The 123,523-nt window shown below is 43.8% G+C and overlaps 2 protein-coding genes across 6 annotated transcripts; one reads left to right on the top strand and one right to left on the bottom strand.

Moving 5' to 3' along the window:
• Positions 1–2,612: 2,612 nt before the first annotated feature.
• Positions 2,613–93,484, bottom strand: HSD17B2 (hydroxysteroid 17-beta dehydrogenase 2). Of its 2 annotated transcripts, XM_049622465.1 has the most exons (5): positions 93,006–93,484; positions 44,477–44,689; positions 38,068–38,253; positions 15,288–15,425; positions 2,613–3,055 (listed from the first exon to the last, which is right to left on the bottom strand). In XM_049622465.1, the coding sequence occupies exons 1-5, from the start codon at positions 93,268–93,270 to the stop codon at positions 2,712–2,714; spliced, it is 1,146 nt and encodes a 381-aa protein (XP_049478422.1). In that variant the 5' UTR covers positions 93,271–93,484; the 3' UTR covers positions 2,613–2,711. The 2 variants fall into 2 exon arrangements, with proteins under 2 accessions (XP_049478422.1, XP_049478423.1); XM_049622466.1 differs by lacking the exon at positions 38,068–38,253 and having other exon boundaries at positions 93,006–93,481.
• Positions 93,080–118,191, top strand: SDR42E1 (short chain dehydrogenase/reductase family 42E, member 1). Of its 4 annotated transcripts, XM_049622462.1 has the most exons (4): positions 111,266–111,340; positions 113,435–113,597; positions 116,065–116,158; positions 116,990–118,191. In XM_049622462.1, exons 3-4 carry the CDS (start codon positions 116,091–116,093, stop codon positions 118,101–118,103), a joined length of 1,182 nt encoding a protein of 393 aa, XP_049478419.1. In that variant the 5' UTR covers positions 111,266–111,340; positions 113,435–113,597; positions 116,065–116,090; the 3' UTR covers positions 118,104–118,191. The 4 variants fall into 4 exon arrangements, with proteins under 4 accessions (XP_049478421.1, XP_049478418.1, XP_049478419.1 ...); XM_049622464.1 differs by lacking the exons at positions 111,266–111,340; positions 113,435–113,597 and adding an exon at positions 93,080–93,126; XM_049622461.1 differs by lacking the exon at positions 113,435–113,597 and having other exon boundaries at positions 111,252–111,340.
• The last annotated feature ends 5,332 nt before the right edge of the window (positions 118,192–123,523 follow it).

Raw genomic sequence — 123,523 nt, 5'->3', positions numbered from 1 at the left:
GTGCAGGTAGGGGATTGAGCTCGAGCTAGCTCGAATAAAGGCTCTTTACTTTTGCATCGGACTCGGCTCCCTGGTGGTCTTTGGGGATCACGAATTCTGGGCATAATAGCCCTTCACTGGCCCCATGGGCATCCTGATGCTCATTCTTAGCTCTTTTCCCTACTGTCTCCAGGAGCCTCAGTGACTTTTCCAGACCTCCACATTGTCACCCAGGCCGAAGATTGGAATAGTGGGAAGCAGCTGTCAGTCTCTCTGTAGCTAAATACTTGTACTGTACTTCCCTCCCAGGTGATCCCAAGGTCCTCCTGGGGGAAACCAGTTAGGAACTTCTCCAATCTGGGATTCTCAGACTCTCTCAGTCTCTATCCAGCACCTTCTCCCCATGCCTCATGGAATTCTCATCAGAACAGAAAGTAGGCCCCACACTCAGGTCTTAACCTGGTATCTCCGGCTCTCCCCCACTGTCTTCAAAGAGCTTTCCCCCTCTTTCTGTGGCCTGACCACATATCCCCCAGCCTGCTTACTCTGTGGCCGAGGGCAGTGGTTCTCAAACATGGGTGTGCACCACCTGGAAGGCTCAGTACAAGTTGCTGGGCCCACCCCCAGAATTTCAGATTCAGTAGGTATGGTTGGTAGAATAATTGCCTCTAGTAATGATAATGGCACACAATTCCCCAGAACCATATGTGACCTCATGTGGCAAAAGAGATTTTGCAGATGTGATTAAGTTAAAGATCTTGAGATGAGGAGATCATTCTGGATGACGTGTGAGCCCAGTGCCATCACAAGCGTCCTAATAATAGGAAGGCAGAGGCAGAGGAGACTAGACCATGGAAGCAGAGGTTGGAACGATGCAAAGGAATATGGGAGGTCTTTGGAAGCTGGAAGAAACAACAAATGAATTCTCTCCTAGAGCGTTCAGAAGGAACACAGGTTTGCCGACAACTTGATTTTAGCCCTGGAAGAACCATTTCAGAATTCTGACCTCCAGAACTGTAAAACAGTAAAAGCACAGTAAAACCTTGGTTTGTGAGCATGATTGGTTCCGGAAACATGCTTGTAATCCAAAGCACTTGTATATCAAAGCAAATTTCAAGAAATACTGGCTCAGTTGTGATCGTGTGACATTTGGCATCACTTAGTACTCATATTGCAAGACATGGCTCATTTATCAAGTTAAAATTTATTAGAAATGTTTGCTTATCTTGTGGAACACTCACAGAACAAGTTGCTGACAATCCAAGGTTTTACTGTATTTTGTTTCAAATTGCTGAGTTTTCCATAATTTGTTACAGGAGCCATAGGAACCTAAGATATGATTGGGTTGGCTTCTGAGAATCTGCATTTCTAATAGGTTCCCAGGTGATGCTGATGCTGAGGTTCAGGGATCACTTTGAACAAAACACTGACTTTTAGTGAAACACACAATCCTAGGTCCCCTCCAAACTCTGGTTATACAAACCCTCTGCTCCCTCCACATCCAAATCAAGCCAATGGAAGCTTTGGCCTTGACGACTCTCATCTCCAAAAAGTGCCTATTTTGGACATCATCAGTTAAACTTTGATTTTTATTTTTTCCTTTCTTTCTGCTCTGCTGTAAAGCAATGATTACCAGGCATGAATAGCCATTAAAAATTTATCAGATTAATAATTTCATAACTGTTTATCTCACTATCTTGTTATTTATTATTTTATTTTGGGGGAAAATTGCAGAGCATTGTGAGTTTATCCTCCTAAAATCTCCAGGAGGTTGGAAAATAGAGAAAGAAACTTCACATTCTAGACAGAAAACGGGACAAAGAGAGGTTTGCAATGAATAATGTCTGGACTTCTGCTTCCCTCATGTCAAGCTGCTATTTTTTCTAGTTCCTTTTATGTCCCTTCTGTTCACCAGCTCCTCCCCTTTTGCCACCTGCAGGTGAACTTGACCCCCACCTCTCTTAGTATCTGAGCTTGCTCCCTTTGGCTGATTTCTCTAGGTAATGATGCTCGCTTTTCCAGCCTGGGATGCTCAGAGGAAGGTAAAGTGATAGTTACTATGGACACTAAATCAGCCATTCACATGCCCTGGGTCTGCCAAAAGGCCACTGGGGCCTGCTTGAGATGGGAAACCTCATCCTATTTTCTCCAGGGCTCCAGACAGAGGAAGGGAGAGGAGGTGCACAGAGCACTGATTACACACTTGAACCAGTACCTTGAATACAGTAGTTACGGCAGGCTGTCTATTCACAGCGAGAAAAACTCCATTTGACTATGACCCTTGCCAGTTCTTCCTCTTTTTCCCTTCTCTATCTCATTTTTCCTGTCATCTCTTTGTCTTCCTCTTCTGGCAGGCAGTGGGATCCAGCCTGGATTTCAATTTGAACTGCCTTTTGCTAGCTGTGTGACAATGAATGGGCAACTTAACTTCTCTGATCCTTCATTCCCTTACCTGTTAAGTAGGGGTGAAGATACCTACCATGGTTCTCTAATGAGAACTAGATGAGAGAATATCTGAAATGTATGTGTGCAGAGCAGGCTGACACTCAATTCACATTCGTCATGGGGGTCATTTCTAGCCACCAGCCTTCTCAGCATTAATTCCTATTCAACCAACAGACTTCACAGGAAATACAAGGTAGGAAACCACAACTTTAATGGGAAGTTCAGGTTTCCCTTTCATTCCAAGACTAACACTCCTCACATATTTGCCTACATGCCTTGTTCTTCAGTTAGGCCTGCTTAGTTAGCGCCTTGGGCATGCCACCTCTAAAGTGAGGCAACTTTTTGCTAAAATAATCAAATACGCCAGTAGGACTAAATGAAACAAAGCAGAGCATTGGATAAGCCATTGGCCCTGGAGAGTAAAAGGCAAAGGGGCTCTTAGCAGACACGGCATGGTGGATGTCCAGGAGCACAGGGGACATATCAGTGTTGGTACTCCCGCTGATGAACTTGAGATAATCCCGTTGCTCAAGGATATAGTCCTGCCCATAGTCCTCTAGCACTTCGGGGGTAAGGTTGTCCAGGATGTCCTGCTCCAGCTTGTTCCACATTTCACTCGTGCCCGCGATACCTGTGATGCAAGAAGAAGGGAGGCTCAGATTCTGGGGAGGCCAGACCAGACGTGTCCGACCCTACCAGGGAAGCAGGCCCTTGTGAACTGGCTTCCGTTGGGAAGGACAGGCATTCCCAAATGGCTTTTTTAAAAATGAGCTTTATAATGGTATGTAATACACTTTTCAGCATTCATATGGAAAAGTACACACATGTCTAGGTTTCCACAAGCTGAATAGCCTGTGTAACCAGCAGAAAGAGAAAACAAGCCAGCCTCGGAGACTCCACTCCCAACCCCCTTCCCAGGATCCTCTGTCCCAATGACCAGGATGGAGCAGTTTTGCTTGGTATTGGACATTATGTAAATGGAATCACACTACGTTCTGAGATTCATCCATGTATTGTGTGGTCATTCTCATTGTTGTGGTTTTCCATTGTGTAAATATGCCACAAATTATCCATTATACTGTGATGGGCGTTTGGGTTGTTTCCAATTTGGGGGTCTTACAAATAGTGCTAACACAAACATTCTATTACATCTGTTTTCATGATTATTATATACAATATAAAATATAATGTATACAATATATATAATATGTATGAACATGTGTATATACATTTATGTATAATTTTTTAATATAGAAGCAATACCAACTTCTATGTATAAAATTAAATACACAATGTTAACTATCATCCTATCTATTTAATAAATATAATTTTAAACAATATATAACTTATGCATTTAAATTTTAGCATATAAATTATATGTAATTAAATATATAAACATATTTGATATAGAAACAATGGGTGCTTATTATATACAATTTAATTATATATACATTTACTTTAATATTATAGCAATGCCTGTTCATTATGTAAAATAAAGTAAATAATGAGATGTATATGTTTTTAAAATTAATCTCTTCTAAGGTAACTTAGAGTTTTGTGTGTCTTTCTACGTTCCTTCCTTGTTTATACAAACATGTACATACATAGGGCCGCTTGGGGGACTCAGTGAGTTGAATGTCCAACTCTTGATTTCAGATCAGGTAATGATCTCACGGTCTGAGTTTGAGCCCTGTGTTTGGCTCTGAGCTGACAATGCAGAGCCTACTTGGGATTCTCTCTCCCACTCTCTCTCTGTCCCTCCCCTACTCCCTTGCACTCTCAATCAATCAATCAATCAATCTCTCTCTCTCTTTCTCTCTGTGTCAGAAATAAATAAACTTTTAAAAAAGGCTTTGGGGGTGCTTGGGTGACTCAGTCAGTTAAGAGTCTGACTTCAGCTCAGGTCAGGATCTCACAGTTCATGAGTACGAGCCCCCCACGGGTCTGTGTGCTGACAGCTTGGAGCCTGGAGGCTGCTTCAGATTCTGTGTCTTCCTCTCTCTCTGCCCTTCCCCTGCTCACATTCTCTCTCTCTCTCTCTCTCTCTCACTCTCTCTCTCTCTCTCTCTTAAAAATAAATACACATTTTTTTTAATTTAAAAAAAAAGGCTTTGGTTTAATCTTATTTTACCAGGAACAAAATGCCCAAAGGATCATACTATACAGGTTTTCCAAAGATTTGCTTGTTTGTTTGCTGAATAATAAATCACAGACCTGCCTCCAAAAGTCAATGGCTATAGATTTAAACCAGAGCAGCAGAAATTTCCCATTGAACAGCTTTTAGGCAACCACTTCTCTGTCAAAGGACTTTCCAGTCATTCCTACATTTCACCATTTCAGTGACGCTGCCATAAACAGTCTTGCATAACACATCCTTTTGTATTTTAGCGTTTTACGTCTGCAGGCAGCCTCCACAGTGTGGCTGCGTGGTCAAAAGGCACATGCATTCTGAATTTTAATACCTACTGCCAGATTACTTTCCACAAAGGATGCAGCACCTCACATTCCCTCCTGCAAAGTGTGGGATTGCTCTGGGATTGCTATGGGGATGAGCCTTAGTTTACCAGCTTTAGCGACTCCTGGATATCGGATATTGGGTCTGTGGGGGAGCCTGACTGTGAAATGTAAGCCAGTGAAATCCAATTATACCCACCAAAATGCAAAAGGATTTCAATTGCTCATTACTTTTCATGAAAGCACAATACCACACTTAAAGAAATGATTACACTGACAATTACTCCCAAGGCTTCTGGGTCTTGAAAAACATGTTTGTGTGAACTATTGTTCCTCCAGCTACCTCTCCCCGTCTCGGCTTTCTCCAAGGTGAGGGATTCCTTTTCCTCTCCTCTTCCTCTCTAAACACCTCATGGACTTTCTAACCATTCTTGTGAGTACCCTGTGCAGAGTCCTCAAGGCTCTCTTTACTGGCGACAAAGCCACCAGAAGTTTGTCAACTTTCATCTGCCACTATTGACACCCACTAGCTGCCACTTTGGGGCTATACACAATGAAATTGTTGAGGTCACTTGGATCCAAATCCCATCTCTGACTCATACCACCTCTGTGACTTGGGAAATTTCCCAACTTCTCCGAGGCTCAGCTTTCTCCCTACAAGATGGGAATATTACTGATGTGCGGGACAAAGGCAAAAGAAACGTACATAAAATTGAATTTCCTTATAACCTGCAGCCCATTGACAAATATGTCAGGCAGGCAAAATATACTATTCCTCCAGAAACTCCCAATGTTGATGTTAATGCTTTGCCAGAGGCAAAAACAACCTTGGCTTGCCAAATCCAGGCCTCCAGGATCCCGTAAGTCTTCTTTAACACATGAAAATCCTTTTGGAAACTTCCTTTGTCTTTACTTCCCCCAACTTCCAAGTGTATAATCAGTCTCCCCTCACAACCTCAGTGCAGCTCTTTTTGCCCACGGGTCCTGTCCCGTGCTTTAATAAAACCACCTTTTTTGCACCAAACATGTCTCAAGAATTCTTTCTTGACCTTCAGCTCTGAGCCTCAACAATTTTCCACATCATTTTGGGGCCCTGACGAGGGGCTTTGAGTCTTTTCACCTGGACTCTGAGCCTTGGGGCAAACTTGGCGAGTCCTTCCTCTCTCCTCCCTTTGCTCTCCTATCGGGCTTTTCAAGGAGTATGGTCTTATTGGAACATTTTCATGTCGATTGCTCAGGCTGCAATCCTCTAGCCCAAGGCTACCCTACCAGGAGGAGAAAGCCTACCTTTGGGCTGGAAGTTAGTACCCAGGCAGGAACGGTAATAAGACTCAGAAACTTGAGGCCTTTTCTTTATTCCTGTCCTTATACAAAGTTGTCTGTCTGTCTTGGGCACAGGACAGCCACCTAATGACTAGCACAGCTGCTGATCTTAAGACTCCTGTGTGAAGCTTCCTCTCATTGGTCTAAAGTGATCGCCTGGTCTAGCCTCTTCTGGATGCGAGAACTCCACTCAGAGCCAGCTGAAACCAGTACCCAATTCAATGAAAGCCCAACTAGGACCATTTCCTAGAGAAGTTGGCTATAAAGATTACTTGTGTTGGTATGTCGCTTAGACCATGATGGATTTCTATCTCTACTGTTTTCCATCAGTGTCCTATACTAACTACTTAAACTACAGAATTGGGTAATTTCCCCTTGTCAAAACCTTTCTAATGTTTTCCATGGGTTAAAAACGGTGGGTTCTTCAAGGCCTTCACAGCAAGGTAGGGTATTTTAGTCCATTCACTGGCACCTGTTTGTAGTGTAGGATTTGATGAGGAAGCAGAGGGATGCTAGCATCCTTCCTATGGGGACTTTACAGCAGGGTGGTGATCATAGCAGTTTTGTTCAAGGGACACCTTGGGTCGCTTTGACAACAGGGACCTATGACATTTACTGTGTGGGACGCCACCTGGGAATCAGAGGGGATTTTTTGATAATGGATCTTCTCTCTTCAGTTCCCAAGGACTCTCCTTTGGAATGCCTATTAACCCCCTGGAAACAATTCAGATTGCAAAACTTAAGAAAGGACTGATCTGTAACACTGCATGGCCTTCGTGTGACCTCTAAGTTAGATCTCTCCTGTGGGAAACCGGGGAAATGGATAGAAGTACCCCTAGGTCCAGACCCACACCGCCCTAAATGAGGACCCTGCCTAAGAGCCTCTTGCAGAATGTGTTTGGCCAGTAAACCCCCTCCTGATACACTGGATGATAATTGTCTAATAAGCCTCCTCCGAATAAACCCAGGTTGCTGGAGGAAACACAGCCCATCCCTGACAAAAGAAACACTGACTCTCTCTCTGTTCCTCCTCCTAATAGATGTGGGGGCTTCTCCCTCCTTCATTCCCCAGGTTAATGGCTATAATTGGAACCAACTGTCTCTGGTAAGTCTATTTTGGGCTGGGGACTTTAAGGAGTATTCCCAAACAACTGCCAAAATGCCTTTAATTTCAAGGAAGTTCCCTGTCTTCTCTGGCCTGACGTGGACTGCCGACCTCCACTTTAGTGGAAGGCTCTTCTGCCTTCCCCTCCCCCTCCTCCTGTTTCTGCACCACCTCCATGCACAGCCTTCACGACTGGCTCCAGTAGCATCCCGGGCGCCTCCAGCGCCATTGGTTCCTCCTCCTCCCCTCGCTGTCAAGGAGGGCAGAGACCCCCATTGGACTTACACTGCCCACTTCAGATTTCTCCACCTGTGTCCCAGGTAAAGATTAACAATGGGGAACAAATTGATTGACTTTTAAGTGGACTCAGGGGGAACATAATTCAGTATTGAAACTAATTGAAACTTTTAATGCTACCTAGGTTTACTGAAGGTCAAATAAGCTCGTGTTATCTCTGTTGCCATTTGTCAGCAAAAAGATGACTTAAAATGATGGTTAATTTTGTCTGTCTCCAAGTTTTCTGGGGTAATTGTTAAGATAGCTTTCAAAGTCATTAGTAACCTGAAACTTTATAAAGTTTTGCTGGGATGATAAAATGGGATGGAATTCATTGGACATCTAAGCTTTTCCAAATAGGATGGAGTGCTGAAGAACTGATTACTAAAAATAGGTTTGTGCTTTTGGCTTCCTATTGCAGAGAAACTAAGAATATTTGGGTCTGTCGGAAAACATGTCTTGTGCTTAATAGATTCATAAATTTGCCATCTGAAGAATTCTGGTGTAACAGTTCACAATTGGTTACTACTTAGTTTTTGCTGGAGACTTGGGCTTCTAAGAGTTAAAATTCTTCTGCTAAATGTCTTTGAGACTGATGGAAATAAGGGAAGCAACTATGAATTTTAAAAGTTACTGTATGGGGCGCCTGGGTGGCGCAGTCGGTTGAGCGTCCGACTTCAGCCAGGTTACGATCTCGCGGTCCGTGAGTTCGAGCCCCGCGTCAGGCTCTGGGCTGATGGCTCGGAGCCTGGAGACTGTTTCCGATTCTGTGTCTCCCTCTCTCTCTGCCCCTCCCCCGTTCATGCTCTGTCTCTCTCTGTCCCAAAAATAAATAAAAAACGTTGAAAAAAAATTAAAAAAAAAAAGTTACTGTAGAAGGTTTATGGAGGGAAATCTTTGCAAAGGAATTTTATATGTGGTCAGGACTCAGGTTGAAATTAATGGATTTTAAAAGTATATAGGTATAAGATTGAAATTCTTTTCTCTTTGTTCAAAAGACAAAGTTTTCTTGGATTGTTGATCTGCTCTTGATAAGAAAATGTAAACAACATGTTTTTATTTTTTTCTCTTCTGTCTGTCCAGAAAATCAAAACTTTTATGTTTTGTCTTTATCAGGTCTTTGATTACACAGTTAAAACTTCTCAATACTATAGGAGCTGAGTTTTGCTAACAACTGTATAACCAGACACTTTTGCCTTTGGAATCTCATATTGCCACCTTGGTTAAATAAATAATTAAGTTTTGGGGTGCTTGGGTGGCTCAGTCGGTTAAGTGTCCAACTTCGGCTCAGGTAATGATCTCACTGTCTGTGAGTTTGGGCCCCACATCAAGCTCCGTGCTGACAGCTCAGAGCCTGGAGCCTACTTCGGATTCTATGTCTCCTTCACTCTCTTCCTCTCCCACATTTGCACTCTGTCTCTCTCTCAAAAGTAAATAAACATTAAAAAAGTTTTTTTAATAATTAAGTGTTAAATTTTGTAATGACCTGTGGTCTTATTTAGGCATGTGCTTTATAACTTTCTGAGGTTTTTTAACACACTTCCCAGTATTTAAACTGTCAATGAAATCTTTTTGACTAATTAGGCCTTTTTATTTGGTATGTTAAGTGACTCTGGAAGCATTGTTAAACAAATAATAAGCCTTAGGTATTGTTTGGGTAAATGCTATAACTATTCCAGAGATGAAATTCCTAAAGTTTTAACATGTTTTAATATGTTCTGGTATAAGACTATTACTTAATATTCTAATTATTGAAGAGTTCTGTGTCACAGAAATAACTGGATTTCCTTGCCAGCTGTAATGAACTCTAATCAAATCTTTAACCATGGCGATTGTTGAGTCTTTTGTCATTTATAGTTCTTGTTCTTAATCTCTTGCAAAACATGTTTCATCTTCAAGGAGACTCATAGAAAGGGCTTTTGACAAATACAGGTTTTTGATATCTTTAAAATCATCAAACTAAAATTGGTAAGAATTTCGAGAACTAACTAAAAAGTTGCATTCAAACTGAACAAGAATTAGTAACTTTAAGTAAATTAAGGAAGATGATGATAGTTGTTAGTTTTTGTGACTCTCGTTTGAAACATTGCCGGCTCTCTAATGTTTGCTCTCCCAGATTAAGGAAGTTTTCTCTTAAGATATCTATGACTTTCAGAAGTGTGATAAAGTATTCATTGGTGAACAAATTAAAGCATTTAACTTTTCTCCCTACCTGTACCCTCTGAAATTCGAAAACTCTCAGTGAGGGTTCTTTCCTTCATGGCAACTACAGTTATTTGCAGAAGTTCAATAAGACTATGTTCTCCTTGTAACAGGACACCATTAGAAATATTGGTTATTTTCCCAAGGCTTTGGCTGGAATGTCCTATTTAAGAGACATGCATAGACAGATATGACCCGACAGCTTTAAGGAACTAGGGTTGACTTTATGAAACGTGGCGAAATAAAGCCCCTTGGAAATGTTGGCCTGATGCCTTGCTTACAGAGTTCCCAGCAGCCTTACCACGTGAGGAAAGAATGTCACTTCCCCTGGCATGGGGACCTCATGAAGAGGAATTCACCCAAATCTACAGGTATTGCAGGCATGTCTGATGGCAAGTACTTGGCTTGGCTTCTGGCCTAGAGAGGTTACAAAAGTTCAAATCTAGAGATTCCTTATAAAATGTTCCAACAAAGCAGATTTTAAAAGATCCATAGGATCAATCACTATCCTTGCTGAGCTTGTGTAAGTAATTAGGCCGAGTTTGTTAAAATTGGATTTGTTTTTACAAATGAATTAGTAGTTATTTGGCTATCTCTGGAAATGAGGGCAATTACAGAGAAAAATTAGGTTTCAATAACACATCTTCGTAGATATTAAATTTTAATACTACTTATTATAAACTAGACTAGATGCTGAATTCTTCTGGTTTCCTCAAATATTTGGCTAAGACTCTCCCTGAGTTAGGTTTCCAATCTTCTTCCATTCTCTTGATTTAAAGTCATTAAAAACTAAAACTGCCTTTTCCCTAAAAGCCCTAAAAACTGCTGCTGGACAACTGGAGGTAAACTTCAGAGAAATAGCCCATGTATAGGACCATCTTGCTTGTTATTCTGTGGGGATAATAACAAGACCCACGGGCATACAATTATTTGAACAACTGGAAAATGGGATGGATTTCCCCAACCATTGTATATGAAAAGCCTTTTCTCACTATAGGTACTTACCAGTAGGTAAAGACTATAGTGTTTTATTAAATTATTCACTTTTCGTGGGTTCAAGCCCCTTGTCAGGCTCTGTGCTGACAGCTCAGAGCCTAGAGCCTGCTTTGGATTCTGTGTTTCCCTCTCTCTACCCCTCTCCCACTTGTGCTCTGTCTCTATGTCTCTCAAAAATAAATAAATGTTAAAAAAAATTGAAATTATTTACTTGAGGCCAGGTTTTAATTCATAAATCTCTTTAAATGAATATGCAAACTATATCCTCCCTAAACCTGATCCGACAGTTACTAGCAACCCACATATAAACCCAGGAGACAAGGTTTATTTAAAGAATTGAAAGTCTAATACAGCAGGAGATTTAATTCTGAAATGAAAAGGCCCCTACTGTGTCATACTCCCACAGCCATAAAATTAGAAGGACATTCCTCGTGGACTCAAAAATTAAATCTGTATCTGCCTGGGGCATTTGGGTGGCTCAGCCAGTTGGTTGAACATCCAACTCTTGATTTCGGTTCATATCATGATTCCAGGGTCAAGGGATCATGTCCCACATCAGGCTCTAAGTTGAGCATGAAGCCTGCTCAAGACTCCATCTTTCTCCCTCTGCCTCTCTCCCCAATTTGTGCTCTCTCTCTCTAAAATAAAATAAACAACAACAACAACAACAACCCTCTACATTCCTCATAGGAATCCAGTGTGCCAGCTAAGGGTGCCTTCTTATTCTTGTGAACCTGTGGAAGACTTCAGACTTCTCTTTAAATGAAAATGATGGTTGTACATTTCTTTCTCATTTTCCTTGCCCCCATTTATATGGGCCATTCAAAAGGATCAGCAGAGACATTTGAATTACAAACCAGAAAAACCCATACTATTCAGCCACCTGTTTCCACTCTATCTGAGGATGTTTAGAGCTTGACATCTAAAAATCTTCTCCCTGGCAGCACTCAGGACTCGTACACTGGGTTTATAATTTGCTCTACCCATTAACTTATATTTTTCTTTTGTTTCCATAAAGGTGCCTCTTATTAATTACCTGACTGCTTGCTAAACAAAACAGCAGGTGATGGCTAATGCCACTTGCTACACAATTAAGGCCGTAAATGACTCTCAAAATGGCATTAGATATTTTAACTACTGCACAGGCTGGAACATGTGCTATCATAAAAACAGAATGTTGTACATATATTCCAGATATCACAAGCATGTAGCAGGATTGCTAAAAGCTATAAATACTCAAATTAGCACATTAAACTATCGGTCTCTTTCCTTTAGTGATTGGTTAAACTCCTGGACTAGAGGAACATTTTGGGCAACTATCAAAAGCCTTTTATTCAGGCTTCCCTTTCTCCAAATAATATTAACCTTATTTTCTTGTCTTCTCTGATGTCTCCCTGCCTGGTGCCAAGACTCCTTCACGGACGTAACTTCCAGCTGATAAATGATCCTTTCTACTCAAGGAGGTTTATATATGTTGTCTACCTTGGATTGGCTACCTTGGCCTTTGGTAACTCCTATATAGAAATTCTCCACCTGACCAATGTTGACCCATAGGAAGGGACATCTCTATGCCCCTACTCAGCAGGAAGAAGTTACGGAAGGTAAGACCTTCCACCCTCAACAACCTTAAAGATTTAAGGGTCAAAATTGTTCAGGGGGGAATGATGTGGAAAACAAGGCAAAAGAAATGTACATAAAATTAAGTTGCCTTCTAACCTGCAGCCCATTGACAAATAAAATACTTTAGGCAGGCAGAGTATCCCATTCCTCCTGGAAGTCTCCATCTTAATGTTAATACTTGGCTAGAAGCCAAAAGCAACCTTAGCTTGACGATAGTCAGATCTCCAGGATCCTATAAGTCTTTAACAAATGAAAATCCTTTTGGATACTTCCTTTGTCCTTACCTCCCTAACTTCGAAGTATATAATCAGTCATTCCTCACAACCCGAGTACAGCTCTTTCTGCCCACAGGTCCAGTGCTTTAATAAGACCACCTTTTTGCACTGAAAACTTTCTTTTTCAGAATTCTTTCATGACCTTTGGTTCTGAACCCCAACACTTCAAACCACATCATTACAATGCCTACCTCCTAGGTGAGGATTAAGTGAAATTGTGTATGTAAAGTGCTTAAAACCTGCTAGTCATGGAATCTTAGCTATTTCTATTGCAGGAACTAAAAAATATGGTATGTCTCCTTGAATGTCTTCAGAAGCTCTTTTTCTCTCTGAAGATTCCTCTTCTTGTGCCCCCCACCCTCCACCCCACCCCAGCTTTGAGCATCCTTCTCCAAACTTGAGTCCTCAGCCTTCCACTGTCTGGCCTCTTGCCTTGAGAGAGCCCATCAGGATCACCTTTAGACTGAGGGCAGCCTCATAGAAAGAGAGGACTGAGCACTGCACCTAGAGATCTGCTTTCAGATTGCCAATCACCAAAGTGTGTCGCATACCCACATGGATGTATCACCCACCCCACACACCTGCCAAATGATGTCAATTAAGCATACCGCTCAGGGCTGTCATACAGATTAGGACCTATATGGGAAGGACAGGAGTATAAATTGGAACAATATTTTTTAAAAAATTTTTAAAGTTTTGTTTATTTAAGTAATCTCTACACCCAACATGGGACTCAAACTCAAGACCCCAAGATCAAAAGTCACATACTCTTCTGAATGAGCTAGTCAGGTGCCTCTAGAACAATATTTTTTTAATATTTATTTTTTTTATTACTATTATTGTTGTTGTTTGTTGTTTGGTTTGTTTGTTTTAGAGAGCATGAGCAGGGGAGAGAGGCAGAGAGAGAGAGAGAGAGAGCAAGAGAGAGAGAAAGAGACAAAGAGAGAATCTTAAGCAGGCTCCGTGCTCAGTGCAGAGCCCAACATAGGGCTTGATCTCATGACCCTGAGATCATGAACCTGAGCTGAAAACAAGAGTTGGATCCTCAACCAACTGAGCCAGGCACCCCTGGAATAATATTTTTAAAAATGGTTTTGTATTATCCACGAAAGCTGAAGACGATTAAACCCCATGAACTAGTCATTCCACTCCTGGGAACGTGACACTGGAAAAATCACATACATGTACAGCACCGAAAGTGTCACGTGCCAAAGGGTTCATAGCTGAATTGTTCATAATTGTCCCAAGGTGACCCAAATATCCCATCAGTGATAGAAAAATCGTGGCATGTTCACAGAGTACTGAAAATGAGTGAGCTGCAGGTACAAACCACACAGATGAACCGTGAAAGCAATGTTGAGTGAGAAAAGCAGACACGAGAATACATACATGCTGATTCCATTCAAAGTTCCATAACCAGTAAAGCCAAATCCTATTGTTTGTGATGCATGCATGTATGTAACACTGCAAAGAAAAGCAAATGAACAATTGCTACAAAAAATAAGAAAGTGATTATATGTTGAGGATGGGGAAGACTAGGACTGGACGGAGATCATATGGGCACTTCTGGGCGCTGGCAATGCTTTATTTTTTGATCTGGCTGTTAAGTGCATGAGTTTTTAAAGTAATTTGTTAAACTCTGTGTGTATATATTTCTCAATTAAAAAAAATGAGTGTGGGGTGGGGTGTGTGGTTGGCTCAGTCAGTGGAGCATGCGACTCTTGGGCTCAGGGTTGTGAGTTTGAGCCCCACATTGGGTGTCGAGATTACTTAAAAAAATTTTTTTAAATCTTAAAAAAATGAATTAATTTTTAAAATAAAAATAAGGAGCACCGGGCTGGCTCAGTCTGTACAGCATGTAACTCTTGGTCTCAGAGGTTGAAAGTTTGAGCCCCGCATTGGGTGTAGAGATCATTTAGAAATAAAATCTTTAAAGGGGCTCCTGGGGGGCTCAGTCAATTAAGCACCTGATGTCAGCTCAGATCATGTTCTTGTGGTCCATGAGTTCAAGCCCCGCGTCGGGGACTGTGCTGATGGCTCAGAGCCTGGAGTCTGCTTCCGATTCTGTTCTCCCTCTCTCTCTGCCCCTCCCCCACTCATGCTCTGTCTCTCTCTCTCTCTCTCAAAAATGAATAAAAACATTTAAAAAATTAAAAAAAAGAAAACTATATGACATCAAAACTAAATTCCTTTGTGGAACTGATGCAGGGGAACAACTGTACGCTGAAGAACCTGGCACTTGCCCTTTTATTATTTTTTTTAATGTTTATTTTTATTTTTGAGACAGAGAGTGACAGAGTGTGAATGGGGGAGAAAGACACAGACTCTGAAGCAGGCCCCAGGCTCTGAGCTGTCAGCACAGAGCCCAATGCAGGGGCTTGAACTCACGAATTATGAGACCATGACCTGAGCCAAAGTCAGAAACCCAACCGACTGAGCCCCCCTCCCCTCCCCCCGGGCACCCTGCCCTTTTATTATTAAAAGAGGCCCATCTATCCCAACTCCTCTTTGGCCAACCACTGAGGAGTTTGGTTTGAGCTCTGTCAGAACAAAGGACCCTCAGAATCCCGTCCAGGATGAACGCTGAGGGGCCCCTGAACTGAGACACTTACTTGTTTTGAAGCCTCCAGGCTGGATGACAGAGACTTTAACTCCCCATTTGGAAAGCTCTTGTCTCATGACTGCTGAAAACATGGTCAGAGCTGCCTTGGATGAGCTATAGGCTGCCAGCTTCTCTATTGGGACCCCTCCTGCAGGAGTAATGAGAAAGAAAAAAAATTAGGTCTGAGGTTCTTATCTGTTCATCCACTAAGTATTTAAACAGGACCTACTGCATGCCAGGAACCTGTATGTGTGGTGGCCACAGCAGACAAGGGCCCTCTGTACCCAGATGAGTGCATATTCTTGGTCACAACTGCCCTCTGGCTTCCTTTGCTTCTGCTTCCCTGGCTGCTTCATCACAGTCCAATGACAAGCCATATAAAGTGTAGTCTGTCCCAACGTCTAAGCTAAATGTGATTCAGGTGGGTTAAAGAGGATCTGTCCCAGCCTCTGACCTTCCAGGTTGGCCAACCTCCATTCTGAGGTTCCAGGTGGACATACCTGGGGAAGGGGCACTGGTCAGCCCATTCCAGCACCTGTAGTTGAACAAAGTGGGTCTAATACTTGTCACAACAAAGGGTAATGCACACCATGGGGAACAATGGGACATTTCTGTATGAGGGAGTGAGAAAGGGCTTACTCTAGGGCTGGGTAGATGCTCTTCATGGCACCTGATCCCACTTAGCTCAGAAGCTGGGGAAAACAGCCTGAAACTGGGTCTATCATCGGACCCGATGTTCAGGAGGAGCTATGGAAAGCAGAAGGAAAGGAAGCCAGAGAAGTGGAGTGACCCTAATTGGAATAAAGGTCTCTGCAGGTGTAATTAAAGTGCAGATCTCAAAACGAGACCATCCTGGATCAGGATAGGCCCTAAATTCAAGAATAGCTTTTCTTGTAAGAGACAGAAAAGGAGGAGACACAGGAAAACAGGGGAGCAGACCATGTGGAGATGGAGGCGGAGATTGAAGTGATACGGCCACAAGCCAAGGAATGCCTGGAGCCCCCACAAGCTAGGAGAGTCACAAAGGCATCCTCCCCTAGAGCCTTCAGAGGGAGGAGGCCCCGCCAACACCTTCCTTTCAGACTTCTGGGCTCCAGAACGTGGCAGAGCAAGTTCCTTTGGTTGTAAGCCACCTGCAATTGTTACAGCAGCCTTGGAAAAGGAATGCAGATGTGTTCCTGGCATTCGTTACCTGGAGAACGCTGAGAGTGGGAAGGGGTGAAGACGGTGAGGGAGCATAGCACTGAGGGGACCTCATGGGGAACCCAGGGTGGCTGGACATTAGGGCTCTCAGCTTTGGCAAAGGTTTCCCTGGTCAATAAAGCAAGCCCTGGACAAATGGCTAAGCAAGCTCGGATGTAGCCACACAGTGGAATACCACTCAGCCATTACAGGGTTCATTGCGAGGGGGGCGCCTGGGTGGCCCAGTCAGTTAAGCATCTGACTCTTGATTTCGACTCAGGTCATGATCTCACAGTTCATGGGTGTGGAGCATGCTTGGGATTCTCTCTCTCTCCCTCTCTCTCCCCCACCCCCTTCCCCACTCTCTCTCAAAAATAAATTAACATTTAAACAATTTTTTTTAAGTGCCTTAAAAGGAATGAACTTGAGAGGTGCTTGGCTGGCTCAGTCAGTGGAGAATGGGGCTATTGATCTCAGGGTTGTGAGTTTGAGCCCCGTGTTGGGTGTAGAGATTACTTAAAAGTACTGTTTTTCAAATAGAGAGAGTGGGGAGGGGCAGAGGGAGAGAGAGAGACAGAGAGAAAGAGAGGGAGAGAATATTAAGCAGGTTCCACATTGAGCGTGGGTCTCAATTACACAACGCTGAGATGATGACCTGATCCGAAATCGAGAGTTGGACGTTTAACCACATGAGTCACCCAAGCACCCCAAAAATAAAGTCTTAAAAAAATGGAATGTTGATAGACACAACAGCATGGTTGAGTCTCAAAATAATTATGGTGAATGAAAGAGCCAGACAAAAACCAGTGCGTGCTGTATGATTCATATATTTAAAATTCTAGAAAATGCAAACCAATCTATAGCGATACAGATAGATCAGTGGTTACCTGCAGCAGGTGGGGGAAGGATTAGAAAGGGGGACATGGGGGGCGCCTGGGTGGCGCAGTCGGTTAAGCGTCCGACTTCAGCCAGGTCACGATCTCGTGGTCCGTGAGTTCGAGCCCCGCATCAGGCTCTGGGCTGATGGCTCTGGGCTGATGGCTCGGAGCCTGGAGCCTGTTTCCGATTCTTTGTCTCCCTCTCTCTCTGCCCCTCCCCTGTTCATGCTCTGTCTCTCTCTGTCCCAAAAATAAATAAAAAACGTTGAAAAAAAAAATTTAAAAAAAAAAAAAAAAAGGGGGACATGGAAACTTTCGGGGATGAAGGACATGTTTACCATCTTGATTGTGGTGATGGTTTCCTGGGTGCATACATATGTCTAAATTTATCAAATTATGTACTTTAAATATGAACGGTTTGTTGTATGTCAATTATATCTCAATTTTTTAAGGGTAGGGAAGGGAAAGAGGGAGGGAGGGAAGGAGAAAGGAAGGAAGGAAGGAAGGAAGGAAGGAAGGAAGGAAGAAGGAAGGAAGGAAGGAAGAAGGAAGGAAGGAAGGAAGGAAGGGAGGGAGGAAAGAAGGAAGCAAGGGATGGAGGAGGAAGGAAGGAAGGAAGGAAGAAGGAAGGAAGGAAGGAAGGGAGGAAGGGAGGAAGGGAGGAAGGGAGGAAGGGAGGAAAGAAGGAAGGAAGGAAAGAAGGAAAGAAGGAAGGAATGGAGGGAGGAGGAAAACACCACCACCTGGCTTCCAGAGACCATAGACATGTCAGCAAATGTCAAAGATGACTTCATGGGTATTTTTCTCTGCCTAAATCCCCCAGGACACTTGCACAACTATCTATGGATGGGTGGAGGACCTCCATCGTTTCCTGCTCTTACCTTTCCAGGCATCCCTGTCCTACCAGCTTTCCCAGCCTTTGGTGATTTCTCACCAAACCAAACATGGGTCCAGTTTTCCACATGTGCTTGTCTTTGTTCTTCTGACTTCAGAACTTTGCAAATGATTCCTCTTCCCTGCCAAAGTCTCTTATTCCTCTGGTCAGGCCTGTTCCATCCATGGGAGAATATCTTCCTAGCCCTGAGTCCTCTTGGCCTGATTCCTACCTCTATCCAAAAGTTAAAGTTTTCAGTGTATCAGAGACCACAAAATATGGCTCATGCTCACATCTAACATTTATTGAAGATCATTTATTAGGAGATACTTAAGTCATCACCTTATGATATGTAGCAGGTAGAACAAACTGTTGTCTGATAGGTTTTCAGCTACCTCTTCCCAGACCACTATAAAACACTGAGCTCATTTCTGCCCACAGGGAAAACATGACTGCGATGACCGTGATCTGGTCTGTTAAAGAGCAATCTCAGTAGAGACATTGGCCATTTCTAGTCATTTAATGAAACCATGCCTTGAATTTGATTGTCTACCCATGATGTGAAAGTCATACAATGCAATTAAAAGGAAAATGAGGGGTGCCTGGGTGGCTCCGTCGGTTAAGCATCCAACTTCAGCTCAGGTCATGATCTTGCAGTTCATGGGTTCGAGTCCTGTGTTGGTGTTTGTACTGACAGCTTGGAGCCCGCTTCAGATTCTGTGTCTCCCTCTGTCTCTGCCTCTCCCCCAATCACGTTCTGTCTGTCTGTCTCTCTCTCACTTTCAACAATAAATTTAAAAACACATTTTAAAAAAAGGAAAATGAGATGATAAAATGTATGGAAATGAATACATATAAGTACAGATATAATTGGGCAAATCTGCATAAAACTGGTAAGTTATCATTATCAGTATACTACTTATAATGTTGTACTATAGTTACGAAAAATTTAACCATATATACCCAGGTCAAAGGTACATAAGATCTCTCTCTATTCCTTCTTAAAACTTTGGCTAAATCTATGATAATCTCCATAAAAATTTCAATTAAAAAAGAGCACAGCATCTGCACCCCTGTGTTTATTGTAGCATTATTTACAATGCCCAAGACATGGAAACAATCTAGGTGTCCATTGAAGGATGAATGGATAAAGAAAACGTAGTACATATGTGCAATAGAATATTATTCAACCATTAAAAAGGAAGGAAATCCTGCCATTTGCAACAACATGGATAGACCTTGAGGATCTTGAGGGCTTTGAGGGCATTATGCTAAGTGAAATAAATCAGAAAGAAAAAAGAGATAGTATGTAATCTCCCTTTTAGGTAGAATCTACAAAAACCAGACTCATAGATATAGGGAACAGGTTGGTGGTTACCAGAGGTGGAGGGTGGGGGTGAAATGGGTGAAGGCAGTCAAAATGTACAAACTTCTAGTTACAACATAAATAAGTTCCAGGGATGTAATGTACAGCATAGTGACAGCAGTTAATGATAGTGTATTGTATATTTGAAAATTTGCTAAGAGAGTAAATCTTGAAAGTTCTTATCACAAGAAAAAAAATGGTATCTCTGTGAGGTGATGGATGGTAACTAACCTTTTGTGGTAATCATTTTGCAATATATACATGTATCAGATCAGGATATTGTGCACCTTAAACTAGTACAATGTTATATGTCAATTATATCTCAAAAAAACTGGGAAGTGGGGAGATGGGGAGAGCATAGGCATTGAGGTAGAGATACCTAGAATAGTTCATGCCAATTATCGTCCTTACATGATTATTAAAGCTTTGGTCTGGATCACATAATTCCCTTTTGGGAAATACTCATCCTTACCTCCCTGCTTTTGTAGGAAGGCTATCGATCAATGGTTTTGTCCTTCTTATTGAAAGGGGCAGACTGGGCAGTCCCAATACCCCATTCCCTGGACTTGGAGATTGGGTTGGGGCTGAGCATGTGACCTCAGTTGAGCCAGAGTCCTGATGTAGATGGCAGAAGGGAGATGGCCTTATTGTTTATTCCTGGCTATGTAAGTATGCAATGGTAGAAAACTTGAACCCCCAGGCCACTTTTGCTACCACATCAGAGAAGGTAAGCAAAGGAAACCAGAGCAAGAAGGGGGGGAGCAGGAGTTGGAAGTGGGGGTGTTGAGGGAAATAGGGAGTGGAGATGGGGGAGGGTTAGGATGATCCCATCTTAGAACTTAGTTCTATCTAGTCAGTTGGTAAACTAATAAATTCTTTTTCCCTCTTCTGTTTTAGCTACTGTGAAGTTCATCCCTGTCACTTATCCTGGGCAGCTGTATGGCTCAGTTGGTTAAGCATCTGACTCTTGATTTCCATTCAGGTCACAGTCTCACAGTTGTGAGATCGAGGCCCAAGTCGGACTGAGCATGAAGCCTGTTTGGAATTCTTTCTCTCTCTCTCCTCCTTTCTCTCTCTCTGCTTCTCCCCCACTCATACTCTCTCTCTCTCTCTGTCTCTCAAAATATAGTAAATGAACATTAAAAACAAATAAATAGGGGCACCTGAGTGGCTCAATTGGTTAAGCTTCCGACTTCGGGCAGGTCATGATCTCATGGTCTGTGGATTTGAGCCCCGCGTCGGGGCCTGTGCTGACAACTCAGAGCCTGGAGCCTGCTTCGTATTCTGTGTCTCCACCCCCCCTTTGGCCCTCCCCTGCTTATGCTCAGTCTCTCTCTGTCTCTCAAAAATAAATAAATTTTAAAGAAAAATTGAAAGAAAGAAAGAAAGAAAGAAAGAAAGAAAGAAAGAAAGAAAGAAAGAAAAAGAAAAAGAAAAAAAGAAAGAAAGAAAGAATCCTAAGGCTTAAGTGATGAAATTTCGATCCAGCATCTGGCATCAAACATTAAACTTAGGTTCCTGTCTTGCTTCAGATAACCGGCTGATGCTTTTTAAAAGTGATTTCTAGTTTCACAAAATTTTAAGAATTCCAGATCCAACGTTTCCATTTACTGGCGAGAAAGGCCAGTTAAAGCAACTTGTTCTAGTTTGCAACCCAGTTTGCAGGGCTAGACCATCCTCACTTCTCCACAATTTTATAGATGAGGGGAGCTTGGCCGGCTTCGAGGCCAGTTAGCAGAGGGGAGCGGTGAAGAGCTGATCTTTGAGCCAACACTGCCTAGGTTCAAATCCCAGCTCTGTCATTGATTAGTAAAATCTATTAAAATTAGGTACATAAAATTTTATGTTTATTTACCTCTTTTTTTTTTAATTTTAAAGTTTATTTATTTATTTTGAGAGATACAGAAACAGCTTGACTACAGGAGGGGCAGAGAGAGAGGGAGAGAGAGAATCCCAAGCATGGTCCATACTGTCTGCACAGAATTCGATGCAGGGCTCAAGCTTACTAAACTGCAAGATGATGACCTGAGCAGAAACTGAAAGTTCGACCCAACTGAACCACGCAAGCACCCTTTATGTTTATGTACCTCTGTCTTTTAATCTGTAAATTAATAATAATGATAGTATATGTATCATAGAGCTGTTGTGAAGGTTGACTATATCAATATATTAGAATAGTGCCGGGCACAAAGTGAGCTCCATACAAGAGTGCTACTCAAGGTTTTCACAATTATCTCAACAGCCCAAAAGGCTCCATTTGTTTGGTGTTTCACAGATTAGTAAGTGCACCTGTTTCAGGATCTCCCACAGTACTTGTGATGTGGTTTTGGAGTGCTGGTGGGGGTCCTGAGCAGAAGGCCAAGAAAGAATTCTTGAGATGTCTTTGGTGCAAAAAGGTGATTTTATTAAAGCATGGAGACAGGAGCTATGGGCAGGCAGAAAGAGCTACACTGGGGTTGTGAAGAGTGACTGATTATATACTATGGAGCTGGGCAGGGGGGCATAAAGGAAAAGGGAGGTTTCCAAAAGGAATTTCATATGATAAAGAGGACTCTTAAGATACTGGAGGCCTTGCGAATTGTAGAGCTAAAGTTATTTTTCCCCTAGTAAGGCATTAACATTAAGACAGTTGGGAGTTTCTTGGAGGAATGTTTTACTCTGCCTATCTAGAATATTTGTCAGTGGGCTCCAGGTTGTAAGGAAATTTAATTTTACCTACATTTTCTTCTTTACTCCCCACGCCAGTGGAGGGGAGGGTGATGTTAGGGCTCCAGGAAATTGACTCTATAGATTTCTAGAGATTGCCTTTTTTTCTTGTAACTCATTAAGACAGTTGCAAAGCAGTGAAGACTCTTGTCTTGCAAGACTGTGATCTCTATCATTTAACCGCTTGTTTTTCCCTGTCCTTTGCTCTTGGGCAGCCAGGAATGCCTGAGGAATGTCACTCAGATCCCTCCTGGTGGGGGGGAGGGTCGCTTGTGGGGTGTTAGCTTGTGCTTTGCTATCAGATTGCCTCTGGCTCCTTCATCACTTGTTTAGTGGGTTCCTAGGACCCACCCTAGACTTGCTTGCTAACCAGACTGGCAGGCTCCGTCAGGAGGGCATGAGACTCTTGAGTTCGAGCCCCACATTGGGCATGGAGCCTACTTAAAAATAAATAAATAAATAAATAAATAAATAAATAAATAAATAAATAAAAAACCAATCCAAGTGATTATTTTTTTTCGACTACTAAACCTTGAACTGTTACATTAGGGTCTTGGTCACATATTTCTGAATAGGTGCGATCATAGAGATGCACTGTGTAACGGACAGCATGACAGGTGGTAAGAATTCGTCACATCCCCTGTTATCAACCTAAACAGAAAACACACTTGGACCAAAGAGTTAAGACACATTGTGTTTTGTATGGTGTTGCACTCTGTGAAATTGACATTGTTAGACCATTTCTGACCTACCAAATGGCAGTCCTGGAAGGCTCAACTCATAGATGCAACCCTGCTGTTAATGTTTCAAATCAGTACCTGAGATTCCTGGGGGCATCAGATGAAGTAAGTGGAGATGTGCAAAGCTTGCTGTGCAAGAGCCACACAGGGTCTCCCTTCCTGGCCTTATGCACCCCTTCATTGCCTGCCCAGTTAGATTTTTGTAATTTGTTTCATGTTTGTTTATTTTTTAGAGAGGCACACAGAGTACGAGTGGGGAAGGGACAGAGAGAGAGAAAGAGAGAGGGAGACACAGAATCCAAAGCAGGTTCCAGGCTCCGAGCTGTCAGCACAGAGCCCAATGTGGGGTTCAAACTCACGAACCTCAAGACAGTGACCTGAGCCTAAGTTGGACGCTTAACTGACTGAGCCACCCAGGCACCCGTTGCCCAGTTAGATTCTTAATTTCTGGTTTTCTCTCCTCAGGTGAAAATCCTATTGCCAGAAGGCAGCAAGGCAAGAGGTTGCCACGAACTTGGTAAGTTTATTTCCATTTCTACAGAGGAAACTTGACTTCCAAAGTAGAGGGCTTATCCACCGGGGTACGGGGTACGGGGTACGGCAGAGCTGGTAAGGGATGTGCAACCCTGGGTGTATATGTGGGCTACAGCCTTAATGACCATGCAGAGAACTGATGTAATTCCAAGGAGCTACGTCTTGGAAATTCACATACTCATCCACCAGCTGACATTAAATGAAACCAGAGAGACGAATATACACTTTGTGTTCGTTTTTAAATTTTGTTTTTTTAATTCCATAACTCAGTAGGCATAGTAGAATCACCTTGGGAACATTAAAACATAATAAAACAAAAAGGAATGCCCAGGCTGTACTCTAGAGCAATGAAATACAAACATTCTGGCTGTGGGATCTGAACATCCATCAGTATTTAAATAAAACACTGCAGGTGATTTTAGTGTGAGGACAGTGCTCTGAGTCAGTGGTTCTCAGACTTTGGGGAGCATCAGAATCACCTCGGGAGCTAATGAAGCACCCTGAGGTCAAGGTCCATCAAGGAGGAAAAAGCCTAAGCTTTTGTGGTGTTCCCCTATTACGCAGGTGAATCTGATTTACTTCCACGACCCCAAGTTTTGAGCACCTCTGTCTCTTGCAGCTAATTGTTTTAGAACAGTTTTCATACTTGGTAGCCAGTTAGAATTGCCTGGGAAGCTTTAAAAAAAAATCTATTCCTGTCCCCACTCCCATGTGATTTAATTGGTTTGTGGTTCACAGGCTCTGGAATGTTTTAAAGCTCCCCCAGGTGATTCTAATATGCAGACAGGGTTGTTAAACACTTCTAAAGAACATCTCTGAAAATTTTCCATGTCCTCTGGACATGTAAATGCTAATAACAGCTTGCAATCTGGGGGGAAAAAACACCCTATGATTTCTGTTTTGGCTATAGAAGGCTCACATATGATCTCAGAAGATGGATAAGGACCTGGCAGTGTTTATCCCTGATCTATATCTCACAGATGTCAGAGGGGTGGGATATATTGTGTTTCGGAACTGAAATTAAAGAAATTTTGTAATGCTATGCTGGATGAAGGCAGTTTTTGTGAGCTGTATAAACCTCGGTCAAAATATATTCCTTTCAAGTTACGTTGAGTGAAAGCCAGTCTCAAAAGTTCGCATATTGAATGGTTTCATTTATGTAATATTCTTGAAATAAAGTGATAGAGATGGAGGAGAGCAGATTCATGGTTGTCAGGGTTGGGAATGGGAGTGAGAGAGTGGATGTGGCCATAGAGGGTTATCTTGGGAGATCCTATGGTGATGGAACAGTTCTGTATCTTGATTGCGTTAGGAGTTACAGGAAGCTATATATGTGATACATCTGCACAGACCTATGAGCACACACATAAACGAATGCAGATATAACTGGTGAAATCTCAGTAATTCTGTGCATCGTAGTAATGTCCATTACATGGCTTCGATATTTTTTAAATTTTTTTTAATGTTTGTTCATTTTTGAAAGAGAGAGAGAGCACAAACAGGGGTGGGGCGGAGAGAGAAGGGGACACAGAATCCGAAGCAGACTCCAGGCTCTGAGCTGTCAGCACAGAGCCTGACGTGGGGCCCAAACTCACGAACCACGAGATCATGACCTGAGCCGAAGTCGGACCTGCAACCGACTGAGCCACCCAGGTGCCCCACATGGCTTTGATATTTTACTATTGCTATGCAAGATGTTATTAGGGAGGTAAACAGGACTTGTTTGTACACTTCCTTGCAACTTTCTGTGAATCTATAATCCTTTCCAAGTGAAAGTTACAAAATACAAACTCCCTTTAAGACATGCTTAACAAGGGAGCCTTACTTACCTCCCAAGTAGGTCTTTGGCTGTACAAAGGCCCATAAAGTCTTCTAAAGTTTTGTAACTGAAACTAAAAATTTAAGTTTTTTGAAGTTTGGCATCGGAGGCCAAGAAAATAAGGCCTAGCCTATGTGAAATCTTAAAAAAATGAGAAAAGCCTCCTGAACAAGCTAGAGCTTTGGAAACATCTGCCAAGGTTGCAACCAAATTTAAAGTGACAATATACCTCTTTCCCACCCCATCCCACACATAACCCCCCTCACAGATGTGGGTAATGTGAAAGTAAAACTTTGCCCTCAGTGCAGCACTTGCTTAGGACACATTAACGTTGAATGTTAGGTTTCCCCACAACAGATTCTAAGTAGCCAATTCTAATAAATGATTCAGTACCTGGGGTGACTTAATACCCGGTCAACAACGGGACTTACTTTAACCAACCACATACAGACCTATGGACTCCTTCCCCCTTCCTAACTGCAAAATTTCTATCCTTAGTGTAGCCACCGTGACTCTAGCATCCCATCCCCCTCCAGAAGATTCCATGTTCCTCTACCCAGTTTGTCTCAGGGAAATATTCAATGACTTTGTTACCTGACAGGTGAATAAACTCAGCATTCATACTGTTGATACTGTTGGTCATGGACTAAAACCAAGGGAGACTCCAAATTACAATTTTAGAGTCTACAGAATTCTAGAGACCTTCTCTCTCTCCCAAGTGTCCTCAGAGAGGGACCCTTCCTGCCTCTCTTGGTGTGGCATACACAATAAGTTCGTAACATTTCCTGAGGTTCTACCAGCCAAATGGCCTCGATGTCCTCTGAGGTCACACAGGACCTCAAAAACTCTTCAGTGCCCCTGGATCAACACAGGGAGATCCTCTCTTTTCTACCAAACACTAGCATATAGTGGGTACGTAGGAATTATGGGAGACAAAGGGTTTTACAAGTGACAGCAGCAGGCAGAAGTATCGCAACCTTTCAGCCTGAGGCTGTATAGGAAGGAAGTCATATTGTGATTTATAATAAGAGATGTATATGGTCTTTGACCCATTTCTAGCACACAGCTCCTAAAATGCTTGGAATTTCCTAAGTGATGACAGCAGCAAAAGTGTCTTGTTATGTTAATGAGGTGACAGGAGCTTGCCTAAAGGTGGGGACTGGTTGCTGAAGGAACCAACAGCTCCATTAGAGGGGCAGAACCTTCCCTCCTTTCCCAATCCCCCAGCTACCGGGCTAGGGGCTGGAGACTGATGGCCAGAAAACTTAATTAATTGTGCCTAGGTAATGAAGCCTCCATAAACACCCAAAAGGAGGTTTGGAAAGCTTCCAGGTGGTGAACACATAACACACAGATTCAGAGAGCATGGAGGCTCCCTGGCCTTTTCCTATGCTGTGTCCTATGTATCTCTTCATCTAACTGGTGATGCATAGCCTTTAATGTTCTGTGTAATAAACTGGTAATCTAGTAAGTAAGCAGGTTTCCTGGGTTCTGTGAGCAGCCCTAGCAAATTAATTGAACCCAAGGAGAAGGTCGTTGGAACCTCTCTTCTACAGCTGGCGGGTCCAGAGGCACAGGTGACAATCTGGCATCTGAAGTGGGGGTGGGGGTGGGGGATAGTCTTACAGGACTGAGCCCTTAACCTTTGGGATCTCATGTTCTTTCCAGGTAGATATTGTCAGAATTAAGTTGAATTATAGGACAATCCACAGTAGAACTGGGTATAGGATGACACTCCTTTATTTATTTATTTATTTATTTATTTATTTATTTATTTTTAACGTTTATTTATTTTTGAGACAGAGCATGAACGGGGGAGGGTCAGAGAGAGAGAGGGAGACACAGAATCTGAAACAGGCTCCAGGCCCCGAGCTATCAGCACAGAGCCCGACGCGGGGCTTGAACTCACGAACCGCGAGATCATGACCTGAGCCAAAGTCGGACGCTTAACCGACTGAGCCACCCAGGCGCCCCGAGGATGACACTCCTTTATACGGCGTCAAAAAGAAAAACCATAGGCCCCAAATGAAGTCGCTTATGCTAGGCCACATCACCAACAGGAGGCTTAATACCTAAAACAACTGTAGTTTCAACTTCCTCCAGACATGTAGTCTTACCTGGGTCAGTCGAGGGTTTTCTCATCAGCACCAGTGAGGTAATCTGTCACATACCCTCCCCACCACCCCCAAAGGAAGATGAAGTCATGATAAGACCCTCTAACCCCTTAGGGAAAGTGAATTTACCAGAGGCAATCCTTTCTTTTCTTTTGCTAATAATCTCCATATCCCACCCTCCTTCCTATAAAAACCTTCCGTTTTATGCAACTCCTCAGAGCTCCCCTTTACATGATAGATAGGGTTCCCCCTAATTCATGAATCAGTTAATAGAGCTACTTAGGCCTTTGAAATTCGCTTTGTTGAATTTTTGTTCTTTGTTAAAGAACAGGGTTCTGGGGTCCCATGCTGACACAAACTATCTCATTCTCTAATACCTTCCTAAAACAGAACTCACTTGACCTTTTCTCAGGAGAATGTAATGAGGACTCCCAGCCAGGGTCTCCCTCCTCCAAGGTGATCTGGAGTCAACTCAGGCAACAAACTCCATTCCTTTATTGAGTTCTTTCAAGCTGGAAACACAGACCAGGCACATGGTCCCAGGGGAGGCAGGTTTGCTAATCTCCTTGAGGCCTGGTTAGCAGAAATTTGACACTAATAGTATCTGGTGGCTCCCTTGTAATCTGACAGTCTCCGGGGATGTGACAAACTATTTGAGTATCAAAGTCTGGGACGTTGTCACTCCAAGTGTGGTTGGGAACCAACCGCCGCTGAGAATCTTTAGAAGGACAAATCCTCAGATCCCACTCGAGCTAGGGCTATTGAATCAGAAATCTTGGGGGTGGGCACAGAATTTTCTTCCTTATTGTGGTAAAATACATACAACCTAAAATTCACCATTTAGCCGTTTTAAGGTATACAATTCAGTGGCATTTAGTACATTCACAATATCATGTAAGCATCACTGCTGTCTAGCTCCATACCATTTGCATCACACCCAAAGCAAGCCCCCTCCATCCCTTAAGTTGTCCCCTCTCATTCCCTTTCCTCCTCCCCCCCCCCCCCCCCGGCCCCAATGCTAATATGCTTTCCATCTTTCTGGATTTGCCTCTTCGGAGCATTTCAGATAAATAGGATCATCCAATACATGGCCTTTTGTGTCTGGCTTCTGTCCCCATAATCTTTTCAAGGTTCATCCATTCTGTACCATGTATCAGTTCTTCATTAATTTTTATGTATTAATAATATTCCAGTGTATGGATAGATGACATTTTGCTTATCATTTCAACAACATTTGGGTTGTTTCCACCTCTCCCAATATGAATAATGAATGCTACGAACATCCGTGTACAAGTTTTTGTTTGAACACCTGTTTCCTGTTCTCTTTAGTATATACGTAGGACTGGAGTTGCTGACTCATATGTAATTCTATGTGAAACTTGTTAAGGAACCACCAAATGTTTTCCACAGAGGCCGGGCCATTTTACATTCCCGTCAGCAACTCATGAGGGTTCCGGTGTCGGCACCTCCTTGTCATCAAGTGTTGGTTCTGGGTTTTTATTTTGTTTTGTTTTTTATAGCCATCATAGTGGGCATGAAATGCCGTCTCACTATAGTTTTGATTTCCTGCCGTTGTTTTGAAGTAGCCTTCCTGGTGATTCTAATGCATGTGAAATTTGAAAAAGTTGTCCAGGGACCAGGAGCTTCCACTCAGGAACTAGTTTCTGAAATGCAGGCTCTTAGACCAGTTAGGGTCACTCAGTCAAATTCTGCATTTTTTAAAAGTTTATTCATTTATTATTTTGAGAGATAGAGAGCACGTGCACACACTTGGGCACAAATGGGGGAAGGGGAGAGAAAAGGTCCCAAGCAGGCTCTGCACTGTCAGCATGAAGCCTGATGCGGAGCTTGAACTCACAAACCTTGAGATGACCTGAACTGAAGTCAGAGTATTAACCCACTGAGCCACCCAGGTGCCCCAAATTCTGCATTTTAATAAGATCTCCAGGTAATCAAGACACACACACACTGGTGTCTGGGAAGTGTTGGTGAAGGAAACATCCCTAAATTGCTGACATTTCCTGGTCATCATTTAAATCTTCTCGAGTCAGGGCCTGTGTTTTTAATGCCCCATTTGTCTAATATATTCTTGTTGGACAGTCTGGAAAAGTCAGAGGAACGTAGACCTTGGAGTCAAAGAAGCAAACCCAGTTTTCAACCCTGACTCCAACACTCACCAGCTGGTTGATCCAGGCTAGTGTACTTGATCTAGAAAAGGAATTAATATCTGCACCCGGCACACTTTAGAATTAAGATTTTAGGCATGTGTAAGCATCTAATACAACTCAGCACAGAGAAGGTCACTGAGTCTGGTTCTACCTCCTCCCCTTGCCCAACATTAACCCTGGTTATTTTGTGAGAGTTTTAGGGAAGCAGATCTCAGCTGTGACCTCCTCTCACATCACTGAGCAGCTGTTTCCTTAAGGCAGGCACCTGGCAAGAAGTTCAGGCTTGATCCCATAGTCAACTTTGCTGGACTAAGTATGACCTTGCTCGAGGCTGGAACTCTGCAGGACACCTATAATTTATCGACTTGTAAGAACCTCTTGGGTCACTTACTTTGATGAAAAGTAATTTTAATGCATTTTAAATAGCTCAATGGGGTGGGCAACTATTACTTTCTCTCAGTAGAGAGGTCCTGCTTTTACTAGTGTGCTTTCTATGCACCTGTAGCTGGGCTAAGCACTCAGAACGCACAAATGCATTGAAATCTACAGCCAAGACCAGAGGTTCTCTACTGGGGGCAATTTTGCACACGTGTGCACTCGCGCACACATGTACACATGCTCCCCTCCTGCCCTCCCCCCGCCCCATGTGGCAACATCTGAAGAGTTGTCATCACCGGAGGTGGGTGCTGCTTGCATCTACTGGGTCGAGAACACAGACGCTGCTAAATATCCCGCAGGACATCAGACAGTCCTACACAGAAAGAATTCGCCTCCCCTCAAATACCAATAATACTGAGGCTGAGATATGTTGCCCCAGACTCAGGCATCACACAAGAAACATGCTGCATCACTCTGTTGTGGACCGATGATAAAATCGACTCAGACTCGTAGAAAAGTGGGGTGACCAGTCTGCAATTACCCAGCAAGTAAATAGAAGAGCAGGATGCAAACCACAACTGGCTGAACATCCCTGGGGTCGGAGTTGTTGTATAAGGTTTGTTTTCAACCGTTCTTCTTCAAGCATAGCCTGCAACTGTTTACTCTGCAATTTAAGGGCAAAACTGGCCAGAAAAGGCTCTCAGAACTCTCAAACAAAGATTTTTCAACTGCCCTTTGTACAATCAATCAGAGCTGCCTCCCAGTTCCTCTAATACTTGGTTAAATATTTATCCAACTGCCTTGCAGGGATTAAAGAGCTATTCTGTTTCTGTGAGAGGGATGATAAACACGATTACAGGGTTAGGTTTCTCCTAGAGCAGGTGTGGTCGGATGTGGAAGTAATGACCTGTGGGGGTGATGTGTCCCTGGGGGCCAGTGTGTGACAGGCAGCGGGCCGGATGGAAGGTAACTCAGTGTCACAGTCAGGGGTGGCGATGCCAGTGGCTGTCAGGATAAAAAGCCCTTTACAGGCACAACCACGGCCAGCCTCAGAGAGGCCCCTCAAGTCTGCCACCTGTCCGGTGCGAGGCTGCTGCTTAAGCGCGTGTCCCTGCATATCGCCTTAGCAGGGCCCTCAGAAGAAGTGGTTATTCTTATCCCCAAAGTCCCATGAGGAAGCTGCAGCCCAGAGGTTCAGGACTTTGTTCTGGGTCACTAAGTTGTCGGTGGTAAAGACAGTTTCCAAACCTGGGTAGTTTGTCTCCATTCTAGGAGGCTGGCTTCCTCTTCCTTTTGAAACCTGATTCTATCTGCAGAGCTATGTGGTATCTCTTGCACCCCTTCTGTTTCTTGTTCTTTCTTTGGGGATGGGAGATGAGGGAGAGGAGGGTGTATTCACCACGTGGTGGACTCTTCCCCGATCTCCTGGAAAAGATGTTAAAGAAGCTGTGTTTCCTCCCTACCCCAGTCCTATAACTTCCCATCCATAGGAGTGGATTTAGATGTAGAATGGGGCACCTGAGTGGCTCCAGTCAGTTAAGCATCTGACTCTCGGTTTTGGCTCAGGTCATGATCTCATGGTTCGTGGGTTTGAGCCCCGCATCAGGCTCTGTGCTGACAGTATGGAACCTGCTTGGGATTCCGTCTCCCTGTCTCTCTGCCCCTCTCCCTCTCTGCCCTCCCCCACTCACACTCTTGTTCTCTCTCTCTCAAAATAAATAAATAAACACTAGATGTAGGTTATGTTGACCTTATTCCCACCTGGGAACGGGGGTAAGGTTGGTGTGAGCATATAGTAGTGGGGTTAACAGGAAGAGGAAAATGGTGGAGGTGATAGCTTTGGGACAAGCTCTTGAGGTTCTTGGCCTTGTGGTTGGCATGGTGGTAACACATGAGAACCAGCTGAATCACCAGGGGAGGCTGTGGCTTGGTGAATCAATGTGGAGCCAAAGTTCAAATTCCAGTTCTAACTGGAAGGCCAGTCACATAACTCTTCTGAACCTCAGTTTTCACAACTCCAAAATGGGGATACTAATACTTGGCAGAGTTCTTGGGATCATAGATCTGATAGTACCCAACAAATGCTTGAAGTATAATGAATGCTTCATAAGAGCTGTTGATATTTATTCGCCATCTACTCTATGCCAGGCACTGTTCTGAGTACTTTAACATTAGTTCTAAAGGTACTTAACGGTCATAACTATCCTGTGAGGTAGGTTCAATTATTATCCTCATTAACACCACTTTAGAAGATTAAAAAAAAAATCAAAAGTGCAGAGAGTTTAACCGACTTACCCAAGGTCGTGGAAAGTGATAGAGCTAACTCTCACACAGAGTTTTCTTTTTTTTTTTTTAATTTTTTTTTAACGTTTATTTATTTTTGAGACAGAGAGAGACAGAGCATGAATGGGGGAGGGTCAGAGAGAGGGAGACACAGAATCCGAAACAGGCTCCAGGCTCTGAGCTGTCAGCACAGAGCCCGACGCGGGGCTTCAACTCACGGACCGCGAGATCATGACCTGAGCCGAAGTCGGCCGCCCAACCGACTGAGCCACCCAGGTGCCCCTCACACAGAGTTTTCAGTGTGCACACAAACACTTGAAGGTTCAATGCAATGTTACGCACTATAGCAAAAAGTGGGAACAACCCAATGTCCATCAACTCATAAATGGATAAACAAAATATGGTCTACCCATACAGTGGGAAATTACTCAGCTTTAGAAAGGAATGGAGTTCAGGGGCAACCTGTGCCTGGCTGGCTTGGTTAGAGGAGCATGAGATTCTTCATCTCTGGGTTGTGACTTAGAGCCCCACCTTGAGTATAGACATTACTTAAAAATAAAATCTAAATAAATAGATAAATAAATAGGAATGGAGTTCTGATGCATGCTACAACATGGATGAACCTTAAAACTATGAGGAAAGAGAGAGCAGGGGAGCTCCGGCCTGCTGAAATTCTTTGGAAGGAGAACAGAGCATTTATAAGTGTTTCCGTTAAAATGAGTCTTGTTGTATAGGGTATAGTCCTTTCTTCCATCTTTGCACAAAATCTTTAATGAAATCTGTTCTGAAGATCTGAGCCAATCTGAAGTTGGCTTTGCTTTGGGGGGAATGCAATAAAATGCTGTGTCAACTCAACATGGTATGAAGGATGAGGAGTGAAAGCTGTCCACAGGGCCCTGGGTTGCAGAAGGGTGGAAGGAACGGGTATTCAGGTTCAGAGAAAAGTAAAATGTTTGGAATAGGAAATTAGGTACATGTGCTAAGTTGTTAATCAGAAATAATTAAAGTTTGACATATAGAAAGAGCCAAACTGGGATTGTAAAACGTGCACTTATCACTGCGGCGAGAATTGGTGCCTTGTTGCTTAAACTGAATGAAATGTTGACAGTTCTTCAGGAGTTTCTACCCCAATACTGGAATTGAACATATTGGCCAAATAAAGTGGAAATTAAACAAACAAACAAACGAAAAAGAATTAATGCCTTGCTAGGAAGGATGTCTGTCTGGGAGTTAAAACTAATGAGAGATATCCTCCAGGAGTGCTTGGGAGGCCTGGGGCAGAGTGAGCCTTGAAATGGAAAGCCTATGTTGGGTATTAGAAAGAAGGTCAGGGGCGCCTGGGTGGCTCAGTCGGTTAAGCAGCCGACTTTGGCTCAGGTCATGATCTCGCGGTCTGTGAGTTCGAGCCCTGCGTCGGGCTCTGTGCTGACAGCTCAGAGCCTGGAGCTTGTTTCATATTCTGTGTCTCCCTCTCTCTGACCCTCCCCCGTTCATGCTCTGTCTCTCTCTGTCTCAAAAATAAATAAACGTTGGGGCGCCTGGGTGGCGCAGTCGGTTAAGCGTCCGACTTCAGCCAGGTCACGATCTCGCGGTCTGTGAGTTCGAGCCCTGCGTCAGGCTCTGGGCTGATGGCTCGGAGCCTGGAGCCTGTTTCCGATTCTGTGTCTCCCTCTCTCTCTGCCCCTCCCCCGTTCATGCTCTGTCTCTCTCTGTCCCAAAAATAAATTAAAAACGTTGAAAAAATAAATAAATAAATAAATAAATAAATAAACGTTAAAAAAAATTAAAAAAAAAAAAAAAAGAAAGAAGGTCAGCCCTACAGTCTCCCCCTTCACCACCACCACAGCCCCCTCTCCCCGGCTAGGGTGGGAAAGGCAGTGGAGAAGTGTCAATGGACCTCCATCCATCTTTGAAGAGACTGGATGGGCCCAGAGGTATTTCACCTGATATCAACCCAGGTATACTTTCCTACTGCTTCTAACGGCAAATTCCCGCAAACCTAGTGGCTTAAACAATAAAAATGTATTAGCTTACAGTTTCGAAAGTCAGAGGTTTCACTGGGCTAAAATGAAGGTGTCAACAAGTCTGTGTTCCTCTGGAATCTCCAAGGGAGAATCATCAGTTCCTCTGACTTTTGCCACTTCTAGAAGCCTCCTGCATTCCTTGGCCTCTGGTCCCTTCCTCCACCTCTGACTGTGACTCTCCTGCTTCCCCCTTATAAGGACCCTTGTGTCTGAACCATCTAGATAATGCAGGATAATCTTGGCATTTCTAGCTCTTTTACTCAATCATAGCTGCAAGGGCGCCTTTGCCAGGTAAAGTCACATATTCCAGGTTCCAGGAATTAGGATGTGCATGCATTTGAGGAACGATTATTCTTCTTTTCTCTTAATATTTGTTTATTTTTTAGAGAGAGAGAGAGAGACAGAGTGCAAGCAGGGGAGGGGCGAGAGAGAGAGGGAGACACAGAATCCCAAGCAGGCTCCAGACTCTGAGCTGTCAGCACAGAAATCGACGTGGGCTTGAAGCCACGAACCGCGAGATCATGACCTGAGCCAAAGTTGGATGCTTACCCAACTGATCCACCTACGCACCAAACTAGTTACCTACTCATACCAGCCTGAGACACTTTATTTGGGGTTATTTGCTATGCTGCACTGGATTACTGGAACAGAGTTATCAATTCCAGCCCAGCCCTTCCTGGCTGATGTAAACTTCCATGATAAATTTACCCAGTGAAATTCTTGTCATGCAGAAGGTGGCACGGATACCAGGCTCATGACAACCTGATGGGCCAGGGCTACAGTGAGCTCCTTTGGAGAACATTCATTAGTGACTGATTCCCTATCTCTCTCTCTCTCCATGACTCCTACTTCAAAATGAGAAAAAGACCAGGAAGGAATTCCTAGATAAGCACGTTTTCCAAAATTGCTTTTATATTAACTTTGCCAAGAGACGCATCAAATTGACATCACATTGGATGCTAATTTCAATGGATTGGTTGGTTACATATTGTGTTTTATACTTGCTTTGACTCTCCTGATCCTGTCTTACATTCTAGCTCCTTACCCCCCTGCTCAAAATATTTTCCATTGTTTTGTAAAACTCTTGTCAGCCAAATGCAAGGGATTTCCTTATTTCGTTTTCTGCTGCATTTCTCTGCTCTTCCTCACTGGAGGAAACTACAAGCATCATTTAAGAGTTTTGCTCCTATCTTTTTACAAACACATGCCCTATGAGGTACATATGCTTACCATCTGTTTTGATTTCTTGCCACTGCCTTAACAACTTTATAAAATACCTTAGGTGTCTTCCGTGTCCTACAGATGAACTTCATTCTAGAGTTTCTTTGGGACATAAGGATTTAAAGCTGAATGTGATGAAGTAAGACTCCATACATCTTGGTGACTGATTGGATGGGAGAAAGGAGGGAAAGGCAAAGGAAGAAACAAATAAAAGAAAGCTCAGGGACATCTGGGTAGGCCCGTCGGTTAAGCATCTGACTCTTGATTTTGGCTCTGGGCATAATCTCATGGTTTGTGAGTTCAAGCCCTACACCAGGCTCTGTACTAACAGTGCAGGGCCTGCTTGAAATTCTCTCTCTGCCCCTCTCCTGCTCTCTCTCTCTCTCTCTCTCAAAATAAATAAATAAACTTTAAAAAAAAAAAAAAAGAAAAGAAATCTCAAAGCTCTGAAATTTTAAAGACCAGGAGAAAAACCAAAAGAAGGGCAGAAAACTTTGAATTGCCGATGACAACTTTGGTTTCAGATGTGTTGACTTGGCGATGATGGTAAGATGACAGAATGGAAATAGTAAGGCTAGATGTAAAGAATTTGCACATCCACCGTAAGAATAAGAGTGAAGGTATTGTGATTTATTTTTTTTAACACTCAAGTGTCCCTCCAATGGAAACAGAAGAGAGTACGAAGCCTTGGTTTAGAAAAAGCATTAGAAGCCAAGTTGAAGATGCAGGAACAGGCATGTTCTGTATTGTAAACTCTTCATTCCCTCATTCATCCATCCATTTTTCATTCATTCTCACACTTGGATTTCTTCATTTATTAGTTGAGATCCTACATGCCAGACCCTGTGCCCATAGCAGGTAGTGTGCCTATTAGTGATAACTAAAGTACAGTCTTAATGAATGAGCTGCTCAAAGTTGAAGGCAAAGAGAGAAAAGAGCAAAGTTTGTCAGTGTGCCAAGAAGCAGGCAATGATCAGTTATTTCAGTAAATATTTGTTTAATGAGTGAGGCAAGGAGTGTGTGGGAATTTTTCAGAGGTACCAGGCTGTGCCAGGGAGCTGAAAAAGGTGAGGTTTCCACAGAGGTAAAAATTTTGAAGGCTAAGTTCAGAAGAAAGATAAGGCTGAAATGTTGCAAATGTGTTTTCCCAGGATTTGTTCACTTAGCAAGGTAGCAAGAAATTGGAACTATTTCAGGATTCTCATACAAGTTAAAATATAATACTCATTTCTGTTAACCACCTTAGCCTTTCTTTCCCCATTCTCTTTCTCCTCCCTCTCTCCTTCTTGTTGTTCCTCCCTTCTTTGCTTCCTTTCTCCTCAGGCCAATCACCAACTTAGTAACCCACATTCACGTAGTTAAGTTCAAGGAAGTTGCTGAGTTAAAGGTAGGAAGGAAATATGATGAACAGTGATCATTGCCTAGTCTATACAAAGAACCTCACCCCAAAAACCAAATAAATGAAATAAAATAACTAGTGAATCCTTCATTTAAAAAAAATAATCTTGTTTGGAACCAACTGATCAAACAGTGAAGAGTAGTGGTGTTCCTCTATTTGAAGGCAGGATCCTAAAATCCAAGCCCCCACCCCCTTGGCTTCCCTTTCACTCGTGCAGTGGCCCGAAAGACAACCCCATGGACGTTCCCAAAGCCAAGTCAGGATCTAAGGAACCCCAGTTTGAAAATGCCTGTTCTAGGCGCCTGGGTGGCTCAGTTGGTTTAGTGTTGAGCTCTTGATCTCAGCTCCGGTCTCAGTCTCAGGGTCATGAGTTCAGCCCCTGTGTTGGGCTCTGAGCTGAGTGTGGAGCCTACTTTAAAAAAAAAAAAAGGGGGGGGGGAGAAAGAAAGAGAAAGAAAGAAAGAAAGAAAGAAAGAGGAAGAAGGAAAGAAGAGAAGGAAAGGAAAGGAAAGAAAATGCCTGTCCTAGAAGAAAGGATGTGATATCACATACATGGGCTTGTTTATGAAAGGGAGTTTGTTAAACCCTGGACTCAAGTTGTTGACTATCTGTTCTTTGAAATGGAAAAAAAGTGAGTCATCAAATGTCACACCCTGGCCCAACTGCCTTGAGATTGCAAAATATTGGGAAGGATCTTATGGAAAACACCATTGGGCAGCCAACAGAGATGTGGAGCTCCATCAGTGCCAACAGTGGGGACGTTCGCCTACTCATCTTACAAATGTGCCCAGTTCAAAACAGATTACGAGGAACTGTATGCGGGATTTCCTGTCCAAATCTAGGAAGCTTATGTGTTATGAAGATATGTAAAACCTAAATCCCCAGTAATGAGTAGATGACGTAAGAGGTAAGCGTTTGTACATGAAAGGATTTGAAAGGGAAGGTTTTATTGTATTAAGATGAATGGTAAACATACAATTTGACTAATCTCGACCCAGCCCTGCAGAAGCCTGTCCTGCTTTCTTCTTTGGTCCACAAAGAATGCAACAAGCCACATCTTGCACAACAGGCACCGTATAACCTTGTGGGGAAAGGCCAACTCACCTGCCATGCTGCTGATGTTCACCAGCCTCCCCTTGGATTTCCTAAGAAGAGGCAAAAATGCCTTTGTGACCTCCACGGCCCCAAAGAAGTTCACGGCCATGCATTGTTTGTAGTTAGTCATGGGAATGAGCTCCCCATCCGCTGGTAAGCCAATGATCCCAGCATTGTTGACGACAGCCCACAGTCCTGAGGACAGAAAGGAATGAGTTTGATGTCTCATGATGCTGGAGAGCAGGAGGATTTTTAACACTTAAAGCTCCAGAGTCTAAAAGTCCCCTTTCAGGTTTGGGATCCAGGCAGATCACTCAAACTCAGACCTCAGTCTCCTCGAATACCTAAAACCACCTCCTTTGGGGTGGGGGCAGGGGGGTTGTGTAGTGAGTAGATTTGAAATATTAAGCAATGTATTTTTGGAGGTATTTCCTTCTCCTTCTAACACTTTCCTACATCCAAGCAGCTAGATATTTGCTGTATCCGCAGAGGGAAGCAGCAGCAAGGGGGATAGTAATAAGGGCCTACCTCATGTTTCTCCCTCAAAGTAGTGGTAGAGACAGTAGAACATCCTTAGGACCATGCGGGATGATATAGAAGCCTGTCTTCCCTTTTCCCTAAACTAGAAGAGATCCCCTAATCCAGGGAAATGAGACAGCTAGAGAAGTGTCAAGAGCTAAGAAGATGGCAGAATCTCTGAGCCCTAGTCCCTTCCCCACCCAGCCTAATCCTATTGATTGCATCAGAATCACCCAGAGGGCTTGTACAAACAGACCGCTGGGCCCACCTCCAGGGAATCCCATTTGGGGGTGTCTGGGATGGAGCTTGAGAATCTACATTTCTAACGACCTCCCAGGTGGTGCTGATGCAGGTCCGGACCACACTTGGAGAAGCCCTGTTCCCAAGTGGTGGTTTGCAACCTTGACTGCACATTAGGATCACCTGGGGGTGGGGGGAGCACTTTTTAAAACCCCAGTGTCCAGCCACATCCCAGCCAATTACATCAGAAATTCTGGGATAGGGAAGAGAAGGGGCCCTGACACTGATAGTTTCAAAAATTCCCCTGGGGATTCCAATGTACAAGCAAGCTTGGGAACCACTGCCCTAAATGGTGGGAAAGAGGTAATCCAAAAAGTCCAAATGTCTTTTAGGAGGTGGGCTCTATAGCAGAAGTGAGTGACCTGGTTCCTCTTTACCTGGGAGAAACAGAGATGACAGAACCTGGGGTATGTTTATTCTCTGAGTTCCCTGAGGCCCAGCCTGGTTTACAACAGTGGCTCTCAAGATGTGGTCCAGCACAAATGGGAACTTGTTAGAAATGCAGATTCTGGAACCCCACTTCAGCCCTGCTAGATCAGAAGCTAGCAAGCAGAAGTTGTTGTTGAAGCTCAGCTTCTGGTGACAGACCATACCGTCCAAGTGATCTCAAGTGTGAGAACCTGTGTTACGGAGAGAAGTCGAAGGAGCCTCAGAGACACAAATGGCAGGAAGTCCAGCCCTAATGGTGCCTTTTGGATGGCATCAAGAGGTAAGTGGCAGCCAACCTGTGCAAGGACTGGAAAGATTGTCGGACGCCTCAGCAGGGGTCAGTGTGAAGCATTGACAATCAAAGAAGAAATGTCTCCTCCCCAGGAATTTAGAAGCTACCCTGGGGAAATGAGGTGAAGTTCCAATTGAAATGGTTTTTGCCACATGGCAGAGAGATGGCTCAAATACAGAGTTGAGTCGCAGAAAATAATGCTACATTTCTCACACACCTGAGCTGGGGGTCTGATATTTATACACAGTCGTGATTGGGAGCCCTAATTGAGATGATGCCTGACGTAGTAAGAGCTCAACAGCTATTATGAGGATGGTGATGGTGGAGGGGACGCCTCTGCTGAATTCATTCAGCCTGATGTACACCTTGGACAGGCAACATGCAGCAGCTTGAGAAGGCACTAGAATTGGGGTCGCCAAACTTTTTCTAAAAAAGGCCAGATAGTGAACAGTTCTGTGTGAGCACTACTGTTTCAGCTATGCTATAGGGTAAGAGCAGACGCAGACTTCATCTGTAAATGAATGGGAGCAGGGCCACCCTAAAGCTGCATTTATGGACATTGACATTTGAATTCCATATCATTTTCATTTGTCAAAATAATCTTCTTCTGATTTTTTCAACCATTTAAAACTATAAAAACCTTCCTTAGCTCAGAGGCTGTACAAAAACAGGTGGCAGATCTATATAATGTTCTTTAAATGACAAAGTTAGAGAACAGATTTGTGATCGCCAGGAGTGACAGATGAGAATATGGCTCTAAAAACGTGGCATGAGAGAGCCTGGCGGTGATGGAATAGTTCTGTGTTTTGATTGTGATGCTCTTGTACAAAGCTACACATGCATGTGCGCGCGTGCACACACACATGCTTATATGTATAGCTGGTGAAATATAAGCTCTGTGGCTTACACCAATGCCAATTTCCTGGTTTTGATATTGTACTGTAGTTATGTAAGATGTTAACACTGGGAGAGGCTTGGCAAAACACACACAGGCTCTGCCTGACATTTATTTGCAACTTCCTATGAATCTACAATTTTTTCAAAATAAAATATAAAACAAAACAGAACAGGGCCATAGTTTGCCAACTCCTGCCATAGAATTTTAAGATGGCTGATAAGCCCACTATACCTATGGGTCGTATTAACTTTAAAATAAGTAATATTTACTTATATAATAATGTGCTGTGTAGGAACACAGCACAGTGACAGCTCTCTTACAGGAGCTGACATTTTCTCGTTTGTCTACAGGTCCCAGAGGGTTCTTCAGGAAACCTCCTTCTTGGTGATTTTAAATTCTGTGTTTCACTGCTTCACTTCCTCTTTGAGTCGAGAGGCTGAGGTTGAGAGAGACCTCAAGGAAAGCGGACAGAAGGCATATTGATAATTCTGCCTCAGAAGAGGGTGGCTCTCCAGAATTCTGGCCACAAAATAGCATGGACTCGCTCATTGGGAAGTGTGTTCCCCCACACCCCTTCAAGCATCCCTGGATGCTGGTGTAGTATTTCCATATCTATAGCCCATTGCTTTATCCTTCAGTATGGTTAATACTGCCCCTCTGGGCCTCACTAGAGGGGTCTGTATCGAATATCTTATTGAATAAGACACCATGAAGTCCCTTTCTTAAGAGGGACAAGCTCAAATCTCTGAGACCACAAAAGAGCAGGCCAGGAAGACTACTTTTCTAGAAAACGACCACACATTGCTAAACTTGCTGAAAATTAATCCCTAATAACAAAAAGTCTATTTTTCTTTCCTCCTCTCACTTCTTAGATGTTTGCTGAATATTTATTATATGCCAGGGACTGTGCTTAGTGTTGAATGAATGGAAAACAGGAGCCCGTACTGAATGCCTTCCTCATGTCAGGGACTCTTCTAAGTGCTTCCTATATAACTACATCTTCAACAGCCAAATGAAGCAGATAATATTACTCTTTTTATGCTGAAAATGTCAGCAGTAAAGAGGATATAAGCTGCAAGTGCTTGAGGCCTCCACGCAAAGCCCCAACGTGAAGCCAACCAGGGAGAGAGCAGGGTAAGAAACAGAGACTGAGCCCTGATGACATTGTTTAAGGATCCAACACGCCTGAAGCTAACCTGTCATTTCAATTACGCACATACATTCCTTTATACGTTAGCAATTTCAACCTGGGTTTGTGCCACTGGCGTCTGAACGAATCCTCCTGGGAACATGGTTGTGATTCTCAAGGAACCTGGTGGTGAGGAGCAGGAGATGGACAGATATTTATAATCAGTAATGCAGGTGTATGCAAGGTATAACAAGTGAGCGTCCAGAAGAGAGAGTGAATGGTGTCCCTTGGATCAACAGGAAGATCATGCGCGAGATGTTATGTTTGAGCCAGGCCTCCTGTGGGAGTAGAGTCTGCAGTTGGACAAATCAAGAGTCTTAGAAAAAGGGAGTAGAGGCAAGAGGGAAATTTTTGGTAAGAGGAAGCTGCATGTACAAAGATATGGCACATTTCACATATTCTACTCTGGAAACTGATCAGAATTTACCGAGTGGGCCAATAGGTATTGCAGATTAAGGGTTTGTCAGCGGCCATTATCCTGAGAGCTTTCAAATTCTTGTGAAGGGGTTTAGATTGTATTTGGTGGCAGATAGAGACCCACTGAACCATTCAGTGAGACTGAGCAAGACACCTCCCACAGGCCTGGCTCATGGGAGGGACCCAAGACACGGAGGTCCTGTATGTCCAAGGGTCTATAAGAGATGGGTGGCGTTATAAGGTGCACATTGTAAAGATCACTGCCCGTTTGGAAAGTAATGGGGAGGGAGCCCCATCGCAAGGAAGATCGCGGGGGCCCAGGTGGAAGGTGAAGCCTTGCTAAGCCTCACCGCCTGGAGATGAGAGAATAGGGCTCGGGTGAGGAAGATCTAGGAGGTAGAAATGAAGGACTAGGGACAAATAGGATTTAGGGACTGAGGGTTATCTGCAGGTCTAAGTGACCCCCAGGCTGCTGTCTTGGATGACTGACTTCATGCCAGTGCCAACTTCTGAGCTGTGGAATGAAGGAGGGTAAGCGCATTTGCAGACAGGCAGCAGGGGAAAAGATAATGAGGTCAGGTTTTAGCAAAGGGAGGCGGGATGTCAGGCAGACAGTTTTATATACATATAGGTCGAGATGTTGAGAAGGGGGCTAGACTGGTAATACACTTGGAAGTGACTGGCATACATCTCAGTGTTTCTCAGCTCTGGCAGAACCTTAGTATCACCTAGGGAGCTTTCAAATATACGGAGGCCTGGGACCCCCGAGTGGGATCTTCTTTGCCGCTGACATTCGTAGCAACAGGCTAGCAACAGTAGCAGCCCCCTTATTGAAGGACAGCTGAATCCTTGCCTGTAGACACCGATCTGATTGGTTAGGGGAAGGGTTCCCAGGCTGGGTGGGCATCATGGGTGTACCACCTGCGCAGTCACACAGGGCCCTGTGCTTCTGATCTTCCTGCTTGTTTCAATTCTCTGCTAGCATCATCTTAAAGTCTTCATCATTTTTGAAACAAGGGGCCTTACATCATTTTAATTTTGCCCTGGGGCCTCCAACTTATGTAGGCCATCCTGGGCCCAAGCATGGGTATTTTCGAACACTCGCCAGGTGATTGTAATATGCAGCTGAGTAGCACAGGGACAGAACAGCTTAGCCCAGGAAACATGGAATGGGAAGTTTGTGGATGGAGCCTGCAGAAACATTCACATTCTATGGGGGGATGGAAGAAGGGGTTCAGGCAGGAGAAGCAAAAAAAAAAAACAACAACAACAACAAAAAAAAATCAGAGAACTAGGGAAGCAATAGGAAAGCTGGAGACCTCAAAGCCAAGACAAGGGAGGGTGGTCAGCACATTTATAACACTGCAGCTCTATGTTAACTAACTTGGATTTAAATTAAATAAATAAATAAAAATAAGTACAGCTTTGTGGTTTTGGTAGGACTATATTTCACTTTAACCATTGAAAATTTAGCCTCTAAATTGAGTTGAGCTGTAAGTATAAAATACACACCAGATTTCAAAGATTTAGTTAAAAAAATGTGAAATACTTCACTAATAACCTTTGTATTGATTACATATTGAAATATTAATGTTGTAGATATACTGGGTTAAGTAAAAGGGATTATTAAAATTAAAAAAAAAACAAAGGTGGGGGGGGTTGCCTGGGTGGCTCAGTCAGTTAAGTTTCTGACTCTTGGTTTCAGCCCAGTTCATGATCTCGTGGTTCATGGGTTGGAGCCCTGCGTGTGGCTCTATGCTGACAGTGCAGAGCCTGCTTGGAATTCTCTCTCTCCCTCTCTCTCTGCCCATCCCCTGCTCACACGCTTGTTCTCTTTGTCTCTCAAAAATAAAGATTAAAAATTTTTTAATTAAAAAATAAAATAGTGCAGAGAGATAAACAGCTAGGTGTTCAGGATGACACTTATTAGCTCAGCCAGACCATTAAGCCAACACAGGATTGAAGGTGAACAAGTTAAAAACAGGACAGCAGGGTTCCAAAGAGCTCGGCCATGAAGGAAGGGGAAGAAAAAGGGCTGTGACTAAAGGAAGACAGTAATTGTTACTTTTTTTTTTTTTTTAAGTCTAACACATGTTAATATTGGTGGGAGGAAAGCAACGGGAAGCGTGGGCATGAGGGTAAGTAATGGGAGGGTGACCAAGCAGATGTTGGGCAAATGGGTTAAAGAATTCAAGTTCTGTGAGGATGGACTGCTGACCCATTCGTACCATCTTTGTGTCTGCGAGAGGCTGTGGCATGTGACAGGTGCTCACACCCTCAGATGTGGTCAGCAGCCAGAACGGACTAGAGGGCAGTGGTAATTCGAGGCTGGAACCAGAGTGGGTCACTTGCTAGGAGGGGTGGGTCGCAGTACCTCTGTTCTGCACCTTTTCCACCACTTTGCTGTGGGCGTCTTTTATCTGCTGCGGGTTGGTGATGTCCATCTGGAGCACAGAGACGCGCTTGGAGCAGGTTCTTCGCAGTTCCTCTGCTCCTGGTCCCTTTTCATTCAGAACTCCGACAAATACCGTGAAGCCAAGCTCATCCAAATATTTGGACAGGGCATGGCCAAATCCAGAATCACCACCTGCAAGGGATGAAGGCAAGACAAAGTGGGCTCAGACTCAGGTGGCAGGAGAAGTCACTTAATGAGGAAAACATTCCATGCTAGGTATGATTGTCCACGTTTTCTGGAGACGGTGGCACTTGAGGAAGTTTCTTTATCTGCTAAGTGGAAAAATGCACAGACAAGCCAAAACAGATGCATTTCTCTGTATAAAAAGAAGAAAGTTAGGTAAAATTTGGAGTGGGGGCTTAAGTGAAAGGGGAATTTCTGATGGAGGGATGGTCCAGGAGTGGCTGGTGGCCACATAACTTAGGAGGGAAAATAAAGACACATCATGGAAATTTTTCTATTAATCTCTGCTGCGTCATATTTGATGTAGCTTCCATCACCCCATAAAATCTTCAGTGAATCATTCATTACAAACTAATACCTTAGGGTTGGTTTTGGGTTTTAGAGACATAACAAAATGTCAGATCCTGCATCCCTGTGGACAGAAGTCAGTAACAAGAAGCCTCTCAGTCCCTTCTAGGTTATGAAAGATGATGGCTCATAGCCACCTGCACTGCTCATCTCCTCAGAACTTTTTCCCCCATGATGGCCTTCTCCCAAGTTGTTGAATAGACATCAACCCTAGAAAGATAGTTGCAACAGAAACCAGATAGAAGGCCCTAAGTGCATCACTTTGTGGAAATAAATGGGTGACAAATAATATGTAAAATACCCCTCATATTTTGAGGTGGGAGTTTACCCAAACCAGTCTGCAGGATATTATGGACCCTTGAAAAATGGTTTTATGCCCACAAGTGTTAGATATCTGAAGGTCTGAATGAAGGCAACATGCACATAAAATCACCTGTTGAGCCACAGCAGAATAAATACCCAACAGTCAATATGCCTCCAAAACTCTAAAGGTGAGACATAGTCTTCACACTGGCTGGGTCAGGTGATCTTTCCTGTAAACCTTGAGGGATCCCTCTTATCAGCAGTCAGGGGCTATAGTCAGACATCTACCTAAGAACTGGAAAATATGAGAAATCAGAGAGCACGCTGACAGTTAACTCAAGGATCAATGTGTCAGTGATCGGAAAAGACATCTTACTTCCAAGCTAACAAAACCTTCCTGGAATCTGAACAGAAGTGTCACTGTCCCTAAGAAGAGGATGATCACCATTAGATGGTGAAAGGACAAACTCAACACCAAAAAAAAAAAAAAAAAAAAAAAAAAAAAAAAAAAAAAAAAAAAAAAATCAAACAATCTAATTCAAAAATGGGCTGAGGCACTGAATAGACATTTTCCCAAAGAAGACATACAAATGGCATACACATACACATACACATGAGAAGATGTTCAGTATCACTAAGTGCCAGGGAAATGCAAGTCAAAACCACCATGAGATATCCTCTCACACCAGTTAAAATGGCTACAATCAAAATGACAAGAAATAACAAGTGTTGGCGAGGATGTAGAGAAGAAGGAACACTTGGGAACTGTTGTCATGAACGCAAATTGGTGCAGCCACTGTGGAAAACAGTATGGAGGTTACTCAAAACATTGAAAATAGAAATACCATATGATGCAGTAATTCCACTATTGGGTATTTACCCAAAGAAAACAAAAACACTACTTTGTAAGGATACATGGATCCTTATTTTTACTGCAGCATTGTTTATAACAGCCAAGAAATGGAAGCTACTTAAGTGTCCATCAATAGATTAATGGATAAGGAAAACGTGTTTTATACACACACACACACACACACACACACACACACACACGAATATTATACAGTCCTAAAAAAAGAATGAAATCCTGCCATTTGAGACAACATGGATGGACCTAGAAGGTATGACGCCCAGTGAAATCAGTCACACTAAGAAAGACAAATACCATGTAATTTCACTCCTAAGTGAGACCTAAAAAACCAAACAAATGAATAAACAAACAAAAGGCAGAATCAGACCTATAAATACAGAGAACAAACTGATGGTTGTCAGAGAGGCGGGGGGTGGTGGGTTGGACAAAATGGGTGAATGTAGCGTTTTACTTAACAAAACATCTTGGAGTGCTGCCTGGGTGGCTCAGTCGGTTGAGCGTCCAACTTCGACTCAGGTCACGATCTCACGGTTTGTGGGTTTGAGCCCCATGTCGGGCTCTGTGCTGACAGCTCAGAGCCTGGAGCCTGCTTCGGATTCTGTCTTCCTCTCTCTGCCCCTCCCCCGTTAGCGCTCTGTATCTCTCTGTCTCTCAAAAATAAATAAAAACATTTTTTTTTTATTTATTTTTGGGACAGAGAGAGACAGAGCATGAACGGGGGAGGGGCAGAGAGAGAGGGAGACACAGAATCGGAAACAGGCTCCAGGCTCCGAGCCATCAGCCCAGAGCCCGACACGGGGCACGAACTCACGGACCGCGAGATCGTGACCTGGCTGAAGTCGGACGCTTAACCGACTGCGCCACCCAGGCGCCCCAATAAAAACATTTTTAAAAAGTATCTTGGAGGAATATCCATGTCAGTTGATATAGTTCTTTTAAAATTGATATACCATCTTTTAAAATTGCTGTGTCATATTCCATCATAAGCACTAAAAGTTATATAATCATTTTCCTATTCATGGACATTTAGGTTAATTCCTTCTTTTGCTCTCATGCACAGTGCTGGAAAGAACATCACTTATGTGTCTCTGAATGTATGTATTTGTTTTCTAGGACAGACACTGAGACTTTCTGGGTCAAAGATAGACACGTTTAAAATGGTCATAGATTTTAGTCCTTCACATTTATCAGCAAGGCATGTGAATGCCTGTTTTCTGTCCTTTTGTCTTATTTATTTATTTGTTTCTTTGTTTATTTATTTATTGCTTGAGTATGGCTCACACAATGTGACATTAGTCTCCGAAGTGCAAATTAGCGATCTGACAAGTTTACACATTATATTGTGTTCAGCACAAGTGTAGCTACTATCTGTCCCCATACATCACTCTTACAATGACTATATTCCCCATGCTGTCCCTTTCATCCCTGTGACTTATTTATTCGTTGCATAACTGGAAGCCTGTATCTCTCACTGCTCTTCCCCCATTTTGCCCGGCCCCTAGCCCCCTCCCCCTAGCAACCGCTACTTTGTTCTCTATTTATGGATCTGTTTCTGATTTTTTTTTATTTGTTTTATATTAGATTCCACATACAAGTAAAATCATACGGTATTTGTCTTCCTGACTTATTTCACTTAGGATAATACCTGTAGGTCCATCCATGTTGTTGCAAATGGCAAGGTCTCATTCTTTTTTATGGCTGAATAATATTCTGTGTGTGTGTGTGTGTGTGTGTGTGTGTGTGCGCGCACATGTGCACCACATCTTCTTTATCCATTCTTCTATTTTTTAAAATATTTTTAATGTCTTTATTTTTGAGACAGAGAGACAAAGCACAAGTGGAGGAGGGGAAAGAGAGTGAGAGACACAGAATCTGAAGCAGGCTCCAGGCTCTGAGCTCTCAGCACAGAGCATGATGCGGGGCTCGAACTCACAAGCAGTGAGATCATGACCTGAGCCAAAGTCGGATGCTTAACCGACTGAACCACCCGGGCACCCCTCTCCTTTCATCTGTCAGTGGACACTTGGGTTGCTTCCATGTATCGACTACTATAAATAATGCTGATTGCATTTAACTTTTGCTTCTTGTATGTCCATGTGCATCTATGCTCAGGAGACAGGCCTCGTGTCTCATTACACACGTGATGGTGACGTGTAAGCGTCACCATCAGGGCCCCCAGAGGAAGAGACAGTAACAATGGAGGCAGAAGCATCTGAGCCAGGTGACAGATGTCCATCTTGGTGTAAATCAGCACATTAGAATTATGGCTCTTCAACATGTAATAATATATGTGTGTACCAGTTTTGTGAGCCCAGTGAATGTGGCTTTGCCCTGCAGCTGGACAAATTCAACTTCTCAGTCAGCTATGCTGGAACAAGCTCCTGGACAGTGCCAAGTGCCACAGATAGGTGCCAAGCACGCAAATCCCTACACCACCCCGGAAACCCCAGATGTCACTGGTGACCAGTACTGTCTTGCAAAATTATTCTCCGAATGTCAACAGGTGAGATTACCTTTCCCATTCTACACATGGGAAAACTGAAAAGGAGAGGGGCCAGCATTACAGAGATAATAGGGATAGACTTAGGCTCTCTGCCAGGGCCTAAATCCAAGCCCATGCCTCTTCGTTATCCTGGACCAGCCACCTTCTCCTTTATCTGTTTAAGAAGAGAGGGGAAGTGTGGGGAAGCCAAGTCCAGAATGGTCCTCATGTAGTCCAGCAAGGAAGGGTATGATCAACCTGCAAGTAACTAACTTAGAACCCGATTGGCACGAAGAATGGGTCTGGAGCTGGGTTACACCTGCTCTGGCGGGCAAGGCCATGTGTCCACGGAGGGCCCCTCCCATTTGTGATACACCAAACCCTGTGCTTCTGCCTCATGGTCGACGCAGCTGGGCATATTGAGGCCATGAATTTTCAAGCTTCCAATTCTCCTGACAGGTTTCTGTCATATTAGGATGTCAGCATGTTCCTTCCCTGCACAGAAAGAATCGTTCTGCAGTGCAGAGATGAAGGCCGCGGCCCCGGGTTCCATGCAGCAAAGAAACACCCAGCCAGGGCATGTGCAGAGGAGGGTGAGAAAGGTTGTCCACCCAAAAGTCTACCAACAGACGGATACAAACACAACATGGTGTATCCATCCAATGAAATATGATTCAGCCATAGAAGGAAATAAAGTTCTGTTACACACTACAGCAATGGTGAATCTTGAAAACTTTATGCTAAGTGAGAGAAGAAGGAGATGTGTTGATCCTGACTACATGTTCTCTGAGTAGAGAACAATCTGGAAGATATTTTTGAAAGTAGCGTCTTTTTAAAAAAATTTAATTTATTAAGTAATCTTCATGCCCAATGTGGAGCTTGAACTCACGACCCTGAGATCAAGAGTCACATGCTCTACAGATGGATGGAGCCAGCCACGCACCCCCTGAAGGTCGTAACTTTGACAAGCTTTGTGAATCCAGGATCTAACTCTCTAGAAAGTTCCTAGGAAGAGCCTGGCATGTGGAAGATACAGGCAAACTTCAGAGATTTTGCGGATTCAGTTCTAGACTGCCACAATAAAGCGAGTCAAATGAATGTTTTGGTTTCCCAGCATATATAAAAGTTATGTTTACACTATACTGTAGCCTATTAAATGTACAATAACATTAGGCCTAAAAAACAATGTACATACCTTAATTAAAAAATACTTTATTGCTGGGGCACCTGGGTCGCTCAGTCAGTTAAGTGTCGACTCTTGATTTCGGCTCACGTCATGATCTCATAGTTCGTGAGTGATTCAAACCCCGCATCGGGCTCTGAGCTGATAGTGTGGAGCCTGCCTGGAATTCTCTCTCTCCCGCTCTCTCTGTCACTCCCCTGGTCGCTCTCTCTCTCTCGTTCTCCGTCTCAAAATTAAATAAATAAATGTTAAAAATAATATATTTAAAAAATACTTTATTGCTAAAAAATGCTAACCATCATCTGGGCTTTTTGCTGGTGGAGGGTCTTGCCTGGATGCTGACGGCTGCTCACCAAGTGGAGTGGTGGTTGCTGAAGGTTGGGGTGGCTGTGGCAGTTTCTTAAGACAACGGTAAAGCTTGCCACATCGATTGACTCTTCCTTTAGAGAGTGATTTCTCTGTTTCATCTGATGTTGTGTGGTAGCATTTTACCCACAGGAGATCTTTTTTCAAAATTGGAGTTAATTCTTCTCAAATCCTGCTGCTGCTTTGACAACTCAGTTTATCTGCTAAATCCTCTCTTGTCATTTCAGTCATCTTCACCAGGAGTGGAAACCACTTTCACAAAGACCACTACTTTCTTTGGTCATCCATAAGATGCAACTTCTCATGCATTAAAAGTTTTATCATGAGAAGGCAGCAATTCAGTCCCACCTTCAGGCTCCACTTTTTTTTTTAATGTTTATTTATTTTTGAGAGAAAGGGAAAGCACAAGCCAGGGAGGGGCAGAGAGAGGGGGAGACAGAGGATCCAAAGTGGGCTATGCACTGACAGCAGTGAGTCTGATGACAGCAGTGGGGCTCGAACTCACAAACGGCAAGATCATGACCTGAGCCAAAGCTAGACGCTCAACCGATTGAGCCATCCAGATGTCCCAGGCTCCACTGTTAATTCTGGTTCTCCTGCTATTTCCACTACATCTGTGGTGACTTCCTCCACTCGAGTCTGGACAGCCTCAAAGTCATCCATCCATAAGGGTTGGAATCAACTTCTTCCAGACTCTTGTTAATGCTGATATTTTCACCTCTACCCATGAATCACAAATGTTCTTAACAGCATTCAGAATGGTGAATCCTTTCCAGAAGGTTTCCAATTGACTTTGCCCAGATGCATCGGAGGAATCACTTTTTATGGCATCTCTAGCCTTACAAAATGTATTTCTTAAATAATAAGACTTGAAATTCAAAATTACTTCTCTATCCACAGGATGCAGAATGGATGTTACGTTAGCAGGCATGAAGACAACATTAATCTCATTGTACCACCCCCATCAGCACCCTTGGGTGACTAGATGCATTGTCAGTGAGCACTAATATTTTGAAAGAATTTTTTTTTCCCCCTGAGCAGTGAGTCTCAATACTGGGCTTAAAATATTAGGTAAACAGATGTGCTGTCGGCCAGGCTTTGTTGTTCCATTCATAGAGCACAAGTAGAGCAGATTTAGCATAATTCTTAAGGGCTCAAGCCTTTTCAGAATGGTGAGTGAGCACTGGCTTCAATTCAAAGTCACCAGCTACATTAGCCCCTACGAAGAGAATCACCCTCTTCTTTGAACCTCTGAAGCCAGGCGTTGATTTCTCTTCTCTAGCTTTGAACGTCTTGTTGTTGAGTGAAAATCTATTGGTCGGTGTAGCCATTTTCACTATGTCTAAATACTTTGCTGCAGCTTCTGCAACAGCGCCTGCTGCTTCACCTTGGACTTTGAGGTTAGGACGACAGCCTCTTTCCTTTGCGCCTCACAAACCAATATCTGCCAGTTTCAAGCTTTTCTTCAGCTTCTTCGCCTCTCAGCCTCCATGGAACTGGAGAGAGTTAGCACTTTGCTCTGGATTAGGCTTTGGCTTAAGAGAATGTTTGCTCTTCTATCCAGACCACTGAAACCTTCTCCACATCAGCAGTAAGGCCTCTCGCTTTCTTCGCATTTGCGTGTCTGCTGGAGGAGCCCTTTTGATCTCCTTCGGGAACTTTCCCTTTGCACTCACAGCTTGGCTAAATGATGCAAGAGGCTTGGCTCCGGCTTATCGCCGCTTTCGACATGCCCTACTCCCTGAGCGTAATCACTTTTGGCTTTTGACTTAAAGTGAGAGACAAGGGACTCTTCCTGTCACTTGCACCCTTAGAGGCCAGCGTAGGGTTCCTAACTGGCCTAATTTCAATACTGCTGAGTCTCAGGGAACAGGGAGGCCCGAGGGCAGGGGGAGACGAGGGAAGGGCTGATTAAGTTTGCTATCTTCTATGGGCACGCTTCGTGGCGCCCCAAAACAATGACAATAGTAACGTCACAGATCACTGATCACAGGTCACCATCACAAATATAATAGTAAAGAAAAAGTTCGGAATACTGTGAGAATTACCAGAATGTGTCACACAGACATGAAGTGAGCAGATGCTGTTGGAAAAATGGTGTCCATAGACTTGCTTAACACAGGGTTGCCACAAACCTTCAGTCTGTAAAAATCGCATTGTCTGCGAAGCACAACAAAGCCAAGTGAGGTAAAAGGAGGTGTGTCTGTGCTGGAGGCAAATGGAGTGATGGCGTGTTGAACTTTCCCAGGCCCTGTGATTCTGGAAAACAGCAAACAGAATCGCCCCCTCTCTTTGTTTCTCAGGAGACACCTTAGTGCAAAGAAGTCACCTGCCCCCTGTGACCTGGGTAACACTCATGGATGCTCCCCTGGCTTACCTGTGACAGGGCCAGACCCAGGCCCTCCATTGCTCCATAAATAATTAGCTGAATGGCCTGTCACCAGCGAATCATTGGAAAAAAGTGCTTGTTAACCAACATTTGGTGCAGATTCTCTTCTTTCCCTGGGCCCTGGCCCACCCCCAGCCTAAGCCAGTAGACAGCCACTCCTGAGAATAGGCTGGTCTCAGGGGAAAACCTTCTCTCATCTGTCTGGTCACAGCCTGCCTGTCCATGCAATGCCCCTCGCCTGGAGCCATCTGCACATGTTTACTGCCCCTTCTAAAAGCAACATTCTGTTTTTGGTCCAACCCTTGAGATACTTGCAGACCTATGGTCAGAGTATTCCCCATACGACGCCAGTCCTATCCCCCTGCAATAACCCTTTCAAATAAAACCTCTCCTTACTAAATCAGGATTTGTTTTTATTTGACGGTGAATTAACAAAGCCAAAGTTCATAGAAGGCCATCTGCTTATCCTTATCTGTAAGAAGGCACAGCACAGAGGCCTGGGTGTGAGCCTTGGTCCCACCATCCCTACCTATGCAACCCTGGTCAAGTTATTTAACTTCCCTGTGTCTCCGTTTCCTCATCTGTAAAGTGGACTTACTAATGATACCTAAACCAGTTAATCTTTGTGATGTGTTTAGCAGTGCCTGTTCCCAGTAATAATTATATAGATTTAAAAAAAAATAAAACTGTTATCCTTCCTGATTTTCAGGCCTTTGCATGCACAAATTGGTAGACGAAGAATTTGTGTCTGGTGAGGACCAACTCAACATCTCAGTTAAGATGCATGCTGCCTGAATCTGCGTCTTCCACACATGAGTTTTGGAGAATGTTCTGTGTAGTTGTGTGGACCCTCTATTTCTTCATCTGGGAAGTGGGGTTATGACAGTACCTCCCTCCTAAGCTGATGTTGGGAGGTAACACACAGTAGATGTTTTACACAAGACCCCACATGTTGTAAGCAGCTCTTATCAGTATCGTGGCTCTAACCAGGACATCGTTTGTGATTTACAGTGTTAAAGATCAGGCTCTGCTAGCCCTGAGCCTATGCAAGTGTCAGCGCACCTTGGGAAAGAAAGCCGCGCCCCGTTGAGAATCCTTGTGTACTCTGGAAACCCCAAAACAAGGCTGGGGCCTTGGGGAAAAGGCAAGTGTCTCATAAGGGCTCTCTAATGGTAATCTCTGAAAATAACCACACCCTGCATGGATTGCGTGTTCACCAAGTTCCTGCCAGCCTCTCACATACTAACTCATTACATGTTCCCAACCACTCTGAAAGGTAAGTCATTTTACTACCATCAGTTACAGAGGAGGAAACTGAGACACAAAAAGAGTTAAATCGTTCAGCTGGGACATGGCAGGGTTAGGTTGGAACCCAAGCAGGGTCCAGGATCTAAACAGCTGGGATATAAAATATTCAATTCTTTGGGGTACCTGGCTGACTCAGTTGGCAGAGCGCATGACTTTTGATCTCAGGGTCATGAGTTCGATCCCCACGTCAGGTGTAGAGATTACTTAAAATAAATAAATAAAATATTTAAAAATATTCCATTCTTTTAGCACATAGGATTTAGCACAAAGAAGATGGTCAGTAAAAAGCATGTGTTGAACAAATGGGCATTTAAGAAGGCATTGGAATGTGAATGCTTTCAGAACAGAGAATCCTGTCACTCAAGTTGATAGTACCTGACTCAAAGTAAGTACTCAACAAAACATTTGTTGAGTTGGACATCCATCCCTGGTAGAGGGTGGATAACATGCTGGAGTTCGGTTTAAGCTATGCCCTTTGAGATCATTCTATCTCTAATAGCCTAGAAATATATCAACTTGGAGCAAGTAATGAGCATTGAAACGAAATCTGTACAAGATAGGAGTGAGTTTGAAATACGGATTCATTCTAAAAATATTAATAAAGTCTCCCTTTATGTGCAAAATGGAAACAGTATGAATCCCTTTAATTCAAAAGAGTTAACAATTGTGTAGTCTCAAAGCTGGTGGGCTCATGGGAACTAGATTTATCCCATTGCTACTCGAGAGTGCTGGATTAGCTGGTGAACAGAAACAGTCCAACGTTTGTTCAAATCTTAAATTAGGTAAGTTGTGAAGTTCAGAAGTTCTTTAGGACCATGTCCCTTGAATGTAACACACCACCCTGTAAAGGTGAGACTGCATGTGCTCTTGGATACAAGCTGGTCCCTTGGAAGCGACATTCAAGTCTTTTTTTTTTTCCTTTAATTCTTTTAATGTCCGTTTAGTTTTGAGGGAGAGAACACGAGCTGGGGAGGGGCACAGAGAGAGAGAGACAGAGGGAGAGAGAGGGAGACACAGAATCCGAAGCAGGCTCCAGGCTCCGAGCTGTCAGCACAGAGTCTGATGCGGGGCTCAAACCCACGGACCGTGAGATCATGACCTGAGCCGAGGTCGGACGCTTAACTGACTGTGCCACGCAGGTGCCCCCCCTTGGAAGCTACATTCAGAAAGAGGGACGAAGAGGGAAGAATGTGTAAGCCTGTAAATTTCTAGTCATTATCCAAACATCCTACAAGTAATGAAACTTTAAGATCAACAACGGGGGGGCGCCTGGGTGGCTCAGTCGGTTAGGCGTCTGACCTCGGCTCAGGTCATGATCTCACGGTTGGTGAGTTCGAGCCCCACATCGGGCTCTGTGCTGACAGCTCGGAACCTGGAGCCTGCTTCGGATTCTGTGTCTCCTTTCATCTCTGCCTCTCCCCAACTTGTGCTCTGTCTCTCTCTGTCTCTCAAAAATAAATAAATGTAAAAAAAAAATTTTTTAAATCAACAATGGGGAAGTAAAAGAAGAAATCCCTATTTATCTTACCAATGTAGCACAACTTTTATAGGCTTCATGTTTTTTCTTCTAGACTTCTTTCTGCACATTGTTCTTTAACAATTCCAGTTATAGCACACATATAATTTGACAACTAATTTTTCAATTAATATTAGGTAAACCATTTTTATACATTTCTACGTTGTCTTCAAAACCACAAACCATTATTTTTCATAATGAGATGAAATTCTCCCTATTAAAATGCAACAGAGAGGGATGCCTGGGTAGCTGAGTCAGTTAAGCTTCTGACTCTTGGTTTCGGCTTAGGTCATGATTTCCTGGTTCGTGGGTTCAAACCCTTCATCAGGCTCTGTGCTGGCAGTGTGGAGCCTGCTTGGAATTCTCTCTCTCCCTCTCTCTCTATCCCTGCCCCTCCCCCACTTGTGCTGTCCCTGTCTCTCTCAAAATAAATAAACTTTAAAAACCAAAAATAGGGATGCCTGGGTGGCTCAGTCAGTTAAGCATCCAACTTCTGCTCAGATCATGATCTCACATTTCATGAGTTCGAGCTCTGCATTGGGCTCTGTGCTGACAGCTCAGAGCCTGGAGCCTGCTTCGGATTCTGTGACGTCCTCTCTCTCTGCCCCTCCCCTGCTCGTACTCTGTCTGTCTGTCTCTCTGTCTCAAAAAACAATAAAAAAATTTTTAATAAAAAAAATAATTAATTAATTAATTAATTAATTTAACAAATGCAGCATGGAGAAATGGTCTGAGCCTGGATTCTGGAGCTAGGAGACTTGAGTTCAAATCCTGGCTCTGCCACTTACCAAAGTCATTCATGTGACTTTGGCCCATCAACCCCTCTGTGCCTCAGTTTCCTCATCTGTAATGTAGGGCGATACTAGCACCTGCTTCCTAGGGTTGTTAGAAGGATTAAAATGGTTTGATTAATTAAAGTAATTGGCACAAGGCCTGGCACATGGCATTTACTATTCAGGTGTTTGTTAAGTAAATGGCAGCTGTGTTCTTCAACCCTGCTACTACTTTCATTGGCTGCTTCTAGTTCCTGGAACCAAAAGAATTGTCAGTTCAGTTCTTATCTTGGGTCATCGGCTCTACTTTCTGCCAGGGTCCCATCTCTCCCACACCCTGTCCCTAAGGCCCCTCCAAGTCCTCCCGTTGCCAGTGATCTCTTGGACCAACAGCAGCCACAAGCAGGGCTTCTTAGGGGTATAGGCATCTTCGGAGGTATTGAGGGCTTTTCTCACAGTGGATTTCACTTCTAACAGTGGCACGCACAAACACAAACTGAAGATCTGCTATGTATCAATAAGAGCATGGTCTGATAGGTGTTTTGCTTGCACAGGGTGTTTTGTAGAAATCTAAACTAACACCTAGAATCAGGGGAGTTCACCTGAGAATCCAGGTCAATGGTTTCTCTTGGTTAACCGGGAGATAAGCCAACTGCAGGCCTGCATTCCAACAAGGAACCCCTGACTTGAAACTGAGGGTCCCTATGCTCCCTGCCATGGGTCACACTCTCAGAGCAGGGCTCCATGGTGGGCATGTGCCACTTCCAGAATTCCTTTTTATTTATTTATTCATTCATTCATTTACTTACTTATTTACTTATTTATTTTAAATAAAATTTATCGTCAAATTGGCTAACATACAACACCCAGTGCTCATCCCAACAAGTGCCCTCCTCTATGCACTCCCGGCATTCCTAATGATACCTGCCCCACTCCTGTAGCCTTGTGAGCCTCCAAGACCCCTGATGTACTTTGTCCCACTTACAAAAGTCATCTGGGCCCAGAGATGCTTATCTTGAAACCTGTGCAAAACCGAGGAGGAAATGACTGTCTCCTCCCTTGCTTAAGACTGAAGCAATCCATCAGATTGCCACCGTCGTGTTGTCACTGCCTGTTCCCTATAAAATATATTAGGGTTGATAAAATGGTAGATAAACAAAATAAAACTCTAGTGCACTTAAGGCTTCCCTGAGGGTCATTTAAGGCTCAGCTCTTAACCCAGGAAGAGCAAATACTTGCCACTGCACCACCAACACCACCTCCTTTGCCAGTGGTATTCTCAAGGTAGTAACTGTTGGGTGGTGTGGCCCCGGGAAAAGTCCATTCTGTAATGGAAATAAATGCATTTCTTTCCCTGAAATAGAATCTTTATGAATAATTATGCCATGCTATTGTCATCTTTTTTTTTAAGTTTATTTATTTATTTTGAGAGAGACAGAGACGGGGAACAGAGACCGCATGAGCAGGGGAGGGGCAGAGAGAGAGGGAGAATCCCAAGCAGGCTCTGCTCCACCAGCGCAGAGTCCGACGTGGAGCTCGAACTCACAAAACTTTGAGATCTTGACCTGTGCCAAAATCAAGAGTCAGATGCTCAACTGACTGAGCCACCCAAGCGCCCCTGCTATTCCTCTCTTAAGATGGCCAACTGAGATGCCAAAACATTCAATACTTGTTCAAGGCCACACATCTGGGATATGCTAGAGTTGTCTTTTGAACCCAGATTTGCTCTTTCTAAGGCACGTTCTTTTCCTTCTATGAGTCGTTGTCTCTTTGAGCACCTTGGGCAGAAGATGGGCAGGGAGGATGCACAAAGTGGGGACACCAATGAGAGCTGTCTGCCAGAGAAGGGTCTCCATCACTGGTGCCACCTCTCTTCCCAGAGGATGGATTCCTATCATCCGTGCAACAGCACCAACTGCTCATCCAGAAGGGGAAATGCAACAATTTGTTCTCAAGTGGTGCATGAGGGAACAGCTCCTAGACTGGCTGCAAAATAAGCAAAAGTGACTCTGCTGGGCTTGGGCAAGGGCTAGACTCCCAGACTACAGTCCAGTCCTGATGTCTCTCCTGAACTTCCCCTGTGGCCACCCCAAATTCATCACCTATGGCTTCACCTTCTAGAATTCCTTATTCTCCTAAATGACATCACTCTCCTTCCAGTTACACAAGACCAGTGCCTTCTCCTGATCCTCACCTCCATTCAGTCCCCTTGCCTTCCATCCTAAGATTTTGATAGTCATCTCCATATCTCCTTTTCTGCACCTCATGATGAAAAAATCCAGGTAAACCCAGGTCAGCCTGCCATCAGATGGCCACCAAGGTTGGGGTGCAGTAGGAAATGGCATCATAATTGTCCAAAATTTTATATTACATCTATTCAGGTTATTCTGGTTAAGAAACAATGGACATGAGTCTCAGTACTGACATCCCTGAAACCCATGCTGATGGGGAAGATGTGTGGTCAGCTGAAATGATCAGAATTTCAGAAATCCTTGGCCAAGCCCAGACACCATTAGAAAGACTCCTCTTTGAGTCTTGGGTACTCTGGCTGAGTACTCAGATTAGGGCGGGGGAAACTCCCTGTTGACAGTACTAGGGGACTCAGCCAAGACTTCCCAGCCCCATTTCCTCTAAGGGTGTCTTTGCAGAGATTTGGAGAGTGCTTTTTGGGTTTTTTTCTCTAATCCACTAAATGCCCACCTTCTCATAAAGAAAGAAAATGGGGAGAGATGAGCCAACAGTTGGTGTCCATGACCATAAAAAGAGGTAGGGCGCTGGCTTTACCTAAATGCCACTTTTCGGACGTGTCTTCCTATCTCCACATTCATTCATTTGTGCAGGCATCATCCATCTAGGAATCCCTGGGATAAGTCCTAGAAACACCACCATCAAAGAGAGACCTCTCCCCACCTTCATGGTGCATACTGCCTTAATCCTGAGTCCCACTGAAATCCCTGGGACACTTTAAAAAAATCAGTGCCCAGGCCACATGCCCAGACAGTCTTAATTTAGTTGGCCTGAGATGGGACTAAATGCTGGCAACAGTTTCTAAAGCTCTCCAGGTGATTCCCATTTGCAGTCACGGTTGAGAAACACTGATCTAAGGCGGGGATCTCAACCAGGGTGACTTTGCTCCCCTGGATATTGGGTAATATGCGAAGGTTTTTTTTTTTTTTTTTTTTTTTTTTTGGTCACAACTCTGATGATCCAATGGGTAGATGTGGGGATGTTACTTGACATCCTGTAGCCCACAGGGCAAACCCCACCACGAAGAGTTATCTGGCTCCAAATAGCAGTAGTGTTAAGGTTGAGAAACTCTAGCTAGGAGGAAGACAGACATTAGGTAAATTATTACAATACAGAGTGGTGAATGTTATAAATAGAAAGCTCTGGGAACTATAGGCCATAGGTAATATTTATAGGGAACCCCAAATCCCTTGTTTAGTAAATATTCCATCGGAGAAGAATACTGGCAGGAGAGAGAAAGAACTAGGTCCCCTCCATCAGGCCGGGAATCTGGTGCTATCTAGTCCACGATTCTACCTCCTGTGCCCGAAACAGTGCTTGGCATGTTGTAGTTGCTCTGTAAATATTTGCCTAATGACAAAACGCCCACTGATTACGTGGAAGCATCAGGCACCGTCACCTTTCTCTTCGCCCCACTCTGTACTGGTTTCCTGGACTCGCTGCTCCTCCACTCCAGCCTGCCAGCCCCTGCCAGCCCCTGCCCTGCCGTATGTCTGCACCTCAGAGCCCAGTTCTGTCCCTGAGCCTACCCTTCCTCTGCCTCCAGCCTTAGACATTTCCACTGACCACAAGCTAACATTCAGGTTCTTCAGTTCAGCAGCAAAGGCTGTACCATCTGATTCCAATCTACATTTCCAAGTTTATCTCCCCCTCTCCCTCTGCTTGCATCCTGAATGCCACACGGAACCATACCTAGAACATCCTTGGTGTCTCCTCACCCACATCTTTGATTACATCGGACATTCTGCCTGGAATGCTTATGCATGTCCCTTTCGCCATTCCTTGCCATTTGAATTTTTAAAAAACTATTCTGTACAAGAAAACCTTGTATGATGGACTATGTACCCATCTTCCATCCACAAAAATTATCAATATTCTGTTTTATTTATTTCCTCCCCCAATAGTTTTCCCCTTTTCTCTGCATTTTTTAAAAAAAAATTATTTATTTATTTAAGTAATCTCTCCACCCAACATGGAGCTCGAACTTACGACCTTGAGATCAAGAGTCACACGCTTTTCTGACTGAGCTAGCCAGGCACCCCTTTTTCTCCTACATTTTAAAGCAAATCCCACCCTTAATATCATGTTATCCATAAACCTATAATTATGTCAGTATACACCACCAAAAGGCAAGGATATATTTTCAAATATAACTATATGGTCTTTGTAAGCTTGCAAAAAGTAACAATTCCTTTTTTATGTTTATTTATTTTTGAGAGAGAGAGAGACACAGATGGAGCTTGAGTGGGGGAGGGGCAAAGAGCGAGACACGGAATCCAAAGCAGGGTCAGTCTCTGAACCCACAAACTGTGAGATCATAACCTGAGCCAAAGTGAGTAGCTTAACCAGCTGAGCCACCCCGGTGCCCCAACAATTCTTGTTCACTGTCATCTAATACCTAGGATGTACTCCTGTTTCCCCGTTCATTTCCAAAATGTCTTTTTACAGTCGGTTTGACTCAAGGCGCAAACAAATTCCACTCATCACATTTGGTCTTCATGTCTCTGAAGTGTCATCTCCTCTACAGGATTCTATTCCCTTTTTCATCCCATTTATTTGTTGAGGAAACCGTGGCATTTATCCTAAATAATTATTATTTATTATTTATTATTATTATTATTTATTCTAAATAATACCCCACATTCTAAGTTTGGCAAACTGCTTCCTTATTCTGTTCTTTAATTTGCTCCTCTGTCTTCTGTATTTCTGGTAAAGTTAGATCTAGAGGCTTAAGTTGATTTAGGTTCACTTTTCTCCCCCCAAGACTGCCTCGTAGGCGGTGCTGGATGCCTCCTGTTGTACCACCAACAAGGGCAAGCATGAGTCATGTTGCACTTTTAATGATGGTGATCGATCAGCAAATTCAGGTGCTGGCAACCCAACCATATAATTCAAGGTTCCCCGTCAACCTTTCACATGAGGCTTAGCCTACATTAATGATCATTGCCTCCTTCACTATTTCATTCAAGATAACACACACACGCATACACACACGTACAAACACACACAAAACGATTCTTCTACTTCTGTCACTTCTTAACTAAAGTTAATAAAGTCGTTTATTAACTAAAATTGTGAAGACTGACAACATTTTTAAACTGTATTCCTTAGCCTTACCATAATTATTATTGTAATTTATGATTATTTTGAACTGCCATATGTATATCAAGAATAAAGCAAATAAGGGGCACCTGGCTGGCTCAGTGGGTGGAGCATGCAACTCTTGATCCGGGGTCCTGAGTTCGAGTCCCATGTTGGGAACAGAGATAACAAATAAATAAGCTTTAAAAAAGAAAAGAATAAAGCAAATGAAGTATTATGTTAATGTCATTAGGAACCAAGATTTTCAGCATCGAAGTAATTCAGTAAAATCCCTGGCATCTTAAATTTGGATTAAAAGCATCAATACCCTTTCCAAACATCACATTTTCTTCAGTTCTGTCCTCTCAAAAGGCTTAGAAGCAATGACATTCCTCAACATTCATATTTTGAAACCCTAATCCCAACGTGATGGAATTAGGAGCTGGGGCCTTCGAGAGGTGATTAGCTCATGAGGTTGGAACCTCTTGCATGGGATTAGTGCTCTTAGAAGCTAGTCTGTAGACTGTAGAGCTAGTCTGCTCACTTTCTTGCAGGGGACGATACAAGGAGAATCAGCAGCCAGCGACCTGGAAAAGGATTCTCCCCGGAACCTGACTACGTGGGAGCCAGAACTGTGAGAAATGCATTTCTCTTGTTTTTTAAATTTTTGTTTTAATGTTTACTTATTTATTTATTTATTTATTTATTTATTTGAGAGAGAGACAGACCGACAAAGCACAAGCCAGGGAAGGGGCAGAGAGAGAGGGAGACACAGAATCCAAAGCAGGCTCCAGGCTCTGAGCTGTCTCAGCACAGAGCCCGACACGGGGCTTGAACCCGTGAACTGTGAGATCACGACCCGAACCGAAGTCAGACGCTCAACTGACTGAGCCAGCCAGGCGCCCCGCATTTCTCTTGTTTATTAGCTGTCCAGTTTATGGTGCCTTTTTAGAGCAGCCTGAGCTAAGACACCTTTGAAGCTGTCGATGGTTTAACAATCAGCGCCCCAGATTTCTGAGTATTCAACAATCGTCTCTCTAAAGCCGGTAGAAGTGGACCCCAGCACACCGCTGGAAACATGAAGCAGCTGAGGGAACCTGCAGTTCGTTTTCAGGAACTTAGAAAAGATGTACCTCAGGGAAGAAAAAGAATATTAGCTTGGCGCCTGATGGCTCATATCTGAGGTATCCACACAACATTTTTGCCTACCTCAGGACCTTCACACATGTAATACTTCCTCATCTTTTTTGTTTTGTTTTTGCCTTGTTGGGTCCTTCTCATCCTCCCAGCCTTAGCTGAAATATCACCACCTCAGAGAGACCTTCCTGACTCTTGTGTTTAAAGTAGACGTCCCCTCGCTCTTCTGGTGGATGTTCCTATGGTGTGCCACCCAGATTCCCTTCAGGAAAAACTTGCCCCAGAAACAGAGTTTTGTTGGCAGACATCATTCAGAAGTCAGCTTCTCGAGGGGTGCTTGGGTGGCTCAGTCGGTTGAGTGTCCGTTGAGTGTCTGACTTTGGTTCAGCTCATGATCTCACAGTTTGTGAGTTCAAGCCCTGTGTCGGGCTCTGGGCTGACACCCTGGAGCCTGGAGCCTGCTTCAGATTCTGTGTCTCCCTCTCTCTCTGCCTCTCCCCTGCTCATGCTCTGTCTCTGTCTCTCTCTCTGTCTCTCTCTCTCAAAAATAAATAAACATTTAAAAAAGAAGAAGAAGTCAACTCGTCCAGCAATTGTCTCAGCTACAGAGAGCCACCCTCCCCAGTGTGGCCCCCATTCAACAATTGATCCATGCAAAAGCACAAACACAGGTCTGGTCATTACAGCCCAACCTGGGAGAAATATGAAGGGTCCTTTCAGTGCTAGAGCTCCCCAAGGGGCTGAGAACCTTGCTTCCTTCTCTCCTCCCTGGAGGTGCACATTCTAGGATGCTCCTTAAGAAACGCCTCGCGTGCTCACCTCTGCCTCAGAGTCTGCTTCCCAGGGGAGCCAACCCACACCATTCTGCCATCCCAAATCTCACACCATATTATTCTTTTTCTCAGCCTTTTGGTCATTTTCTTCAATTCGAACATTATCATATTTGTTGATTGAATTGCTTTTTTAAAAATTCCCTTAGTAGAATATGAAGTGACGATTTATGCACGGCAACTCTTCTCATATTCATATGCTAGCACCATGTATGACCTGCAATAGGTAGTCAATGATTTAAAAAAAAAAAAAATTCTCCAAGGGGCGCCTGGGTGGCTCAGTCAGTTGAGCATCCAACTCTTGCTTTTGGCTCAGGTAATGATCTCACAGTTTCTGGGTTCAAGTCCCACATCGGGCCCCACGCTGGCAGTGTGGAGCCTGCTTGTGATTCTCTCTCTCCTTCTCTCTCTGCCTCTCTCTCAAAATAAGCTTAAAAAAAAAAACTTTAAAAAAATCTCCCAGGGGTGCCTGGATGGCTTAGTCAGGTGAGCATCCAACTCTTGATTTTGGCTCATGTCATGATCCAAGGGTCGTGGGATTGAGCCCCATGTAGAGCACCATAGTGAGCAAGAGCCTGCTTAAGATTCTCTCTCTCTCTCTCTCTCTCTCTCTGCCCCTCTCCCTTGCTTGTGCTCTCTCTCTGTTCCTAAAAAAATAATAATAAATAAAATAAAAATAAATTCTCTAAGTATAGCCAATGATGCACTGATGGGCCACAAACAGATCCCTCCTCCTCCCCCACCAAATTCAGATCCTTTTTTAATGACCATTTTCATCCATTCATTTTTTTTTCACATGCACTAACTTATTAGAGGCTTCTCAAATTTTATATTCACATATGAAGTCAGAGTATACAAATGGCTCTTAACCCAGCATTCTGTCAAGATCTGGTTGCCATAAATATCTGTTTTGCCCCTAGGGCATATAGGAAACAAAAAGTTGGTGCATAAATGGGTGTGGTAGGCAGGCCCTAAGGAATTTTGCCTGTCCAAGGGAACTAGGTCCCAAAGGTTCGAGAGCCTTGTATTTATATGTTATCTTATTTCATGCCTAAGATCTCAAGATTAAAGTCAGTCTTTTTAAAAAAATAATTTAAATTTTCTAGAACAGTTAGATTTGTAGAAAAATAAGGAAGACTGTATAGAATTCCCACATACCCTGCATACAGTTTCCCCGCATCATTAACATCTGTGACATTTTCTATAATTAATGAACCGATATGGATACATTACAATTCACTAAATTCCATATTTATTCAAATTTCCTTAACTTTTTACTTAATGTCCTTCTTCTGTTCCCATCCAGAACACCACATTACATTTAGTGGTCCTGTCTCCTTAGGTTTCTCTTGGCCGTGGCAGTTTCTCAGCCTTTTTTTGTCTTTGGTATCTTTGATGGTTTTAAAGAGTACTGGTCAGGTGTGTTGTAGGATACCCACTTCCTGGAATTTGTCTGTTGTTTTTCTCACGATTAGCCTAGGATTATGGGTTTGGGGAAGGAGATCACAGAGATAAAGTGCCTTTCATCACATCATATGAAGAGTACACTATCAGCAGGACTTGTGACTGTTGATGTTATCCTTGGTGACCTGAGCGAAGCAATGTTCTCAGGTTTCTTCACTGTAAAGTTACTCTCTTTTCCCTTTCTGTACTGTGCCATCGGGAAGGAAGTCTGTGCATAGCTCACGCTTAAGGAGTAAGCAGCTATCTTCCCTTCTTTTAGAATGAAGTATCTATGTAAATTACTTGGAATTTTTCTGCATGGGAGATTTGTCTTTTCTCCCTCATTTATTGATTTATTTGATCATTTATTTATATCATTATGGGCTCATGGATATTCATTTTATACCTTGGGTTATAATCCAATACCATTTTATTGCTCACATTATTTCAACTTTGGCCATTTGGAGTTCTTTCAGTTGGCTTCTGTAAAAGTATATCTTTTTATTCATATTTTATTTTTTATTGTTTTTAAATGTTTATTTTTGAGACAGAGCAAGTGGGGAAGGGGCAGAGAGAGAGGGATACAGAGAATCTGAAGCAGGCTCTACAAGGTTAGCACAGAACCTGATGTGGGGCTCGAATCCACAAATCATGAGATCATGACCTGAGCTGAAATCAAGGGTTGGAAGCTTCACCGACTGAGGCACTCAGGCACCCCTCTTCTTATGCCTGTTTTCAAGATGAGGAAACCAATCTTCAAAGAATATAAAGTTTCCACCATCATTCAACTAACAAGAGCAGAGATGCAGTTAGAATCATAAGATTCTACAGCACACACTTGTTTTTGTTTTGGTTTTCCTCTTCATCATGTTTCATCTGAATATGGTCAATCTTTATAAATCAATAACTAGTGTATGTTTCACCTGATGGAGTTATTTAAGGCAATAACTGTTTTGAGACTATCCATCTTCTATGTACATTATAGAGGAAATTTCTTAGGTATTTTTTTTTTTTTACTTTTATGTGTACACTTTGATGAATTTTCACAGAGTGAATCCATTCATGCAGTTAGCACCCAGATCAGGAAACAGAACATTACCAGCTCACCAAAACCCTCCCTGTGTCCACTTCCAGTCATCTCCACCCCAAAGGTTGCCACTATTCTGATGTCTAACAGCATAGATCAGTTGTGCCTGATTTTTACCTTAAATAAAGGGAATCATACATTCATCTTTTTTGAGGCTGGATTCTTTTGCTCATTCTCCTGTTTTCATGTGGTTTTGCTAGTGGAATTTTTTTGTTAAAGGTTCCATCTCTATATTTCACAAGGAAGGTTACAAGCAAAGTTACACTTGTAAAAACATGTTAAGCAACTACATAAAAAACACCCCACGCTACCACATAAAAAGTAAATTTACTTAAGAGTAACATAACACAAAGAAAGGAAAACTACCTAGAGACATAGCTAAATTGCCCCATTATCTTGAGGTGGCTTTGTTCCTCCTCCCTGTCATTATCTATAGTTTCATCTTCAAAGTGCTGCCTTAATAATGTCTCTCTGGGTCTCTTTCACAGGGAAGGTGTTTCTTGACTGACAGGATGACACTCTTGCCAACATAGAGCCCAAATCTCATCTGGCAGCTCCTAACACATAATGATACAAGACACTACCTGCGAAATTTGTCTAAAATACCGTGCAGAAATCCAAGAGAGCCCTGATTTACACTTCTCTGATTTCTGTTTCTTTTTTGTTTTAATGTTTATTTTTAAGAACAAGAGCGAGAGAGAGAGAGCGTGCCCACACAAGTTGGGGAGGGACGGAGAAAGATGGAGACACAGAATCCAAAGCAGGCTCCAGGCTCTGAGCTGTTGGCACAGAGCCCAACGCAGGGCTTAAACTCCTGAACCGAGAGATCATGACCTGAGTGGAAGTCAGACACTTAACTGACTGAGCCACCGGGGCTCCCCTCTTTTCTGTTTCAGTAACAATCAGTGCCTTTGACGTAGTTTCTTCCAACAGGGATGGCAGACCCTTGATGCCTCTGCTGCCACATCCTTCCAATACCACCACAGACATTGTTAAATCAAAGCACTGTCACCCTCAGAACCTACTCACCCAACATTCCTAACCAAGCAAAGATGGCACAGGGGAGAAAACCTATGTGCCACCTCTGTCCACACACAAAACATCATGTTAATTTCTAGTTGGATCTCATTGAATTGTTTTCCACTTGGACTCAGGCTTCTAATCTCCACTCCATCCTCACCACATTGTTCTCTTACTCATGAAACTACTCTGGCTCCTACTTGTCTGATAGGTGATGGATCATGTATGCAGCCTGGATTTCAACAATAATTGAATTTGTTCACACCCAAACAAGCCCAACTTTCAGACCTACTTTTATTCCAATTGGGCTGGTTTCTTCATCATCTCAGCTATGTCCTGCTTTTTCTATCCTGTGCGTTCTTTCCTAGCCTTCTAAGAGTCATACATTCATGCATTAATTCATTCCTTCAGCATATATTCATTAAGTGCCTGCTATGTGCTACACACTCTTTTAGATCACGGGAGTACAGCAGTACCTAAAACCATCCAAGTCCCTATCCTGTGGAACTTACATTGCAGAGGAAGATGGGGCATATTCAGTAAACAAGCAAATGCATATGGTGTCAAGTGGTGATGGATGTTATGAAGCAGAATAGTGACCGGGGAGGAAAATGCCATATTCTTTATGGAAGTCAGGCAAAGCTACACTGAGCAGGGAGCAGTTGAACGGATATTCCAGGGAAGGGTGCACCAGGCGGAGGAAAGAGCAGAGACAAAGGCTCTCAGACAGGGACAGAGTGTTGGGGGAGGAACAAGGAAGCCATTTTGGCCAGAGAAGGGTAAGTAAAAAGAGAATAGTGGGAAGTAAATCAGAGCAGTAGTTCAAGCTAGCTGTAAGCTCAGGGCTATCAAATGGGGTGATTTTGTCCCCAGGGGACATCGAATGATATCTGGAGACATTTTTGGTTGTCACAATTGGGTGGTTGCTACCGGCATCCAGTGCATAGAGTCTAAGGATGCTGCTTAACAGCCTACAACACATAGGACAGCCACAAAAAAAGAAGCATCCAGCCCCATTGTCAACAGATCCAAGGTACTGCAAATCATGGTGAAGACAGTGGTTTTTATTCTAAGTGTGATGAGATGTCATTAGAACATTTGAACAAAAAAAAAAAAATTTGAACAAAGAAATGATTTCAACTAACTTACATTGTAAAAGGATCACTTTAGATACTGTAGCAAATCACACCGCAAATAATAAGAGTAGTATAAAAGGCTACTCTTTATTGAGCACTTGTATTTGGGATGCTGTGCTAACCACCTAATCTAAGACATCGTGGTATTTTTCTTCATTGTTCCTACCATTGCCTGACATTGTCTTACGTGTTGGCCCATTAATTTCTAGATATTTGTTTCCCCCAATAGAATGCAAACTTGGTGAGGGCAAGAACTTTGCTCTGTGATCTGTTTAACCTCCAGCACCTAGGACAGTGCCTGACATACACTGGACACTCTACCTGCTGAGTGAATAAATGACTTCTAGGGTCAATTTGTTTATCCCTATTTCACCGATAAGAGAACTGAGCTTTAGCATTTATTGCCTAAACCACAGCTATGAGATAATCTGCATCTTATGGCTATCCTGCCATAAGATTGGGTGGCTTAAACAACAGAAATGCATTCTCCCACAGTTCTTGAAGCCAGAAATTAGAGACCAGCGTGCCAGCTTGGAAACATTCTGGTAAGAGCTATCTTGCTGGCCTCACAACATCCTTGTATGGCAGAGAGATGGAGAGAGAGAGAGAGAGAGAGAACCCTCTGGTATTTCTTCTAATAAGGATATTGATCCTATCATCAAGGCCTTGCCTTTATGATCTCATCTAAACCTAATTACCTCCCAAAGGCCCCACCTCCAAATACCACCTCATTGGGGGTTAGGGCTTCAACATATGAATTTGGGGGGGGAATCACAATTCAGTCTATAGCATCATCCTCAAAAATTTGCAGTCTAGTGTGGGATACAGACAGTAGTATGTGCATGATGTAAAAAAGAAAATCATGAATTGTGGTAAATGGTACTAAAGGAACTATGCAAAGGGAAACAAGTGTCATGATGAATAATCAAGGTGGCAGGGAAGAGGCGGATTGTGGAAGACTTCCATAAGGAAGCAACATACAAACAAATCATCAAAAATTTAGTACAGTGAAAAATACCCCATTATGAACTTGTATACTGATTATGTGTTGAAATATAATATTTTGGATAGATTGTGTTATATAAAATATACAATTGAAAGTAATTTTACCTTTTTTACTTTTTAAAATGTGACTACTAGAAAATTTTAAATAACTTCTGTGGCTTGGGGCACCTGGGTGGCTCAGTCGGTTGAGCGTCCGACTTCAGCTCAGGTCATGATCTCATAGCTTGTGAGTTCGAGAGCCTGGAGACTGCTTCTGATTCTGTGTTTCCCCCTCTCTCTGCCCTTCCCCCACTCATGCTCTGTCTCTCTCTGTCTCAGAAATAAACATAAAAAAAGTTAAAAAAAATAACTCCTGTGGCTTGCATTATGGTCCTATTGGACAGCACTGCCATATAGTATTCCCTCCCCACTAAAGACACCAGTGTGGAAGGAAAAAAGAAAGATTTCCCCAAAGAGGCAATGTAGACTGGGAATGGGGAACAGTATATCAGGGGAGGTTGAAAGTCAGATTGGCCGAATTACTGACATTTTAAGAATAGGGTAATCTGCTAATGGTTATAGGTTTCTTTTGGGGGTGATGAAAATTTGGAATTAGATACTGTTGATGGTTGCATTACCTTATGAATACACTAAAAACTACTGGATTGTACATTTTAAAGGGTGAATTTCATGGTATGTGAATTACAGCTCAATAAAATTAAGATACAGGAAAGAATAGGGCAGTGTAATACCTACAGAATCTGATGTAACAGAAGACCCTTGAATTTTCTGGAAAGCTTACTACTTTCAGCTGACCTGTACGTAGTGTGTGTGTGTATGTGTGTGTGTGTGTGTGTGTAGAGTAAGTAGGGAAAAAGGGCTCTTACATGTACATGTTTTGGCTGAAAGTAGGGAAGGAACCAGAAATCACCTTTACTAAAAATCAGTCAGAAATGACTTGAAGGAAAATGAGCTTGGGAATTTGCAAACATGTTGTGAGGGCACCAATGAGCCTCTCATAGCATGTGTGATAGGGACTCAAGCAGATGATATTTGGAGACTAATGGGACAAAGTGACTTGCAATGATACCTGAGTCACTTTGGGTATTAGGAACAGCTGTTTAAATCAAAATGCAAACTTCTATCTATAGTTATGTGTTCTAGGTTAGAACCTCCCTTGTGTACTCTGCCCATTAAGCACTCTCCATATCTATTTTTTTTAATGTTTATTTATTTTTGAGACAGAGAGAGACACAGCATGAGCAGGGAAGGGGCAGAGAGAGAGGGAGACACAGAATGTGAAGCAGGCTCCAGGCTCTGAGCTGTCAGCACAGAGCCCGATGCGGGGCTCGAACTCACGAACTGCGAGATCATGACCTGAGCCGAAGTCGGACGCTTAACCGGCTGAGCCACCCAGGCGCCCCTAGCACTCTCCATATCTAGCAGCAACCTGAGGTGAAGCTTCCTCTCCAGGGGCAACAACACACATGGGAGAGAATTCTCTACACACAGTCTCAGAGTTGATTTAGAACATCTTCAGAAGCCAGCCCCAACCAAAGTGCCTCACTTACTAATTCACTCAGTTTCTCTCTATCCTGCATTTGGCTTGGTACTAGGGATGGAATGGTGACCAACATGGACCCAGTCCCTGCCTTCAAGGAGCTTACGTCTAGTGGGGAGCTCAGAGTTCATGGCTGGCAATGCAGAATTTCCCAATCCTGGTAAACTTCTTATTGGTTATGCTGGTAATTGTCTTACTTGGCAGTCTCTGTCATTGTTTTCTTTAACTCAGGAGAATGAAAAATGGTAATGATTTCAGTGACCTCTTAACTCCTCTGTCAATGCCACACAAGGGGTGTATTCATCTCAGCCGGGGGAATGTGTGCCTTTTCCAAATTGCCCCTGCTGTTAATACTTTTTGGTTTGGCTTCTTTTCCCTACAGTCCAGGTACACTAACTCCCTGATCTGCATGGAGCTTTATGAACTCCTTCCATTGACTTCTGTACCTCTGCTGTTAGGAAAACAAGTTCTTAGAAAGAACCTTTAATTAAAGAGTTATGACAATGCAGCACTAAAGGAACTGTTCCTGCTAAAGGAACACTGAGAACCAGAAGTCATGACCAAGACCTGTCATTTAGTAAAGTATCTTTAATGAGGAAGGTGCAGTAGAATGAACATTCTTAGAAATGTAGTAGACATCTGCTCTTTTTCCTGGTGCGTCAGTCAGTCTTGCAATCACCCTAGAGCCAAGAAATGGCAAATTGGGTGATTGCAAGAATATTCAGTAAAGGGTGTGGGAAAGGTTAGAGTACACCTGGGCACATAAAAAGTTAGGATATCCTTTCCTAGGCCTAAAGGAACAAGGGGGGGATTACTGGAAGGGGAGTTACTGGCATCTAAAAAAGGTAAACAGTGACCTTCAGGCAAGGGAGTTGGGCAGCCCAACAGTGACTCTGCAGGGAGGTGCCAGAGGGAGTAATCTGAGTTCACACTTCTCCCTTCCTACAGCCTCTTTCCCATGCTCTCCATTAGCTGGAGTCATCCTCCAGGATTGAGAGCTGAGAGCAGAAGATGAATGGGGAATGGAGGGTGCGGTATGGATTGACCCACAACCAGCACAACTCCCTTTCCATCATCTCTTCTTCTGGAAATGCAACCCTGCTTTGGTTTGGGAGATGTTATAAGTTAATTGTGTTCCCCCCACAAAAGATATGTTGAAGTCGTATTCTCCACTGCCTCAAAATGTGACCTTATTTGAGCATGGGGTAGTTACAGATGGAATTTGCTAAGATGAGGTCATAGTGAAGTCAGGTGAACCCTTAATTCAATATGACTGGTGTTCTTATAAGAAGAGGGAAATCTGGATGTAGACCTGAAGGGAAGGTGGCCATAGGAAGACGGAAGCAGAGATTGGGGTGATGTTAACACAAGCCAGAAATCACTGGGGGCCACTAGAAACTGGTGGAAGAGACAAGGAAGTATCCTCTTCTAGAGGCTTCAGATAGAAAGAAGCCCTGCTGACACCTTGATTTTGGACTTCTGGCTTCAGAACTATAAAACAATTAAACCCACTGTTCTTTGCTTGTGCTCCTTTGTTACAGCAGCCCTAGGACATTGTAGAGGATACTACCCCTTCTCTACCACATATGGTCTGTGGCTTGCATTATGTTCCTATTGGACAGCACTGCCATATAGTATTCCCTTCCTGCTAAAGACACCAGTGTGGAAGGAAAAAGAAAGATTTCCCCAAAGAGGCAAGGTAGAGTGGGAATGGGGAACAGTATGTCAGGGGAGGTTGAGAAGTCAGGTTGGCTGAATTACTAACATTTTAAGAATAGGGTAATCTGCTAAAAAAAAAAAGAATAGGGTAATCTGCTAATGGTTATGGGTTTCTTTTGGGGGTGGACAGCCCAATCCTGCCCAGGCTGGGGGAAAGGATGCTTTTCCCCTGAAATATGGATTTTAAGGATGAAAATAGAGGGATAGACAAGACCTAGATTCACAGCCCAGCTTTGCCTGATGGAAGTGGAAAGAGTCAGTTCCAAGGGACGTGGACACCCTAGGGCTAGCCTCGCCTAGGGGGTTTCTGAGCAGATAGGATACCTCACAGGGGTGCCTCCTGCGAGAACTAATGCTTTCAGTAAGCTGGAACTCATTGTCAACTCTACTCATGAGAGCTCTTTGCTAGAACCATTTTGAAGACATGAAGATTACCTTTTCTGGCCAAAGCCTGGAAAAGGAGGAAACAGAGAGGTAAGAAGACGTTGGCCTAGCTTCCTAGTTTTCTCCAAGAATCCAGAATTCCCACCTGAGCATGGACCTACAACACGAGAGCCTCGGCTTCTCCAGCACCATGACCCACCAAGGAGGGACTTGGGATTGGTCATAAAGGAGAAGCCCCATAAGAATTGTCTCTGCAGACTAGCCATGGTTCTGTCATTAAAGCATTGGATACACCTTGACTCCTGGTTATACTCTACAGAGGTCATTGGATGAGATAGTTACTAGACACTTACTAGATAAATAAGTGTATATTTAATTTCAAGATGAGCAAAATGTTATAAAAGTATAAATAAGATATGGAGATTGAGAATACCAACTGGAGGCTTAAAGCCTGGACGCCAGGGAACACCTCCTCAAGAAGATAACATTTAAGGGCACCTGGGTGGTTCATTCGATTAGATATCTGAGTCTTGATTTCGAATCAGGTCATGATCTCAGGATTTGTGGAATTAGGCCCCAAGGTGAGCTCTGCACTGACAGTGCAGATCCTGCTTGGGATTCTCTCTCTCTCTCCCTCTCTCTCTCTCTCTTTTTGCCTCTTCCCTACTCTTGAGCACTCTCTCTCTCTCTCTTTCTCTCTCTCTCAAAATAAATAAACATTTAAAAATAGTAGAAGAAGAAGGTAATATTTAAACCAGTAGTGTTTCAACTAGCCAATGATTTTGTTCCCATGGGACACCTGACAACGTCTGGAGACATTTTTGGTTGTCACAACTGAGGAGTGAGATGCTACCAGCATCTAGTGAGTAGAGGCCATGTATGCTTCTAAACATTCTACAATACACGGGACAGTCCCAGCAAAAAAAGAATTCTTTGGCCTAAAATGCGTATGGTTCCAAGACTGAGACTGATTTAGGCTAACACATGAAAAGAAAGAAGCCAGCCCTGTAAAGTGGCTCCCGACCCAAGCATTCCAGGTGAAATAAACAGCAAAGGCTATAATGCCAGGAAAAGCTTGATGTTTCAAGCTGATGAGTACAGGAGAGAGGGGTGGTATGAGAGAGGCCAGATCATGCAGGGCTTCCGGTCTTGGGCAGAAGTTTGGGCTTGTATTCCCTACAGTGGAAAGCCTTTGGTGGGTCTTAAATAAGAGAGGGGCTCTCTGGCTACCTCTCAGAGAATGGATTGGAGGGACAAGAATGGAATCCCAGGAAGAAACGACAGCAGCTTTGGCGCAGAGACCATGGAAAAGGAGAGCACTGGCTCTGTCAAGATGCCTTCTGAAAATGCCAGTGACAGTGCCAGGAATGAATTGGATTTGGAGATAGAAGGGGGAGAAACAGGGATTAACAGTGACTCTCAGAGATTCTGGTCTCAGCGGGGTGCTGGGTGGTGCGGCTCACCAGCAACACGAAGTAGGAGGGGACCCAAATCAAGAGCTCAGTTTCAGACACGTAAATTCTGAGACCCTCAGTGGAATTAGATACATAAGGTGTTGAAGGAATTGCTTATATAAGGCTTTGAGCTGTAGTTCGTTCTCAACGTAGAGCTATACTTTAGCTTCACCAGGGATGGGGACGCTCGAAAAAACATCAGTGCTCAAGACACACATCTTAGATCAAGTAAACCTGAGCTCTGGGAGCTGGTTCCCAAACATCAGGATGCCTTATTTATTTTTAATGTTTATTTATTTTTAAGAGAGAGAGAGAGGCAGAGAGAGAGGGAGACACAGAATCTGAAGCAGGTTTCAGGCTGTGAGCTGTCAGCACAGAGCCCAACGATGTGGGCCTCAAACTCATGGACTGTAAGATTGTGACCCAAGCTGAAGTCTGACGCTCAACTGACTGAGCCACCGAGGTGCCCCACATCAGGGTGCTTTCAAGGTGATTCTAATGCACCGTGATGGTTGGTATTCACCAGACTCCCAAGGTGGAGCCTTCTCTGTGTGCACGGCAGCCCATGGTGGGTTGAAGAGTCTCACCTTTGTGCGTTACCAAAGAAATGCTCTCTATTTTGTGTCTATTTAAAATTCTATCTCTGCTGCTTCAGTGGTTGACTGAATTCTATCTGTCAAAACAATGAACTGCTCATAGTCTTGGGTGTTCTTGTGTTACCTGCGGTTCCAGACCTTTTGTTCTGTGCCTCTCTTGTTTACAGCAATGTCAGTCTCCTGGTGAAGCCCCGAGGCTGTTTATCTCTTCTTTCCCTTTGGGGTTAGAATATTTACAGTCTCCTTTGTGAACTTTCTTTCCAAATAACTTCATGTACCATCTACCACTATGCACTCAAAGCAGAAGAAAATACATTCCGACCTGGTCTATTCTGTAAGCTCCAGTTCAGACCCTGTTTCCTTTTATTATTATTGGGTGTCCATCATGAAACTTGCTCGTAGTTGGCATTTGGGATCCCATGATTTATGAGAATGATATGGCCCCTGATCTATAGGGCAGAGTGTTTCAACTCAGCAGTATTGGCATCTGAGATCAAACAGTTCTCTGCGGTGGGCTGACCTGTGCACTCTAATCCCTGGCTTCTACCCACTAGATGCCAATAGCATGTTCCCATGCCTCTGAGTTAAGGCAACAAAAATCTCTTCAGACAACACTAAAATGTCCCCTAGGAAGCAAAATTTCTCCCAGTCGAAAACTACTGCTTTGGGAGGAAGAAGATATTAAACAAACACTCCTAAAGGTTGATGAAACTGATGAAAACGGCATCGATAGGAGAGATCTAATTTAACTTGTTATGGATAGAGAGATAGCAGCCCAACATGGAGATGAGCTGCTCCAGCCTGCAAAATAGTTGGTATTATTTCCACTCTGATGCTTTCTCTGATTACTTTATTGTGTTTTGTCTCCTCTGTTTTCCTAAGAAGCATTCACCGGGTATGTACTATATGTAGCCAGGTGCCATGTTAAGTATTTGGCATGCCTTAGTTCACTTTCTTCGCATAACTACCCTATAACTGTAACAGGCATTAAAAACTATGAAGATTTGCTATGTAAGTAAATTGCCTTTTTAACCAATCGTTTTACATATTAGTCTTGTAAACTAACCAGAACAAAAGTTGAGATACTCATGGCTTTTACTTTTTCTTTATTCCTTGGACAACAGCCTCCTAACTTTGTCGACTGCCACAATCCTTTTGGTACTGTCGTTGTCTTCTTCACTGAGGTCTTCCTTTGGGTCCTCCAAAATCACTCCCCCAATTTTCTCCATCCCCCAAATTTCTTTTTTTTTTTTCAATATATGAAATTTATTGTCAGATTGGTTTCCATACAACACCCAGTGCTCATCCCAACAGGTGCCCTCCTCAATACCCATCACCCACCCTCCAAACAATTACTCACAAACATAAGCAACCTTATTCATAAGAATGTGGTCATTGCAGGGGACTTTAACACCCCACTTACAACAATGGATAGATTATCTAGACACACGGTCAATAAAGAAACAAGGACCCTGAATGATATATTGGATCAGATGGACTTGACAGATATATTTAGAACTCTGCATCCCAAAGCAACAGAATATACTCTCTTCTCAAGTGCACATGGAACATTCTCCAAGATAGATCACATACTGGGTCACAAAACAGCCCTTCATAAATATACAAGAATTGAGATCATACCATGCATACTTTCAGACCACAATGCTATGAAGCTTGAAATCAACCACAGAAAAAAGTCTGGAAAACCTCCAAAAGAGGTTAAAGAACACCCTACTAAAGAATGAATGGGTCATCCAGGCAATTAGAGAAGAAATTAAAAAATATATGGAAACAAACGAAAATGAAAATACAACAATCCAAATGCTTTGGGATGCAGCGAAGGCAGTCCTGAGAGGAAAATAGATTGCATTCCAGGCCTATCTCAAGAAACAAGAAAAATCCCAAATACAAAATCTAACAGAACACCTAAAGGAAATAGAAGCAGAACAACAAAGACACCCTAAACCCAGCAGAAGAGAACGAATAAAGATCAGAGCAGAAATAAACAATATAGAATCTAAAAAAAACTGTAGAGCAGATCAATGAAACCAAGAGTTGGTTTTTTGAAAAAATAAACAAAATTAATAAACCTCTAGCCATGCTTCTCAAAAATAAAAGGGAGATGACCCAAATAGATAAAATCATGAATGAAAATGGAATTATTACAACCAATCCCTCAGAAATACAAGCAATTATCAGGGAATACTATGAAAAACTATATGCCAACAAACTGGACAACCTGGAAGAAATGGACAAATTCCTAAACACCCACACACTTCCAAAACTCAATCAGGAGGAAACAGAAAGCTTGAACAGACCCATAACCAGAGAAGAAATTGAACCAGTTATCAAAAATCTCCCAACAAATAAGAGTCCAGGACCAGATGGCTTCCCAGGAGAGTTCTACCAGACGTTTAAAGCAGAGATAATACCTATCCTTCTCAAGCTATTCCAAAAAATAGAAAGGAAGGAAAACTTCCAGACTCATTCTATGAAGCCAGTATGACTTTGATTCCTAAACCAGACAGAGACCCAGTGAAAAAAGAGAACTACAGGCCAATATCCCTGATGAATATGGATGCAAAAATTCTCAATAAAATACTAGCAAATCGAACTCAACAGCATATAAAAAGAATTATTCACCATGATCAAGTGGGATTCATCCCTGGGATGCAGGGCTGGTTCAACATTCGCAAATCAATCAACGTGATACGTCACATTACTAAAAGAAAAGATAAGAACCATATGATCCTGTCAATCGATGCAGAAAAAGCATTTGACAAAATTCAGCATCCTTTCTTAATAAAAACCCTCGAGAAAGTCGGGATAGAAGGAACATACTTAAAGATCATAAAAGCCATTTATGAAAAGCCCACAGCTAACATCATCCTCAATGGGGAAAAACTGGGAGCTTTTTCCCTGAGATCAGGAACACGACAGGGATGTCCACTCTCATCGCTGTTGTTTAACATAGTGTTGGAAGTGCTAGCATCAGCAATCAGACAACAAAAGGAAATCAAAGGCATCAAAATTGGCAAAGATGAAGTCAAGCTTTCACTTTTTGCAGATGACATGATATTATATGTGGAAAATCCGATAGACTCCACCAAAAGTCTGCTAGAACTGACACATGAATTCAGCAAAGTTGCGGGATACAAAATCAATGTACAAAAATCAGTTGCATTCTTATACACTAATAATGAAGCAACAGAAAGACAAATAAACTGATCCCATTCACAACTGCACCAAGAAGCATAAAATACCTAGGAATAAATCTAACCAAAGATGTAAAAGATCTGAGCTGCTGAAAACTGTAGAAAGCTTATGAAGGAAATTGAAGAAGATATAAAGAAATGGAAAAACATTCCATGCTCATGGATTGGAAGAAGAAATATTGTCAAAATGTCAATACTACCCAAAGCTATCTACACATTCAATGCAATCCCAATTAAAATTGCACCAGCATTCTTCTTGAAGCTAGAACAAGCAATCCTAAAATTCATATGGAACCACAAAAGTCCCCGAATAGCCAAAGTAATTTTGAAGAAGACCAAAGCAGGAGGCATCACAATCCCAGACTTTAGCCTCTACTACAAAACTGTAATCATCAAGACAGAATGGTATTGGCACAAAAACAGACACATAGACCAATGGGATAGAATAGAAACCCCAGAACTAGACCCACAAAAGTATGGCCAACTAATCTTTGACAAAGCAAGAAAGAATATCCAATGGAAAAAAGACAGTCTCTTTAACAAATGGTGCTGGGAGAACTGGACAGCAAAATGCAGAAGGTTGAAACCAAATTTCTTCTTTTGATTTTACTGTTCCTTAGAGCTAATCTCCCATCCTGCTCCTTGCTTTTCCCACCAGTGTTCTCAAAACTCCACAGTTGCCCACTAACACCGTCTCCTCATTGTCCTTGCACTGGGGCTCCTTCTCATACCCTTTACTGAAACGATTCTTTTCAATTAGTACTTCCTAGGGCATTGAATCCAGAGATATCTTGTCATCTCTTACAGTCTCCTCCATATTGAATGTCGTTTATAACTCTTTCTCTTGGAAACTTTCTTTTCCTTGGAACCCTACAACATTGCAGGTCTACCTCCCACCTCCTATCCTGTAGATTTGGGTAGACTCCACTGCCCAGCTCCCTGTCCTAATCTCTATCTATACTTTTCTCTCATGGGTCATTTTAGCTTCCAGATCTTAATTTATCTCACCTATGTGGAAGGCTAACCTAGTTGTATCTCCAGTCGTGAGTTCCTTCTTGGATTTTAACCTTCTTTCTCTCGGACATCTCTGCCTGGATACAACCTTGGCATCTCAAGTTTACCACGTCTCCAACAAAAGGCTTTATCTTTTCTTCAAAGTCAGCATCTTCCCCCTCAGTGTCTCAAAAGCCATTGTTTCTCTTAGTTGTAAGAATCATTCTCAGACCCTCGGAATTATTCTCTACATTCATTGGTTCATGAATTCATTCCTTGAGGCTGTTGTGAGCACCATGCTTTATGTATTGCTGCCTTCATGGAGTTCACAGTCCATCTTGCCAGAAAGATGGTCAAAAGGAACTACAAGAGGGCTTGGATGAACATTAGGGGTGGGAAAGTCTCTTCTTCTCTACCTAGATCCAAGGAGCCAACAAGTCCTCTGAATCTTCCACCATAAAGTCCCTATAACTCACTGATTGTTCTCCAAACCCATGGCCTCTGCTGTAGACTCTTGGGTGGACTTCTGTCCTCTCACTCTGCTACTTCTCTGAACTCTTACATGTCGTACTGCCTTGTGACATCCTGGTTTCTTTCTGTCTCCCCCACTACACTGGAAGTTTATTCAATGTAATGAATGTGTGCTGTTTGCCTCTGTATTCCCACTACCTAACACAGAGTGCTCAGGAATTATTCATGAAATAATGAATGAATGGATTCTCATCCCCTTCCTACACGACCAAAAACATAAAACTCAACAACACACAAGGTAAGTTTGAAGTAATAACCTAGAGGTAGCCAAGTGACAGCCCCAGGGCACACCTGGGAATATTTGGAAAACAATGACTGACTGACTCCAAGAGCAATGAGAAGGCATTTTGCATAGGGCACTAATGGCTTCTCAGTGGAGACATAATAGCCTTGCTACTAGAGAGAAGCCCTGGGGAAGTTCCTGGTTGTTCAGTTCTTAGGGTTCTCTGGAGCTGCCAAGGCAAGCCTCTCTGGGAGATAGAGTCCTCTTTTTCTTGCTGAAAGACAGCTTTACTGCAGGACCCTGGGTCTGAATGTGGAAGCCAAAGATACTTGGGGCAGCTTCGCATGTCTGAAATATTTGGCAGTCATGGCCCCTTTCCCTCAGGGGGCATACCTGTCACCCCTTGCCTTCACTGCTTGTGTCATCCCTTGAATTACAATAGGAATAGAATAGCCTGCATTTGAATTCTAGCACTGCTGCTGACTTATTTTATGGTATAGACTTTAGTTATGTGATCCCTCAAAAGCCTCGATTTCTTCATCTCTAAATGTGATTGGTAACAGTAATAGGATAGATAGTAACAGAAATTATCTCATCCATCCCTTGATTATGGTTGTTCTAGAATACGCATATTGGGCATGTTGTCAATATTCCTACTACTTTTTGAATACTTAAAGCTTTTCATATTTAAAAAAAAATGACCTTATATGGTGTTTTTGAGAATTAAATGAAATTAGGCACAGAAATACTAGTCACGGTGCCTGGCATTAGGAGCCCCTAATAAAAGGTAGCTCTTAGTAGCCCAGTAGAATAATTACCCATGCCATCAAAGTCTTGCCGTGCTGATGTTACCTTATCTAGTTATTAGTTTGTTTGTTTTATGTCTTCCTCTGCTAGAATTAAGCTTCATGAGAGCAGAGACCTTGTCTGTCCTTACTGCCCATTGTATCTCAAGTGTGCCAATACCAGGAGGCACAGAGAACTCCCTTCACAGTCAACACAAACAGGCCAACACCATGACATATCATAGTGAAACTGGCAAAATACAAAGGTAAAGAGAGAATTCTGAAAGCAGCTAGGGACAAACAGGTCTTAACCTACAAGGGAGACACATAAAGGTAGTAACAGACCTGTCCACTGAAAGTTGTCAGGCAAGAAATAGTCTATGTACTGAATAGGAAAAATCTGCAGCCAAGAATCCCTTATCCAGCAAAGCTGTCATTCAGAATAGAAGGAGAGATAAGGGTTTTCCCAGACAAACAAAAAGTCAAGGAGTTCATGACCACTAAACCAGCCCTGCAGGAGATCCTAAGGGGGACTCTGTGAGTGGAACCCTGCAAGGGACCAGAGACATCACCACAAGCACGAGAAAGAATGAAACCTACAGATAACACAATGACCCTAAATCCGTATCTTTCAATAATCACTCTGAATGTAAATGGACTAAATGCCCCTATTAAAAGACATAGGGTATCAGAATGGATAGAAAACCAAGATCCATCTATATGCTGTCTATAAGAGACTCATGTTAGACCTGAGAACCCCTGCAGATTGAAAGTGAGGGGATGGAGAACCATCTATCATGCTACTAGATGTCAAAAGAAAGCTGGAGCAGCCATACTTATATCAAATGAGATTTTAAACCAAAGACTATAACAAGAGATGAAGAAGGGCATTATATCATAATTAAGGGGTCTATCCATCAAGAAGAACTAACAGTTGTAAATGTTTATGCCCTGACTTGAAAGAACCCAAATATATAAATCAAGTGTATGCAATAGACAATCAACAAGCAGTTATTGAAGCATGAACTGTGAAAACAAGCAGCTGTGTCTCCCTCCACAGCTCAGGTGGGTCACACACCCTTATCACTTTCAGCACCGCAATCCCCACCATGTCTCATACATGGATGGAGACTCAGAAGAACATGTGGCTGCCGAACATTTTGCCCGACGCAAGATCTTCATAACCCAATGCCCTCAAAAGGCTCTCTATCCAATAGAAAAACTGAAAAGACAACTCAGAGGAAGGGTCAAGGCTGAGAAAAATCAAGGGAGAAAATTCAAGAGGCCAAAGTGGTCACATAGGGAACTCTCAGATGAAGCCAGAGCTTAGCAGGGCAAGAACCCCAGGTAGACATGACACAGAACCAAGGGTCTCAATACAAGAGAAGCCCTACTCACCTGTAAGAAAAGCATCTGTAGGCAAAACCCCAGATTAGACAGGTCTGCAGGAGCCAGTTAACCACAAAAAGAGGACTAGCCAGTCAACAAGTGGTCATAACACAAATGAACAAAGGAGTAGGGCACCATTGAACAAGGCCAGGGAGGTGGCATTCATGAATGGTACAGAAGGCAAAACTACCAAACTCTTATTTTGTTTGTCTTCTTACCAAGAGGATTATTAGACAGGACAAGATGAGGAAAAGGGAAAAGTCATTATGTTCCATGAAGCATCTACTATGTGCCATGCAGCATATATATATCATAATCTTATTTAATCCTGAGAAGAGGTACCAATCATGATTCATATTTTATAAATGAGGAAAATTTGCCACAGAGAAGTGAAGCAGCTTATTCAAGGGCCCAGATCCAGTGAATGGTCTAATACTCTCATTTAGATATTGTGCATCTTGGGGCACCTGGGTGGCTCAGTCGGTTAAGCGTCCGACTTCGGCTCAGGTCATCATCTCACAGTCCATGAGTTTGAGCCCTACATCAGGCTCTCTGATGACAGTGCAAAGCCCACTTTGGATCCTCTGTCTCTCACTGTGCCCCTCCCCTGCGCATTCTCTCTCTCTCTTTCTCAAAAATAAATAAATGTTAAAAAAAGATATTGTGCATCTTAAGAGTGAAGCTTTGTATATGTATTTTTGTTGGGGGAAGGCGGAGGCATTGGGGGGAGGAAGTTGTGGGCAAATAGCTGACCATTGACTCCATTTAAGTTTGCAGTCAAACCTCCCTGGACCTCTGTCACACAAATTGCAGTTTTGAAACAGCATCCTCCATACAGAGAGCTGGTTTCCAGAGCCTAAACTTAGGGGGAACACTTCTCCACTTCCTATACTTCCTTCAATATGGAGAGATGTCTAGCAGTGTGATACTCCTGGCCCCTGTCTCCTGCTCTCTTCTCCCCTGCAGAGGTAGAGCAAATTATCTGCTGAGTTTGACAGAACGGGACAAGAATGTATCAGTCAATGCAAAGATCTCTTCTCTCTCTAGCCAAGGAGCCAAAAGGACAATGCAGAGCAATTCGCAAACTCACCACTTCAGAACAATCAGGACTGAGAAGTAGAGGAGAGAACTCCAGAGGCTAGGGTGTCACATGGAAACATTCCACTCTTCCTCATGACCTTCTGGCTGGCAAAATGTCTATAATATTGAGCTCTGCTGGCAAAGCTGTCTAATCCACTTCCTACCCTGTGGGCGAGGTTTAAGACTTTTCATCTCTGCCTTGAGTGGGCATGGAGCATCACACATCCAAGACACTTTTCCAATGCTTTTTTTTTTTCAGGAATAGAGCCAATGTCTCCATCTCTACCTGCCTTGCTCCCCTAGCCCAATCATTTCGGAATTCAGCTGGGAAAAGGGGTTGTTACCGACCGACCCTGCTAAACAAAGCAATAACATCTGATGAAGAACCTTATTCTGATTTCACTTCCCCTCATTAGCTCCCATCTGGTTTGTTGCCCAGAGACCAAGATGGTACATGATGTGAAGTCTGAGTCAACATCTCAAAGGAATGTCAACAAATTGGAAGTGGTCCAGAGAAGGCTGAGGAGAATAATGAAAGTTCTGGAAACCCAGTCATGGGAGGAATGGTAAAAGGAATGAGATTTAGTTCAAAGCAGATTTGGCTATGATATGATACAGTCTCCACATTTTTCAAGAGCTATCATGCAAAAGAGTGTTTTAATTAGATTGCATGACTTCAAAGGACAGAACTAAGTGCATTGATGGATGTTCCAAGGAAGCATATTTTGGCTCATTAGAAGGAAGATATTTATAACTATTAGCATTGTATAAGAGTGGAATGGTTTTCCTGAAAATGTAGTGGGCTTTCCATCACTGGGACTATTCAAACAACCTCACTGGATGAAAGGGATGATCCTGAAAAGAGCACTGGGAGATGATTGGTTGTGTAAACCTCACAGTGGCAGAGCAGGAGGTTTTTCCCCCTTCCCCCCTCTCCCCCCGCCTCCCCAGAATCACAACTGACCTGTAATGAGTGGAGTGGGGTACGGGAGACCCCTTGCATGTGACCAAACCCTGCCTGGGCAACAGGATGCAGTGGAACCCTACCCACTACACTGTTGTCCTATAACGATGTCCCCCTAAGATGACTTACTGGTTTACTATCTGTGTGTGGACACACGCTTCCTGTGGCTCATTCTACAACTTCTCTCAAACTGTAAGTGCGAAAAGGTGTGGGTGTTGGAAGGGAGGATTCTAAGGAAGTGAATTCCTATCTCATATTCCAGGGCCTGTTGCAATCATGCGCACTCTCTTTCTTCTCTTTCCAGAGTTGGGGGGCTCTTTTAGCAACCTTATCCTCTGACTATCTGATCAGCACCCTGAGGCTGCCCTGTTTGGCTCAGTGCCAATCACCACCTACAAATGGTCCTTTATGTGTGTTGTTTCATTCCATCCTGGCAATAATCCCAGTGAGATCAGTCTTATGATTAGTTCTGTTTTACAGATAAGGAAACTGAAGTTCAGAGAGGTCAACTCACTTACCTTAGTTCAGAAAGCTAGTTAGTGGCAAGGTATGAGTTGATAGCCAGATCAGTCATGGTCTTGAGTGTGTAGTCTTAACCACTGCACCCTACTTGCCACCCCGAATGACAGTGACCAGACCTGTAGGTGCCCATATGTTATGGCTCTGTTTTAAGAAAGAAACATAAGTTTGGTTTTGCTTCTAATCACTTTCTTCATGATGCCCAGGTTTGCTTTGACTCTGTAGGCCTCAGGACTTTAGTAGACATAAGTCTTTAGAATAGAATTCAATGAAACCCAGTCTTTTTCCAGTGTTTCAACTGATCTATCAGAGTCTCTGACCCATAAAAGTAGAATTTGGGTTCTTTCTATTCAGTCTAAGACAATGTTGGGCACTGACTCAAATTAACATGCCTCTGGCCCAGGACCTTGAGTCCTTTGCACACAAAGGGAATTCAACACAAGGTTCCTAATGGCTTCTCTTCTTGAATTTTAGAATTGTTTTCCAGTGGATACCTATCTTTCCAATGTTCTGTTTATGGCACAAAGTCAATGGGAGTTGGGGTTTCTGAGCACAGAGGAAGAATCTCATGATGTGAGGGAGTCAGAGAGCACCAGAGTATTGCATGTAGTGAATCCTGTGTTAAAGAGGAGATGCCACTTTGTGACGACGATGGTGGCTGGGATGAAAGTCCCAGGGGTCCCTGGATCATTCAACCTGGACATGTTCCCCCCGTCCACTCCATCATTGCTCTCTGCTTACTTTGCTCCCATCTTGTCTTCTTTGGGACCTGGATTTACTGATTTCTTTCATTCCAGGTCCTCCGCTTATCTCTGTCGGGCTCAGTGTAACAGAACTATCTGAACCATCTACCCGTTAACCTGATGCCTCTGGCCTTGCCTCAGAAATTTTTCCCACACCATGTCCTCACACATACATATGGACACCCTATGATCTAACCTAATTCCTGACTCTCAGAGCCTAGCATCAAACCCCGAAGTCAAGAAGTTGGATCATGGGGCAAAGGAATGCCACCTACAAAGTTTTCATCTTTAGGAGCATAAACAGAGGATTCCGAAATCTGCAGAGTAATTAAGGTCTAGATACTGACATAAACAAATGGACAAGGCAGCTATGGCCTTGAGGGTGTAGACAAAGATAATCTTTGATCATTTTTTTCAGATAAGAACTTGTTTGTACCTGGAATCCTCTGAAAACCTCAGGTTTTACCTCCCTGGCAATTCTTGACCTATCTTAAATGTACTTTTTTTTTTTTTTTTTTTTGTACAGTGCTTGGATAGCTTACAACTTTTAGAATCGCTAATAGGTATCCAGAACTTGCCTTGGAACTTGGGGAGTAGAGAGGTAGCATATGATATGACCTCCATCGTCAAGAACCTTTGCACACAAGAAATTTGGACTTTATAGTGAAATAGACAGATTTTAACAGGGAAGCATGGACTGGTTAGCTTTGTATTCTAGAAAGGCATGATTCTGGCTGCAGGATGAGGATAGAGAAAAGAGGGGCAGGGATAACAACAGAGATGCTGTTTAAGAGCCCACTTGAGAAGCTTTGAACACAGGGAGAGGCAGTAGAATGGTAAGGAAGGGAGAAATTCAAAGGCAGTGAAAGGTCACTGAGTGATGAAGAAAAGACTCATTGGATGAGGTGATGCAAGAAAAGAAAGAGTCAAGGAGACTCAGTTATGAGTCCTATTTCTGATTTGGGTGGATTGATGGGACGATTCAAAGGTGGCTGTGACTTCTCTGACTTGGGCAGATGGGTGGGTGGTGATTGCACCATCAACAGATTAGGGAGTGCTGGGCTGATGGCAGGATTTCAGGGATAGTTTGCGAGTGCATTCGGGGACAGGTGGGCTCTTGGACACCCAGGAGGAGATACTGAGGAAGGAGTGGGTATGAGCTGCAGAGTGCAGGAACCAAGTCTGGGAAGGACACAGAGACTGATCATTGCCCAAATACAGGTGGCACGGGAGCCATTCATGGAGACTGCTGGAAAGTGTGAGGTGTAAAGGGATCCTAATGGGGAATGTAGGGAATCTGGGAATCTGGGACAGCTGGCATCTAGGGACTAAGCCAAGGAAGACGAATTTACGAAGAAATCATCAATAAGGGGAAAAAAGCACCTATAGAAATGGGAAGGAGGTAGGACAGACAGAGTCGGCGGGAAGGCAGGAACCAGAGAAGTTAGGAAGGGGGAAAGGATTAGAGGAGAACACGTTCTCGTGACTGGGACACCAGGGACCCTGGGGAGAGCAGTTTCAAGAGCCCAGTCAGGGCCAGAGGATGTTCTGTCTGTGCCACATCCTAGCTAAACAGGAGCATGCTCTGAACCAAGTCATCACAAAGCCCTGTCCTGAGCAAACCATTAAGTCACTGCCGAACAATGGGTCCTCCAGAGCTCAGCCATGTCACTCTGTCCTTTCTACACAGGTGACCCTAGCAAAAAGAAGTGCCTAAGCAAGTGGGCAGATTGGGACAATGCCATTGTATCTGGCCAATGACCACAAAAGGGGGAGTGCATTACACCAGATTGGTTTGTTCACTGATGGCTCATTCACTGGTTGACATTGTATTGGTTCTAGTAATGTTCTCAGAGACTGAAAAGAAGGACATGGTCATAAGAGACACCTGGTTCCTGCCTTCAAACAGCTTACAATACGTTGGGGGGTGGGGGGCACAGACTTTTATTCCGTCAATCAAAACAAGCCATCTGGAATGCCTAACAAGGGGCCCCTGGGTGGCTCAGTGGGTTAAGCGTCCAACTCAGGCTCAGGTCATGATCTCACAGTTCACAGGTCCAAGCCCCACGTCGGGCTCCGTACTGACATCCCTGAGCCTGGAGCCCACCGTGGATTCTGTCACTCAAAAATAAATGAAACATTAAAAAACTTTTTAATTAAAAAAATATTTTTTAGTTTAGAATGCCAATAAAATCACCATTCCAACTTTTACAACATTACCTGAGTTAGCAATACCTTTTTATGCTTCTCTGTAGAGGGCTCATAAGGTTTAAACTGAATGATAAAACTGGGTGTGTGCTCGTTTTAAAAAATTCGGTAGACTGGCTGGATTATAGGCTCACTGCTGACTGTACTGACTCCTTACTATATACCTCAGGGACCTCTTCCCTTGCAGCATTAACCATAGCTATATGGTTCATGTTCCCCAGTCTCCTTCTCTAACCCCAACTAAGGACTAGTTTTTCATTTCCAACTGCCAGTGGCTTTTCATCTGCACTGCCCCCTCACTGCCCTCAAAATCAAAGCTGAAGTCAAATTCACCATGTGGCATCTCTCAAATCATCACCCTTTTCAAACATCCCTCTCCCTCTCCGTGGCACCTTCATTGTATCTTCTGTCCTCGGCATCTCTTGCGTCCACACTCAACTGCCAAGTTCTGCATCAAGCAGAATCTTGTGTGCAAAATGCATCTGCAACATTTACTTTCTGATTGAATGAACACATTTTATACCCAGGACACCATGGCTAGTTAATAACACTGGTCATGATAGTGGTTAAGAGCATGCTTTTTGGTTCAGGTGGGTCTGATCTGGTTTTAGCCTACCTCTGCTACTTAGTGTCATGGTGACTTTGGACACATAGTGTCCTTATTTGCAAGATGTAAGTTATTTGAGTTATTTGAGTTCAAATATAAAATATGAAGCTCTGAGCACAGAGATGCCATTTTTTAATCCCATGTTCCACTGTCAATGTTTGTCCATTTTAGTAATCTAATGTTAAATCCAAAGAAGCCCAAAGCCCAAGGGGATACTGACTGTATTCCATTTTAGAACCTTAATTGGACTAATTAGGAAGTCCCAGAAGGGGTCACTACCCACCTAGGACCCTTTGTTTGGAGCATAAAATAAGGACCTCTACATAAAACAGATCCTTCTTCCAGCCCTTCATTCCATCCCCATTGTGCGCTGTTTTGAAAATTCCAATTAAAAATTATCCAACTCAACAAGTTTTAACAAGTGCTAGTTGTGTTCTATAGTAACTGCTTAACCAATTGGCCTGGAAAACCTTCCTGTTTTCCCTCTGGAAAGCTACTTTTTAATCCCTATTGATGTCCGTCTGTTGTCAAGCTTTCCCCAGCCTCCTGACATAGGAGCTGCGCCCACCCCTGGGCTCCAGGCACTCGGGAATCCTCCCAGAGACATTTCCCTGTCCCATTGCACAGCCAAGGTTAGGTATGGCCACATCTCTCCCATCAGACTGCCAAGCCCTCTGGGTGTGTTCCCTGCACACAGTAGATACTGAATGGAGGTAAGTGGGCGAGACTGGAGGGGCCAGGATGAAAGGCCTGAGGGCAGAAAACCAAAGTTACCTTTGCATTTCTACCAAGTTCAAAGAGTGGGCTGACAAGGATAAGGCACCACCTCACAGGAGGAGGAGGAGGAGGAATCCAGGGAATGTGAGTCAAAAGTCAAGGGAAACTGAGAACTTTGATCCCATCACTTGGCAACATAACAATTGCATGGTCTTTATTTTTCTTCCCCCATTGCTTCTGGACGATATACAACACATAGTGAACACTCAGTTCATGTTGTTGAATAAACAAATGAATGTTTCTTCTCTCCATTTCATTGTCAGCCTTTTCCTTTTTTCTTTTTGTTGTCTCTTTGTTCTACCTAACCCCACACTTAAACCTTTCCCCTCACCACCTGATACACAAAATCACCTCCATCTTTTTTCTCCTCCCCCTTTCCTTCTTCCTCTCTCTCCTCCACTAATGCCATCTATAAGTGTGTGTGTGTGTGTGTGTGTGTGTGTGTGTGTGTGTCTATATATGGTCATTTCCAGTCTACAGAGGAGAAAACAGAAGTTCAAAAGCCCAAAGATGGATACCAACGGTCACACAGCTACTAAGAAGTATGTAACAGGTAATGTCACACTACTCTAGATCCCTTGGCCATTTTTGTTAGCTCTAATCCATGGATCACTTCACTGTCAGCAGGCAACATGTTGCCCCCAGATACTAGAGCTCACTTTGCCTGTGGGTGGCCCCGGAAAGCCACAAGTGGTGGGAATTTAAGCCTACCCTCCTCCCCACCTCGGAGGCGGGGGTGACAATCCTTAACTAATGACTGACAGGTGTGAGGGCATTGGGACTACAGTTCCCTGGCCCCCAATGGGGACAGCCTGGCTTCTTCCCCTTCCCCGTCCATTTTCCAGACCCCAGGACCAACGTTCCTTGGAAACGCTCCCAATAAATCCCTTTCACATAGATCCTCATCTCAAGCCCTGCTTCTGGAGAACACAGCCTAAGGCAAGCTAAATGCTGGATTCGAATCCAAGCCCATCGGACTTCAACATTTTCCCCACTATATTATGCCTGAGATGCTGTTGCAGTCGTTATGGGCCCGCTCCTCACGAATTTCACCGCCATTTAAAAAATTGAGTGGCCACTGCAGCTTCAGATGCCTTGAAGACAAACATGACATTTCAAAAGCTCTGTGCTTGCTTATTTCTTCTTACTATAATTATATGTCTCTGAAACAAAAGACGTTTGAATGTCTTAGCAAAATGAAATGAGGGACTCAAAGAAAAAAGTTACTTATTTGAACTTCTCCTTGTAATTTTCCTATCTCTGGGCCCATAATATCCTAAAACAGACTTCAGCCTTTTAACGTGCTCTCTTCTTAAAATGTTTTCATTATATGAGGAATATAACTGCATTGGAGGAATTCTAGGGGGAAAACAAATCCAAGTGTTCAAATGCAGCCATTCACAATTTCCTTCCAGTGTTTTCCTACCCCTGTGCCGTGGGTACAGATTTATTCAAACACCTGGATCCCCTGGGTCTCCCGTTAACCTGGTTTTCCATTCTGTGACACAGTCCTGTGGTTTTCATCATTTTTTTTAATTTTTTTTTAAAGTTTATTCATTTTTGAGAGAGAGAGAGAGAGAGAGAGAGAGACAGAGCATGAGCAGGGGAGGGGTAGAGAAAGAGGGAGACACAGAATCCGAAGCAGGCTCCAGGCTCCGAGCTGTCAGCACAGAGCGTGACGCGGGGCTCAAACTCACAAACGGTGAGATCATGACCTGAGCTGAAGTCGGACGCTCAACTGACTGTGCCACCCGGGCGCCCCATCATCTTTAATGCTCGTCCATTGTAACACCCGGAGGATGGACCGTAACCTGTCACCATTCTTATTGCTGCCCTTGATATTTCATGATTGTAAACTTTGTGAATATGCCGTTTTGTTTGGCGCCTACCCTTTTACCATATTTCCGATTATTTCTTCAAGAGAAGTTTCTAAATCTTGAATTATCAGATAAAGAAACAAAATGTGTGGCTTTTGATACACACTGCCACATTCCTTCCTCCCCCTCCCCACCACACTAAAATGTGCATGGATGTGTAACATAAGCCAACCCGAAACAAAGATTCTTTCAAGTCATGGTGACTTATTTGTTACTGAGCTGTGGTCTTACTAGACGAATTCATTTTACATTTCTCCACTTAGTACAAAGGTCTTGAAACCTTCTCTCGAATTATACTGAATCTATGGCATTCCTCATGAGAAGGACAAAGAATTCTTAAGGGGACATTTCAGTCACCCTTAAATGGACATAGCTCCATTCTTAATTCTAAGCTTTCTAATTGCTAAGCATTTCACGGAGAGATTAGTCACTGGGCTTGAGTTCCTAATTGAATCAGTCATTTTACACGCAATGAAACACAAGTCAGGACATTTCAATGGCTGATGTAGGCTAACTGACTTGGATGTGTATCTTGTACATTTCTGTATGCCTACATCTTCGAAAGCAGAGGATAAAGAACATTGATAAGATAAATAAGCAACAGAAAATTCCTGTTTTATCAGTTACCTTGAAGTTTGCCAGAGTCCCTAAGGTTTAATATTTTTATTTATCAGCCTGAGGAGTCCTGCTTCCTGAAATGGATTTTCCAGGAATATTTAGACTTCCAAGAGATCATGTCCCATTAGCATCAACCACAACATCACTGTTATGTTTTTTTTTAAACATGCTTAATGGTTCTGTCTTTTTTCACACAACTGGGAAAGTACACTAAATACAAACCTGGAATTATTCTGAAGAGCATGGGTCCTTGTCACTACACACAGAACAGAGACTTTTAGACTATGATAACAGCTTTTCGCCCAGCCGACCCTGAAAATTCAAGTGAAAGAGTGGGAAACCTATCCAGTCTTCTAGAGGCATGATTCCAGGGGATAGTAGACATTCATGTGGATAAACGTCCCATTGACCAACTGTATTTTCTACCTTCAATCTGTTTGGGGTTTTTGTTTGTTTTGTTTGTTTGTTTCCACTGAAGAAGCTTGTTTTCCATAGCACTCCAAAATTGCAACACGTGCCAATTTACATCTTATTTTAAGAGAGAATTTCACTACTGGGTTCATGTAAAAGGCAAAATGGACCATTTTGAGTCCATTTCTCAGTAAATTGAGAAGGTCCCTGATTGGCTTTCATGCACACCTCAAATTTGCCTTCATCCCAGCGGGTCACAGCCTCAAGGTGATAAACTCCCCGCAAGGGATTCCACAGCGGATGCCTCACCTTGGCAGGACTTTCTGGGTCAGGATATCGGTGGGTAATCCTAATTAAAGCCCCATCCGAGCTCTAACTTCACAACCAAACAAACCAGTTTTACAGCACAGAGGAATCTAATTTGGCCTCACACTTGCAGTGGAAAAAGAAACACAAAAGAAAAAAAAGAAAAGAAAAAGCTGGCAGCTGAACTAACAAACTACTGCCTTCTGGACACACTGCCAACTTGATCCAATTAAGAAACATTAGCCATCTAATGACAGATTTGAAGACAAAAGGCTCAGATGAGATACGAGTTTCTTGACAGCAGCCAGGCAAACCGCAAAATTTCATCCTAGGTAAGAGTCCCTTCGACATTAAAAAAAAATACAACAAAGAGCAAGGAGAGGCTGACATTGCAAGTTTCTTGCACATTCTAAGGAATAAGAGCCCGAGCCTAGAACACAGCCAAACATTAATCTGAGAGTAACGTTCCGTTTCAGCCTGAAGAAACCTATGGAACTTTCCTGTGTACAACGAAACACACGAAACACCGCTGGTCTGCAGATGCCTATTTAGCCTGGGAAATGAGCGAAATCACAGCTTAGGCACATGTCACTTTCCCAGTCCGTCTTAACCACCGGCCCCTTCAAGAGCATCTCATGAAAAAAGCAAACCAAAACACTGTAGTGAAAGACACTTGGGGATGCCCTTTCATTTACTCCATGCCAAGTATTTTATCTGGAAACCTACTTTGAAAAAGTGACGCTGAGGCGAGGCAAATGCCAGATCCTGCCCTGAGTGAGAGTTGCAGTGCCGTCCGCTTACCTGTGATCAGCACCGCCTTTTGATCCACAGGTAAAAACTCGTGGCCAGATAAGTAAGCACACATGAGGAAACAGGACAGGGGGAAGAGGACCCAGCCCCAGAAGAGGGACAGGCTGAGCAGGTAAGCCCCTGCCCAGAGGCCCCCCAGGCAGACCACCTTCCCCCCCACCTGCCCCGGGCTCTTCTTGAGTTTGTAAAGAACTATTCCTCCCAGTGCTGCGGGGACAGCCAGGCAGAGCCATGCTGTCTCAGAGAAGGTACTCATTCTCAGAAACGCCCTGCACCTTTGTGTGCTCAGGACCAGCGAGACGAGTGGGCAAAGGCTGGCTGGAGGCAGCCTGGGATATATGAACAGAGAGTCAAGGAGGGAGGGGGAGAAAGGAACCCCGGCACGCTTCGGATGAGCACGGATTAAGCACACTCACGCAGGCATGTATTTCCTGGTGGGTCATTGAAACCGGGGAGCCGATCCCTATAAATACCAGACCTCTTCCCATTCAGCAGCTCCCCCAACGCCACCTGACACATGGAAACAACACATGACACGTAGACGTACTCACCCACAACACACACACGTTTTTTTCCTTTCCGTGACCTCTGGAGAGATAACCAGGTGGATAATAATTGACAGAATTCAATCCAAACAGTGAATAACAAGACCTTTAGTTCACAGAAAAACTCTTCGCCGGCAGGAGCCGGTGGTGTGACTGTCAAATTCTTTTTCTGACTCAGGCGTGTGTGTGTGTGTGTGTGTGTGTGTGAACGCAGGCAACCAGAGAGGTCTGGAAGATCTGGAAGGGAAAGGCTGTCCTGAGTTGGCATTCCTGCCATCCATCTCCCATCTCCGACAGGCTGAAATGTTGAATGGAGAGGAATATAAAATCCAGAGGAAGAGATTTTGGCCGATGTGCTGGTCTTGCCAGAGGGGAGGCATGCCAGGCAGAGATAAGAGCAAGGCTAATACAACCACCACGGTCACTATCTATTGGTATTTATTTGTGCCGGGGGCCACTTTCCTTCGCCTACTTATCCATTCATTCTTCCCTGAGATCCTTTCCTCTGCCGAGCTCTGCTCTAGGCATTGGGACTCGGCAGTCAGTACCCTCAGTCTCTTGGAATGTAATCTCCTTGCGAGGTAGATTCTGGTTTTGTAGTGGTTTTACAAGAGAGGACACTGAGGCATAGAAGGTCAAGAGACTTGCTCAAGATCACAAAGTGGGGGCATCAGGCAGCCTTGTTCCAGCGGCTCTGAGCCCCTCTACTGCCTGCTTTAGGCAAAATATAAAAGGCAATCAGTATATTATGTACTGGTCCCTCCCTGTTTTAGCCTTGTTTGAACCTCATAAAAACACTTCAGGGTGGGTATTACCATGCTCATTTGCAAAGAGGAAAATTGTAGCTGGGAGAGATACTTTCCTTTTATAAGGGCAATGGTACCTGACCGCACCATAAGTCACTGGCTCAAGAGCCAGCTCTTTGGAACCCTGACACCCTACCAACCACCAGTAACGATGCCGACAGCCCCAGAGGGTGCCACCACTGGGTTGGGCTTGGGGCGTGTCTTCTGTGTGCTCGACACCTGGCTGAGAGGCCGGAATTCTGATAAAGACTGGGTGTTGGCATATCCAGAGGGATAAGAAAATATCTCACTTGGGGGGTCAGATTACCTGTTTTCAAATCTCACCTGAGCCCTGGCACTTAATACGTAGAGAGTCGGGTGGGTGACTCCACCCCAATAGACCCCTTCTCAGCTGTAAAATAATAAAAATACCGAGGTAAAGGCACTTAGCTCATCCTGCCTGGCACACCAGAAGGAACCCCAGAAATGCTGGCGATTCGTGCTTTTTATCAAGAAAGGAAGAACTTCAGGAGTAGGATAAAGTGCCCAGGGGAATATATACTCGTCCCCAACTATGGCTGAATATAGCATGTGCTGAGGGGCCAGGAGGAGGACAAGGACTCCAGTCACGGGTGACGTGGGGGAGGCAGGAGGAGTCTATCTTGTATGGAGGTAGAGAGAATTGGGGACAGGGAGTTGGGGAAATTGTCTCTGATCTCAGATGAGCCTTGCTCATCTGCCCTCAGCCCGCCCAGTTGCGAAGGCAGCGCTCCTGGGCTCAGAGCTATCTCCAGGCACAAGGGGACCAGGTGGGAAGCAATGACTTGTGGACCTTATCGTATGGTGGAACTGGGTGGGGTGGTGACAAAGCCCTTACAGGGGTCTTATGTGGGGCAACGGCACCTCCTGTCTGCCCTCCCAGCCACACAGACACCTGCGGTGGGGAGACGTTGCTGGCTCCAGGCCAGGAAACAGTGGGGTGAGGATCTGAATTCCTTGGCTGGACCTGAGATCTCCTTCTTTCCACACACCCAGCTCCCTTCCATCAGCCATGTGCACATCCCAGGTGCGGGCGCCTCCCCGGGCCTCGTGGCCTCAGCAGCCCAGGAGGATTCAGTCAGGATAGCTGTGATGTCAGATAGCTTTCTAGGTGAGGGTGAAGGATTGGTTTTGGCTCTTGGCTGGGGCCCCTGGCTCTTTCTCAATGGGTCCCACACTGGGGCTGGGGCTGAGCACCCTGGTGGGTTTCCAGATATGTGCACGCCCACCAGAGATGAAGCAAATCTTCTCCAGGTAGCGGCCCCCAAGGCTTCTCAGCTGCTCAGTCCTGGGGCTCCGTAGGGGCGGGCCAAAGCTGCCATGACATGGAACTCTAGGTAAGGATGTTCCTTGCCCTCCGACAGGGCCGGGGGTACACATATTAGGAGGGTGAGTTGTAAAGCCTCATGGAACTGAGTTCACATCCTGACTCAGTTACTTCCTAGCCTTTCCGTGAGGCTCTGTTTCCTCTTCTAAAGAAAGGGAGCCCAGCCCTAGGGTTGTTTTTAAAAGTGAACAACATGAATCTTGCATTGCACGTGGCACTAAATAGCCACTTTTCTCTTTGTTGGGCACACTCTCAGCCTCTTAGCCCTTTTCACCTGGGAAGGAGGAGAGGTTCCTGCCAGCCTTCTCCTCACTCATTTATTTCTCCATCCAGTTCGCCACACAGCACGTCCCCTTGCCATCCATCTGACACGTGCTTAAATGTCACTTCTCACCTCCCAGCCTGAGTATCTTCCATCACCACCATATTCACCCCTTACCTGCAGTTAGCTCCATTCATAATTCTGAACCCAGATTGTTTATTTTTAAAATTGTTCTGTCTCAGGGGCGCCTGGGTGGCTCAGTCGGTTAAGCGCCCGGCTTCGGCTCAGGTCATGATCTCACAGCCCGTGAGTTCGAGCTTCGTGCCGGGCTCTGTGCTGACAGCTCAGAGCCTGGAGCCTGTTGCAGATTCTGTGTCTCCCACTCTTTGCCCCTCCCTCACTCACACTTCCCTCTCTCTCTCCCTCTCCCTCTCTCTCTCTTTCTCTCTCTCAAAAATAAATAAACATTAAAAAAATTTTTTTTAATTGTTCTGTCTCCCCCGATAGACCATGAATAAACTTCATGAGGGCATGAACCTCATCTGGTTTTTGGGTTTTATTCCCTGCGCACTAAATGCTTAGCCTAGTGCCTGTCCCTTTGCATGTACTTTATTTACACTCATTGAAAGAATAAGGAAAGAGCAAAACTCTACAGAGTGCCTTCTGGGTGGCACATTCTGTACCGGCCATGGAGGAGTTCAGCAGTGAGTAATATGGATCCAGTTCCTGACCTTGGCATACAGCTGCTGCAGGAGCCGTGACTAGTGAGGCTGGATGGTGGGGGGAAAGGAAGGATTTTAGCCAACTGGGAACACAGAGGACCACAGGGTCCTAGTCCAACAGAGGGCGGTTCTGCCTCTGAATGAGGACTTCCTCTCTCTGGCTGAGCTGATTTGTATCTCCTTTTTGTCCCCCTCATTTTGTTTTAGAGCTGTCCTTGAGGCCATCCTTTCTTGGAAGTGTCCCCCCCCCTTTTTTTTTTTGCAAGTTTATCCTTAGCTTTCCTAAGGGAAGGAGGCATTTGGATCAAGTTGTATTCTTGCTGGGGTGCCTGGGTGGCTCAGTCGGTTAAGCGCCTGACTTCGGCTCAGGTCATGATCTCACGGTGCATGGGTTCAAGCCCCGCATGGGGCTCTATGCTGATAGCTCAGAGCCTGGAGCCTGCTTTGTATTCTGTGTCTCCTTCTCTCTCTGCCCCTCCCCTGCTCATGCTGTCTCTGTCTCTCAAAAATAAATAAATATTAAAAAAAAAATTTTTTTAAGTTATATTCTTGCTAATGATGCCAACAGGTCAATGTGCTGCTTCCTTCTACCGACAGAGGTGCCTTTTGGAAGGCACCTTCTGAAGACAAGATATCTTACCCAAAAGAGAGGATTTCCCACCCTGGGCCAAAGCAAACAAACAGAAACATTGCTGAGAATCCTAAAATGAAGACTTTCTTAGAATCCGTGACTCTTGAGTATAGAAGGGAATGTGAAGAAGTAACTTTCCATTGGACTCTGTCTGTAACATCTCCGCTAAGTGGTCATCTTGTCCACGGTCAGTACACCTGTGATGACAGGCACAGCAAAGCCTTTGAAGTCTGACTTTCCAGTTCTCCTCAGGGCACCCATGTGGTTCAGTCGGTTAAGTGTCTGACTCTGGATTTCGGCTCAGGTCATGGTCTCACGGTTCGTGGGTTCGAGCCCTGCATGGGGCTCTGTGCTGACAAGTGTGGAGGTTGCTTGGGATTCTCTCTCTCCCTCTCTCTGACCCTCCCCCACTCATGTTTTCCCTTTCTCAAAATAAATGAATACACTTAAAAAGAAAAAAAAAAAAGTTCTCCTCTAGACCAAGCTTGACCGTGGTACTTGTCCTTTCTTTGTCACTTGGAGTCACATAGACTGCATCTAGTTCCCGCTTCTTTCAACTATTTGAAGATTGCTTTCTTCCTTCTCCAGGTTGATAGTCCTCATTTCTCTTAACTGCACCTTATACACAGCAGAATATGGTGCAACGTGCCTGAGGCAGCCACATTGTTCAGAGTTCAAACATTTAAAAAATCATGTTGTTGCAATAGCTGAAGAACATGTCGTTTTGGTGAATGTAACCGGGGTGGTCTTGCTGGTAACCCAAGTTTTGTTGTGGTTCTTACACTTTTAGATGATAAGTAATGTTTTAAATGTGGATTTGGAATTGTACAAATATATATCTCATTCTCCATCTCATACTGTCAGAGGGTAAAACACCAGGAGAAGACAACCCGAAGTTGGGACTAGATCAAGTTGTTCTGTTATTGACATGTGTGGGGAGAAGACGTCTAAACTGCACAGTTATAATTAATTCCAAATAGGTCTATATCTTATTGATTTTATAGGATTACAGGGCACCTAATTTCTTCTAATTTCTGTAGATGGATGTTTTTTTAAACCATTGTTCTTTCTAAACTATATGCTATACTATATATACGTATTTTTTTAATGTTTATTTTTTTGACAGAGAGAAAGAGAGAGAGAGATGGGGGTGGGGGGGGACAGAGGATCCAAAGCAGGCTCTGTGCTGACAGCAGAGAACTCGATGCAGGGCTCAAACTCACAAACCATGAGATCGTGACCCACGCTAAAGTCAGACACTTAACCAACTGAGCCAACCAGGCACCCCAGGCTATGCTATATTTTTAAGTATGTCTGAGCTGCATCCCCCATTTTTGATATGTATTATTTGCATTATTGTTCAGTGGAAAATGTTTTATTTATTTACTTTACTTTTAAAAAATTATAATTCAAGTTAGTTGACTGAAAAATATTTTATAATTTCCACTAGGATTTGTTCTTTGTTACATGGGTTATTTAGAATTGTATTTAATAATTTCATATGGGAAATTTTAATGATATATTATTGCACTTTCTAGCTTCATTTTACTCAAGTTGAAAAACACATTATGTGTGATTTCAGTCCTTTGAAATATCTTCAGTCTTACTCTATGGCCCATCACACAGTTGATTTCTATAAATGCTCACATGTGCTTAGAAAGAATGTATATTCTGTGGTTGGTTCCACTGTTCCATGCATATCAGTTAGGTCTTTCCTACCTCTCTGATTTCAATTGTTCTGTATTCTTACCTTTCAGATATGTCTTTTCAAAGCAACATGTACTAGGCACTTTTTTTTTCTTTTCCAGTATAACAATCTTTGTCTTTTAAGTAAACAACTTAGTTCCTTTACATTTAATATAAGTATTGATATGTTTAGCTTGAAATCTTTTGTTTTACTATTTACCTTTTGTTAGTCCCTTCTATTCTACATTACCTTTCTTCTACTTTCTAGGCTTCCTTTGAATTAATCATTCTTTGTTATTTTTCCATGCTCCCCCTTCATTACCTTGACAGTTGTGCACTCTTTGTGATGCTTTTAACAGTTACTTAAATGACTTCTCACAGACCAACGTGACTTGTTATTTTTGCTTTCTTGGTATATACCTCATGCCAGGACCTTTGAACACTTGTACACCGCTCCCCACCATCTGGATGTATATGGTATAGTTGTCGTAATCCCACAGGATGTTTTTATATTTGTTTTATAGAGTCAACATTCATTTATATTGTCCAACAAAGAAGTTACTCTTTTGCGGCTTCTCATTCCTTCCCATATCTCCACGCTTGCCCCTGAGATCACTTTTCTTTAGTATAGGTGCTAGTGATAAAATCTTTGTTTTTGTTTTTCTGAAAATGTTTTCATTATCCATTTTTGAAGGATGTTTTCACTTCAAGAACATAGAATTTCAGGTCATCAGCTGTTTTCTAGCAGTATTTTGATGGCTTTGAGGAGATAGGTGTTATATTTTATCTGGCTTTATTGGATAAGCTCTCAGCAAGAGAGTTGATCCTGTTTATCTTATCAGCCATTAACAGAAGCAAAGTTCCTAAGTCTTTTTTAAACCATCTGGTAAGGCTCAACTCTCCCTATGCTTGTAAGATATTTTATTTTTATCAAAATGGAAACACTGTTAAATTTGATGTTATTAAGATTGGGTCCACTACTCCCTCCTCCTAGCAACACATCATGGAAGAATCTAAGTGAACCTTCTCATAGCTTTATAAGTGTAAAAGCAAGGCATTTCATAAGATATTTATTCATTCACCACGTATTTACAGTGTTCTTACTATGTGCCAGGTGCTGTTCAAGGTACTGAGAATACAACGGTCAGTAAAATGACTTGGTTCCTGCCCTCAGAGAGGAACCTAAATTCTATTTAGGGAGCAGACCAGTAAATAGACAATTACAATATAGCTATCAGAGACATACCTCAGGAAACCTTCTTTCAAGTTGATATTAGTCATCTGACATTTCTGTATCTTGCCAACAGTAATATCAAAAGTGACCTTGTCAAATCCCTTACTGAAATCCAAAATCAGTGTGTTTATTCATTCCACCAATCAGTAGAGGAATTCTAATATGAAATATTTATTTATTGATCAGTCATGTTAGGTCCCAGTAACTGTTGATTCCTCTTCTAAGATTACCCAAACCATTCTTTTTCATAAGACCCGCAATGAGAATCAGTTCCTCTCTCTTCCATGGTTTTCAGAAGACATTTTCTTTCTCTTTTTGAAAAAGACAAAAATTGGGAGCATAGGGCTTGCAGAGCTCAGAACTGCTTCTTGGAGTAATTAATCCATGAATATGCCCATGACATCGAAGGTGTTTGTAAATAAAATCCAAGTCTGAATTTTAGCATTATAGAGAAAGTTATCCTACCTATAAGTTTAGAAGTTTTTATGTTGCAAAACTCTTCCTGTGTAATCTTCTTAGAAATCTTTCATGTGATTCTTGCCAGTAATTTCCTGGGACTGTAACTAAATAATTGGACTGCAACTAAATAATAAAACTGCCTAGATCAGTATTTCCCAACTTTTGTACTTCATAGATCTGTGCAATCTTTTCAAAAGGTGGGGGGTAGACATTGAATCTCCACTATTTAAGTTTGCCAAGTGAAAATGCATTTAAAAATCAACTATCAACGGGAGTGCCTGGGTGGCTCAGTTGGTTAGGCGTCCAACTTCGGCTCAAGTCATCATCTCACAGTTCGTGGGTTCGAGCCCCACATGGGGCTCTGTGCTGACAGCTCAGAGCCTGGAGCCTGCTTCAGATTCTGTGTCTCCCTTGCTCTCTGCCCCTCCCCCACTCATGCTCTGTCTCTCTCTGTCTCAAAAATAAATAAAACATTAAAAAAGCTTTTTTAATAAAAAAAATCAACTATCAACGGTCCACAAAAGAAAAGATATTTTAACATTAAAGAAAAGTAGACAGTGTCAGAATAAAATGTGGTCTCTTATACTGAATAAATTAAACTTTATGAGAAACTTCTTATATTGTCCTCATTTTTCAGAGAGCCCCCCAGAATGGTAAAAGTTTTGTCACTAATTGGCAGCAAGCAATGGACTGTCATTTGGGAACAAAAGTGAGAAAGGTATAGGGCCCTGCTCTTAAGACAATAGAACTTCACACTCATGAGACTTAAGGAAGAAGTTAGAGATTCTGTCAACAGGAAGTGGTGTGCTAAATCCTGATATTTTGATCTCTGATCTTGTTCTTGGGTTCATTGCTTTCTCTTCTTAGCACTAACCACAGCAAAGAGCAGAACGGCGTCAAGAATGAAAAAGTGAAACCCACACACATTACCATACACTTATTAACCCATTGTCCTTACCTCCCATACATTGTGTATCAAAACAATAACATTAGTAAAGAGCCAGCTTGAAAGATCCCTGAGTTCTATTTTGACTTATCCACTTATTTACCGACAAGGGGTCTCCACCTAATACAGATCTACTTCTCAGAGATACATTAAGGAATCAGCATGTATACAAATCTTTCTGCCCATGTATCCAGATCTCTCTCCCTTCTCCTTTTCCCTTAAATGTCTTGAAATGAATCTATAGCCTCTGTCTCTGTCCTCACTTCCTTTCCACCCTCTTGGGAAGGACCAGAGTATGAAAATTCTACCCTGAATAGAGAAGAGAATAATGGCATGAATGCCCCACTCTCAATGACTGAATGAATGTTTTGCCAGCTTCTTCCTGCAGCAGAAGGAAGGCCACGGATCTCCTTCCATGTCTGTCAGCCAAGCCCGAGCAATCATTCCATCAAGGCACTGATGGTAACATGACTTCTGAAAGCAATTATTTTTTTTTTAAGTTTATTGATTATTTTTGAGAGAGAGTGAGAGCACGAGTGGTGGAGGGGCAGAGAGGGAAGGAGAGAGATACTCCCACACAGGCTCTGTGCTGACAGCTAGGCTCAATCTCATGAACCGGGAGATCATGACCTGAGCCGAAATCAAGAGTCAGATATTTAACCGACAGCCACCCAGGTGTCCCTGGATGCAATTCTTAAATGTGGTCTAGAGACGGTAACCACTTTTCACTGGTCCATGGTGACCTGATGGATTGCATTAAGTGCAATCTACTGATCTTCATAAGCTGAATTCATACAATTTAAAGGATTACCTTCAGAGACTATAGCTTTCCTCTCTTTTTGGCATTAAAATACCTTTTGGTGAATGAAATGGTGGTGATAGGATATCACAGGCTAGTTGTTGCTTCTGTTTTGATGCCCTTACGTGGCAAAATTAAAAGCTGGCAAGCCTACATGTCTCCCCAAGTTTTGGTGTGAAATCTTCCCAGTGTTCAAAATTCAAAAACCTAGGAGTCTCACTAACAGACAATACGGTAGCTTTGAGTGAGCTAAGTTCTGAAATGCAGCTCTGCTATTTACTTGACTGTGTGAACTGCCCTCTCTGTTCTGAGCCACAGTCTTGCACCAACAGTGGGATAATAATTTGTACCTCATATTGGTTATAAAGCTAATATATGTAAAAGGCCTGGCATATCAGAGTTTTCAATGGCAGCCATTATCACAAGGATCTTCTTGGTGTCAACAAAAACTCCTTTCTTTCAGTTTCTGTCCCTTCCTTCTAGGGACTTACAAATTGAGAAGAAGTGGATGAAAGCAACCAATGTACAGTTTGGCATGGCTTCCCTCATATAGTCAAGGCTCCCAGGCTGGAAGTTCACAGAAGAAAACATACTTGCATCTGTATCTCCAGAAGGGAGATTAAATCTAGGATGAGTCTATTAGAATGACAACATTTCAAAATTTGGGAGCACAGCTGAATACCAAAAGTAAATTACACCATAAGCCAGATGTTCCAGGAACTTCTTTTCCATTTTTTTTTTCCTTTTGCCTGAAGGGAAAGTTTGAGTTCATAAAAAAAACAATGAGCAGAAATTGCTATTGCAAAATTGTTCATGGTTATTTAAAATGAGCCCATTTGAAAATAATCAAAGATGTGCATGATGATTTATAAAGGAAGTTGTTCATTTCAGTGTTATTTATCATATGTAAAGCATAGAAGCATCCTAAATGGCTAACCATAAAGGATTTGTTATATAAATTACAGTACTTTCATTTGATGGACTGCTATATGGCCATTAAAAATCATGTTGTAGGGGTGCCTGGGTGGCTCTGTCGGTTGAGCCTCCAACTTCGGCTCAGGTCATGATCTCACAGTTTGTGGGTTTGAGCCCCACATCGGGATCTGTGCTGACAGCTCAGAGCCCAGAGCCTGTTTCAGATTCTGTGTCTCCTTCTCTCTCTGTCCCTCCCCCGCTCATGCTTCGTCTCACTCTGTTTCTCAAAAATAAATAAATGTAAAAAAAAAATTTTTTTAATCATGTTGTTGAAGAATATTTAATGACTTGGGGAAATGTTTGCAATATTTCTTGAGAAAGGAGGACAGCTTACAAAGTAGAATATATAGTATAATCATATTTTGTGTCCTGATAACCCAGGTATCAGCTAGAACTTTCCAAACGTTGGGATCCAGATAATATTGGCTCAAATTCCGTATCCCACAGCCTTGCCTAGGTTTCTTCCAGATCCTAGGGACCTACCCTTCCAGAATTTTTTCTGTGTCTTGTCAGTCACTGCCTCTCTCAACCATTCTGGATTCATTGTGAAATTCAACTTCTCTTTTCTGTTTGCAAAACAAAATGTATAGCAGTAAAGTCAACTGTAGTGAAGTGCCTCCTAGTTTTAAAGACCTGGGAGTTGGGCCTGGGAGAGAAGGAGGGGTAGAGGAATCATGTACGTCACTGTAGTGGGGTGAATAGTGGCTCCAAAAAGATATGTCTACGTCCTAGCGCCATGCACCTGCGAATGTGACATTATTTGGGAAAAAAAGCGTCTTTGCCAGTGTAATCAAGTTAAAGATCTTTATTTGTTCCTTATTTTTTAATTTTTTTATGGTGAAAAATTTATATTTAGGTTTTACCAGCTGGACTCAGTCTACATGATCCCATCTTTGTTGGCATGTCCAAAGCATCATAGTCAGGAGCCAGTTGAACATATGCCTTTTTTTCTTTCCATTGGGCCTGATCAGCATGTTGACGTTGGCCATGTCAATGTCACAGAGCTTCTGCACAGCCTGTCTAATCTGGGATTTATTGGTCTTGATACCCACAATGAACACAAGTGTGTTGTTGTCTTCTATCTTCTTCATGGCTGACTCGGGAGTCAGGGGGAACTTGATGATGGCCTAGTGGTGAGCTTGTTTCTCCTGGGGAGCTCTTTTGAGGATATTTGGGCTGTCTTCAGAGACACAATGTCTTGTACTGTCAGAGTGTGAGTGACCTGTGGATCTACTTTTTTGTGTGACTGTGGACGCCTTTCAGCACTGCTTTCATGGCCTTCAAAGCCTCTGCTTTGGCTTCGGCTTTGGGAGGGGCAGGGGCTTCCTTCTTCACTTTCAGTGAAGTTAAGGATCTTTAGATTAGATCATTCTGGATCAGGATGGACCCTAAATCCAATGACAGGTATCCTTATAGGAAATAGAAAAGAAAAAGGGGGGGGTGCCATATGGGGTGAAGGCGATGTAAAGATGGAGGCAGAAATTGGAGTGATGTGGCCACAGCCAAGGAATGCCTGGAGCCTCCAGAAGCTGCAAGAGACAAGGAAGGACCCTCCACTCAGAGCTTCAGAAGCAGCATGACCCCACCCACACCTTGATTTCAGACTCCTGGCCTCCAGAACTATGAGACAGCATATTTCTGTTGTTTAGGCCACTCAGTCTCTGGTAGTTTGTTGTGGAAGATAACACAGCCACCACAGTGTGTAGAACACTGACAGGAACTCTACCTTCTAAGAAGACCCTTCATGTCTTCCTACCTCCACCACTGTGGACCCCACTGAGCTCATAGGTCCTTCCTTGAGCTTTTCCCACTCTCTCTTTAACCCCCTCCTCTTCCTCCTTCCCTTACTGTCACACCACCTTCAGCTTCTCCTCCCTCTACCCTGCAGAGTTAGCAGCTCACAGCTCACTCAAGTTCTGGTTCAGGATGTGTGTGTTCCAGAAGCACATCACAGCATCTCAGTGAGGGCAGCCTCACCCTTCTAGTAGCTGAGCACACTCATGTTGGAATCCCCTTGACTCAGCTCTTTGACTCAACCCACATCCAATCTATCAAGGAATCTTGCTGGCCCTACCTTCAGAATAGACCCCCTACCTGATCACTCCACTGCTGCCAACCTGGTCCGAGCCGCCATCACCTCTCACCTGGAATGCAGCCACAGCCTTCTGATAGATCCCTCTGATTCCACCCTTGTCTCCTTACAGTCTACCCTCAACCCAGCACCAGAGAAATCATTGGATAACCTCGACCCTGTCACGTCACCCGTCTGCTGCAAACCTGCCAGAGTCTCCCCATCTCACCCAGAGTCAGTGTCAGAGCCAAAATCCTTAAATGGCTCCACGGCCACATGTTTTGTGCCCTGTAGCTCTTGGACCACATCTCTGACTTCCGTCTCCTCATTCACTCCATTTTAGTCACAAGGGCCTCCTTGCCAGTCCTCAAACATACTCCTGCCGTGGAGGTTTTCCCTCAGCCTGGAATGCTCTTGTACACTCGCCGAATTTCCTGGCCTCCTATATTTCCTTGCTCAAATGTCTCCTGCTCAGTGTGCCCTGCCCCACACTTCCTTTCCTCTTAACATGCTCTACGTTTTCCCATGAAAATAATGTCAGTAACAAATGCATGACAACAATAACAAACTCTACGATCGGTCAATCTATCTACCAAAAGTGAAATAATCGCCATGAGGGCGCTGATATACTTATTTAGAATGAAATATGAGGGGCACCTGGGTGGCTCAGTTGGTTGAGCATCTGGCTCTTGATATTGGCTCAGTTCGTGATCTCACGGTCATGAGTTTGAGCCCCGCGTCGGACTCTGCACTAACAGTGCAGAGGCTGCTTGGGATTCTCTGTCTCCTCTCTCTGCCCCTCCCCTGCTCTCTCTCTCTCAAAATAAATACACATTTTTCAATAAACAAAATGAAATATGAAATCATTTTTTTCTAACAGCTGATCATTAAGCATCACTTGGGGCATATAAGTCAAAAAGAATTCAAATCCTTTTATCTGGCTGATGGATTTGGCAAGGTGGAAGGCTGTGCCAATTATATGGTGAATATCTTCCATAGGTTGAATGAGGTATATCGGTCACAAAGTTATTGTAAAATATATTTAAGACACTCGATAAGATTAAAGTATTTAAGCAAAAATATTATCCTGCGATTGTATTGAAATTAACTGTTTTGATTTACTCAGCTGGAGTACACCTAGTTAGTTAAACAGGATGCTTCTTAATGAAAGGAGAATGGCCATTCACAGAGCCAACCCACTGGTAGGCAGAGGCCCCTGCCCTAGTCTCTCTCTCTTTCCACATTCCCAAGTCCTGTGGTCCATGTGGTGCCCTGGCAGTGTTCCAATTCACATCCTACCATCAGCTTTGCCTCACTCCACAGGACTTGAGAAAGTGGTACAGGAGCATGGTGTTTTTAGACCCCGGAGGGGAGGAAGTGAGTGAGAGGGAAGCTCCATGGCCTGGCCTCAGGATGGATTGTCTAAGAGATATTCACACTCCAAAGATGGCCAAGATTAACCTGATGGCACCCTGGGATACTACTCTTTCGGGAGGCCCTCAGGAAAATAGAAAGGAAGCAGAAGGAATGGGAAGAGAGTATGGGTCCAAGACACTTTGCAAGGCAAAATTAAATGGATATCTGAATGAAGGAAAAGAAGATGTCAAAAAAATGCAGCCAATGCCAGGTATTGCTTGAGATAAGGAATACACCTTTGGACATGAGGTTCACACAGGTGGATGGTCCCCATAAATACCTCCTAGGGGCAAGCTTATACATGTTCGGGGGTCTCTCGGGCTGGGTTCAGAGTTGAAACCAAGATAACTAATGACTTCTTTTAGGCAAAGGATGTAGATGTAGAAGAAAAGAAAGCTGGAGGTTGAATCGTGGGTTGTACCCAGTTAAGAGCTGGGAAGAATATACAAAAGGGCCAAAGAAAGAAAATGGAGAGGACGGGATGAAGGATGAGGAGGAAAAGACTGAGAGGAGCACAGTGAGCAGACTGAGAGAGCATTCTCTCAAAGGAGAAGGGGTTCCAAAGGAAAAGGGGGTCAGTGATATTGCCAGTGACAGAAATTCAAACACGAGGCGACTAGCGAGGAAAGGTTCTTTGCAAAAAAGAAAACCTAAACAAACGGCAAATTTTAATTTGTCTTGCATAACTGAATCCCTAATGAAACATCTGCACAAGAATTGCATTTAGTATCATATAATGAACTGGTAACACGGACAGCATTGCCTTTTGTAGATGCATCTGAATAGGACACACGTTGCTCTTTCAAGAAACACCACCTGAACGTTCCTTACAAACAAGGATGGAGAAATCAAAGGCACTTCATTTCTATACCTTGCATGCCTATTCATATTATATTGTACTGCCATGGTCTCTGAGGGAAGAACACCTCTGGGTATGCAGTGGGTTAGGTAAACACCCACTAAATATTGATGCCTGCATAATTAGAATGACTAAAATAATCCTGGCATAAAATTACCCGAGCAGTTAGACGAGAGACAAAATGAAGTAATTTGATCATGAAGATTAATACAAGCTGACTCTCAGTTTTCAAGGCAGCTAATTGGAAAGCATTTATTATTCAAACCTTGCTTTTCCTTATGCTTTGTACTCTCTCCTCCTTGCCCTGAGAAGGAGGAAGGTGACAGCAGAGTCCGGGGCGGGGGGCGCAAAGCCTCCATATTGAGATGGTGGAAAGGAGAATTATGCTTATTTCCCTAAGGCAATGGCTCCTCAACTTTTACCTGTATTGACTTTGCTTCCTATGACACGCTTCTGTGGGCATGTCCAGGATGATGGGCCATTCTGTCCTCTCCTACTCAAACAACATTGCAATTACAATGAGACTGACAATATTGTAGGTGTAATCTGTTTTTAATGACAGTTGTATGGAGATGTCTAATTTACATATCATAAAATCCACCCATTTAAAGGATACAAATCAATGGTTTTTAGTATTCGCACAGGTGTGCAGCCATCACCACATTCCGTCACTGCAGAAAGGAACTCTGTACCCATGAGCGGTCACTCCCCATCTCACCCCAAACCTCCCAGCCGCTGGCAACCACCAATCGGCTTTTGGTCTCTATGGATTTGCCTATGGACATTTCACATACATGAAATCATGCAGTATGTGGTCTTGTGTGACTGGCTTCTGAAGCTGGCTAGTAAAAACACGAGCATAATGTTTTCTAGGGCCATCCATGCTGTAGCCCATATCACTACAGACGGCCCCTGACTCCAGACTTACAGGGGTGTGACTTTCGATTTTTCAACTTTCTGATGGTGAGAAAGCCATGGGCCTTGGGTAGAAACCACACTTGGAATTGGGAATCTGGAATAAGGATCTGTTCCCAGGCTACCAAGTTTTTGGATGATCCTCTCTCGTGACTCCAGGCAGCAGCAGCAAGCCAAAGCTCCCAGTCAACCACGCGATCAGGAGGGTGAACAACTGAGACACAACCATCTGTCCGCCTACAACAGTTCCGTTTGTCACTTTCAGTACAGTATTTGACAAATTACACGAGACACTCACCACTTTTATAAAATAGGCTTTATGTGAGATGATTTTGCCCGACTGTAGGCTAATGTAAGTATTCGGAGCACATTTAAGGGAGGGGACGCTAAGCTGTCATGTTCAGTAGGTTAGGGGAATTAAATGCAGTTTCGACCTACGATATTTTCAATTTACGATGGCTTCATCAGGGCATAACCCCACTGCAAGTCAAGGAAGACCTGTACTTGGTTGCTTTTTACAGGTGAATAATACTCTATTCGTATGGACAGACCACATTTTATTTATCCATTTACCCACTGATGGGCATTTGGATTACTTCTTCGGAGTGCTTATGAATAATGCTGATGTGAATATTCCCGTCCAAGTGTTGCACACGTAGTCTTGAAGATGATCTATAACAAAAGCAGCTAACATTGCCCAGGAGGGGTCTGAGGAGGACACAGACCTCACCTCATTTCATCAGTTCGGGACTCTTCTACACAGAGCCAGGGTTCCAATCCCCACTGCTCTGACTCTAAGGTCTGTTCCTTACCTCCTTGCTATACTTGCTCTAAGCCTAAAGACTAGAAACGTAAGTTATTCATCACTTCATGCTCACTACTATACTATAGGTGAGACATTAATATGACACCTCCTAGCTGATCACAACACATCCTGTCTGAACACCACCACCCCTGAAAGTGTGGCCTCCTGGAGAAACGATCTCGAGGGGCAGACAGACACCCTCAAAGTGTATCAGTGTTTTCAGATGCTGCGGTGGCCTGAAACCACGGCAGAGCTCTGAGGAAGCTCCAGCAGCAGTCAAGAGGTTAATTCTGAGAAAAGGGTGGAATATGGGGGTCTGGATCATGCCCTCTCCCACCTACAGACTTCTGCTGTCTTGCCAATTCCTCCTGGACAGTCCCAATGTAGACAATGGTCTTTCCCTTCAGATTAATTGGTCTGAGTACTATACAGAACTGTGTCTCCCTTTTCCTCTCCCTCTCCTCTCCTTTCGATCTCCACAAATATCATTAGTCTGCAGTGCCTCTTTATTCCTCAGGCATGTGGCATTCAATCCTGACTCTATGCTTTTGCCCTGTTATTTTTTCCACCAAAATGTTCCTTTCTTCTCTTCTTGGGCCACCTCCTACTTGTTCCTTAAGGCTCAGGTCACAAGCCACTTCAGGAACTGTGTCCAAGGGAATCAGTGGGGTTGGACAGAAACCCCACTGCTCAGCAACCCAACATGGAGCACCCTTAAAAAGCACAGCACTGGGGCTCCTGGGTTGCTCAGTCGGCTAAGCATCCAACTTTGGCTCAGGTCATGATCTCCTGGCTTGTGAGTTTGGGCCCCGCATCGGGCTGTCCGCTGTCAACGCAGAGCCTACTTTAGAAAACTCTGTCCCCCTCTCTCTGCCCCTCACTCGTGCATGCTTTATGTCAAAAATAAATAAACATAAACAAATTTTTTTAGGGGCACCTGGGTGGCTCAGTCCATTAAGCGTCCCACTTCAGCTGAGGTCATGATCTCACGGTTCATGAGTTCGAGCCCTGTGTTGGGCTCTGAGCTGACAGCTCAGAGCCTGGAGCCTGCTTTGGATTCTGTCTCTCCCTCTCTCTCTGTCCCTCCCAAGGTCATGCTCGCTCGCACACTCTCTCTCTCTCTCTCTCTCTCTCTCTGTCAAAGATAAACATTAAAAATTTTTTTAAATAATAAAAACTTTTTTTTTTTTTTTTTTTTAAAGCACAGCATTACAGGATTCTGGTGCGTAGCAGACGCTACTGGTGTCTTGCTTTCATTCCCTCACACCTGGAACCGGAAAAAAACTAGGGTAAATCAGGGACACGGGAAAACATATAGACATACATAAACGTGGAGACTCCGAGCTAGAGAGTTGAAAAGACCTGGAGAGTGACTATTCAGTAGTTTCATGGAGCCTCATCCATCATCCATCCACCTATCATCCATCATCCATCTATCCATCCCAGCAGTACTGACTGAGCTGAGCACCGCCCCCCTCCCCAGTTACCAGGCACTGTGCTCAGCCCTGTGGGGACACAAAAACGGAGGCGGAAGTCTAAAAGCAGACAGTGGAGGTGGGATAGCAGTAGGGATGACCCTGCAAGGGCTCCCGCGAGGCTGGAACACTCGGGTTGGGCACCTGAGAGAGATTCCTGGAGTGGACCTGCTGGCCCAGCCCAGGTGAGGATGGACGAGACACCCGCACATCATAGAGATGCCGAGACCTCCGGGCTTCCTAGAGAGGCCCGGAAGTGGCTCCAGGGGGCCGGCCCGACGGCTCCCGCGCGGAGCGGGGGTGGTCGCGGCGGACGCACCGGCCTGGGGCGAGCGTATCTCTCACGGCCTGCGTGCGCTGCCGACTCTCGCCACTGTGAGTGGGCCCCGGGCCTGGGTCGGGAGGGCCACCGCCGCTCCTCCGGGACCCGGGGCCGAGCCGGCTGTCGGTGACCCGGCCCCTACCCGCGCGTCGTGGTGGCCGGGGTGGGACGAGCCGGGCGGCAGGTGGTACGGGGCGCGGGAGTGAGTGACGTCCACCCCGGTGATGGGAACGGCCTTCCTTTTCCAGCGCTCTCTCGGATTCCAGCGAGCCGGGCGCCGCGTGGCTTTCTAGAATGTCGCGAAGACCTCACACTCTGTCTAGGCGCTGGGGGTTTTCTTTTTTTCTTCGTGTGTGTGTGTGTGTGTGTGTTTAACAGCAGACACCCCCCCCCCCCCCCCCCCCCCCCAAGCTCAGAGTTTGCAGCAGGCATCTGTATCTAGCTAGACTTGATCACTTGTCATTTCGCAGTTCCTAGAAATACTACCTTTCCATAGGACGGGTGGTTCCCACTTACAGTGGAAGTGTGAGGTTCCCACTTAAAATGAATGTATTTCTTGTAAAAAGGTGAATAGATTTAAATAAAACATAATAAGTAATAGTAGCAGCGGTGGTACAGCCTTGTCTCAACCCCAGGGGGGCGACACACAGGGTTAAGAGTCCTGGCTGGGAAGTCCGGCAGGCCTGGCTTCAAGAGCTAGGTCTAGCTCAACCTGTACAACTTGCATAATTTGTAGCCCAGTGTGTGTGTGTGGGGGGGGGGGGGGTAGTTTAAGATATTTTTTTCTTCCAGCTTTATTGAGATAATTGACCTAACACTGTAAATTTAAGGTTTGCAATGTGATGATTTGTTATACTGTGAAATAACCAAAATAAAGTATGTTAACATCTCAGGCACCTCACATAATTATTGCGTGTGTGCTGAGAACTTTCAAGAGCTACTCTTAGCAGGTTTCAGGTATATAATACAGTGTTGACTGTAGTCACATACACTGCTGTATACTAGTTCTCCAGAACTTACTCTCTCTTATTTTTGGAAATTTGTGCCAGCTCATTTCCTCCCAACCCCCAGTCTCCAGTAACCACAATGCTACTCTCTGTTATGAGTATATCGACTTTCCAGTTAATTTTCTTTTCAAGTGTATTTGGCCTTTTAGGTTGTATACCTCCCACCCCCTTCACCTGTATCAGGGTTACTCTCCTTATCAACATCTTTATTGCTTTGCTTGATATTAAACACAAATAATTTTTAGATCACGCATGGAATTTGAACAGCACCATTTCTAAACCCTCTAGCCTCAATGTATTTTCCTGATCTCAATCCAGTAAGAGCACAGTTACCTTTTGCCTCTAGGTAGTACTTGGGCAGTAATTTAAAACACACCATCACAGGGTTAAACTACTTGGAGTTATTTTATCTTGCTTAAAGCAAACGTAGTAAAATTTTATTTTTATGAAAGCAGTCTTCAATTCTCCTATCTGTTGTGGACTCCAGTGGCACCTAGATTTGTATATTACATTATAATACCAGAGGGTTAGTAACGTCATCAACTTGAACTCAAGGGATGAAGGAACTGTGTGCATAATCTAAGGTTCTTATTACTGATCCTTTGCATTTAATTAGGTCTTTGTAAGTCTAAGGTACCCGTAGTCATTTTTATGAGTTTTCTCATAACTTCCCTGTGAGATGTCAACTTTATTACCCTCACTTTATCTTAGTATTATCAAGAGGTCAGGCGGATTTAAATTTCATTTTTTCCTGTTTGTAATTAAGATTCCTTTTTTTGGATCATGTACTTAACTTTAACCCATATCTGATAGAATGACTGCTCAGATAGATGTGACCCTTCCCCCGCTCCACCCAGAGGAAAACAATTACTAAGCCGGGTTTTGAAAGAGCCTTAAAGTAATTGTGATTATAAACATTGGCCTGAGTGCCCAGCCCCAGGAGGAATCAGATGGTAACTAATTAATAAAACAGAAGCCATGAAGAATGTAAAAGTCAGGCAGCTAGTTGAAGAAAAATTGTATACGCTTCTTCTCCCTTCTGCCTTAGTGTTCTTGGAAGTTTGTTGCAGTTTTCCGGGAGATGTGTTTACTGCGGTGTTTTTTGTTTTTTGTGTTTTTTTCCTGTGCTTTTTGATGTAGGGAGCCAGGAAGCAAGAAGGCAGCTCCGGGTGGGGATGTTAATGGCTGGTGATCTGTGAAGGTTTTACCCACCTGGTGGATAGGCTTCTTTTCCTCGCCGTCTCGCCCCATCATTACTTTTCCCCTGTTCATTGCCACCTTTCTCGTCTGACCCCTTGATCAGGTCAGTCATACAAGTTCTCCTCTCGGATCCTTGTGGCAGTAGTTGGAAGCTGATGAGAAGGAGGGTGAATAGACCTGGCAGGTCCTCTGAAGCATTAATAACGTGCACTTGTACATTCCAGCATGATTAATGTGCACATGTGCCATGACTGACCTGTGGTCCTGTGACTGGTCCGGAGTGGGTGGTTTCAAAAACAGAATAATTAAGAGATTAGGGAGAATTTCTGTTGGGATTTTCTTAATTGGACTCTGAGGCCTGGTCCATTTTCTGATCCCTTACCGTGGAATTCTTGTGGAGATACTAAGAATACCTTGGGGCGCCTGGGTGGTTCAGTCAGTTTGGTTCAGTCAGTTGAGCGTCTGACTTCAGCTCAGGTCATGATGTCACAGTTCGTGGGTTCGAGCCCCACGTCGGCTCTGTGCTGACAGCTTGGAGCTTGGAACCTGCTTCAGATTCTTTGTCTCCCGCTCTGTCTGTCCCTCCCCCGCTCTCTCTCTCTCTCAAAAAAAATAATTAAACATTAAAAAATTTTTTAAAAAGCTTAGACTTTGTTATCTGGCATCCTATTAATCAGAACTCTATTAACCAAACAGAACGTTTCCAAAGCCTGTGTGTGTCGCTTGGGTTAATGGTGGCACACCCCTCAGACTCCGCCTGGGTGCTGCCCACTGCGGCCTCACTCAGTTGCTCTCCGGCTCACCTCCTGATTTCAGCAGAGCACCCTGGCATTGCGTCCTTACTGGTAGGCCTCTAGCACAGCCCCATCACCTCTTACCCAGACCTTGCCGGTTTTCAGGCTCTCCTTCCCTCCGGGAAAAGTTTGATCTTTTGCAAGGACCAGAGGGCGTGTGGCTGTTCGGTTGTCTGCAGAATAGAATTCACGTTCCCCTTCAGGAGCTCAGAGGTGTCTCCAAGCTGACCCCAGGCTATCTTTCCCGCCTGAATCACTATATTTGGCCAACACAGCCTTTCCCGTCACCATTCTGTTCATTCATGATGCTCCCTCAGCCTGTCTCAGCCCGCCTCAGTCCTCTTGTTGTCACCCTTCAGCTCTGATGCCCACTTGGCAGTGAAGTCTTCTCTGATGTGCTCTTCGGAGTCAGTTTCTCTCCACGCCCAGCTCGGTGCTCCCACGGCACCCTGCTTACACCGACACGTGACAGCAATCTTGTTTCCTCCTTTTCACCTTGTAGTTTAGCTGCTTCCAAAAGCCTCACTCCATCGTCAGCTCCAGAATGCAGGAGTTCCGTCTCATTTAGCTTTGTGTTGTTTTCATTCCGTAACCCAGGCTTTTGTTTGTTTGTTTATTTACTTAGAGAATCGCAAGCAGGCTCCACGCTGCCAGCATGGAGCCCGATGTGGGACTCATGCTTACAAACCGTGAGATCATGACCAGAGCCAAAATCTAGAGTCAGATGCTTAACCTACTGAGCCACCCAGGCACCCCCCAGAATTTCTTAGGAGAGAAGTTTAATGAAAATGGCAATGTTAAAGAAAGAAAGAAAAGGAAGCGGCAGTGTTCTTTGACTTACACAGCGATGACTCTTACACACTGCAGAGCCCTTCATCATTTGTGCCCAAAACAATTTTACTCAACTGGGTGTATTCACAGTGTTCAAAATCACCCGTAAATTCAACAAATATTTGTTGAACATCTGCCACGTGGTAGGTTCTGGAAAAGACATGTTATTGGAAAAGGCAGAAGGTCTCAGTTCTCATGGAACTTATGTTCTATTGTAAGGAGAGCAATAGTTTAAAACAAAAAAGATACTTTCAGGTGATAAGATGTGCCATGAAGAAACAACAGCAGTATTTAAGGTCAGGGGCTCTCCCTTAGGGCAGTCAGAGAAGCATCCCTGACTGAGCAAGTGACATTCAGGCAGACCTAGCGATTGGGAAAGGTACAACCGGGCAAAGAACAGGCCTTCCCACTAAGGTGAAATAGAAGGTGTGTGTAGCCCTCAAGTTGCAGACGGGCTTGGCATCTCAAAGGGAGTCCAGTGGGCGGCGGGAGAACGCCAGATGAAGTCAGGGAGGGAGATTGCCACCACATCACGGAGATACAGGGAGGAAGTCTGGGTTGAAATATCAGTGAGTGACATCCACTGTGTTTAGAAACAGCCTCCGTAGCTGTCCCACCAACTGACCTCTCTCCGCATGGTGGACTGGTTAGCTTTCCTGGCCATCTCAGGTACTTAGTACGGTTATGCAGAAGAACTCATCAAGCATTTCCGCAACCCTGTGCTTTTGAGAGATGTGACCTTGGTACGTGGAAAGGTAATGGGACAACCAATCCCCAGACCCTTAGAGCTCCAAGCAAAGGAAGTGTGAGAAATGACATCACGGAGTGCCCGTCCTCTGTCGGGCGTTCTGCTGAGTCTTCATAAGCCTTGTTATCAGCTTCCCTTTTCTGATGCAGCACTAGGCCAGGCGGGGTCAGTAACATTGTTGCATTTCTTTCTACTAGGTCCACTGAGCTCCTGACAACCACCTATGGACTCCCGCAAATCCCCGAAGGAAACGGTCCTTATTACAGGAGGAGGTGGCTATTTTGGTTTCCGGTCAGTGCATCGATAAACACGTCTGTGGAATTATTTTATTGGTAGTTGCTGGAAAAAAAAAATTACAGCTTATGACTCTGACATGACATGAGGACAGTGTAGACTTTTACTCATTTGAACAGTGTTAAACCAGAAATGAACTAGGTTGCCCACTGCTCAGACATTGAAATTCAGAACTACAGATATATACTACTTTAAGAAAGATTCTTTGTAATGGCATTAAATTGGGGGCGGGTGTAGATAACGCGCCCACCAAAAACATTTTAAAATAATGTTTATTCTGTTTTTTAATGTTTATTTATTTGTTTTTGAAAGAGAGAGAGAGAGAAAGTGAGCAGGGGAGGGCAGAGAGAGAGAGAGAGGGAGAGAATCCCAAGCAGGCTCCACGCTGTCATCACAGAGCCCGATGCTGGGCTTGAACTCACGAACCATGAGATCACAACCTGAGCCGAAACCAAGAGTCTGAGGCTCAAGTGCCTGAGCCACCCGGGTGCCCCCAGATAATAAGTTATACCTTTGCAGCTCTGTTATCATTCATGAATGTCCCAAAGAATGGATGGTGGGTTCTAAAACAGAGGGGGAAAATGGAACCTGTAGTTGCTACCATCTACGTGAGAAGATAGAAAAAGCAAGGATACGGGGATCCTCAGTTTTGAATGTTCGCGTGCTTACATGAGGGATTGTTGCACAATGAACACGTAAAGCGAGGGCACTCAGGATAAGCCCAGAAGACTTGGGTCAGCCCCACATTGATTGGTGAATTATTTTATGCAGTTTTCGTCGGGCATAGCTTAGTCACGATTCGATCTAACTTGCTTTTCCTCGTTTCAGCCTAGGCTGTGCTCTGAACCAGAGAGGATTCCACGTGATTCTCTTTGACATCAAAAGCCCTGCTCATCCCATGCCAGAGGGAGTCAAGTTTATACACGGAGACATTCGCCACCTCTGTGATGTGGAGAAAGCCTTCCAGGATGTGGACATTGCATGTGTGTTCCATATCGCCTCTTACGGCATGTCGGGGCGGGAGCAGCTGAATCGAAGCCTGATTGAAGAAGTCAACGTCGGGGGCACAGACCACATCCTCCAGGTTTGCAGGAGGAGAGGGGTGCCAAGGTTAGTTTACACTAGCACTTTCAATGTCATCTTTGGAGGTCAAGTTATCAGAAATGGAGATGAATCTCTGCCTTACCTACCTCTTCACCTCCATCCTGATCACTACTCTCGGACCAAATCTATTGCAGAAAAGAAAGTGCTGGAGGCCAATGGTGCTACCCTGGTGAGAAGTGATGGTGTCTTGAGAACCTGTGCTCTGAGGCCGGCTGGCATCTACGGGCCTGGAGAACAAAGGCACCTTCCCAGGATAGTGAGCTACATTGAGAGGGGTCTCTTCAAGTTTGTGTATGGGGATCCTGGGAGCCTGGTTGAATTTGTCCACGTGGATAACTTGGTCCAGGCTCACATTCTGGCCTCAGAGGCCCTGACAGCTGCCAAGGGCCACGTGGCCTCTGGGCAGCCCTACTTCATTTCGGACGGCAGACCCGTGAACAACTTTGAGTTCCTCCGGCCTCTGGTGGAGGGCCTGGGCTACAGGTTCCCATCCATCCGCCTGCCCTTGACCCTCATATACCGTTTTGCTTTCCTGACAGAAATGGCTCACTTCCTTTTTGGTCGGGTCTACAACTTCCAGCCCTTCCTCACCCGCACAGAAGTTTACAAAACTGGCGTCACACATTACTTTAGTCTAGAGAAGGCCAAGAAGGAGCTGGGTTATGAGGCTCAGCCATTTGACCTCCAGGAAGTAGTCGACTGGTTTAAAGCACATGGCCACGGCAGAAGTCCTGGGGATCATGCCTCCGGGTGTCTTGTTTGGGATGGGCTGACGGTCTTCCTCTTGGTCATAGTGGTTCTCATATGGCTGCCTTCTCCTGTGGTTCGATCACTCTGAAGGAGCTAGAAACATGGATCGGATCACACTTGTTGAGATGGTTTTCAAGAAACACAGTATTAAATAATGTATCTCTATCTAAATAAATCTACATCAATATCTAGATAGATAGATACAAATGGATACCTGGTAGCAAATCTTGGCTCCTCAAATTGCTACTTAATAGATTCTTGGAAGGGCACTTGGGTGACTTAGTCGACTCTTGATCTGGGCTCAGGTGATCTCACGGTTTGTGAGCTCGAGTGGCAGGGAGATTGCTTGGGATTCTCTTTCTCCTTCTCTCCCCCCCACACCCCACCTCAAAATGAATCAATAAACTTAAAAAAAAAAAAAAAAGAAAAGAACAGATTCTTGGATGAAGTCTTCATTTCTTACCTTCTTGTACCAAACAAACCATGATAGGAGAAAAAAAGCAAAGATCAGTTTGAGATGCGGTTTCTTGTGTCTTCCTCGTTTTGATGGGTACAATAGAAGTCATTTTGGAGCCACAGGGCGAGATGAGGAGAATTGGAAATGTCTTGAGTTTCTCAGAAGTCAAAAATGTACTTACTTCTGTCCTCTACTATCTCTATCCAGTTACAGTAGACTAAAATGTGCACTGATACGGGAGTGGCAAAACACTAACAGGCTTGAAAATGTGTGAAAACCACCAAATTGGGTCAGATCCCTACAGACCAGCCCTCTGAGGAGGTGGAAGCTTTTGAGAGACATTATATTAGCCATTCATTCCTGTAGTTTTTAGGAATTACTCTTTACCCTTTATGATATAAGGGCGTTACACCTGTGTGATCACACGGTAAGGTTTGATTTTTAAACAAATAGAACTGTGTCTTACCTCATAGGATTCTTTTGAGGATTAAATTAGACAAGACGTATCAAGTGCCACTCAACACACACAAGTCTTTATTTTAATTAATATCGTTGCCGTACATTCCTGATACGAACCCTTACGAGGGTTTTCTTCCTCAGGGGAGTTCTGTTCAGAGGTGTTAGTGTTCTGTTAGTGCTGTCGCTCTAACCTTTCTGGAATGTCTTTGGGGTAAGCCCCTCAGAGTCTGTAACCAGCACGTTTGCATATGCTCAGTGTTTGTAAAGTTTTGGTCTCTGAGCATAGAGTAACATTTAGGAAACGGCTAAAAATCCGATTAAGGAAGATGGTCAAGGGAATGATGCTATTTGTAATTTAAAAATGAAACATAACTCTGAACTAATAGACTGCTTTTCTTCCGGGAAGAGGTTTTTGTTCTTCCAATGAACAGCTTCCAATGAGGAATGTTTTGAAGGGTGTCATTACCCTCCAGCCACTCCTGAGGACTGCTGTGTAAGACATTCAGTTTGTACAGTTGCATAGGAACCAACGTGGAAAGAAGACAGAGGATCTTCACCCATTCCACAATTCCAGTTTCAGAAAAGCCAGTATTAAAGCATAAGGCAGATTGCTGCGGAAGGTGACATTCGAGCTGTTTTGAGATTATTTGTAGAAAGAAGGTGCCAGGTGAATAGTCCCTGGTTAATGCTGCCTGGATCTTTTGGAGAAAAGCACTCAACCTGATACCAGGAGACCTGCAACCATGAATAGTTTGTGTAGCCTTAACCAAGCGATTGAAGCCTGTTTCCTCATTTGGGAATGACCCATATCTGCCTTTTCTACAAACCCACCCACCCACCCACCCTCCTCACACGGGTGGTTGTGAGCGTAAAATGAGATGTCGTGAAAGTACTTTCATAGATAAAGCATAAATATGAGGTGGTGGTGAGCATTTTTGGTAGAAGGTTTTCGGAGTCTTTTTCTATCTTAAGAAGCTTTTGCTTTAGCCTGGAGTTCGCTTGTATGAGCACCTCGGCAAGTCCAGCAGCCCAGGTGCTGCACGGCGGGCTCCCCTGCTCACGTACAGCCCACTAATGGTATGACGTGTCCGCACGAGAAGGCCACTGAAAGAGTGGATAAGTTCAGCAAGACATCTACTCGGTGTCCTTGAGAGGCATCGCAGACTTGCAGAACATGTTTTCAACGAGGTCCTGGAGAACAATGATAGATACTTCTTAGTTTTCTCGCACCAAGTAGACTGAGTGTAGTGGGGGTTTTCTTGTTTTCCACACGAAACTAAGGATGGCTATTTGGGCCTTGTTGTCATCCAGGGAAGAGACATTCAGCTGTCCCTCACCACTTACACCCATGTCCACTGTCTGCTTGAGACAAGAGTTCATCTACCGTTCATGAGCTCACTCTTGGTCTTTCTCCTTGTATTAATGATCTGTTGCATTACCCTAAGACATGCTATGAATTACACTAAGGTGTATCATGTTAACACAGTACCCCCAAGACATATCTTAAAACAACAAACATCACTTCCTGGCTTTTACGGGTCAGGTATTTTGGTGCGGCTTAACTGCGTCGGTTTGCTTGGAGTCCCTCATGAGGGTCATCCCATGGTATCTGGCACGACAGTCCTCTGGAAGCCTGTCGGAAGCTGGAGGGTCCCCCCAGGATGGCTCACCCACACGACCATTGGCAGGAGGCTCAATGCCTCACCATGCGGGGAAACCTCCGTAGGCTTGCTTGAATGTCTTCACGACATGGTAGCTGGTTTTCCCCAGAGCAGGTGATCCAGGAGAGCAGGGTGGAAGCTGCAATGGCTTTTACGGCTTATCCTCAAACACCACATGCTGGGACTCCACAGTATACTGGTTACACAGGTCAGTCTAATTCAGTGTGGAGAGAAAGGAAGTACCCAAAGGTGTGGATACCAGAAGGTGGGGAATGTTGGGGGTCAGCTTGGAGGCTGGGCTCTTGGTTCCATCCTCTGAGTCATTTTTCCTTTCAGTGAAAGGTAGCCCGTGTAGATAGACAGTTAACATGTTCTCAGCCCGTTACCACCCAGTAGAATTTGGGGGATATAAAGCCCTCTTTACATATTGTAGTGTATCTCTTTCAGTCCAAGCTGATAATGTTAATGCAAATATAATTATTTTTGAACTCTGTGTGTCTCCTCTGAGTCTTACTCCAGTTCACTCCATTAGGCAAAAGCCACACCCACATATTTCTTGGAGATAAGTCCTTCTTTGCCTTGGGCTGCTGCTCAGACTGCTGAGGGACAATAACCCCTATTATTTGAACAACTTTTTTAGGGACCACCTTAGGTCTCTCTGAAGCCTTAAAAGGTTTTGTAGCCACAACCTCAGTCGTGCACGGTCATTTCCACGATACTGCATTGGCTACCCAGGTCAGCGCTATCCCATGTGGGAGGCTACACAGCACATAAAGACCAAGGGGTGGGGAATCACTGGGGTCCATGTTGGAGCCTGCTACCACACTCCTATATGTCTCATTGGTTTCCTTTATCCTCTCCTCCACACTGGTTGTAAGTGGAATATTTCTTCAGTGCTCAGTCCTACACCCTCTTCTAATACCATACTTTCTCTCCCTAAGTGATCTTGTCCAAGCCCCTGGCTTTCATTTCCATCTCTGTGCCAAACAGAGACCACTAAATAGAGTTCCAGCCCAGACCATTCTGAGCTCCAGACCCATCTATCCAAGTACCTCTGCTTCTCTGCCTGGATACATCACACACACTCTCAGTGCGCATATCCAAGATGAATTCACAATCCCTCCAAATTCTTCCAGGGTTTCTTTCTTAGTAAATGTTACCAAGACCCATTGAGTTTCTTATGCCAGAAAGCTGGGATACTCTTTGATCCCTGCCTCCCCTTAACTTGACACACCTGACCCACCTTGAAGCCCATCGATTTTAACTTCTACTCATGCCTCAAAGTTGTGCAATGAACAGGTGTTACCTCTCTCCCCTGGGTTCCAATAATGTCCCCTTTTCTCTTCCACTACATCCCCTCCTGCCTCCCTTCGATCCATTCTGCACAAGTGGACTGATCCTATAAAGATGTAAATCTATGTCAGGGCACCTGGGTGGCTCAGTCGGTGAAACGTCCAACTCTTGATCTTGGCTCAGGTGGCTTGAGCCCTACATCGGGCTCTGCACTGACAGTGTGGAGCCTGCTTGGGATTCTCTCTCTCCCTATCTCTCTGCCCCTCCCTTGCTCTCTCCCTTTCTCAAAATAAATAAAATAAACTTAAAAAAAAAAAAAAAAGATGTAAATCTATTCACTTCCCTGCTCAAAACTCTCCTTAGGTTTAGGCTGAAAATCCTTAGTGTGAGCCCAAGGCTTTGCCTGCTCCAGCCCCTGCTTACTGCTTCAAGGTCATCTCCCAGCATACTCCCTTCTCTGCCCAAGCTGTACCAGCTTCTTGCCTGTTCCGGGGTTCCAAGCTTCTCACACCCCTCCCCCACTGTGGGTCTACTGTTTATTTCATGTCTCAGCTTCAAGTCTCTTCTTCCGGTGGCCTCCTGCCGTGATCCCAACAGTTGAGATGTGATCTTCCTGCTACAAACTCCTACAGCACTTGCCTGTCTTTCACAGCCTTTATCACAACTGTAATAGCCGTTGCAATTCTGTCTTGCGCCTGGAAACTCCGTGAGGGCGGGAGCTTTGTCTTACTGCTGTGTCCCTCACGCCTTGCACGAAACAGGAGTTCAAGAAATATTTGTGAATGAGCGCTGTTTTTCCCTCTAAGAGTGAACACTCCTTCCTGGCGCGTACATTAGTGTTTCTGATCTGTCGACCTAGTAAGTAACGAGGCCAGGCCGCCTGTGGGCAGAGCGGAAAGTCATTTGTGTTCCTTCCACGTCTCAGCTGAAAACTGACCACTTTAAAGAACTCGGGCCTGTTTTCTGAAAGGCAGCTTTCGTCCTTTCTAAGGTCAGGGGACACCGCAGTCAAGGAATTCTGTTAGTTCATGGTGCCCAGCTGCCCTCACCTTCCCTCGGCTGTGGATCGAATCCCCAAACCCGCATGAACTCCGGAGCAGTGTTTCTCCTTGTGCTCACGGGTCTGCTTCTAGACACCCGGGCATTCGCCACCCCACTGGGGTGGGCCACCCTAAGCGCTGCTTCCCAGGGCTAGGTGGGCGGTTATCTGCGAGCCTGTTTTGGCAGTGGGGGTGGGGGGGGGTCACACCATGTGACACAGAGCGCCACAGTGGAAACCAAAGGTAATGCAAAACTGCCTACATCTGCAAAAAAGGAAGAAGAGCCTGTTGAAATACTTGCTTTCATAGGTGCTGTTCTAATCATGGATGTCAGAGGGTGCCATGTTATGAATAGCACGGTCCTGAGGGCCAGATGACTAATGCTGGCACCAGATGACCCAGGCTATTGTATTTCTTGAGTCTACAGAGGAGGCCTAGGGGTTTACTTTCCCAAGTCACCTCACACAGTGACTATAAGAAAGCCAGTACCATTCTGCTGTAGATTGATTTACCGACAATTGTTGGGGCACCTCCTACCTTGTATCGCTTTCCGAATCCCCTAGCCTGACAAGCCGGCGTAATTCTACTTCTGGCTCCC

This window comes from Panthera uncia (genome assembly GCF_023721935.1).
Source record: "Panthera uncia isolate 11264 chromosome E2 unlocalized genomic scaffold, Puncia_PCG_1.0 HiC_scaffold_20, whole genome shotgun sequence".
Lineage (NCBI taxonomy): Eukaryota > Metazoa > Chordata > Mammalia > Carnivora > Felidae > Panthera > Panthera uncia.
The sequence above is the reverse complement of the archived record's forward strand: the minus strand, read 5'-3'. Positions and strand labels throughout refer to the sequence as shown.

What these genes read in the sequence shown, in the direction of transcription:
- HSD17B2 (XM_049622465.1), bottom strand. Translation starts at nt 93,270, where the DNA reads ATGAGTACCTTCTCTGAGACAGCATGGCTCTGCCTGGCTGTCCCCGCA. An exon ending in AAAGGCGGTGCTGATCACAG is followed by an intron (nt 44,690 to 93,005) that starts GTAAGCGGACGG and finishes CATCCCTTGCAG; the next exon opens with GTGGTGATTCTGGATTTGGC. An exon ending in GAACATCAGCAGCATGGCAG is followed by an intron (nt 15,426 to 38,067) that starts GTGAGTTGGCCT and finishes TTACTCCTGCAG; the next exon opens with GAGGGGTCCCAATAGAGAAG.
- SDR42E1 (XM_049622464.1), top strand. Translation starts at nt 116,091, where the DNA reads ATGGACTCCCGCAAATCCCCGAAGGAAACGGTCCTTATTACAGGAGGA. An exon ending in GGTGGCTATTTTGGTTTCCG is followed by an intron (nt 116,159 to 116,989) that starts GTCAGTGCATCG and finishes TCCTCGTTTCAG; the next exon opens with CCTAGGCTGTGCTCTGAACC.